Source organism: Sciurus vulgaris (assembly GCF_902686455.1).
Source record: "Sciurus vulgaris genome assembly, chromosome: 18".
Lineage (NCBI taxonomy): Eukaryota > Metazoa > Chordata > Mammalia > Rodentia > Sciuridae > Sciurus > Sciurus vulgaris.
Genome location: NC_136479.1, coordinates 23,152,890 through 23,296,755, shown reverse-complemented (window position 1 = coordinate 23,296,755; position 143,866 = coordinate 23,152,890). Strand labels below are relative to the sequence as shown.

The window sequence follows — 143,866 nt, the reverse complement described above, 5'->3', positions numbered from 1 at the left end:
TGCTCTGAAAACTTTGTCCCGTCTCGGGAAGCCGGTGGGAAAGGAGGGAGAAGTTCTGAGGGAGAAACAGATGCAAGCAGGGCGGGCTGGGAGTGGCTGAGGCTAACAGGACGCGTGGGACCCTCGCTGTACTAGTCCGAGGGCTGTGGGGACCTCCACATAGATGGCCTTCAGGCGTCCGGGTTACATTCCCAGTAAGCCCACGAAGGCTGCCGGCGGAGGGTCCTCCTCCCCGTCCCTCCCCGCTCCAGCGCCGCGGGTGGTCTTCCGGGAGCTAGGGGCTGATCCTCTCCGGAGAGTGAGGGTCACTGGTTCCCGCTCCATTCACCCCAGGCGACAGGTGGCTATGGGTAAGAGAAGGGCAGCCGCCCGGGCTTCGTTCCCGCTAGCTGGAGAAAGGGGGCGTTTGTGAACACACGCCTTTGCCAAGGGAGCCCCGCCCCCAGAAGTTTTAAGAGTTCCGGCAAACGCACTGGCGTGGGATGTGTTTCACTGCCCTTTGCTGCTTTCAGTTCTACTTTCTCCTCCTAGAGCCCAGTTAGCCCATTAGTTAGCCTGTTCCCGGCCCATACTCTTAAGTAGCACCTGCTGCAACGCACCCCGGCCTTTAGAATCACGACCTCCTACTACTGACCCAAGTCCTTCACGGGATTCGGCCCTTAAGCACACCACTGCCAGCCTCCGCATACACAGAGGCGAACACCCACTTTCTGTCTCGCCAACTGTTTCTCAAAACTTTCCACCACATCATTGTCACTAAAAGTTTGTTCGGTATGGTAAGGTTGAATGTCATCATCTGACGTTGAGTCCAGCTGCTGAGAACCTTAATACCCAGGACCATTCCATTTTGCAAGATTCCATTTATATGAAATTAGACAACAGGCGAAACTAAATCTACCCTGTTGTAAAAGAAGGATGAGCTGTGGAAGTAACTGAGGATGAGCTTAGCCTTTTAACCCAAAATTTCTCAATCCTGAAAATTACTCCTGGTGCATCCTGGGTAAAATAATTTTTTAAAGTGTTTAATTCTAATGCGCACCCAAGGTGTGTTTTAATCCCTAGGGCAGGTATGTTGGCCTGGAAGCAGGTTCAACCGTTTATACCAGTGTGCTGCTCAAATTGTTACATTTTCTGTGTGTTCCCTGTAGGGAAATCAGGAAACACTAACCTAACAATAACAAACATGTCTGGTAACCTGTATAAGATAATTGGGAGAGGCGACAAACCAAAAAAGACCAACTAGAAAACATGATAACCAGGCTGGGGGGATAGCTCAGTCGGTAGAGTGCATTGCAAGCACAAGTCCCTGGGTTCTAATCCCCAGCACCACCAAAAAAAAAAAAGGGGGGGGAGGGAGGGAGGGAGGGAGGGAGGGAGGGAGGGAGGGAGGGAGGGAGGGAGGGAAAGAAAACAAACATGATAACCCAGAAATGAATGGGATGAGAAAGCCTGGGCTAGACTACTGACAGGGAATGTAGGAGGGGACAGCTATAATAGTACAGGAAGAAAGACAAGTTATGGTGGTTAACTAGTTCAAACGTTTTGGCAGCCTGTGGCACTTTTAATTGTCATGAAGTTCGATGTCATTATCATGTCCCTGCTGGCTTCCACAGGAGAGTTGCCAGGATTGCTTTGGTCTTCCTAGGGCCCTCAAAACCATGAAATGGGCTGTGATCATTGTGGCTAGACCTGTCTTGGGCACTAGCAAACTGAACATCAGCCCTTACTCTTATAAGAACTTCTGCATTATGGAAGCAAGAGGCCCTTTCTTATATGAGATGGTGGCTGACCTCGTCACAGTACCATGAAGATACTCATTACAGCATTTTCTATGCTAATGATGTATTCCCACAATGGAAATGAATGAATGAACATTTAAAATACATATATAATTATGAAAAAATACCAATAATCTAGAAAACGTTCATAAGTTTAAAAAAGTACACATCATTTTGGAGACTCGTAAAGTTTAATCAGTGTGGAAACACAGAATAGTACCTGGCACATAGTAAGTATTAGTGATTTAAACTGTTAGTTTTGTTTATAATTTAATAAAATCTTTTCAAAATAATTGGCTAGTCAGCACTGATATTCCTGTCCACTCTACATCTTAGAAAAGTTTACCATCTGTTCTTACAGCCTTAATGAAGTGTAAATTCAATATGAAGTACACCCAGTTTGAGTGTATGATTTGATAATTTTTTTTTTTTTTTGTGGTGTCAGGAATTGAACCCAGGACCTTGTACATGCAAAGCAAGCACTCTACCAACTGAGCTATATCCCTAGTCCCTGATTTGATAATTTTGATGAGTGTATTTACTGTGTAACCACCATTTCAACTCCACAAAATAAAGAACATTTCCATTACTCATCAAAGTTCTTTCCTGCCTCTTAGCAATCAGCTGCTCCCTCCCCCACCCAGCTCTTAGATAACTAGCCATGGATCTGCTTTCTGCCTCTATAAACTCAGTTTTGCCTATTTTCGAATTTCTTATAAATGAAATCATGTAAAATGGAACACATTGCGTACTAAAAATCTGATAACCCCAGTTGATATGTTAAATAAATCTTTATCAAAAAGCATTGATTCCCAGTGATTTGAAAGAGTAAGGCAGGAGGATTGCAAGTTCAAAGTCAGACTTAACAAGGTCCTAGCAACTTAGCCAGACCCCATCTCTAATAAAAATTAAAAAGTCTGGAGATGTGGAGATGTGGCTCAGTGGTGAAGCACTTTGGAGTTCAGTCCTCAGGGCCAAAAAGGAAAAAAAAAAAAAAAAAAAGGCCATATTGATTATATGATTCTGAAAGCAAAGCTTCCTTTGCAGTTTTTTGTTTTGTTTTGTTTTGTTGGTTTTATTGTTGTTGTTTTTGGAGATGGGTACAAAGGATTGAACCCAAGGGTGCTTTGGTGCTACAGCCCTTTTAATTTTTTAATTTTGAGACAGAATCTTGCTAAGTTGCTGAGAATAGTGCTAAATTGCTGAAGCTGTCCTCCAACTTGCTGTCCTCCTGCCTCAGCCTCCCAAATTACTGGGATTATCGGCATGCACCACCATGCTCAAATCCTTAAAGATTTATAGTAAAACTGCCTACTTTCCCTCTCTGAAAAGAATTATGGTGCAGAAATCTGAAATATCTATTTTCTTCCGTAGGAACTGGGAACAACAATGAAGGCAAGCTTATTCACAAGGATGGATACTGTGATGGAGACTATCAAGGAATATGCCCAAGAACAGTTTTGCCTATTTTTGGACTCAGTCTCAAGAAACACATTCAGAATCTTATATTAGGAAAATCTCAAGTCAACCCCTTGGTGCCACAGGCTGCCAAAACTTTTGGGGGCTGGGTACTACTCCCAGACTGAACTCGCTGACCACAGGAAACCTATGCCTGGTGAGAGATCTTACAGCTGCACTAATTATGGAACGAGCTTCCTACACAGTTACTCTCTGACACATCATCTTTGAAGTCATGTTTGTGAGAAGCCTTAATCCTGTCCCAACTGTGGAAAACATTTTAGCCAACATTCCAACCTGTTCCAGCACCAGCAGATTTGCCGGAGAGATAAGCCCTACAAGTGCTGGTACTGTGGGAAAGATTTTGCTTGGAATGCATCCTTCATCCAACACAGAAGGGTCCACGCTGGTGAGAGGCCCTAACACTGTCCCCAGTATGGTAAGACCTTCTATGGAAGCTCCAAAATTATTAAGCATCAGCAAATCCACTCTGGGAAGAAACCTTTTCTCTGTGGGGAACATGGCAAGGGCTTTATGGTCAGCTTTCGGCTGCTGGCTCACAAAGGAGTGCATACTGAGTTGAAGTTCTATGTCTGTCATCACATAGGCTTAGGGCTTTTAGTTGAAGCTGATATGCCACCAGAGTCCATATAGGCCATTGTGTTTTCTGCTGCTCCACCTGGGGAGATAGCTTTAGTCAGAAGACCTCCCTCACCCAGCACATCTATCTGAATACAAGAGAGAAGCCTTATAGCTGTGGGGAGTGTAGGAGAACTTCAGTCTCCATACCAAACTCAACCACCATGTTGCTTGGCACAGCTTCAGGCACCCCCTCAGGGCTCCAGTCACACCAGTCCTCCCCTTGCTCCAACCCAGCAGAAGCCCAGGTCCTTCATCCATTTCTGTCTCTTCTTATTCATCCCCCTACTCCAGCCTCCCTTCCTTTATCCTGCCCCTCCAACACACTGACTGCCACCCACCCTACTCAATCTCCAACCTCTGATCACACCCATCTTTCCTCAGATTCCTTACCTCACCCCATCCTTTCACCTTTACTTCTGCACCCATTTCCTCTCCCCAGCATGCATCAGACTTCCCCCATCCTTCCTCTACTATCCTTTCCCAGCACTGCCTTTACCCCAAGGACTCATGCAGAATTCAGATTCCAGGTTTACCCCCAGGGTGAACCAGAAGCAATGCTGCCAAGTTTACCTGTTCTGAGTGTGGGAAGAGTTTCCCCAGCAACGCACCCATACACTTGAGTAACCTTACATCTGCTCTGAGTGTGGGGAGCACTTCATCCAGAGGTCCTCCCTGATGCACCACAGAAAAATGCACTTAGCAGAAAAGCCACATCTTTGTGTGGAGCGTGGCTGGAGCTTCAGTTCAGCATGTCCACCTGATCTACCACAGGCATATGCCTTCAGGGGAATGGCCTTTTGCCTACCCCAAGTGTCAAAAGTGCTTCCAGGAGGCCTACAAGTTGACCAGGCACTATCAGACCACCCACTTGGCCACTCAGGAGGCTGGGAGTGATGGGACCTGAAGCTATACAAGTGTGGGACTTGTGGGAAGTGGCTAAGCAACAGTCTGCTGTACCAGAAGACTCAATGCAGACCGACCCCATCCATGCTGATACTGTGGATGTGGCTTTACAGTGCCAAACTCCACCACCATGGAAGACACATTGGAGAAAAGCCCTACCAATGCCTCCAGTGTGGGAAGACGTTCAACCATCCATCTAACCTTACCAGACTCCAAAGAGCCCGTGTGATGCAGGTCTAAGTGAGACCTGCATAGCCTCTCAGGTAGACCTGTGGAACAGTGGTACATTTCCTTTCCTCCACCCATATTACCTGCTAAAGGATTTTCTTTTACATATCAGTCTTCCTCAGAAGTGCTGAGGTTTTTGTTTATTGGTGAGGTGTTTTTTTTTTTTTTTTTTTTTTTCTTTTCCTTGTCATTGTTTTTGGGGTTTTTCCCCTCTCTGAATTCTTTTCTCTCCTTTTCCTTAAACTTCACAGTTTACAGAGTAAAGGAATTAGGCAGGTGGTAGACAAAGGTATATTACTGAAATGCAGGTATGTTCTTGTTATGGACATAAGTAACATAAAGTGATGAATTAATAATAATGTTTAATATTAAATTATTTCTTATGCCTTTCTTTTTGTGTGTGGGGGAGTGGATTGAACCTAAGGGCACTTTTCCACTGAGCTACATCCCCAGCACTTTTTTACTTTTTATTTTGAGACAGGGTCTCTGCTAAGTTTCTGAGGCTGACCTTGAACTTGTGATCCTCCTATCAGCCTCCCACTGGGATGACAGGTATGCACCGCTGCACCCAGCTTTCTTATGTTTGTTTGAAAAGCTATTCTTAAAGTTATTTAAATGTGTTATTGGAGTGGGAAAAAAAACTGTTGTCCTATGAGAATTTGAGCTGCACAGAAGTCCTCAATATCAGCACCCATCCTGCCTCGGAGCTTGTTACCTCTCTCCTTGATTTGTCTTTCTCCCACAGCACTGCACTCCCAGCCCAAGTTCCATCAGCCACCACATCCTATTTGTTCTACTTCTGAAAAGTTTCTAAATTCATTCTCTTCTCTTTGTTACCAGTGCCTCTGCCTTAAATGTAAATCATTGTCATGATTTGCCTGGATCATTGCAAAAGATTCCTAATTACTCTCCTCTGCTTCTAGTCTCTGCATTCTAGTTCATTATCCATATAACCCTCAATTAGATCCCTATCTCAGACCCCAAACTCCAGTACTAGATCTGATGTCAATCCCCTGCTTAAAAGCAGCCATGCCTGAGACCACTCCCTTCCCCAACAGGGCCTACAGAGTGGGGTCAAATGCTTCAGCATGGCACACATGGCTTTTCCATATGGTTTTGGCCAATTCTGTATCTTTCCTGGTCATGGCCTTTCACATCTCCATGCCTTTTCTTTTTCTTTATTTTCCTCAACCACTTAGAATGCCCTTTTTCATTTTCTGTCTCTCAGATTTATCCTGTTCTATGAGCCCCACCTCCATTGAAAACTTTCCCAGATTTTCATATTATATTTGGTGTGATAAGGTTCAAGTGGCATTGTGAAGAATCATGAATGGCTGGTGATATGCCTGTCTCCCCAGCAGACTGTAAGTTCCATGAGAGCAGAGACTCTAGCACAGACCTGAATAATAGTAGGTATTTGATAAATATTACTTCAATGAAGGAACTACTTCCAACTGCTTAGTTATTTTTATTGGTACATACTAATTATACAGAGCAGTGGGTTTCATTTTGGCATGTTCAAACATGCATACCATCATTGGATCAACTTTACTCCCCAGGATTCCCCTTACTCTCCTTCCTCCCCTGAGCCTCCTCTTCTACCCTAATGGTCTCTCTTCCACTTTACTCATGTCCTTTGTTCCCTTCTAGCTTCCTCATATGAGAGAAAACATGTGATACTGGTCTTTCTGAGTCTGCCTTATTTAACTTATGGTGATGTTCTCTGGTTCCATTCATTTTCTTGAAAATAATTTCATTCTTCTTTATGGCTGAATGAAACTCCATTATGTATATACATACCACATTTTCTTTATCCATTCATCAGTTGACAGGCAGTAGGCTGATTCAATAATTTGGAGATTGTGAATTGTGCTGCAATAAACATGGGTGGGTATGTGTGGACCTCTTAAAGTATACTAACTTTAATTCTTTTGGATAAATACCAAGGAGGGGTATAGCTGGATCATAGGGTATTCTATTTTTAGTTTTTTGAGAAACCCCCCTACTGATTTCCATAGTGACTATACTAATTTACATTCCCACCAAGAGTGTATACAAGCTCCTTTTTCCCTCATCCTAGCCAGCATTTATTATTTGTATTCTTGAAGATTGCCATTATGACTAGGGTGAGATAAAATCACAATGTAGATTTGATCTTCATTATCCTGATGTCTAAAGATGTTGAATATTGTTTCATATAATTGTCAGTCATTTGTACTTTTTTTGAGAAGTGTCTATACCTAGCCCACTTACCCATTTATTCAATGAGTTATTCAATGTTTTTGGTGTTGAATGTTTGGAGTTTTTTATATATTCTGGATTTTGGGAGAGTAGTTGGCAAAGATTTTCTCTCATTCTGTAGGATATCTCTTTACATTATTATTCCTTTGCTGGGCAGAAGCTTTTTAATTTGATGCTATCCAATTTATCAATTCTCGCTATTATATCCTGAGCTATCAGAGTCCTAATCAGAAACTTGATTCCTATGCTTATATGTTGAAGTATTTCCCTGGTGTTTTCTTCTAGCAGTTGCAAAGTTTCTGCTCTTATATTTTAACAATATTAATTCTGCCTATACATGAACACGGGAAGCCTTTCTATCTTCTGGTGTCTTCTATTTTTTCAGCATTATATAATTTTCCTTGTAGATATCTTTCATCTCCTTGGTTAGGATTATTCTTGTTTTTTGTTGTTTTTTTTGTTTTGTTTTGTTTTTTGTTTTTTGCAGTGCTGCCAATGGAGCTATATCCCCAGCACTGGTATTTTTTTTTTTTTTAAATTGCTGTAAATGGAATTGTTTTCACAATTTCCTTCTCATTGGGTTCATTATAAGAATATAGAGATTATTGAATTTTTCATGTTGATTTTATGTCCTGCTATTTTGCTAAATGTGTTTATCAACTCCAGAAGTCTTCTGGCGGAGCCTTAGGATCTTCCACGTATATGGTCATTTCATCTGCAAATAAGATAATTGGATTCCTTCCTTTCCTGTCCTGTCCTGTTTGTATCCCTCTTGCCTATTTTTTGGGGGGATGGGGTAGTAGGGATTGAACCTAGGTATGCTTAACCACTGAGCAACATCCCCGGCCCTTTTTTATATTTTATTTAGAGATGGGGTCTCTCTGAGTTGCTCATGGCCTCGCTAAATTGCTGAGTCTGGATTTGAACTCTCAAATCTTCTTGCCTTGGTCTCCTAAGCCGCAGGGATTACAGGTATTATTGCGCCACTACCCCCAGCTTCCTTTTGCCTAAGTTCTCTGGCTAAAATTTCAAGTACTATATTGAATAGGAGTGCTGAGAGCAGACATCCTGTCTTGTTCCTGACTTTAGAGGAAATTCTTCCTTTAGTTTTTCCTCCAGTTAATATGATATTGGTTTTTGAGTTTGTTATTTATAGTCTGTGTGATGTTTAGGCAAGTTCCCTCTATCCCTACTTTCTTCAGGTTTTTTTTTTTTAATCATAAAAGGGTGTTGTGCTCGCTTCAGCAGCACATATACTAAAATTGGAATGATAAAAGGGTATTGAATTTTGTCAGAGACTTTTTCTGCATATATTAAGATGATCATGTCATTTTTGTCCTTGATTCTGTTTGTGATGAATTACATTTATTGATTTGCATATGTTGAACCATCCTTGCATCCCTGGAATTAAACCAACTTGACCATGATGTATCTTTTTAATGTATTGTTGAATTCAGTTTGCAAGTATTTTATTAAGGATTTTTGCATCTATGTTCATCATTGATTTTCTTTCCTTGGTGTATCATTATCTAGTTTTAGAATCATCATGATACTGGTCTTGTAGAAGAAGTTTGGAAGTGTTCCTTCCTCTTCTATATCATGGAATAATTTGAGGAGCATTGGTGGTAGTTCTTTTTTTAAAGGTCTTGTAAAAGGCATCTGTGAATCCATCTGATCCTGAGATTTTCTTTGTCAGGAAACTTTATATTATCATTTTAATTTCATTGCCTGTTACTGACCTGTTTAGGTTTCTTATATCCTCTTCATTCACTTTTGGTAGGTCATAGAAACTTATCCCTTTCTTCTGTATTTGTCCAATTTATTAGAATTTAAGTTTTCAAAATATTTCCTAAAACCATCAGGATTTCAGTGTTGTCTGTTATAATATCCCCTTTTTTTTCTCTAATTTTATTAATTTGGGTCTTCCCACTCTCTTGGCTAGTTTCACCACAGGTTTATCAATCTTGGGTTTATCTTATCTTTTCAAAGAACCAACTCTTTGTTTCATTGATCCTTTGTGTATTGTTCTTTTATACTCTAACAGATTTACAGCTGCTCAAGTTTTTATGCTAAGACTCAGTTTCTTTTATCATTGTTGTCCTCCTAGGATACAATGACACACTTGAAAAGTTAACTCAGGTGACCATGAAAGTGATGATACCCAATCTATGTTTTCCTGGTTGCCTTGCCTTTCATTCCGTGATTCTATGGTTATTCTACAGCGATAACAGAGAAGAGCAACTAAAAACAATGTTGTTTGTTTGGGTCATGTGCATTTCATCACCAAATTTGGAGTACCAAATGAGATTACCACACATTGCCAGAATGGTCACAAATTTTTTAGCAGCATCAGTGATAGTAGAAAAAGGCCTTCAAATATCTCTTTAATACAGTACTTGCTTGGGGTTGGAGATATAGCTCAGTTGGTAGAGCGCTTGCCACACAAGCACAAGGCCCTGGGTTCAATCCCCTAATTATTTTTTAGATATTAGAAAATATCTAATATTAATAAGTCATCATGTCTGGGCCCCTTCTAGACTATCTGGTCTAATGCAAGTACTGCATAGGATGGGAGATAAAAGTCTCACATGGAAGTAGCCACTTCAAACTCAGTTCCATTGTTAATTCTAGTTCTAGATTGAATTCTACCAGGCATGAGGTTAACTGAGCACAAGTGTGCAAGTGTGGCCAACTCAGCCAAAACCCTGTGTCCTCAGCATTAGATTTGGATTTGAGAGAAATCAGGTTGTAGCATGTAATTTTGTGATGTGACATTATACTACTACGAAATGGATACTTTATTTGACTAACTATTTTAATGAATGTTAAATCCCTTCAAGTGTTCATTATGTTCATTAAAGTCATAATACCCCAGAACATTTATCTACAAAAGGCGGCAAAAAATTCTCAATAAAACATGGATCACACTACAGGAAACAAATTAGGAATTTGCTGATAAAAGTTTAGAGATATGCTGTAGTTTCACAGACTTTAGCAATAAACTAAGACTTAAAACCCCAACTCAAAATTATTTATTCATTCATTTTTGTAGTACTGGGGATTGAACCCAGGGTACTCTACCACTCAGCTACATCCCCAACCCTTTTTAAATTTTTTTGAGACAGGGTCTTGCTAAGTTGTCCAGGCTAGTCTTGAATTTGTAGTTCTCCTGCTTCAACCTCCCAAGTTGCTGGAATTACAGGCAAACACTCCCATGCCTGACCCCATCTCAAATTGATTTTTACAAATGGAAGATTTGTTATTTCACATAATTGAAAGTCAGGCACATCTTTATTTAGGGCTCAAAAAACAAGACTAGATCTTTCCCCATCTTTTGGTCTGCTCTTAAAAATGGTTTCAATATTGCCTTCAATTCAATGCCCCAGGCTGAGGCTCCAGCAGATCCAAGTTAAAGTACTATTGTGTCTCAATAGTATAAGAAAGAAGTCTCAAAATCCATGACTCATTGACTCATGTTGCTCCCTAAATCAATCACTCATGACCAAAAGAACAATGTTCTAATTGCCTAGGCCTGGATTATGTGTCCCCTCATAGAGGTAGAGAAGCAGTCAATCCCAAATGGACTATGAACTTGAAATAAGACATAATAGTTTCATAAAGAAACTCTTGGGTACTATTATCAGAAGGCATGGATATGTTAAGTGCAATAAATAAGAGTCCATTGGCCTGAGGCTGTTCCATACTTTGAGTCTCTACCTAACAGACTAAATTGAATTTAATATGAAAACTACCAAAACTTGGGAGTGTTCTTTGTAATAGCCAAATCTCAGCCCACCACAAGCAGCCAAACTTCAGCCAATTGCAGGCAGCCAACTGTCAAGAAATGTTGAATAAAAGCAAACACTTAGCTATAACCACTTATTTCTGTACTTTATTTTGCTGTCCAGCTGCACAACAGAGCACTCAACACCTTTCAGTTTAGAGTACTGCCCTATTCATGAATCGTTCTTTGCTCAGTTAAATTTAATTTGTTTAAATTTTTTCTTTTACAGATATATTGAGCGAACGATACAAAATAATAGCTGTCTACTATAACATGATTATAGGCCCTCCCAAGGGTAGAGAGAGTTAACCCCTCTTGAGGCCTGTAATGTCTACAGCCCAGTTTTGCTAGGGTAATAGGGTAGGTTTGCTGAGAGACCAAAGAAGACACCTAGAGATGGGGTGTGAGCTACAAGGTTTATTGAGAAACACTTATGGGGAAGATCTAGTGGCAACAGGCTGGACAGGTGCTTGGCCAGAAATTTCAGTAGGCACCTCTATTTCACAAGGCACCTCTCCAGTGCTTCACCAGAAAGCATTATCTCCAATCCCCCTTGACACTTTGTCCGATGGGGGCAGTTAGACAAGCACTTCCTCCTCCACAGTGCTCTGATACCACAGAAAAAGAGGTTTTATATACTATGCTACAGAAGTAGTGACATCACCAGTTCAGTGCGCTTTATCCATTTGACCAGCATCCCCAGGAACTTGGTGTGAATGCAAGAAAGTAGCTTTGTACAAATAACACTAACTTGTTCTAAATTCCCACCACACATGAAAGCCAGTGTCCCTCGAGATGATTTATATCTGGACATTGCAGCCTAAACTCACTAATTGTTCCCTTAACATGGCTAGTTTTTAGAGTATGGGGAGGATCACTTCAGGGACATAGTATTTTATTGTCCTTTCCTTCAGGGACAACAAAAGACCTTATCATTCTATTGCTATTACTGATTCTGTCTCGTCTCGAAAAGACATTTTCTACTGGGTTAACCAAAAGATGGTTCAAGCATTCATTAAATACATATTTTTAGAACACTACTTCAGGCCAGGTTCCATGCTGGGTGCTAAGGATATGACAGTGAAGACGACAGATGTCATCTCTGCCTGGTCCCATCACTTTCTGGTGACCTGCTTTGATACAAGCTTTATGCAGGCCTGCCTGTCCTTTCTCTCCAAGAAGTCAAACTGAAATAACACAGTTTGCAGAAGACATTTGCTAGATTTGAGGCTGCCCAGGATCTTTTGAATAACCTTCCTGTGTTGGGGATTTTCCCCACTGTTTCCTGCCTAAGAAGCCAGGACCCACTGTTTCCCAGACTTTCTTGCAGCTAGAGCACAAGCAAAATGACCCAGGTATTGCCAGTTGGTGCAACTACATGGTTTATTGGTTCAGAAGAGCAACCTATGGAAATAAGCTTCACAAGGAAATCATTTTCAAAACAGGGTGAGGATGGACGATTCTAGCTTCCAAAGGCTGTGTTAATGGAAGCTTTTGGCATCCAGGGTTCAGTGTGAGCAGTAGCCCACAGAATGGTTCCTTTCTCACTGCAGATTGAGACCTCTGTGGCTGTACCCGAAATACCCTGAGCTACCTAAGATTGTCAACTGCTTATCTTTCAAAACTAGTGAGAGTGAGTTCTGTTCACAGCAAGGAACTGTAATTAAAATACATACTTAACTACTGTTTTGTGTCAGACTTTAAGCTGGCACACTTCTGTTTTAAACTTCATTAGAAAAAAATTAAGTACAAATTATAGATTTTATAGTTTGACACATAGATTCAAAAAGACCTCTGCTCTATTCTACAAATGTTTATTAAAGGCCCACTGTGTACCAGCCACCGGGAACATGGAATAAAATAGTTCCCTGCAACTATAAAAAAATAGCATATTGTACTTTACATGTCCCATTGTCAAAATAAAAGACACACTAAGTCACTGGAGAGGATCTCCTCCCAGTCAGGCCCCACTTTAAATATAGACGATCCCTAAAAATAGCCACCCAAGTTCCAACTCAACAGGTGATTGGCTCAAAAAGAGGGGAGGAGAACATAGGCCTCAGTGAAGGAGAGTCGAAGGACAGTGCCAGTCCCAGCTTCTCTCCCCACAATGGCTCTGCCTCTGAGGTCCTTGACTAGGGGCTTGGCCAGTGCTGCCAAGGGAGACCATGGAGGGGCAGGAGGTGAGTGGGGCCAGGGCACCTGACCCTCTGGCTTACTGGCCTTGTCCACCGGCCACACACACACACACTTGCCTCCAGGCAACCTCCAACACCGGCTGTGCGACCCCAGACCTTCCAAGGGCCTCCTGGCCCAGTGTCATTGACCTTCTCTCACCCTCACCTTTCCTTCTGCCCAGCCGGCACCTGGCGCCTCCTGACCTTCGTGCTGGCGCTCCCCAGCGTGGCCTTGTGCACCCTCAACTGCTGGCTCCACGGGGCCCACCGTGAGCGCCCAGAATTCATCCCCTACCACCACCTCCGCATCCGCACCAAGGTATGCAGGACCCAGAGGGTGGGCAAAGTGGGTGTGGGGACCGCTGGCCTGGACCACGCTGACACTCACTCTCCCACTCTGCTCTCTCTACAGCCCTTCGCCTGGGGGGACGGCAACCACACTCTTTTCCACAATCCCCACGTCAACCCTCTGCCCACGGGCTATGAACACCCCTGAAGCCCCAGGGGGACAATCCTAAGCACAATAAATGTGTGAAAGTTTTGTGTCCTTAGGCTATTTGGGAACAGCAGGCCAGAGGGTTGGGTGGGGCCAGGCTGGACTGTAGGGCTTGTCTGCAGCAACGCCCATCAGCACTCTGTGTGGTTGACCTCCCTGTTACTCCCAAGCTGCTAATTATGACCAGTGCTCAAGGGACCTCTGAACAGGTAGGTGATCTCTCCTACTCTCTTATCTATTCATAATTAGGTCTCTAGGCTGTACAGGGCTTTCACATACACTGGATCCCTGCAGTAACTCGAAGCAAGATATAATTTTGTTCCCCTTCTCTAGAGGAGGAGCCTGAGATCTCAGCGACTTCACTGTCTACATTTAGGCAGCCTATCAAAGGCCTGTGGAAATCCAGGGAATGCAGACCCTGAAGTAGCCCTCCCCTGACACATCTAGCCCCCACCGACAGCATTGGTAACCCTAATTTCAAACCTGGGCCCTGACGTCCTCTGTGTGAGGTGTCATGACCCGATTCTGGATTTGGAATACTTTGGTCATTCTCTATGATGATCTTTAATAGGTTTTCTGTGTTAGTCTGGAAATCAGATGGTCCTTTCTGGAAGCCTGGTTCTCCTGGCTTTGGGGGGCCCCATTCAAGGGGGACTTGAGTTCAAATGAGCTCTGACTGAACATTCCATTCCCTTTTCCACTTTTCATGACTAAAGATTCTTAAGTGTGTGCTGTAGCCCATGACAGACCGAATGTGGTCACAGGGCGCACACACACACACACACACACACACACACACACACACACACTTTCTTTAAGCCTCTCCCCTGATGCTCCCAGGTATCTGAGAAAGTGAGAGGATGTTTTTAACCCCCAATTTGGTTTCCCCAGCTATTCCTAGAATCTCATCCCTGGGTTAGAACTCTTCCATACAAAGAAAACATGATAAATATTCTCAGTTTGTGTGACAAATCTTATCCATATGAAAATTTATGCTGGCATCATATCTGCTCCTAAAAAAGAGAGATGTACAAATATAGAAATCTTTCATCTTCTCGGGAAGGTGGCCTGGGCAACCTATCGGGCAAGTCCAGATCTGCGTAGAAGTTATTCCTGTGAAAGTAGGTTCATAGGCAGGGACAAGATAAGCCCATGGGAGTAGAGATAAACAGGAAAAGTGGATTATTAAGACAAAGACAAATTTGGTGCCTCACAGGTAAAATTCTCCCCTCTGCATGTGGCAGTGTCTTCAGGCTTTCCACCTAGCATTTCTTTGTACTGACGTTTGAAGAAGCCAAGCTGTGAAAAGAAATAAGTCAGGAAAACTGGGTAAGAGAATATGAGGAAACTGAGAAAGAGTGAAGAGAACTATGCACACTTACGTTTGTGTGCCAGAATATTTATATGAAACACAGCTGTCATATATTGAGTATCTATTGTTGCTGAGCACAGTAATTATACATATAATCTAGAATAGAAAAGCATAGATTCTGCAGGCAGGCAGATTTATACATATACCCTTGTCTCATTTCTGCCTCACTTCAGGCAATCTATGACGTAAGCCTTATTATGACTTTAAAAATGAGAAACAGGGCTGGGGCTGTAGCTCAGTGGTAGAGCACTTGCCTAGTATGTGTGAGGCACTGGGTTCAATCCTCAGCACTGCATATAAGTAGAAGAAAAAATGAGAAACAGATTCAGAGAGATCAAGCAACTTGCTAACATACAGTGAATAAGTGCTAGAGGTAAAATGGGTGCCTAGTCCTGTCTGGCATCATAGTCAGATTCTCACTATATTATCCTATGAAAGGGCTGGGGTTGGATGCTGGTAGTGTTAGGAGTCGGATCAAGTACTTGCCTTGTACAACGTGGCTGTGATGAGAGCCAGCAGCAGCAGACCTCCCACACAGCTGCCCACAATGAGGGGGATAGGGTTGTAGACCTCATATTCTTCTAGTAGGGTCTCCATCTGATTTGGAGATCAGAAAGCATCAGGTTTCATATTGCCTCAGACTCCCCAGGGGTTCTCCAACCTTCAGCTCCCTCCAATCCTTCCCTAGGCCCTGCTCCAAGAGGTGAGATGTAGGAGTACTCATACTCTTAGGGGCAACTGTCCTGCCCTCCTCCCTCTATGCTTGCAAATCCTCCATCCAGCTAAGCACAGATTTAGCATAAGGGGCCTCTTACCAGCCTGGCAACTGACTACCACAGTCATTACCTGGGCTCTTAAAAATGCCTCCTGTCCTGGAAGCTGGGAATACACAGATCTGTCAAACGTGATTTCAGCCACACTCATGACCAACACCTTCTTCTGCAATGTCTGCAAGAGTTTTAGGGTAAGGGGAGCTAGGGAATTACCTCTGAGGGAAGCTCAGAGTTCAGCAAATGAACAGACCCACCAGGTACCATGTGAATCTGGGAGAGGGGCTTTGCCATTGGGCCTACACACCTGGCTGACCCAGCTGAAGCTGAGGTTGCCCTTCAGGATAAAGTGAAGCTCTTCCTGGATGCCAAAGGAGGGGATGTCACAGTGGAACCTCAGGCAGTCAGCAATGGAACAGTCCTTGAGACAGGAAAGGAAAGAAGTTGAGGACAGTCTTTACTTAGGGGGGAAACCATAACAAAATAAAGGCTGTAGAGTTTGGGTGGGAAATAGATGGACAATTATAGGATAACTGTATGATTCTGTAATCTAGCAATACATTTCCCTGTAACCCCCAAAGTGGGTTGGTTCAATAGTGGGGGTTCAGGGTCTTTCTTACCAGCACAGAACTCCTTGGAATCTGGGTCAGGAAGTCAGAGTGCCGCGGAGGTTCCCGCTCTGACACACAGGGGAGACTCTAGTTGACAATAAAAATACATAGCAGCATAAGGATTGATATTTACTTGATAAGAGAGTTGCAGCACCTGTGGGATCCGTTCTTGGAGAAAGAGGAAAGACAGCAAAGCACCTGTGAAGGGGCCATCATGACCACATCCCACACAGCCACACCATTCAGCAGGATGGGAACCCAGAAATTGATGCTGATGGCCAGATCTCGCTGACCTAGGTTATTCACCTGCGGAAAATAGAGACCAGATGTCATTATAGTCCCTGGCACATCCCAAGTCCCACTTATTTCCTAGCCATAGCCCTCGGGTCTTCTTTCCCACCAACTTCCAAATTCATGCACGCCGTGGAAGGGCAGATATGAATATGCCCCAGCCTCTTACATGGTATCGATGTTCTGCCTCTTTCTTGGTGCTCTCATCAGAAATAGAAAAATTTAAGTACTTGGTGGACTCTTCCTGTCTGGAGAGAAAAAGCCTGTTGGTGAAAAACGGCCCTGAGACCATCCCCAATTGTCCTGTAGCTTGCTGCAAAGAGCAAAGTTGGTCCCAGAAAATGACTTACACAAATAACAGCGGTCCCCACATAGCTCTGCAGTTCAGCTTCAGCCTAGCCCCCCTCACTGTTCTTTGCCCCCATCACCCGAAACTACCAGCTCTTCCCCTGATACCTGTGGCTCTTTCACATCCCCATGATTTTTCCCAAGCTCTTTCTTCTTCCTGGAATGTCTTTACCCACTCCTCTTCTGGAAATTTTCACTTAAAGACCCAACTTAAACATCACCTCTCACAATGCCTAAGCATTGCCCTATGGCAAAAAGGCATTCACACTGGTTTCTCTAGTAGATACATGACTGGCCTCAGATGATGCTTGCAGAGGCTGCTGCCAGAACAAATAAGCCTATGTGGACTCTAGGGAGTGAAAGCTGGATCACTCAAGAAGTAAAATAATGGCCCCTCTGGGGTGGCAGTAAAGATAGACATGGTCATCTCGGGGAAGGAAAATAAATGTGAAGGAAGATGGTAAATGAACTCAAGCCCACAGAAGGAATATAAGTGTTCCAGGCTGCAGGAGGATTTCCATCCATCTATCCATTCATCCATTCAGCCATCCCTCCATTTGTGTCTTCTTTCAGGAAATATTTACCATATACCAGGCTATGTGAATGGCCCTGGAGATTCAACGGTTAAGCCACAATTTCTGCCTTCTCTGAGCTTAATCTCTAAGGTCTCAGTAGAATCAAACAGTCAAGAATAAAGACCTGCACTTTTTGCCAGCACCCAGAGTACAGAAGCCAAACCAGCCACACAGAAGCTCTGTGGGTCCCAGCAATTTCCCCATTATCAGCTTGATAATTAAGAACATAGGATCTGGGGATACATTCTGCGGTAGAGCGATTGCTTAGTACGTGCAAGGTCCTGAGTTCTATCCTCAGAACACAGAGGAGCTGCCTGAGTTCACATCTCAAATCTAGCACTTCCTACCCAAGAAACTTGAATCAAGCTACTTAGCCTCTCTAGAGACCTATGATTTTTACCTCCCTAAAATAGGGATGCCTGTAATATTACCTACCTGTAGCAGAGTGGTGATGGGGGTTGCAGCACTGACTAGCACCTGTGAGTCTTCCATAAATGTTAGCATTTATCTTTCTCTCACTGCTGTCTTTCCTCTCTGCTCCCCATCCCTACCCCTGCCCTCTATGCCTCAGTTTTCTTATTTTAAATTTCCTTGTTCTAAACCTCTTTTCAAATCTAAGTAAGTCACCCAACTTTCCTGAGTTTTCTGAGAAGCATGTAGCATATGGCCATGGGCACAGGCCCTGGAGTCAAACCATCAGGGCTCACCCACTTGTATTGGCCCTTATGGGCAACCTGTCTCCCAGGGTGTCCTTATAAGGCATCCAATGTGATTCACTTGGTGAATGGAAGTTATTTAACCTCCTAATTTTTTGTTAGTAAAAATGGGGATAACAATACAATTACTGGGAGGATTAAGTGAATATGAAAACAATGCAAAATTCACAATAACAAAAAATGCTTGACATAAGCATATATAACTGTAAGCTCTTATCACAAGTATTTTCCTGTGGATAGAAGGGGAAACACACATGTGGTCCTAGATGGACAATTACACTGCTTGACCTCTGCCCTCCCTAGTTCCTCTACAGCAGCAAGCTCTGTCCCATGTCACTAGTATATGCTTTTTAGCCACTTTAACCCACTGGAGTACAGTCCAGTCTGTGGAGTAGCTTGCTTTGCTTCCAGTCTGGGCCACCCTGCTCCTTCGCCCACCTTCAGAACCCACAGCGGCAGCCCTACACTCGCTTCTCCTGTGGCCTGCCTCAGCTTTGAGCTTTTAGAGACCTTCCCAACAGTTTCTCACACCTCTGCCCTCCTCTCAGTTTTGTAGAGACATGACCTTTCCTTTCCTCTGTGTGGTGACAGACCATATCCTGTTGGTCAAAAGCTCCCCAATTCAGAGTGCTTACAGTTATCTCAATCTAGCTTTACTTAAGCATGTTCATGTTTGACCCAAAGGATAGGATTACCTTTATGTTAAAAGAAGCCTGAATTTTTAAGGGAGAGAAATTAAGCAATGGTGATAAGGTACATGTGTATCCCACCAGTAGGCCAATTCATCAGAGAAGCAAGAATGTATATAGCCCATCATGTTATACTACAAACATGGTTGGCCACCCACACAAGCATTCCCATGGGAGGAATGAGAGGAGACCCTTTAGATGCTGAAGCAGTTTAGATATGATTTGAGTTTATGCTCCAAAGTTTCATGTGTTGGATGCTGGTCCTCAGCACAGCAATGTTGGGATGTTGTGGGATCTTTAAGAGGCAGAGCCCAGTGAGATGTTGTAAGACTGGCCCCTCCCCCTTGCTCATGCTTCCTGTCTCATGGTTTGATCTGACACACAGTCTTCTGACACACACTCCTCTGTCACACACTCTTGCAGTTGTGGTCACAATGCAGTCAAGGGGGTTCTCACCAGACCTGGCACTATACTGTTTGGACAATAAGCACCCAAAATTGTGAGCTAAATAAACCTCTCTTCTTTATAAGAACCCTGCCTCAGGTATAATAAAATGGAGTAACACAGATGCTCATCACCAAAAGGCTGGCCTGCAGCAGGAGATAACGGGCTTGGAGGAAGGTCAGAGATCTAAGGGAGGGTTAGGGATTAAGCACCTGCTGATCATTGTGTACACTGCATATTTCACTGGGATTTCTAGCTGGAAGTTAGTTTTGTTGCTTGCAGGCTTATTATTCTCACTACAGAAAGAAAAAGGAAACCCAATTAGAAAGGGATCCAGGAGAGGAGTCTCCACCTGACCAGAGAGTGAGGAACACACCATAATGGGCCTGGGCTCACCTGCTTGCATTGGCCCTCACAAGCAACCTGTCTCCCAGGGTGGCCTTGTAGGAGATATCAAATGTGATTACGAAGGTGCCCTGAGAGAAGAGGAAAGAAGGAATAGGTATAGGGAATGTCATGGGGGAGTAAGGAAAGAGAATGGGTCAGGACAAGGGAGAACAGTGATGAGGTTTTAGGGGAAAGCACTGACCATAGTACCCTCTCGGAAAATGGGGTGGTTGATGCTACAGCTGCTGCTCCTCAGGCCTTCATTCCCAGCAGGGTTTGCCTCACATGCCAGACGCAGTGGACGCTCATGGGGTTGCTTCTATAGAAGGAGAATGAATTCAGAAAAGTTACCAAAATGCATGTACAATCTTGATATATCATAGTGGTGGCATTGCATAGCAATAGGAGAAAGGACAGACTTTTCAACAAAAGGTACTAGGAAAATTGACCCATACCAAAAAAGAAAAAACTGGACTCTTAACCTATTCCATACATTAAAATAAATTACAACTGGATTAAAGACTCAAATGTGAAAAAAACAAAACCAAAGATTTTAAAAGATATAGATGACTATTTTTATGACCTTAGGGTAATGAAGTATTAACACTCACACAAAAACACTAAAAGACTGACACAAGTCAACAACAAATTAAGACATTGTTTATTAAAAGCCATTATAAAAACAAGCAAAAGGAGAAATATTTGAACATATGTTACTATAATAAGACTAATAACCAGAATATGTGACGAGCTCTTATAAATCAGTAAGAAAAATATAGGCAACTTGGTTGAATAGAATAAAGATGTGAACACCTTCCAAAAGAAAATACTCAAATGACCAGGAAATATATGTAAATTTTCTCAACCTCTCTAGAATGCAAATTAAGACTGCAAGGAAACAGTATTACTCGCTCAGACTGATAGAAGTCTGATAATGTCAAATGTTGTAGATAGAAAGTAGATAGATATGACCTCTCACTGCTGATGGAAGTGAAAAACTTGAAAATGGTTTGACTTTGTTAAAATTGAATGTATATATTCATTGAATATAAATTCATATTTATAGATATAAATTTATATATAAACTGAATATGTGTGTGTGTGTAAAATATTATGCATAGGTACACCAGGATATACTCAATTACTCAATCATGGCCAAAAATCAGGAAAAAATTCAAATAGTCATTAGTTGTAGAATGGATAAATAGTGGTACATTCATACAAAGAATTTCTGTAAAACAATGAAAATGTTCTACACCCACATACAATAGCATAGGTGGATCTCACAAACATAATATTGAGGGAAAGAAGCAAGACACAAGAGTATATACAACATGTTTCCATTCATATAAAGTTCAAATATCAAAACTGAAGAATGTTATCTAGGGATACACTGATAAATGGTAAATTTTAAAAAGTACAGGGAAATGATTATCAAAGGGTGTGATTACAATAGAATAAGGCACATGGTGATCGGGCTTTGGGAATGCTAACAGTGTCTTGTTTTTTGACCCAGGTGCTAAATTTATGAATTTTTGCTTAATTCCTTAAACTATACATAGGCTTATGTATACTTCTGTGTGTGTGTGATCACAGAGCAATGAGAAAAGAACCTACTATAACCTTAGGAAGTATAGGACAGTGGAGGGGTCTGCTTTGGTTTGGATATGGTTTGAATGTTCCATGGTTGCTTTGTTGAAATTTAATCCCCATTGTAATGTATCAAGAGTGTGAAAACTTAATCTGACTATGATATTTAGAGGCGAGGCACCTGGAAAGTGATTAATTTTAAAGTTATTGGGGTGGGGCCCCTACAAATGCATCCTGGTGGTTTTATAGGAAACAGAAGAGAGACTAGACCAACACACATATACACATTTACTTTCTGTCTCTTGCCATGTGATGACTTATACCATCGTAGGACTCTTCCAACAAGAAGACCATCACCAAATGTAACCCCTCAACCATGCACCTTCAGAATAGTGAGCCAAAATAAACATCTTCTTTGTAACTCACCCAGTCTGGCATTTTGTTACTGGCAACAGAAAAGGGACTAATACAAGGCCCCAATCAGCCACAGCCCAAGAAAGCTGTTTACCTGTGTTCCTGACACCCATCGGTAGGATAGTCCTGCTGGGTAGTAGAAGTTGACCACAGTTCCATAGGAATCCTCTCCCTCATTCCACACAGTCACTAACAGATTGAGCTCCAGGGAGCTTCCCACCATCAAGGTCTGCAGGCTGAAGGGAAAGACAAGACTGGAAGTGTGACTCCACTGGAAACAGGTTGGAATTGGAGCAGGGGCAGGAGCAGGATTGGGGGAACTCATGAATCATGCACAAGTAACATTCCAGTCAGAATCATTTTTGTTAGACAGCCCAAAAAAAGCACAAGTACTAATCATCCTATGAGGACAGTAAACTCAAACTCGAATATCTAGAAATAAAAGGAGATGGAGCTCACCCTGAGAAGCTGAAGTTGACACTCAGGTCCCCCTCACAGATGTGATCCTGCCCACAGTTCTTCTCAAAGGGAAGCTGTAGAAAAACAGTGTATTTTTTTCTTCTCATTCCATATCTTAATCTTTCTCCAGCCCCCTCATTGGACATACTTTTACCATTAACTGTTGCTGAGCCTCTACACCCAGCACTCTACTAGATACCAGCAAGGAGTGGAGGTTGGAATATAAAAATAGACAAGGGCTGGAACGGTGGCTCAGTAGTAAAGCACTTGCCTTAGCACGTGTGAGGCACTGGGTTCGATCATCAGCATAAAAATAAAAAGTATCGTGTCGGTCTACAACTAAAAAAATATTTTTAAAAGATAAGACAAGATCCTTGATTTCAAGGACAGTAAAGTCCAGTTGTGCCAAACCAAATTTGTACTAACATTAAGTGCCAGTAACGGGACAGGTTTTAGCAGTTTGGGGGAAGTGAAAACTACAGGCAAATTAGATGTAGTTCTTGTATTCAAGGAACATACAATCCCCAAGACAGCCACGAAAGAATATGCACATTGTTATAATTCCCCTGCTGTTATGATTCCCCTATTTGAGATGGTGTGATCGTGGGGTATTTGGGGGCCAGAGAAGTGCAAACTGCTGAGAGCAAGTTTTCAAAAGAGAAGGAGTTGCCAGGCACAGTGGTGCATGCCTATAATCCCAGTGGCTCAGGAGGCTGAGGCAGAAGGAACCCAAGTTCAAAGCCAGCCTCAGCAATGGCAAGGGGCTAAGCAACTTAGTGAGACCCTGTCTCTAGATAAAATACAAAATAGAGCTATGGATGTGGCTCAGTGGTTGAGTGCTCTTGAGTTCAATCCCCAGTACCTGTCCCCCACCAAAAGAAGAGAAGGAGTCAATATAAGAGCTTTGAGAACTAGAGAAGATCCTTTAGATAGAGAGGAGGAAATGTTTTCCAAATTGGAGATACAACACAAAGGCTCACAGGTACGACGGAGAAAAGTTGGGAAGGATCAGCAAAATGGGAACAAGAGTTTATGTCATGGTGAAGTAGAAAGTCAACTGGGATGTGTTCCCGGGTTCAAATGAGGCAGTGGAGGCTAGGAAATGTGGTGGGTGGGCAATTAGGAGCCACTGTGGGTACTTAAGAAAACCATCACATCTCTGGGACTTCATTGAAAGACTCACAGAAGCCGTGAAGAAGTCTTGTGAGCCCTCAGCCAGCACAGGGCGAAGGTTCCGGGATGAGATGGAGTCTCCCACTAGGGAGAAGTTGAGGCGCAGGATGATGGGGTTCACCACATCCTCCACACAGTCCTGAAGGAGAATGGGGTTTTCAAGAAACCACTATCCTTCCTACTTTCCACCACTGGGGATTTTCCACTACTACATCCAGACAGTACCCCATCAAAGCTGTGAGGCCAAGTCCTCCTGCCCCAACCGTCCTCTCACCAGACCCAGTATCCTCACCCTTCCCACCTCTCCCAGGGATTCTACAGGCTAGCCTTGGGAATCTGCCCCCTCTCCCTTTTCCAAAACCCAAAGTCCTTACTGGCAAAAGCAACTTCATAGTTTCACAGTGATCCCCAAGCCCCAAGGTTTTTCTTCGTGTTAAAGTCCAGTTCTTGGTCTCATCAAAAATGACACGAGAAATCAGACGACCTGGGTCCAAAGCCAGATCATACTTGACAGAGCTTTGGACATTACCTAAAGTGAAAGAGGGAGTGGAAGAAGGAAAGGGAGAGAAAACTTACTGTTTTCATTTGTTTGTTCACGTGATAAATGTTTCCTGAGTACTTTCTCTGGGCCATGAACTGTACCAAGCGCTAGGGATACACAGGGAGAATATGGATATGACCCCTGCCCTCATAAAACTTACAGTCCAGGAAAGGAGCCAAATATATGTCATGTTTGTCATATGGCCATAATGTCACAGCATGAGTAGTATCTTCTGGTGATACCAAAGACAGCAGGCTAACACAGACTTGGTCAGGAATGCTGTCCTAGATGGACCATATTTAAGCTAAAACCTGGAGTATGAACAGGAGTTGGGTGAAGCACAGGGAGGAGACTGTCTCAGACTGCAACAAGAGTAGCTAAGGTCCCAAGGGAAAGGGAGGCTGGCCGATTTACCAAAAATGTATAGAGAAATTAGTGAGCCAGGCATGGTGGCACATGCCTGTAATCCTAGCTGCTCAGGAGGCTGAGGCAGGAGAATCACAATTTCAAAGCCAGCCTCAGCAATTTAGGTAGGCCCTAAGAAACTCAGTGAGACCCTGTCTCTAAATAAAATATAAAAAGGGCTGGGGATGTGGCTCAGTGGTTATGGGCCCCTGGGTTCAATCCCCGATACCAGAGGGGGGTGGGTTGAAATGAGGGGGGAATAGATTCAGGGAGGGACCAGATTCAGGGAGGGAATAGATTCAGAGAGCATTTCAGGGAAGGATTTAGGTCTTTATAAATTCAAGGGGGAGCAATTTAGGGGTCTTAAGAAGTTCAGAATTGCATATTAGGATCAAATGATTCTAGTTCCTCTGAAGAATAAGTGGGAGGGTGCAAAAATAAATATAGGAATAGTTGAAAGTGCCTTTATTTTGGTGTAGGTGGGAAGGAGAAGTGGTGGCTTAGAGGAAGGCAGTGGCTAGGGCCAAGAGAAAGAAGTGGTCAGACTCCATACCTAGGGATGGAACCCCCAAGCGTGGGTGTGGGAAGAAGGAAGGGAAAGGACCCAGGTTTCTAACACATCAGTAGCTGAGCAGATATGGGGATGAGATTCGGATTCCTGAGCCCATTCTAATCCAAGAATAGCCTTGGTGTCCTCTAATGGGGTGAGAGACTGGGCCTCACCTAACTGGTCAAGTGAGCTCTTGTGGATAGTGAAACAGACTGTGGCCTCTGCAGCTTCCAGGGTGGTGGGCACCTCTTCCCAGCACTGGTACACAACCTTTGCCACTTCCACGGGGGTGAATCTCATAGCTACTCCCACTTTCAACACAGGCAGACTCCTGAGGGGCATAAGTAGGAGCTGAGGGCAGGACACTGGCCTCAGAGGGGACCAAGTTGGGGGACAGCACTGGTTAATCAGAAACACAGCAGGCAAGGGTAGCATGTTGGGGAGTTGTCACCTGAGGAGTAGCACGTGCCCCTGGGCCCCCACAGCCAGATCCACCAGTCCATCCTGAGTGAGGTCCTGACCACCGCTTAGCGACTGCCCAAAATACTGGAGCCTTGTGGAGAACTGGGAGCCAGTGATCCGCTGACCATAGAGGGAAAGAAAAAGTGGAATTCAAGGGAGGGGATTTCAAAGGTTTGAAAAGGGAGATTTGGAAACAGCTTGTAGTGAAAGCACACCTGAATAGAGAAATTGAAAAGGAGAGATGAAGGGGTAGGAGTTGAAAGAAAGCAGGATGAGGACCTCAGGGACCTCCAAAGAGAAGGGAGATCTTTTGGTTACAGGCTAACAATAAAATTAGATTAAATTAAATTAATAAAGTAAATAAAATCATAACAATAGCACCAATCCATTGGTTTATTCATCATTTGTTATGATCATTCATAAATATTTGATGAATGGTGTACTTAGTGCAGTCATTGTGCTTTCTTTACAAGAAGCCTGGGGTTTGATCATTGCCTGTTTCACAGAAGGACACTAAAGCTCACAGAGGTAGTCACTTGCCTAAGGCCACGCAGGCTACTGATGGCTGGTAAGGCCAGGAATTTGACCTACACTCTGACCTCTTGGTTTGATCTCTTACCATTAAGCTGTTCACAACAGATTGAAGGCTATTTGGAATCAAAGAAGAGAGAGATGGTTTCTGTTTAGCTGGGTCTAGTGCAATTCAAGAAAATAAACTACTGGGCTGGGGATGTAGCTCAGTGGTAGAATGCTTGCCCCGCATGTATGAGGTGAACTGAGTTCAATCCCCTGTGCTGCAAAAGAAAAGGAAGGAAGGGAAGGGAATAAGAAGGGAAATGACAACTCCTAAGGCCAGAGACAGGAGGCTGTGCTCAGTGAACCTATGTCATTGAAAGGGAGGAGGACTACAAGAGGCTGATGACAGGGGCTCTCACCTGGCTGTGGGAGGTGCTGATGTCCAGTCCTGAGGTTCCATGAAATAAGTAAACAGCACCCTGGTTCTCCTGCTCTCCAGGGGCCCCAATGGCCACATCTGTCAGATGGTCCCCATTAACATCCCCCAGCACTGTCAGAGCTGCTCCAAAGCGCCCCCAGGGATGGCCCTGCTCCCCACAGAGAATGACCTCACACCGCCACCTGCTCTGCTGTAGAACAAAAACCAGGGCCAGGGCCACTCCAGGCAATCCTGCACCCCACACCCAGGCCCCACCCAGCCCAGGTCCCATCACCACTCACCCCCCTGGGCATGGGGCACACGGACACCTGCCCTCCTCGGGTCTGCTCATAGTAATGGGGGGCCCCAATGAGGACCAGGTCGGTGCTGCCATCTTTGTCCATATCCACAGAGCAGAGGGAAGCCCCAAAATAGGAGCCGACCTGAGGGCAGAGTCTGAAGTCATCCTGCCTGCCCCTGCCAGAGGCACCTCCTTTCTGGGCCAGGCCCTGCCCCTCCCAGGCACCAGGACCTACCCCTCACCCACACTGTCCCTTCTCCTTCCCTGCCCCTAGTCACCCTGTCCACCCTCACCTTCCATTCTGGTTTCCTCCACACCAACCTGGGTCCCTGTGACTTCAGCCTTCGGCCGCCATTGCCCAGATGTCTGGGTGAAGATGACAACCTTCCCGGTGTGCTGGTGGCGAGGGGCCCCCAAGACCAGGCTGTGTACCCCTTTCCAAATGGCCAGCTCACTGGAGTAACCTGAGGGGGCTCAGCCTCAGCACCAAGGCTTCTCCTCCCCTTCCCAGCAGTTTGTCACCCCCCTGTCCCCCACCCACAGCCTTTTCTCACCCAGGTAAGAGTCCCTCATGTCCACATTCTCCTGAGACATGTTGATGAAGGTGGGGCTCATATGTGGGGGGTACAGGAAGGCACCTCCAGACCAGCTGAAGCTCCCCACAGCCCCCAGAACTGGTCCATCCTGGGAGGAAAAGAGTCCAAGGCTGAGCAGAACAAAGCAAGAAGCCACCTACTCCAAGGAAAAGCCATCCCAACTTCTGTCACCATTTTGAGTCTTCTTTAGTGTTCACCAACATCCTCTATACCCCCACCGCTAGCATCTCTAAGTCCATCCCCCTGCCTTCACCCCCGCCCTTTCTGTCTCCTACCTTGTCTTACCTTCTCTTACCCAAGCAATAAATGTTCCCAAACCCAAGTGTGCAGGCATCATTCTGTTGCAAAACCACTGCCAATTCCACAGAATGGCATCCGGGACCCTTTCCAATCAAACCATTGAAGTTACCCTCTGTTCTGAAACCCACTGAACTTTTGACCTAGCCACTTCCCTTCCTTAGTCTCAGCTCCTCTCTCTCCAACAGCCAGCCTCAAAACGATCTTCTCTGGTGATGAATTCCTCAGCATCCTCAGGAAACAATTCTCGTTTTCTCTTCAGTGTACTTAGTTTATTGCTTTTTTGAACTTTTGATTTCATGAACCTCTAAGTACCCCTGACCTAGCTTCAGTGACCAACTTTGCTTCATTTCTACCACTTCCTGCTCTCCCCAAATTATTTTGAAACCAATCCTTCTGGATACTTTGAACACACATCTTCATTCAGACCAGTCTTGCTGTATTGTCAACTCTCTGGTCTGCCCTGCCTAGTTCTTCCCACTTCTCTAGCCCTCTCCTTGCTTGCTGTCTCCCACTCACTCTGCTCCTGCTATGCTGGCCCTTCTAACTGCTCTGTCTCTGCCTCAGAGTTTTGCTCTCACTTTTGCCTCTATCTAAAGCAATCTTTCCCCAGATTTTTCCCAGCCTTCATCATTCAGCCTCTTCTGACCACCTTTCTTTTTCTACCCCAACAGCACAGTCCAAGTCTTTTGTCTGTGCTCTCTAACCACTGGAATATGCCCTCCAAGAGGACAGGAGCCTTGACTTTCCTCTTCTCTGTGTTCCTAGTACTGAATGCACAACCTGATGTTTCTCCCTGAACTGACAGTGAACTTGAGGACCAGATTTGCTTTCTTGTCTACTTTTGGGTCCCAGCTCCAAGCCTAGGGCAGGCCCAGAGCTGATGCTTGAGACCTGTGTATCAAGTACTCATTGCACTTACCATTGTGAACACTGAACTGAAGCCTTCTTGTGACATCTCATGCTGAAAGGAGCTACTTGTCCTCGATTGGGTTCCTGTGGAGTAATAGGAAAAAGAAAAGCCATGAGATCATGAGGTCTCAGAGCAGAGGAAAGAGATCATAGGCTGTGACTCAAGTTCTAGGGATCAATTTGAGGTTAGTTGTAAAGAGGAATGCACTATTAAGACTGCAGGGGACAATTGGGTAGGGACCCCTTCAACTCCAATGCCCAAGTACCTTCAACAGCAAAGATCTTCTCCTGCAGCTGCTTCTGGATGCTGCCAAGTGCTGCGAAGTTGTCTACCTCGAACACGTGGTCCTGTGGGGGCACTGAGCCAATGGTGCTCAGCTCTTGCTTGGCAGTGGGCTCCTGGAAAGCATCTCCCACCTGCAGCACAGAGACAGCTGAGCAGGAAGAGCCCACTGGCCTTTACCAGGCTGAGTCTGAGGGAGCCATGCAGAAGAGGCCATACCCCAATAGCATAGCGGATGATGCCAGCTTTCTCTGCCTTGGCAATTACATCACTGTACTCCAGGGGGTCTTTATACTTCTGCCCATCCGTGATGACAATGAGGATCTTCTTGGCACCTTTTCGGGCCCCATTTTTGCTATGAAATAGCTCTGTCCTGTCAGGAAGGAAAGGGAAATGACTCTACTGGAGGTATGATTGATTCCGAAATGACATCATTTGTAGCACGAGAAGCTCATCCGGAGAGACCCGGGAGTTTTGACCTCAGGACATGGCAGACTATCAGGCATATTAAGAAAATGATTCAGGGAGAACATTCAGTCTTTGGTTTTTTGGATGATGATATGTAATGGGGGTGGGGCAGTGGGGCGAGAAAAGAATGGAAGAATTTTAGATTATGTAGAAGGAAATGAGAGGGAGGGGGTATGAAAAATCATGGAATGAGACAGACTTCATTACCCTATGTACGTGAACGATTACACGAATGCTATGAATCTACATTTACATTGCGTACAATCATAGAAACAAATGATGTACTCCATTTGTGTACAATAAAAATGCAGTCTAAAAAATAAATTTTAAAGAATACACGCAACAAAAGAAAATGATTCAGTTTTTTTTTTTTTTTTTTTAAACAAACCCTACTGGCAATCATATTCCATACAGGTGTGATTATGTCAAAATGAACCCCATGGTTATGTATAACTATGCTGCAGTCATATACACATTATAAAACAAAAAAATGTTTATGAAGGGTATTGATGGAGAGTATATAGGAGAGATTATAATGTTTAAGAAAAAGCAGGATATGGAATAGTTTAAGGTAAATTATATGTAATATTTTTTAACATTGTATGTAAGAATTTTTTTTGAAGTTACAACCTTAGCCCTGTCACCTATAAAACTTGTCTTACTTTTCTGAATTTCTATTTTTATTATTTGTAAATTGTATTTTTAAAATACCAAACTATCAGGTTTATATGTGAACAGTGGGTGGTAAAGGTGGTAGTAGCATTAATTGCAGCAGTGGTAATATAAAAGGTGTTAAGAGAGTACACAGTTATGACCTGAAACAATATCAAAAGGAAATAGACCAAACTTTGACTTTGGATGTATTTGGTGACAATTATATGTTTTTTTATTTCTACCTTATCTGTAGTTTTCTAGGATAGGCATGCATTCACTATTAAAAAGTCTTTGATTTAAAATGAAAAGGAACTATGCCATGAGAAAAATAAAACAATCTATTGTTCATTTTAAAAGAAAAAACAGGTAATATCAGGGAGGACCCAGCAGTGGTTGATCCAGCCCCAAGATGAACTTGGCTCTGGGGAGCCCGGAAGCTGCTAGGAAATGCAGTGCACTCTGGAACATGGGGAAGGGGGCTGGACTTGGTTAGAACCATGTCACCTCTGTCTCATTTACCTTTCCTCCCAGGCCCACCACTGGGAGAACTTTGCGTGTTAAGGAAGGAACTGAGGGAGGGGAATGCTCCTGTGTGCCTGGTTTGCCTCTTGGTTGTCCAGTTCCAAAGGGCCAGTGTTCAAGGCAGAAGAACCACTCAGAAGCAAAAAGGTTACATTTGCCTGCAGCATATCTTATTTGGGATGATCCCACCACATTCCAGCATCAACCCCAGACAGCATGCAGGGGATCCTTCTCACAAGAACCACATCCTCTTCTTTCCAGCCCCACCTTTTAAGTCATTTTCAGCATGGACCACCTGACTCTAGTGCTGGGCAGGCACAGAATAAATGCCCAGTTAACACAGAGGCCATGCATAGATGAAGACAGAGGAGGTGGAAGGAAGTTAGTGGGAAGAAAGACACAAAATGGACACTAAAGTCACTGCCTGGTAGGTAAAGACGGGCTGTGCCATTTTCTGGATTAAAACCTCAGCCATTACCAACCTAGATGCCCTTCAATTGATGAATGGATAAATAAACTGTGGTATACATATATATACAATGGAATATTACTCAACCATAAATAAAATTATGGCATTTGCAGGCAAATGGATGAAATTGGAGAATATCAGGCTAAGTGAGATAAGCCAATCTCAAAAAAACCAAAGGACGAATGATCTCACTGATAAGCAGATGATGACACATAATGGGGGGTGGAAGGGGGACAAGAATGGAGGAAGGAGGGACTGTATAGAAGGATAAGAGGGGTGGGAGGGGTGGGGGGGAGAATAACAGAATAAATCAAAAATTATCCTAGGTAAATGTATGATTACACAAATGGTATGACTCTACTTCATGTACAAACAGAAACAAGATGTATCCCATTTGTTTACAATAAAAATGAGTTTAAAAAAAAAAAAAAAACCTCAGCCATTTATCTAGCACCTCATGTAACCCAGGACTGAGCACCTAACTGTTGGGGGCTGGGCCATGTTGGCGGCAACGGGATGGCGCCTGATCACATCGGCAGCAAGGAGGTTAATTGACATAAGCACACTCAGGTGATTTTCTCGTCCACGCACACAATGTATGCGCATGTGTTCTCGAGCACTAATTGCCTGCTCCGAGCATCTCGCCTAATCTTTGAGTGGGAGGCGTGGCCCTGCTCTCCGCCTCCTGGAGGTGATATAAGCTTAGGCGGAGCGAGACAGAGACCCAGCAGCCATTAGCAGAAGACACACGGCTCGGCAGTAGCCGAAGAAGACATACCACAGCAAAAAAGCAGCTAGACGCGCGGCAGTAGCTAGTAGGGACATACGCAAGAGCAGCCATTAGCAGAAAAGCCAGAAGAAAGAACACAGCAGCGAGTAGGGGCAGCGGCAGAAGGCAGATCGTGGAAGCTCTAAGCAAAGTCTGTCCTTCTCTCAAAGTCTCTTAAGCAAAGTCTTTCTCTCTCTCTCTCCCCCCACTCTCAAGCAAGTAAACCTCATTTCCTCTATCCTCTATAAATAAGCAAGAAAGCAGTGCACTAAAGAGAAAGATAGAAGTGCCTCAGTTTCCACTCCACCACCCATAAGACCCGTGCAAGTTGTTGCTGCAGGCGGTGACAAATATCCATGGATTTTGGAACCGCAAAGAGCCAGCGACACCTAACACATAGGATCTCATTTTATTCTTACAGACGAGTTGTTAGTCTAGCCTTCTTTAACCTTTTACCAGGAGTTAGAGTAACTCCCAGATCAGACAAGTAGCAAGCAAGGAGCTAGGATGGGAATCCAGATGTGTCTGAATCAAAGCCCATGCCTCTGGATGCCCCAGGTGGTCTCCCAGGGTCCAGCATCTCCAGAACCAGGCAAAGGGGAAACTCAGCCACAGAGAAGTCTAGTCCCATATCAGGGAAACCCAACACCGAGGGGCCAGGAGCACTCCAGGGAGGACTCTGCCTGCAGCCCCACACTCCTCTTTCTTCAGAGCTTCCTGCAGCCTAAGAGCTGAGCTGACTCAGCATTATGAAGTGGTAGGGCAGCCACATCCAGGGGGTGGCAAGAGGGGTTGCTTACACCACTTTCAGGATGCCGGTGGCTGTGTATGTCAGGCCTTTCTTTTGGACGATGGGATCCACCAGTTTCTGAGGGCTCAGACTGGTCCGGAATTCGTTGAAGGTGAAGTGGGTTTCCATGATGTTTGAGTACTGCATCAGAGAAAACTGCAAAGGCCAAGGCAGAGGCCCCAGGCTCAGGCTTGTTGTGTTATAGTTGGTGTTATTTTTAAGGAATGACTTTTTATCTTGGAAAAAGTTTGGATTTACAAACCATTTCCATACATTTTAGGCCCTACCAATAATATAAGGAAACACAGGACAAGGGATAGGATTGGTCTAAAGATACAAGAAAACTGGTAAATCAAAACTAAATAATGCTTCTTTCATGGTTTACAAAGAATAACCATGCCAAGGACAATATTTGTTAAATTTACATTTAAAAAAAAAACAATGTGCAACACAAAGTCTGTTAGGTTGGATTCAGGCAGACGGATGAGAGGGGAGCTGGGCAGCAGACAATCCGCGCATGCGCCGTGGAACATCAGGCAGCCCGCCAAAGAACAACCAATCATGCTGGCAGATGAACCCTAATGGGCCTCGCACCCACTTGTCACTCAGGGGGACCCAAACCAATTCCGGACTATAAAGGCCCCGACCAGCCGGAGCCATGCGCAGATTTCCTGCCCCTCCACCCTGGCCTTTCACCCCGAGGACTGCTGAATCTTGGCCGAGGACCAAAGCCCAGTAAAGCCTTGTTTAGCCGCTTTTGGTCTGACTATTTTGGCCACACGCATCCGACCTTACAAAATCAATTTAGGTATTTCCTCTCCAAGAATTTGTACAAACATTCAGATTAGTAACTGAAAAGTAATAGAGAAGTCATGAGTAATACAGAAAACAATGAGGAAGTCACTCACTTGGCTGAATTACCTTCAGCCAGACTTCACAGCAAAATTTTTTGTTTTATTTCCTTTATTTATATGTGGGCCTCTCACATGGTGATCACTCTACCACTAAGCTACATTTACAGCCCTTATTCAATTTTATTTTGAAACAGGGCCTTTCTAAATTGCCCAGGCTGGCCCCAAACTTGCGGTCCTCCTTTAGCCTCCCGAGTGGCTGGGATTATAGACATGCCACCATGCACAGCTCACATTTTCACATGCTTTAAATGTTTGTTTCTTGTTTTGTGCTTATTTGTTAGCACGAGGAATTGAGCCCAGAGGTATTTTACACTAAGCTACGTCCCCAGTTGTTTTTTAGTTTTTATCTGAGGCAGAGTCTCACTAAGTTGTTTAGGGTCTGTCTAAGTTGCCAAGGTTGGCCTAGAGCTTGTGATCCTTCTGTCTCAGCCTCTCAAGTCACTGGGATTACAGGTGTGCACCATTGTACCCGGCTTCCTTTCATTTCTTTTTCTTTGTTTTTAGATATACATGACAGCACAGTGTATTTGGACATATTATACATGCATGGAGCATATCTTATTCTAGTTAGGATCTCATTCTTGTATTTTTTTAAACACATGGTATGCAGATACATTTTAAATGCCATGGGTCAGAGCTCAAATTGGCCCAGTACTGGGACCTTGACCCTGGCCCTAGCCTTATCATGGCACAGCTTCATGAACCAAGCCACCCCCAGCAATGCCAGGTCCACTTCCTAGGTCTGTTTTACTCCTCCAGCAGGTCTTAGGGCCCAGTATTTACCAGAGTGTTGGTGCCCTTAAACTGGTCCATCACAGCTCTGACAAAGTCCTTCATCTGGTTAAAGTCACTTTCATCAATGCTGCCAGAACCGTCAATCAGGAAGACAACGTCCACCTCTTGATTTGAACACTCTGCAGGGAGGGAAGAGGAATCAAAGATGCCTGTGCAGACCCCTGTAATCCCTTCCCACTCAGTCAGGGGTCACAGGTGGCATTCCCACCCAGTTTCTGACCCCTCCTCAGAAGAGACCCAAATCTGTTGCTCTAGTTTCTTCTCTCAGTGTAGCCGCTATTGCTCCCCTCCTTCCACATGACCTGGAAAAGGGGAGGAGGAAAGAGGACAGGACTCCACATTCTTTCAGTCAACAAATACTTAAACACATGCTCTAGGGATGCTATTAGAGAATGCGGGGAGGCAGTTTAGCAAAGTGGTTCAAAGTGCACGTTCTGGAGCCAGGGTGCCTGGCCTTGCATCCAAGGCCTGCTGCTTATTAGTTGGTGATTCATCTCTGTGGGCTTCCTGTTTCCCATCTGTAAATAGTGCGCACTACATTGGACAATTGCAAGAATAAAACTAATGAATAAGGTGTATAAGATAGGACCAGGCCCTCTGCACTGATTGCTGTTATTTTTGTTTCGTTTTGAGTACTGGAATTGAACTCAGGGGCACTCAACCACTGAGCCACATCCCCAGCCCTATTTTATATTTAGAGACAGGGTCTCACTGAGTTGCTTAGTGCCTCACTTTTGCTGAAGCTGGCTTTGAATTCGAGATCCTCCTGTCTCAGCCTCTTGAGCTGCTGGGATTACGAGCATGTGCCACCGCACCCAGCAGGTTGCTGTTATTAATGCCATTGCTGTGTGCCAGACATTTTCAAAGCCTGTTAGATACACCTTCAGTGGATCCTGGCATGTGCCCCCAGGCCCATCCGCTTCAAGACTCCTTTCCAGTTACATGGCTGCCAATGACTCAGCTGGGTCTCTTCCCAAGAATCACGGAGGCAGAAGGGAGTGGCCTTGCTTGGGATTACACCCTCCTGCGCCTCGGGACAACCTCATCCAAGCTCTCCACAGGTGGGCCAAGGCCTATGTAGGGACTGTACTATTCTCCTTCATTTCTCAGCCCAGTCCTGCTTCCTTCATGCTCTCACAGGTATTGTTCTCCAAAACATTCCCAAATGAACCTTAAGCCCCTCCCCCGCCCCCCAAAAGAAAAAACAATGAATCTTAGAACCTATTTCTGGGGAAATCTGACCTTGAGATCATAGCTTTAAAAGATACCATCTGTGCTCTAGTGGAGTTCACACTAACAGGAAAGACATGCCACACACACAAATAGGACATTTTAGATTGCCATACATATATGCAGGGGTTCATGTCCGGTGTGTAGGACCCAGTTGGTCTCTACCAGCACCCACATCCTGTGTCACTCCCAGGGTGTTGAGAGAGCAGGCCACCACAGCACTGAGGTGTGAAGCGTGTAGTACAGAGCCGCAGTAACAGCCTCCTGCCCACCACTCAAAAAAAGTCTTTTCATCTCTCCCCACCCCCATGCTTCACTAGCTGGTGCTTTAAGGGTGTTGGGGAGAAGTAAAGATCACTTCCTTTCCTGTTTCTTCAATGACTAGAAGATCCAGCCATCCGTGTAGCAAACTGAGAATCCCTCAGGTGCCCCACCCCTTCACCCACATTTGGGCAGTCACATCTGGCATTTGTTTCCAACTTTCTCAGGAGCATCACAAAAATCATCACCCTTGTCCTTCATCAGACCAGGTCTGTAGCAGTCTCTCACAATAGCTCTTCCGTTTCCTGCTCCTCTTACTGTATCCACAGGACTTCCAACAGTAGGTGCCTGGATGGAGCTGAGCACCTTTTGAAGGACTAAACCTGTCAGCAAGGTTGGCTCAAGCTCTGGACTCTGCCTCTTTCTATTTGTGGGAACTCATCTCTGAATCTGTTTTCATCGGTTAAATGGAAATCATCTAGTCTACCACCCAGCGATCTTGTGAGGATGTAATAAGGTGATGTCTACCAGGTACTGAGAACTTCCTGGTGCTCTGGTCATACTCAGTGGACCTCAGTCCTTTCTATCTCTACCCAAACCTGCCTGGCCTGTGCCAGGTTTATACTCCAGTGTTCAGTTTCATCAGGCACCATCTCACACCCTGAGTTCCAGAGACATCTGTGAGAAGACAGCTATTTCCTCATGCTTAAATGCCACATCACCTATCCCTAACTTCACAGACAACTCAAACTGGACATAGTCCCTCTCCCCAAGGTTCCTGGACACCCCCTGCCATTCTGTCTCCTGTACAGATTCTGCTCTCACAATTTGGTCTTGGTATATTTCTTCTGTTGCTCAATTTTTGGCTAAAAGCCCATCATGCCTGGCTTCTAATCTAAGACAGTGTTCTCAGGCAGCATCCTAAGTAGATAATGGAATCCCTAATCATACCACAGATGAGGAAGTTTATCTGTATCTTCCTCTTAGTCCAAAACAGTCCTCAGCTAGAAGATTAGTCACAGGAGCTATTTATTAGCATATTTATTACGTGCCAGGCAGGGATCTAAGAACCTTACACATTAAATCCTTTAATGTTTATAATCGCCATGGTTTTTAAAATAATTTTATTTGTTTGTGTGGCACTGAGGACCTTGTCCTTTATCAGACCAGGTCTGTAGCAAACTTTCTCACAATCTCTCTTCTATTTCCTGCTCCTCTTACTGTACCTACACACATACTAGGCAAGTGATCCACCACTGAGCCATGACCCCAGCCCCATAATCATCATAATTAAGCATCATTTCACCAGTGAGGAAACTGAAGCAGAGAAAATGAAGCTATTGCCCATAGACATGGAAAACTTAAACTTGGGTATGACCATTATGCAGACTGACTCAGATGTTGCTGTCATGTCCAAGGCCCCACTCTGTGGAAGACATTGACACTGACAAAATTATGCGTCACACTTCTCGCAACTCTGACATTTGCTCCCCTTACAGAGGAAGGGTTCGTTTGGAGAATCCTGGCAGTGCAGCAGCGAACCATCCAGAACTGCCTCCTTCATGGCTTTCTCATCCTTACTGCATGTTTGCACCATCTAAGGGCTTTTCTCTGAAATTCAAGAAGTGTCTGTCCATCCACCTGTCAGCAATTGTAAGGCACTCATACCTCCCACAGCCAATGCATAGGCTTCTCTGCCTTCCTCAGACCTTTTACGGCTCTAACAGCTGAGGGCTCCTGCCCTCCTTGCCAGGCCAGAACATGCTCTCAGTCTACCTCTTGGACTTGCTGAGGCTCTGCTCAGTCACACACAGTCCTCCAGAAGAGGAGCATGGGCACAGGGGATTAGAAGTCTCATGCTCCACACACTCCTCAATGCCAGCATGTGTCTCCAGAAAATCCCTGTCTCCAAGAGACCTACCTGGCAGGGCACCTGGGACTGTCCGGATGATCTGCATATGGGAGCCCAAAAGGAGGCAGGAGCCTTTTGCATACATGTTCTCCCCACAAGCTCTGTGCACAGTCGGACCACAGGCCTGGAGACAGAGACCTGTGAACAGTAGGCTGCAGTCCCCCTCCTCTTCCCTCCTCTCTGCCCCAGCCTCCCCCAGCCCCTGTTGCTCCCTTCAAGACCCTTCTGTGACCCAGCGCAACTCACCAGCAGCCAGGAGCCATTCCTGGAGGCTGCCAGCGACAGGCCCAAGGACATGTTCACAGCCTCTGGTGCGACTGAGAGGACAGATACATGGTTACACTCAACAGCATACCTTCACTTAGGGGGAGAGTCTAGGCTGGAAGTTGCTGAGGGGGGATGTTTGGGTTTAGGAGAGTTGAGGGTCCCAATACCAGGGTCAAGTCACTCACTGTGTAATGAGATGGGTTGGCACCTGCCGGTGATACATGTACAGTCGTATAACTGTCCTGTTTGGTTGATGGCCACCACCTCCAGGGGGGCTCCCACCACAAGCCTGGAGGCACAATCATGACATACAGTAGGAGAAGGTATGGGAATAGGGCACTCTGGTAGCGAGGAAGTATCTTTCAAAGAGGAAGTGAGACTTTGTGAGGGAAGTTCTTGGTATTTGCTTCTTGAGAGGCAGTTCAGAAATCAAGGCCTAAGTTTAACTCACAAATACGAAGGACCATGCTGGGGTTTGTTTTTCCATAGGCACATAAAAATATTTGTTTTGGAATATATAAATGCTTTGGACATTTAAAACATTTACCTCCTCAACACCAACCCCCCAGAAAAACTATCTGAAAATAAAACTGGCATTTCCCAATCACCGGTAAGTACATGATGTTTCTGAGATGCTATCATTTTGAACCACCCTAAAAAGTTGGTTAAATGCAACAATTTCATGAAACCACACATTTTCAAAATAGTTGATTTGTTTTAAACAACTAAACTAATTTAAACATAATGTAAAAAATTTGAATTGGGTGTACCATCTACAGACCCTGTATCAGAATCCATATCTACATCATATAAAAGCAAATATTTTATTTGCAAAACTCCCTAAGAATTTAAAATTTTGAACACATTTTATCACTACCAACAACCTCCTTACCCAGAGGAGAAAATTAGGCAAAATACTGGTGTATTTTAATTAACTGAGCAAGGTTTAGCTAAATGGACATTTAAGGGTTCCTTCAGAAGAGCTGTTTCTTTACAGAAAGTCACAATTCCTGTACATCATGATTCATGGGATGTCTAAAACTTTGCGGATGAAAACCTAAACAGATGGCTAGAGGGGTAGCAGCTTGGGATCCCAAACTGCTGGCATAAATGGAGAACAAGCATATAGTGTAAACTATCAACCTGCCTGTGTTTTCTTTATCCAGCCCATTCCTTACAGGTACACTCAATTTTTTTAAATATTTAGATTATAACTCAACAGAAGCCAGGAACTTTGTAGTAATTAGAATATTATTTATTATTTACATTGTTTAATGCAAATATTGGTAAATAGTAATCAATTCCCTTTTCATTAATAGGGTCTGAAAACAATTTGATGGTAGCTGGAATAGTTTGGATTTGTTGAGGGGCCAGGAGGGACAGGACCAGGGGAGTCCAGATCTAAGTGGTAGTTACCCAAGTATACACATGCATAATAGTAGTATGGAGTTGGACCCTTCAGATTTATGCACTTTGTTATATGTATTACATTTCAAAATAAATAAAATCCCAGTACCTGGCATCTGAAACTTGCTTCTATCTCCCCAGTCTTGTGGCTGGGTGAGGAAGCGGGAAGGATGTTCATTTAGAACCCAGTGACCTCTACAACTCCTTGTTGGCCAACTGAAACCCTGTCTTCTGACTCAGCCAACACCACCTCCTCTGTGGAGCTCCCTGGAATTCCCCTCCTGGGTTTGCTCTCTCCCTTCCTGGCCTTCCCATGCTTTTGTTACACCTGTATCACATGGTGACTTCAACTCCTTGGGTCCCCAAGAGACCCAGGAGAACAAGAAAATGTGAGTTCCTGGAGGCAGGGATAGTACATTATTTGTGAATCCCAATGCAAGATAAAAATGTGGGGCGTCTTGGGGTTGAGGAGAGCTTTATCCATTTTTCTGTTCTCTCCCCACTCTCTCTCTCACATTCTATTTAGTGTCGTACTCCCTCAAGCTCTAGGATACTAACTAGGTGAATGCACCCAATCCTGACCTTGTCCAACTCATGCCAGGGGAGGAGGGCAGCAGCTGTTACTGGACAGGGGTAGGGGAGCCGGCAGCTGAGATTCCTTCCCAGGGAGGTGGTGGGAGGTGGACTGCTCATGAGCTAAGACCTGAAACCCCTAGCATATCTCCGTCCTCCCATCAGTCTTCACTTAGAAAAAATATATATACAAAAATAAAATCATTAAGAATTTCAAGAACCTGAGATCAGAACATCAAACTCCCAAGTTTAAGGAGTGTGGGCACTGTACAGTTGCCCACCAAGAACCTACCCTATCTGGAGAGCAGCTTCAAGGTTTTCCTCGCAAGGATGGATCTTTCCTAGTTTTGTGGCCCTTTCTGGGATTGTGATAATATACATGGTGGTGTTAGAGGCCTCACAAGAGACATGGAAAGACTTCTCTGCCAGGCCACCCTTCCTCCAGGACATCTCCTGGGGTGGCACAGGCAGCCATCTTCCTACAGGACCCAATGGGAGTGGGGGTGAGGAAGTGAGCAGGACCTACCGAGATCCAAACTGCACCACGGTGTGCCCAAAACCAGCTGCGTCCTCACTGAAGACTATGGGCTCTTCCACATCCAGGTTGAATCCATGATAAGAAGACAGGACTGAGGAATACAGGGAGTAGGGACTTGGAGGTGATCTGAAAAGCCCCATTCTGTCTCCCTGTCCTCTTGATATCCCACCTCACACCAACCTTGATTCTCACCTTCCCAGGAGGACCAAGTCACTCCTTCGACTGTGTCTACTGATTTGCCATTTGTGTGGTGCCCATTCCTCTCCCTACATCAAAAGTAATCAAACCTCAAAGCAAAGGGCAACAATCCAGGGAAATACCCCCTCAAAATTACTTCAAAGGCAAATTAGGCCAATTGTCTCCTCATGTGTTAGATCAAGACTGTCCCTTAAAAATAAGGTGACAGGGACTGGAGGTGTGGCTCAGTGGTGGAGCACTTGCCTGGCACATGTGAGGCACTGGGTTTGATCCTCAACACTACATAAAAATGAAAACAATAAATTTTAAAAAATAAAATAAAGGTATTATGTCCATCGACAACTAAAAAGTGTTTAAGAAAAGTGACCATAAAATTTATTGTCTAATCTGGGACCTTCTGAAAGTAAAAGAGACATCAGTAAAATTGTACCAAGGGACTGCTCCAAGGCATATAGGCACCCGCCATAAAGATGATCCTGTCCCATCTTCTCATTACACAGAGACCCCAAGAACTGGGGAACAGACTTAGAAGCTTGTGATTAATTACACGTAATTTTGTGTTTCTCATGTCCCCTGTCTTGGAGGCACATGAGGAAAATATTTTTCTTGTTTTTCAGTATTTGGTATAGCACCTGGCCTTTCACAGCTGTCCAATTACTATTTGTTCACTGATTTAGAACAGCACAAGTCACTGGCACAACCAGGATCCCAGCTTGCTCTCCTGATCCTCAACTGGTCACAATCTCTTTACTGGTGGCTAAGCTCCAAAGCATCAGGAGGCGACCCCTACATCATGGGTTGTTTTTCTTACTCCCAAGCAGCCATCTTTCTTCCTCATTCCTCTAGAATTTCCAGTTGTCTCTAGATTGAGGAGTCAATTCCACTCCCAAGAATAGGGGAATTCTAGGAGGGTTGAGTATCTGGCTAGGTGGTGACAGACATCTGAGCTGGGATTCTGGAAAGAGATCAAGTGTTTAGGGAGTCAGGACCCCACTATGGCCACATGCATGAGAGTCGCACATACTATACCTTCCTTCAAGTTATTCTGTTTCTGAGCCTGAAAGAAGCTCTTAATGTGTGACAAGTGGGAAGACGTCAAGGAGGCAGAGTTGACTGCCTCATGGACTAGGCAGGTAACTTCAGTAAGTGAAGTGAGTAGAAGTGAGCACCGGGGAATGATGGACCTTTAGAACTTGCACCTTTTCTAAAGGGGGGAAGCCATTACCAGGATCTAATACCAAGAGCTATCAAGCCTTTCAATTTCTAAGTAGAACATGGAAATCTTGAGTTTTGGTGTGAGATCTCTTTTTAGATGACATTCAAATATGGTCCTGGCAGTTTCAAATGTGTACTGTACTCTCAGCAGGATAACATGCCCGAAATCAGGAAATTCAGGCCCAGAAAGGTGGTATTGAAACCACCTCCCTGGTGGTTTCTATGGCCCTTCTCTCCCAGGACTATGCTGGGGCAGACTTCTCTCCCTCCACAGCAACCACACCAGGGCCTCCATGAATGAGGAGCAGAAAGACCTTGGAGAATGTGGCCATCTGAAGAGATGTTCATTCTCCACTGAGCATAATTCATAATCCCATCTCCCCTCACCTTTGTTCAAGTCATCTCTCCAAATTCTAAGCCATCCCTCTTCCCAAACCAGACTGACACTATACCTCTCACCTGCCTTTACAACTCATGCAAACTCTAAGAACTGACCACCAGCCCCAGACAACCTGCAGGAGACACACAGCCCCACAAATCTTCTCCCCAGTCCTGAAAGCCCCCATCTCACCACTCAGGAAGAGCAGAATTTGGAAAGCCATCACTGAACAGCACGTTGAGGGGGAAGTGACAAGAGAGCACTGAAGGGGTTCAGCCTCCTGGGGGGTAGTTAAAATAATGACTCAGGCCCTCAAGAGGGCGGGAGGAGGGGCAAGTGGGGAAGAGGACCTTGGTTAATCATAGAACAGACCTGGAGCAAAGGCCAAAGATGATCTGGAGAAAAATGCCTTGCTCTCCCCACCAGCACCACCTACAGGGTTCTGACACCTTTCTTTCAGAAGACCACCCTGCCCTAGCTCTCATGAGCTGGTTTGATACTCAGGAGCACCATAGCACTCTGGGGCCTCCTGGGTCTGCAGCCAAGTAGAAGGGAAGGAAGCTGGGACAGGTAGCAGTAGAGGCCCCAACAGAGATGGGAGCCTGAAGTGTGGTGTCAAGTCCTTGGGGAGGTGGAGGGAGCCTCCCGCAGGTTAAAAGCAGGCCCCCAGAAGAGGCGGCTAGATAACCAAAATGTTATATAGCTTCATACAGTGAACTCAGCAGTAAGTAAGAGCAGACTAGGGAAGTAGGCAACCACAAATGAACTCAATTTCATCTTAAGAAGCCAGATATTAAAATGTATAATCAACATCAGACAAAACTAATCTGAAGTCAGAAATCAGAAGAGCTATATGACTGTTGGGATGGGAACCGTTTAATATTTCTTAAAGTTGGCATTCAACACTTAATATTTTAACATTTTCTTAATGGGGGAGGGGCATGGCAAGTAGATAAACAAGTGGGTGTTATTTATTCTGTATAATTTTATGCAAGTTCAAAATATTCCACAATTAAGCATAGTTTCTCAAAAACATGAAAAAAGCATATCCTATGTAGGAAAGCCCAGGAACATAACCCAGGAAATACCAAGAATCAATAAATAGGATGGCATCAAATTTAAAAACTTCTGCACAGCAAAAGAAACAATGCAGAGAGAACCTGCAGAATGGCAAAAATCTTTGCCAGCTACTCTGACAGAGGATTAATGTCTAGAATATATAAAGAACTCATAAAAACACCAAAAGATTTCATTCAACAAATGGGCAAATGAGCTGGACAGACACTTCAACAGAATACGAATAGCCAACAATTACATGAAAAAAAATGTTCAACATCTCCAGCCATCAGGCAAATCACAACTCCAGTTAAAAATGCAAATCATTCCAGTTAGAATGGCAATCAAGAAAACGAACAGTAAATACTGGTAAGGATATGGGGAGAAACACTAATACACTGTTGGTAGGGTTAGAAATTGTTTCAGCCATGGTGGAGACCGGTGGAGGGTCCTCGAAAGACTAGGCATGGAACCACCTTATGACCACAATACCACTCCTCAGTATTTAACCACAGAATTAAGGGCAGCATACCATAGAGCTACCTGCATACACAAGTTTAAAACAGCACAATTCATAATTGCCAAGTCTGGAAACTGTCTTGGTGTCTGTCAGATAAATGGGTAAAGAAAATGTGTATGTACACAACTGAGCTTTGTTCAACCATAAAGAACAAAATTATGTCATTTGCAGGAAAATGGATGGAACCGGAGAGTACCATGTTGAGAAAAAAGCCAGTCTCAGATCGAGGGTCATGTTTTCTCACATGTGAAAACTAGAGAGAAAGGAAAAAAAGGAATCATGAAAATTGAAGGTAGACCAGTCCAGCAGAGGAAGGGGACCAGAGGGAGGAGGGGTAGGCAAGTTGTGGGGGGTGAATCAAATTATGTTATGTGCATGTACAAAAGTGCCGTCATGAAAAACGGTATTCTCCATAATGCACCAACTTATGAAAAAAGCCCAGAAACAGACCTTGAAGACTAAAATATATGACAGATCCCCTGGGTACAATCCCTAGCAAGATTTATGAATTTCTTTACTTATATACATACATACACACACAAAATCTCTACTACAGCATAAATTTTGTTATAGGTGACAGTTATTTAAAACAGATTGCCAAGAATAAATATTAAAGTTTTCTAAACAAAAATTTTACCTCAATTTACTCAAGTTAATACTTAAGACAGATGAAATTAATCGTGATGTATGGACAATGCCCTTGGAGGGCACTAGGCCAAGGACAGTGATTGCCGACTTTGAGGCTGCTTTACTTACTAACTTGCAAAGGCTCTCAAGGCCAGATTGAAGGCAGCTTTCTCCCTCTTGAGCTAAGGGACCTACAGCTGGCAATGCCTTGTCAGTTTAGTGAGTTTGTGGACTCTGGAACCACGAAAGAACTTTTCTGATGATTGTTTAATGCAACAATTAAAAGACCCCTTTGATCCCTCCATTTTCTTCACATCTTATCTTTCAGACACAATCTTGAATGGTATCACATTTCCTACATAATCATTTTGAACTTCTCTTACCACACATCCTGAGTGGGTGAGGGAAAGGGTTCCTGTAGAAGGGATGGGCTGGCTGTGAAATAAAGGCTAGTCATATTTATTTATCAGAAATAATGATAGAAGACAGAATTATCTCTGAAGCAGAGGCATGACCAATTGAGCCATCCACAAGGGTCTGGCTCTAACAAAGGAAAGAGCCTGTACTTGGTTTATTTATGGTGGTACAGATCAAAGGGCAGGTAGGAGCTTCTGTAAAACACAAGCTAGGGAGTGAGTTAAGCAAACCATTTGGCTCTGGCAGGTCATTCCCACATCCAGGGCTTGCATTTGACTTCCCCTGTAAACCAGTGTAGGGAAACCATGCGACTCAGGCAGTTTCTGAGCCCAGATTTTCCTGTCTAATAGCTCAACTAAGCTTGGTTCATATACAGGCCATGGGTGGCTTTCCACATATTCTCCCTTTCTATATTTTAAATGCAAATGGGCTAGCTACTTGGAGGTCCCTGATCCTGGTTCTGAGGGTACAGCAACCTATGATCATGATACAAAAGAATTAGTAGCAAACATTCCAATAATATACCATGAAGAATGTTTCTACATGTTTCTAGGATTAAAACCAATTAATGCATGAAGTGTTTGATCACTTAGAGATGCAGGGTCCATGAGATCAATTCTGCTTTTCTGAATATTCTGGATGTGATGATGTACCTCCATAAAGATCCAGGCTATTATTGCTATGTCAAATGCCCATTAGATGACTCTTATTTCCCAGTCCCATTGGGAAGAATGATATTTGGCTGCAGTAACAGATGTACTTACAGTCATGGCATTCAAGCCTTTGTTTAAATTTGAGAGCAGAAAGCTCATCACCAGTATTTGTAACAGTAGCTGTTAAAGCATTTAATTTGGTCTCAATCATTTCATCAATACATAACTTCCAGGGGTCATAGCATCTTGACAGAATGGATTATGCCCCTAAATACAGTGAATGTGGGAACAGATAGAAGCCTGGAAGAATACATTAAAATATATGAGAACCAGATTATCAAAGAAATAACTGTTAGAAGCCCAAATGTGAATTATTGATCTTTCTAGTGTTACAATCAATTTGCTGGGCTATGATTTGATCTTCAATACCTGGTTACTAGTAGAGTAAAGTAATACCCAAACAATAAGTAGTCCAAATTACATGGAATTTCAAAAAAAAAAAAAAAATCAGAATGATTGTATATCTAATCTTATTTTGTATTCTAAAAATAGTTTTAGAAAACTCAGCTATTTTCCTGATTTCTTTAGATCCTCTACTGTATTAAAAATTCAGATTAAACATGGTTGCCTGCAAATTCTTTAAGAAGTAAAAGCATTTAGTGGCAGTGCTTCCATGCTAAGCCTTCCTGGCTTTGGACCTTCTGGAGGAAGTGACATTCTGATGTAAATGTCTTTTATCAATTTTTGAAGATCAATCCAAAACATATCTACCACTTTTAGAGATTTTATGTTGCATTGGCAAGACACTTGCACATTCCATCCATTTAGGAAAGGTCCCAAATTGCCTTAATTGCCTTAATTCTGCCTTGATTGCAGAACAATTAAGGCAGTCAGTAAGATATTGGTGGATATTCCATGGAAAGTACTGGCTTGTTATGAGAAATTTCCATTTTAATAACTGAACAAATAATCTTAAGTTCCAAGGGCCATTATGATTAGCTGGCCTAAGTTGTTTTTTCCTCAAAAGTTACCTTTATTTTGGTTTCTCTTGCTTTATTGTTAGACACGACGTATAAACATAAAGCAGAAAAGAACAGGGTACTCTTGGGCCTCAAAAACTGCAAGGAGAGCAGAGGTCCCCCCAGAAACTTTTCTTAAAGTACAAGACATCCAAGTGCTTGAGCCAAGGTTGTGGAAGGTAGGCCAAAGCCAAGAGAGAAATGGACTAAAGGCTCCTCTCTTCTCCAGAGCCAGGACAACCCTGGGAAGCCCCAGCAGCCAGTTCATGCAGGCAGGATGCTACCCCAGAGAAAACTACCAAGAAAGCACTTCATCTTGAGGGAGAGAAGGACAGATTTACATGGTAACTAAAAGCACCTTCCCTCCTGTTCCCAATTGAGGAAAAAGGAAAGTATAGTGCTTCCCACCCCAGCTGCCCTGGGCTGGATGCCCTCACTTAGCATTTACCAAGACCTGCCCCAGCTCAAACTCTGAACAACTCACCAGGTGCCCCGAGTTGACTGGGGAGGGAAGGGGCGGGGGGCAGAGACTGGGTGTGAAACCAAACAGATCTTTATTTGCAGTTGTCACTGGGGCCGTTTCTTGCTGTTCATTTGTTTGCTGGCCTGCTCTTCCAGCTGCATGGCCAGCCGCAAAGCCTTGATGACATCTTGCAGGGCTGAGGTACTTGGCCTGCTGGGCAGCACATTCTGTTTTGTTCACAAAGTTCTCCAGGTCATAGTCTGGTTGCTCAGATAATCTCGGAGAGCTCAAGCCAGCCTGGTCCTTGCTGAATAATCTCCTTAAGCTCTTCCATGGCCCTTTCCTCCAGCTCCCTGATCCGAGTCATGGCTTCATTAAAGCTGGACACCTGGGAAGATAGTTCCTCCTCTTTTGAGAGATTATTGCCTGTGATCAGGGGCCCATTAGAGCTGGCTTCCATCTCTTCTGTTTCCATTTGAGTTGGCTGCTCTCCACTGGGCCCACTGTGGGGACTCAGCACCTTGACTCTGTTAGCATATCTTAGCATATCATGGCAATCATGCAAGTCCTTGAATTCTTTCCATAAGTCCCTCAGCACCTGTGTCAGCTTGCTTTCGAGGAATGGGAGGTGAGCCTTTTGTCCCAGGGCTCTGATGCACTCCTTCAGGGCCAGGAGACTCTTATTGATTCCTGCGCCTTCCATGCGAGTCTGCCGGTCAGCACTGGAAGTGTTTGCACCTCGCTCATTTCCTGCCAGATCTACCAAGGAGAACTTGCCATGTACTCTCCCTTTGGCTCGAAGAATAATCTGGAAGCAGGCATGGGAGCAGGAGGAGTTGGAGTTGGCAAATGTCTGCCCAGAGGTCCTGCAGGCACTGCCTACGTCCATCATCTTGATAACATCTTCAGCTGAGTTAACCAGGTGCTCCTGTAGCCCAACCACCTGCACCTGTTGCTTGCAATCTTCCAGCGCACGCAGCTTCCCATTGTAGATCTCGAAGAATGTCAGACTTCCAGGCCCAGGTTCTGGTAGTGGGACTGATTCTGCAGGAGGAAGACATCCCTGTCTGCCCATATGCAAAACAAGTTGCTTTCCTCCTTCAAAAATTGTACCAGTGGCCTTGCTGTGAACCGGTAGACGACTTCATTTGAAGCTGTTTCATCAAATGAGAAAAAAAAAAAAAAAATCAAAATGCTTGGTTCTCTAGATACTTTAAGTCCACTTTTAATTTGGGTTCATGTACCAAGAAGAGACATTTGCTAGAAACAGAAATCACAATTTCTTTCTTGGCCAATTCTTGTTTATTCAGAGGGCGTTTCCTAACACGCAAATCCTGTGCTCTTTAATAGGATCAGTCAAAGTGGATGACATTCCATAGTAGTCCGGAATTCTTTAATCATCCGGGCAAATTCCCAGTTTGGAAAGCTGCTGTCATACTCCTGGGCTCGCCTGGTTCTCATTTCAGTGTTCTGAGCTCTTTTCTTCTCGCTTGTTCTTCATTTTTTCCATTTCCTTCACAAGACATGATTTTCTCCAAACTGAATTCACAGGGTTTGTAGAAGAGCTGCCTCGGATGGAGTGAACTTGCTCTTCCACCTCCTCGCTGACCATCGTCAATGGTATTTCAGCCACTGCAGGGTAGGAGAGCCTAGGGGGGCCCGTGGGAACTGAAAACTTGCGGGAGTTTGTAGATGCAGGTAGTTCCACCTCCATATCATTCTCCTGAGTGGCGATTCAAACCTGGGACAGTGGACATGCGAGTAGAGCGGCTTCGAAGACCTTTTGGAACAGGAATTTTGGAGTTGACTGATCTGCGTTTCTGGACTGTTACATTTTCCTGCAAGGGCAGGTTGTCCTTCGGGTGTAAGGGAAGAAGCTGTAAGAGTTCTGGGTTTATTGCAGCCACATCAAAAAATCTCTTTGCTTTTTGTGGTACTTCCTTCCATCCATTCCACTGAAACACAGGATTTTTCCAAGTTCAGTCCTTACTGTGGCACTGTGAATTAAGCCATTACTGCGTTGGATCTTGATGGAAAGACCGGGAAACAAGCGGGCCGGAAGCGATGAGTCCATGAGCATAAGGAGGTTGGCGGTGAAAAAACGAATTCAAGAAAACTCTGAAGTCTTAAGGCGGCGTAAACCGCCGCCAAAAGTTACCTTTAAATAGCCAGTATACTTATGGGACCAGCATATAGGTAATTTCCCACTGTAACCAGTATAATTAAATCCAGTAGCATAGATATAATGGAAGAGTCCACAGATAAACATTACATGAGTATCATTAATAGATACAGGGATGGATTCTCCAGTCCACATCACTGGGTGCATTAAAGGTAGATCTGGAAAATGGGTCCAGTGATTCTCTCCACGGATTCTACTTCACAGCTCACCAAAGCCAACATGGCTATAGACATGGTGGTTGGAGTCTTATCACCTCTGTTGTTGAGCCATCTGTTCAGCCTGAAGTGTCAGGTCCCTCAGTTATCTCCACAATGAGAAGTTGGTTTTTTGGGGCGGGGGAATATACAACTATAGCCTCTATCCTATAGTATAGAATTTGGTGTATTCTATTGCTCCATGTATTGCTCAGCAGTGGTGAGACTTGTAATACCACAATTTTAAAAATTTCTTGAATTTTGTGAGATTTAGTGGGTTTATGAAGAGTTGTTTCATTATTTTTTTTAAGTTGTAGAAAAAAAAGTTGACATAAACTGGAGTATCATTAACCTTAAATTGTAGACAATGGCCTAGCATTGTACATGCTCTCCCGGAACAGGCCACATTCCCTGAACTTTCCTAGCGGGGCTGGGGAGCGGTCCAACTGCCAGCCCCCATCCTCCCTGCCCGGGGTCAGCAACATGCCTTGCCTGCAGTGTGGGAGCGGGAGCTGTGGCAGCAGCACACATTCAAACTAGGAAACTTGCCAATTAATTTCCCCTTCTTAGGTTAGAAATTTTCTGAGAATTCCTGACTGGGATCTTTTCTCCCTGCATTTTAAACTTCCGTGTCTATAGGCTTTACTTTCAGGTTAGGTCACACAGCCAACTGCAGCGCTCTGCAGACAGGAACTGCACGATGCAGGCAGACTAGGTGGGCAAGTGATGCCAATCACATCTGTAGGATTTAAAGTGACCAGGTCTGTGACCGCTTTTAAGAATTGTAGGAGTTGGGTTCTCTTTACTGAATTTCTACTCTGACTAGGATATCGAGTATAACTGAATAGACTTCTCTTAGTGTTAATTCCCGATTCTTAAGGTCATGCTGTAATTTGTCTCTCCTTTCTGAGAAACGCTAAGTACCCACCTGACTTTTTCTCAGATGCCTGGCATAGGGCACCAGTTCTCACCACAGGTCCCATGTGGGTGAGGGAAAGGGTTCCTGTAGGAAGGATGGGCTGTCTGTGAAATAATGGCTCATGAAACTTATTTATCAGGAATGAGGACAGGAGACAATTATCTTTGAAGCAGGGGCATGACCAGTTGAGCTGTCTGTAAGGATCTGGCTCCAACAAAGGAAGGAGCCTGAGATTGGTTTATTTATAGCGGTACAGATCAGAAGGGGGTTGGTAGAAGCTTCTGTGGAAAAACAGGATAAGAGGTGAAGTTAAGCAAGCCATTTGGCTCTAAGGGTTCATTCCCACACGCATTTGAACTTTCCAGGTGAACCAGTGCAGGAACACCATGCGACTCAGGCAGTTTCTGAGCACAGATTTTCCTAATAGCTCAACTGAGCTTGGTTAGTATACAGGCCATGGGTGGCTTCCCAGACTTCCTTTCACAAATTGTGCTTAAGGCCATCGTTTTTGCTGAAGTCAACAACTGCTAAAACTTCCAGCTTTGCCTCGTTTGTATTATCACTTGTGTCAGCAAAAGTTGTTTTCCCACTCATTTTTAGAGAACAATAAGGGCAGAATGCAATAAGATTCAATACTTGTAAACACCACTCACTGCCATGAAAACATCTTCCAGGCCCAGTACCAGAGCTGAGGTTGCCACAGCTGTAGCAATGTTCCCCAAGCTCCAAGCATCCTTGGGATTCAGGGGCCTCTGAAAAGATAGAAAAAGCCTGCACTTGTGTAAATATGAGGCTTTTCCCAAACTGCCCTCAACCCCTCAGAAAAGCCGCAAGGTATTTTCGTCCCTTATTTTGTCTGTAAAGGCCAGATGGCCGACCACCCTTCCCCCAGCAGTCAGGGTGACCCAGAACTTAATGTCGCCGCCCGTGTCAATTTGTTACCGCCTGCAGCAACAATTGTGCGGATGTTTGTCGGACTGGAAACTGAGCTACTTCTACTATCTTTCTCTTTAGTGGGCTGCTTTCCTGCTTGTTTGCTTGTTTATTGAGGATAGAGGAAATGAGGCTTACTTGCTCTGAGAGGAGAGAGAGAAAAAGACTTTGCATAAAGAAAGACTTTGCTTAAGAGACTATGCTTTCAAGGATTTATATCAGTTTTGCTGCTGCTTCTTGAAGGTGCATCCTGCATCCTGCGTCCTTCACTCTGCTATCTAGAGGTGTGGCTTTACTTCTTCGTTCTGCAGTCTGCAACCTGCGTTCTGTCATCATTCAGAGGTGCTGCTTAACCGTTGCTTATCCTCTCTGCTAGCTGCTTATCCTACCATTCCTGGTGCTTCCTATATGTGTGTCTTATATACCTAAGGCAGCCAATCAGCTTAGGATTAGCACAGTTGAGGCACGCCCCTCAGTGCCAATCAAGAAAGAATGAGGAATATCTGTTGACCACTAGCACAAAGGAGACATTAACTAATCAGGCAAAAGTAGATCATGCCGTGTTAGCATTAATTATGCGCCACCTCTTAGCTCAATGCCAGCCGCCATCTTAGGGTTACCCAAACATGTCTTCTGCAAAATAACATGCTTTGTATGCAATTTTATATGTTAACCAATCAAAAAGCACTGTAAAACTGCTTGCCTTTCATTATAAAACCCTGCTAAACATGGGCTCGGGGCCTCTTAGTGTCACCGGTTACCAAGTGCTCAGAGGACCAGGTTCGAGCTTGCTAAATGACTCTTTGTTGCTTGCATTAATCGTGGTCTGTGGTGGTCTCTGTGGGGTCTCGAGCCACTGGGCACAACACCTCCACACCTACAAGAACCACTAATTGTCAATAACTTTTTAAAAGCTATTCCTTAAAACTAATCAAATCACATATCCCATAATCTCAAATCAGTGTATTTTTTGTAACTTTTTGCCAGAATGACCCAGGCCTGTCCCAGTAATGGAGAACCTAACTCTCAGGTCCCCCCGACAGTTTAAGTGCCACATTCAGTGCTTTGTTTTGCTTCTTTCCTGTCCCTTTGTTTGTTCTTTTTAATTGACACATAATAAATATACATATCACCAGACAAGGTGGCACACGCCTGTAATCCCAGTGGCTTGGGAGGCTCAGGAGTTCAAAGCCAGCCTCAGCAATTTAGCAAGGCCCTAAGTAATCCAGTAAGACCCTGTCTCTAAATAAAATACCAAAAAGGGCTGGGGACGTGGCTCAGTGGTTGAGTGCTTCTGGGTTCAATCCCTGGTACAAATATATATATTTGTGTGTATGTATATGTACATACATACACACACACACACACGCATATCTATGGGGTACAGTACAATAGTTTGCACAGGTATACAATGCGTAATGATCAAATTGGGGAAATTAGCATTTCCATTCCATCAGATTCTTAAAATGACCATACTACAGTGATGCAGTCACATCAATGTTTATAGCAGCTCAATTCACCATAGTGACCAGTAATGGACATGGAAATAAGAAATTCCCAAAATTATGAGGCCTGAGAAAAAGAAAAGGGAGTAAAAAGGAAGGCCATGCATGACAGCTTTCATCTCCCAAGATGCTGGTTGCAAGCAGAGAGGATATGTTTTATCATCCTCAAAAGAAACAGTCTCTAGGAGGCATTATGTCCTGCAAAGTAAATCCTCTTCAGACCCTTCCCACAGGCCTTGACCAAAAATCTCACATTCCTGACTGTCCAAGCAAGCTGATATGTGTTCACTAGACCACCCCTCAAAATAACCTGTATAAACCTAGTCCTTTTCTTTGTTCAATGGCTCATTTTCCACAAGGAGAGTGGGTCCACGGGCACCATTTCATCCCCCTGAATGCAGAGCTGAGATGACGCATGAGGTTTGCATCCTGCCCGGTCTTTTTGTGCTAACGACCACTATTATACTCTCTTCTATGTGATCATTTTTAGCTTCCATAAATAAGAGTATGCAGTATTTGTCTTTCTCTGCCTGACTTATTATGTTCAACTTGATGTCCCCTTTCATCCACTTTGTCACAAGTGACAGGATTTTATTTTTATGACCAATAAACATTCCATTGTGTATACAAAGCACAGTTTCTTTCTTAATTCATCCATCAGTGAATACTTTAGCTGATTTCATATTCTGGCTTTTATAAATAGTGCTGCGATAAACATGGAAATGCAGGTATCTCTTTAGTAAAATTATTTTATTTTCTCTGGATATATACCTAATAGCAGGGCTGCTAGATCATATGGTTCTCTTTTTAGTTTTTTAGGAACACCCATATTATTTTTGATGTAGCTGTGTTGACTTACATTCCCACCAACAGTAAACAAGAGTTCTCCTTTCTCCAAATCCTTGCCAACATTTGTTTTTTTTTTTTAATAATTAGTCTTTGTAACTAGAGTAAGAAGATATGCCATCGTGATTTGCACTTCCTTGATTAGTGATATTAAGCATTTTCTATATACTTGGACAAATGTCTTTTTTGGGGGGTGTGTACCAGGGATTAAACCCAGGGGCACTCAACCACTGAGCCACACCCCTAGTCCTTTTATCTATTGTATTTATAGACAGTGTCTCACTGAGTTGCTTAGGGCCTGGCTAAATTGCTGAGGCTAGGTTTGAACTGGCGATCCTCCTGCCTCAGCCTCCAGAGCCTCTGGGATTACATGCATGTGCCACTGTACCTGGTTACCCATTTCTTAATCACATTTGGTTTTTGTTATTGCGTTCCTTATATATTCTGTATATTAATCTTTTGTCAGATGAATAGTTTGCAAATATTTTCTCCCACTCAGCAGGTTGTCCCGTTACTCATTCTTTGACTAAACATGAAAATCCTAACTTGCAATCGTAGGTCACCAGTGTTGACGGCTGTGTATGATAGCTCTGAATTTTCTGATAAAACATGAATCCCTCCATTTTAAAGAAGTTTCTCATATTACTTTCAGAGCTTCATCAGGTACTAAGTCAATGAGCATTCCAAAAGGGAGAGTTAATCCTGGATTTGGGGATAATGGCAAATGAACCCTAATTCTGTCTTAGGTCACATTTGATTGTGCCCAATAATGCATATTTGTTTTTCTAATGAGTAAAGAACAACTTCAAGTCAGGGAAAAGTGCGTAACATAATTTCATTTTAAGCAATCCCAATAGCCAATCCTAACATCACACAATGCCCAAGCTCTTTCTTGATAAAGGAATTTTGCCCATAGCTTATTCTTCAAGCATAATATTTGCCAGACACTGTGGGAAGTCTACCCAACAACACTAGCCTTACCACCTTCTTCCTGGCCGGCAGACCTTCCCCTTATTAGGCCCACAAAAAAGCAGAAGGTCGTGTTCTCATGTAGTAAGGGAATGGAATCAATCCTGGTGAAGGGAAACATGAGAATATATTGCTTAAATTACCTCTTTGATAAAGAGAGGTGTGAGCAGAAACTGCCCTTCTTGCCTATACAGTTCTCTGAGAATATGATGCCCAGAGCTATGGCATCCCTCTTGTTACCATAAGACAATGGTAAAGACAAAAGCCACACTAGGATGGCTGATTGGAAAACTGGATAGAATAGGTATCTTAAGCTGGTACCAAACTCCTGAACTCAAGAAATTCTCCTGCCTCAGCCTCCACTAAGCTGGAATTACCCACACCTGTCAAAATCTGCATCTTAATATCATTGTTAAGCCAATGAATTAAACAACCTTCACCTTGACCTCTTGTTAAGGAAAGACCCTTTACAGGTTCTTATGCATTTTTTTCTCCTGTTACTTGCAGCCAATATGCCACTGTAGGCATTAACTTCACTGTTGTTTTTATAAGCATCTTGGAAATTATGTGACTTGTCCCACTTTTGCTATAAGAGCAACTTGGATTTATGTCACCATACTTTGTTGTCTTTTCTGTAGTTAACATTACTCAATTGTGGATGGGAAAGATATATGTTGCGGTTCTTTTAAGAAATCTCTGTTGCTTTACCTCAGTCATTTTGCTTTGTTTTAAAATGACATAAAATTCTGATAGCTTTATGCTATTTGACAAAGTTTCAGAAAGGACAACAGACTGAGAACAAACATGTAGCAGAACCAATAAAATTCAATTTTTAGATGATACAATAGTTTCTAGATATATTTTAGTTTTTGACCCAAAATCACTCATGCTGGCTTTCATACATTTCTATGTGCGCATTGGACTCAAAGTCAATGCTGATTTTTACATTATTCTAAATCATAGCAATTGTTTTTATTAAAACTTTCAGACTTTTAAGTCATTGATCCATTTTTGTGATTTGAGATACAGTACAACACAATAACCCCCCAAAATGCAAATGTAGTGGACATAAACAATAAAACAAAGAAAAATTATATGAAATTTATATCTTGTTGCCTGAATGTTGAACAAGAGAGCCCTTGCAGTCCTCTGAGTACAGGTGGAAGGAAGCTTTAAGAACACCATTATTAAGGGGGACCACTATTTCTACTCAAATTGCCAGTTTCAAATGTTTGAGATGGAGATAAAATCATTTCATTTTTTTTTTCTCTAAAATTTACCACTGAGGATATCATCAATGGTTTATGAAACACATTTCGGGAAAAATTCCACCTTAACACCAAATTCTTGTAACATCATGAGAACTTACCAGGGGATATTGTGCAATAATTATCTTTCTGGTGACTCAAAAGCTTCAAAATCCAAAGGCATTTTTGACCCTATGGTGGTGAATGGAGGAGATATTTTTGGATGGAGGTGAAGGGCCACTTTCCAGCTTCCCCTCAGATCTCATGATCAGCTGCTTCCCTTTTCTGTTTTCCTATTTGAAATCTATACATGGGGTATACATGGGGTCCCTTGGGGTGGTAACACCAGTAGAATCTCTCAAAGGCAGGGAATGGCTTGCCATGTGTTGATTCCCAGCTAAATACCAGACACCATAGTGAGTTCTGTGCTGGAATGGTGACATGATAATAGAAACACCTTTTTGATTTTAACTCCTTTGGATACATACTGAGTAGTGGTATAACCAGACCCTAGTTTTTTAAGGAATCTCCAAAACTGCTTTCCAGAGTGGTTGCACCAATTTGCAGTTCCACCAGCAATGCATGAGTGAACATTTTCCCTACATCCTTGCCAACATTTATTGTTGCTTGTATTCTTGATAATTGCCATTCTTGGAGTGAGATGAAATCAGTGTAATTTTAATTTGCATTTCTCTAATTGCTAGAGATGTTGAACATTTTTTCATGTTTGTTCACCATTCATATTTCTTTTGAAGTGTCTGTTTAGTTCTTTTGCCCACTTATTGATTGGGTTATTTGCTTTTTTGTTGTTGTTGTTTTTTGATGTTAAGCTTTTTAAATTCTTTGTATATCCTGGAAATTAATGCCTTATATGAGGTGCAGGTGGCAAAGTTTTTCTCCAAATCTATAGGCTCTCTCTTCATACTATTAATCATTTCCTTTGCTGTGAAGAAGCTTTTTAGTTTAATGCCATCCCATTTTATTGATTTTTTTGCTTGGGGAGTGGAAGTTCATTGGATTAGACAAAGGGAATGAAGGGAAGGGAGGGGAGTAGGAATATGAACGACAGTGGAATGAATCTGACATAACTTGTCTATGTACAAAAATGAATATACCACAGTGAGTCTCAGCATCATGTACATCCACAAGACTGGGGTCCTAACTAAAATAAGATATATTCCATGTTTGTATAAATGCATCAAAATAGATTCTACTGTTATATATAAGAACAAATAAAAGGTTTTTTTAAAGAATGACCTCTTGTGGAGCAGCATGTTCCTGATATGGAATTCAGAGTGCAATCAAATCATTAACCATATGCAATCAGTACTCTCTTCAACACATGCTAGAATTGATGAGAAACACCTGTGTGTTGGTTCACCCCAACGACCTTTCCAGGTGGAAGAGTAACCAGTGAGGGCTGCCCTTCCTGTCCTTGCCTCCTCCCCTCAAGTCTCTCTCCACAGCTCCATCAGCAACAGCCCTGAGAACAGAGTGAGTAGAGTAAGAGGTCAGGTTATCCCCAACATAGGGATGGTCATAATCCCCACTCTGGTTAACTGTCTTGGCCTGACTCCAGATCTGAGCTGATCAGAGTTCACCATGGTAAACGGACCCCATGGGCATTATTGTCCAGGACTTACCTCCATAAAAGGCCTGAACTTCAGACCTTTAATATGTTTACCATTAAAAGTACATACATCTTTTCATGCATGTTTTAATTTATTAATGCAAGCATTTAAAACACACCTTTTAAAAAATGTTCTGACATTTCTTCATTCACTATATTTGGGGCCTCAAAAAGTGGAAGTGGCTTAAACCTCCTTTGACCTGGAACTGGTTGAGTTGCAAGAGAACTGGGGCAGTGTCCCTCCTGAGGGGATACTCCTCCCTTCCAGTTGCAATCCTGACCGATGCTAGAAGCCAGCTTTACCTAGTCATTTCATTCCCAATTCCATTTGAGAAATCTGGACTGAAATTCCCAAGACAAAGCTAAGAGCTGACATGACAGTATTTTACTAGCAACAGGGAAGACAAGGAGGCACAGAACTCCTTCTGTGTGCTCTGAAGTCCACCTTCTGGAAATGGAACGGGTAACAGGATGTCTAACACTAAGCTGAGAATTCAGACATTGTCCTGAAAGTAATGGGAGCCACTGAAGATGGATGAGAATGAGTGACTCATTCAGTTGTGTATTTTAGAAAGATCATTGGTGGCTGGCAGAGGGAGGGAGATTGGGGCCTGAGATTACAGTCCATGAATTTCTGGGTAGAAATTCCAAGTCCTCTAGACCATGGCAGAAACCCTATCTATGGGGTTTCCAGTTGGAGCCTTGACAAGATGAATAACCTTTCCCAGACAAGACACTTTCTGTAGACATACTGCATTTTCCCAAAAAGTGAAAGCAGCCCAATCCCAGTCTCCCTCATGAGGAATATTCTTTCCCCTTGGGCCCAATGTAGATGAGAATAAGAGAACTGGAAAACCTATCAGGGGAGAGTAGGTCCAAAGGAGAACAGGAAGTCATTTTTCACTGGGCAACTTGGGTGTCTAACGTTCCACTTTCTGGGGCAAGCTGTCCATTTTCTTCCTCCATCATTTCCTTATATTGACGTTTGAAGAAGCCAACCTGTGGAGATCAGAAGTCCAGTGAAAGACAGGAAAGGTAATAACTGGGGAAGAGGGAAGGATCACCATTTCTGGAACTCTTACTATGTTCAAAGCACAGCATGAGGAGCTTCGTACTCATCACCACTTAGAATCAGATAAGATTCTGTGAGCCATAAGTATAATCAGCTTCACAATGAAAAAAACTCAAAACCCAGAGTCGACCAGGCACTTGCCTAGAGTCAAAGAAAGAATCGATGGCAGTATCAACATTCAAAACCCAGTCTTTGTGGCTTTATGTTATATTCTGCAGAAGGAAAGAGTAGAAAGGTGAAGGAGGGAAAAGAAAGGGAGAGAAATGAGATCTGAGAATCAAGAGGGGAAGATACAAACATGGGGAAAAAATTGGTGACTGATCATATCATATGGGGAGGGAGTTTCCTGTATGAAAAGACATACTGAGAATGTACATCCAACCCAAAATGAGTTCTTTCTTACCCTGGTGGTTAGATAAAACTTGCCTTGTACAGTATGGCAGTGATGAGAGCCAAGAGCAGCAGACCTCCTACACAGCTGCCCACGATGAGGGGGATGGGGTTGTGGACTTCATACTTCTCCAGCACTGTTTTCATCTGGGGTAGAGTGACCCCATCAGGAAGTATTGGGCCTTGTTCAATCTCAGAAACCCCCAACCCCAACAGTTGCCCTGGCTTTAGCTTCCTCCCCTCCTTCCCTAGGCTCTGCTCCAAGAGGTGAGCACTCATACTCTTAAGGGCAACTGTCTTGCCCTGGGACCTTCCTCCCTCCTCCCTCTATGCTTGTAAACCCCTCACCCAGAAGCACAAATTTAGCACCAGGAGCCTTTTACCAGCCTGACAACTGACTACCACAGAGTCACTACCTGGGCTCTCAAAAATGCCTCCTGTCCTGGAAGCTGGGAATACACAGATCTGTCAAACGTGATTTCAGCCACACTCATGACCAACACCTTCTTCTGCAATGTCTGCAAGAGAGTTTTAGGGTGAGGGGAGCTAGGGAATTACCTCTGAGGGAAGCTCAGAGTTCAGCAAATGAACAGACCCCCCCCCAGGTACCATGTGAATCTGGGAGAGGGGCTTTGCCATTGGGCCTACACACCTGGCTGACCCAGCTGAAGCTGAGGTTGCCCTTCAGGATGAAATCAAGCTCTTCCTGGATGCCAAAGGAGGGGATGTCACAGCGGAACCTCAAGCAGTTAGCAATGGAACAGTCCTAGGTATGGAGACATAGTATCAGGTCATAGGAAGATGTGTTTGAAGGTAGAAGACAGCCTTAAACTGTATGATTTGAGAGAAACAACCACATTTGAATACAAGAGGGCTGTTCAGCAATTTCCTATCTGATGTAATATGATTCCTGAATTGAATACCTCTGATATGTGGCTTAAAGTGGGAAATAGCCCAGAGCCCACCTCACCAGCACAGGATTCTTATAAATATGAGTCAGGAAGTCAGACTCTCTGGGAACTAGTCTCTCTGAAGAGCAGTGAATGGACGGGTTCTGGGAGAAGACATGAAAAGAACAAGTCTCAGTTGGGACATTGGCAGTTCAAGAGGAAAGCAGGGAATTCAGGTAAAGGATATTCATGGAAGAACCAAACACAGTCCTTGAGTACCTGGAGGTGAGAGACCTCCACCTCTGTCCACACAGCAGCTCCATTCAGCTCCACAGGCACCCAGAAGTTGATGCTGACAGGCAGGTCTCGCTGTCCCAGGTTATTCACCTGCACACAGGGCAGTGAGGGCGGAGCCCATGCCAAACTCACATCTCTCCCTGCTCTCCAGTTCCAGAGCTCCTTCTCCAGACCGAGCTCCTTTGTCTCTACCACTTGCCTGGTATCTATGCTTGGCTATACTGCCTCCCTCCTCTGAAGATGAGAAGTTGAGGTACTTGGTGGATTGGTCATGGCTGGAGAGAGAAAAGGCATGAATGAATCTGAAGTCCTATGGTGGTCTCCTGAGGAGGCTGTGACTCTGGCTGAGGGAACAGGCAGTCAGTGGGGCCTTAGCATGACCTGGAATTAGGTCTTGACTGAATTGGGATAAAGGAGGGTTTGGGGAGTAGGGCCACACTTTGACATGGGTATAAAGTGCTTGCAGGAGCTGCCCACAGAGGAGACTTCTCAGGGAACTGAGCAGGGTGGGCAGCGAAAAGAATAGTTATTGCCACTGGCTCTCTGGGAGAGTTTGGGCCACAGCTGGCTTCTCTCTGCACCTCAGTTCTCCTTTCAGTCCTTCATGAGCATGTAGGATGCTGATGGGCATGTGGACACAGCAAAGATTTGGGGAGACTCAGGCTGACACTGGCAATCATGTGCCTACTGAGCATGGTGCCCCTTTCTGGACTCCCACAGCCCTTCCCTGGGGCCCTTCTCTCCTGTTTCCTTGGCTTTTCCTGACCTGGGGCTTGTAGGTGAGGGGTATCAACAACAGACCCTTCACTGGGTCTCATTGTCACAATACTTCCTGAGGTCTACTTAGGAGCAAGTCAAGAGGTGCCTTGACCAGGTAGGACATATGGTTGCTGGTCTCACCTCTAACCCTCACTGCTCCGTTCCTGGAGCATTTCTCCTTTGCCTGCATAGTCCAAATTCCAGTCCGCAATTCCTAATTTTAAGTTTCATTCTTCCTCTGCCAAAGGACTCCCCCAGAAATGTTTCAGACTGAGCCTAGGGCCCCCTTTGGGCATCCCCACCCACAAAGCCATATCTACAGAGTGTGGTTAAGGATCACAAATAACAAAAGATGGTATGCCCCATCTGTGGGTTCCCTGCAAGGAGGTGTGAGAGCCCCAGTGTACACCCCAGCAAACAAGTTCACAGCATGCATCTGGCTGGGAGCCCCCAAACATGCAGGTGCAAATGAGAAAGTGAAACTCTAAGCAGGAAGAGATCAGCTAGTGAGGTAAGTCCCATAAGAGCAGAGGCTTATATTTGGCTTTGAAGACACGTAGGAGCTCAATACATTTTTGTGGTTTGGTCATCCAAACCACAGCAGTGAGTTTCCAAGGGGAGGCTAAGACCTCCTGTAAGGGGAGGCCTCAGCTAACTTTTGAAGGGTCTATAGCATTGGGCTTGACTAACAGTGATTCTGGGAAAGGGGCCCTTGGCATTTGGGCAGGACACTTCTTTTCACAAAGCAGATTTATACCCATAGGGTATAAGACCCCTCTCCCCTTTTTCCTCTTGGCAAGAATAAGGACAGATGATCTGCTTGCTGCAGAGACTGGATGTCAGGGAGAAGTTGGATAAAAGGATAGGTCCTAAAATGCTGCTCAAGGAGGATTAGATAAGGTGTTTGGAAATAAGAAGGAGCCAGTGTTTAAGCAGATATCTTCTTTCAACAAGTGCCTTCCTAGTGTTTGCTCTCTCTTCTGCCATGAGGTGAGCACTTCTGCCATGATACGGGGCCTCACCACAGACCCAAAGCCAACAGATCATGAACTGGAACCTCTATAACTGAGCCAAAATAAGTCTTTTAGATTTAAGTTGATTATCTCAGGTATTTGTTATAGTGAGGAAAAGCTAACTAACACACCTATATCATCCAAGGGTACAGAAGAACCACAGAGCAGCCCTTGATGAGATTCTGGCTTGGATCAAGGTAACCTTGATACTAAATAAGGTTGTAAACCTTAAAGACAGGGGACATGTCTCATATATCCTAGGGAATCCAAGAGAATGTTTTTAAAATCTATTTTTGATATTTTAATTTTTCCCACATTTTCATTGGTGCATTATATTTATACATAATGGTGGGATTCATTGTTACATATTCTTACATGCACACAATAGGAACCCAAGAGAAAATCTTAAGGATTTTCAGAAAGTATTAAGACTTATAATCTCTATTAAATTATTAAATGTAGGATATAATATCATATCTAGCCTACAATGAGCAACCATTGATTAGTAAGCACTCCTGGAAGTATCACCTACCACTTGAAAGGATGATGATAAAACCTAAAATATCCCAGATGTTCAGCTACTGCTGCGGTGAGAACCGCTTCCTTCCCCCAATTAGGAAGATGCAGAAGAACCCTCTTAAGGTCTCAGTGGGATACCTGCTGATCACCGGATACACAGCGTACTTCACCGGAAGCTCCAGCTGGAAGGCGGTCTTGCTGGTCCTGGGGGTATTATTCTCACTGGAAAAGATGAAACGCCCAGTTTCCAAAGGCCCCAGAGGAGGAGGATGCGGGGTGAGGCTGGTGGTGAAAAGGGTGCTGCCCCTGAGCCTGACCCATCTCACCTGCTCACATTGGCTGCCAGAAGCAGCCTGTCTCCCAGCACAGCTTTGGGGGAGACATCAAAGGTAGCCACGAAGGTGATCTGAGAAAGAGGGACAGGGAGGTCACAAAGGAGAAAAGCAGGATGCAGGCAGGGAGCGGGGTGCAGAAGCCAAGCTGACCTGTGTGCCCCCGCGGAAGATGACATGATGGATGCTGCAGCTGGTTCTCCAGGCACCTTGGCTTCCAGCCGGGGAGCTGTCACATGTCAGGTGCAGGGGGCGCAGCTGCCGCTGATTCAAGGAAAAGGCAAGCAGAAAAAACCAGATGCTTATTTATTAGAATTTCATAGAGACTCTGTGATGTAATGATGGGGGATTTGTTTTAAAAGAGTTCAGCGAAAGAAAAAAACAAAGACAAAACAAATTGAGCACTCTACCTTCATGTTATGTTTTAAAAAGACCCTTAGGCTCTATCTGGTCCAACTTCCTCCCAGGGTAGAAATCTCTAATTATTAGAGTTTTCCCTTTTTATTGTTTTTAAAGGTTTTTTGTTATGGAAATTTTCAAACATACTCAAAAGTAGAGACTAGAAAATCCTTCACCAGGTATCCGTCACTCAGCTGAAGTTAACATTTTTCTATTCTTTTTTGAGTTATTCTCCATCTTTTCTTTTCCTGAATAACTTGTTTTTTAATAGAGCATTAAAATTATATGTAGTATTTGGGCTCATTGTGACAAAATCATGTATGCAAGGAATTGGACTTGATTTTCCTTTGCCCCTCCTGACCTCCCACTATTCTCCCTCCTCTGCTCTACTAAACTTCCTTTGGTGAAATTCCCTTTGGTACCTCTATATATGCATATAACATGATTTTCTTAAATTCATTCCATTTATTCTTTTTCTGAATAATTTAAAGCACATTCCAGACTTCATATTGTTCTATCCAGATTTACTTCAGTGTCTACACCAACCAATAACATAACCACAAGCCCCAATAAATCACACCCAGAAAAATGAATAGTAACTCCTTACTAAGCACTTCATGTTCCTTTTTCTTGGACAATCTTTGGATGTTTTTCAACGGCTCATTTGCTAAAATCAATACCTAACAAGTCTACACATTGCCTTTGGTTGATAAGTCTAGGAGCACTTTCAGTTTCAGGGTAGTCGCCCCCAGAGATTGTTTTTTCTAGTGGGTTCATTCACATGTTAACCAAAATAAGCTCTTGGAGTGGAAGACAGAAATAGAGAGGAAGAGCCCTCCCTAGGTGAACAAAGTGAGTTGCATGCCATTTTTCTCAGGTCAAATACTGCTTTTCTTTAAGTTCTCTAAAATGCCATTTCAGGAAATCATGTTTTCTATTCTGTAAAATGACTCGTAAAAGAGGTCTTTTGTTGTCACTGGCATTAAAAATAAATTCAGGGGGTTAGGCTCCATTGGAAATGTGCCCACCTTGCACATATAAGATACTGGGTTCAAATTCTTGGCACCACACATAAAAAAATAAAATAAAGGCATTATGTTAATAAGTAAATAACTTCAGAATAAAATAACTTGGAACTACTATAAAAAATGCTCCTGTTGGAAATGCTATATTAAAGGAGACATAGAAAACATAACAAATTTAATGTGCAGACCTAGTTTGGATCCCTGTTCAAATAAACCAGAGGCAAAAAGACATTTTTGAGACCATCAGGGAACTTTGACTATGGTCTAAATACCAAGGAATCATTCATTTTGTTGGGTGAGATAATGACTTTGCAGTTATTTAAGATGACATGTCCCCATTGTTCAGAACTACAGAGCAAAATAAGAATTCAATGTCTGAGATTTGTTTTAAAATATTTCAGCAAAAGAAAACGAAAGATGAAACGAATTGAGCAAAATGTTTAATAATTGAATCTGGGGATAAGTTTTTAGGAAATTTGTTGAACTATTCTCTGCTTTTGAAATATTTAAATTTTTCTCAAATTTTTTTGCAAAAAAACTTTCTCTTTGACTCCCTATAACCATAGTTCTGTCTTCTAGAAGAGACTGGCAAATAATAGCCCACCACCTAGTTTTTTAACTTTTTAAGATATTGATACACCTTTATTTTATTTATTTATTTATCTGTAGTGCTGAGAATCAAACCCAGTGCCTCACACATGCTAGGCAAGTGCTCTACCACCGAGCCACAACCCCAGACCCCCACTACTTATTTTTATAAATAAAATTTTACTGGATCCCAACTTTACTCATTACTATATACATTCATATCATTGTCTGCTCTCATTCTACAGCAGTGGAGTTGAGTGGCCAGGACAGAAACTGTATGAACAACAAAGCTGAAATATTTCTTATCTAGTCCTTTAATAGCAAAACTTTGCCAAACTCCAATTCAAAGCAATCAAATTCTTCTACAGACTCATATTTTAAAATACTTGAGGGCTGAGATATGTTTTCCTTTAAATGAGGATATGATATAGCATACAAAGAAATTTAAAGCAGGCTACCCTCCCTCTCCATACTACTAGCCTCCTAGGAACTTATTCCTGATAGTCAGTGTCTTTAAAATGCAATGTCCAGCCAGGCGAGGTGGCACATGCCTGTAATCCCAGCAGCTCAGGAGGCTGAGGCAAGAGGATCGCAAGCTCAAAGCCAGCCTCAGCAATTTAGTGAGGCTCTAAGCAACTTACAAAGAGCCTGTATCAAAATAAAAAATAAAATGGGCTGGGGATGTGGCTTAGTGGTTAAGCCCCTCTGAGTTCAATCCCCAATACAAAAAAAAAAAGCCCAAAGTCGAATATTGCAGGCATGAGCAAAAACGTCAAATAGCACAACAACATCCATCCAAACAAGACCAGCCCAGACTGCTGGACCACTACAGGCTGCTAAGTAGTGGCCACCAGCCTGAGCTTTGAACCTAGCACAGGTCTATCCTGATTCCCAGCCTCTTCCATCCCCAGAAAGAATACCTGACCCCCTGCCACACGTCGATAGGACAGCCCTGCGGGGTAGGAGAAGGTGATTGTGGTTCCATAGGAATCTTCACCATCATTTGACACTGTTACTTCTGCGTTCAGCTCCAGGTCACTTCCCACCACCAAGGTCTTCATGCTGGGTATTTGGGTGGGAGGAAGAGATGCCTCTGTGACTGAGGCTAGAAATGTTCTGGGAATAAAATGTGGGCTGGGAAGGTGGAAGGTAGACAGGTGACAGGTTCTTAATCCTGGATGGTAATGTTAGGGAGCCAGAGACAAGAGCCCCAGGTCCTGGGAGTGAGGTTGGGGCGCAGGGTCAGATCCAGGCAGGTGGAAGCTCACCCTGAGAAGTCAAAGTTGATACCAAGGTCATCCTGGCAGATGTGGTCAGCCCCACAGTTCTTCTCAAAGGGGAGCTGAGAGAAAGGCAATGTAGAACTTTCCAGAGATTCAGAGGCCCTCTTGTGTTACCCCTCTGGGAGACCCCAACACCAAGACTCACCGAGGCTGTGAAGTACGTCTGAGCATCTGCAGCCAGCATAGGCCGGAGGTCTCTGAGGGAAGGGATGGGCTTGCCCTCCAAAGACAAGTTGAGACGCAAGATAATTGGGGTCAACGATTCCTCCACACAGGCCTCGAAGACATTAAAGGGAGGGTGTTAAAGAACGTACTGTGCAACGTTACTAAGTGCATCTGTGAACAGGGTGATAAAGATAGCAATCTGCACACTCAGTAAACATTTGTTGTTATTATCCCCACCATGCAGAATTTTTGCCTAGTACTTGCACATGGCTCCCTTAATTCATTCAGTGTCTTCTCAAACTGCACTCCTTTGAGAGGCTTCCCTGAAGTCCTCGTGATTTTTGTCTTTCTTCTTAGTAGTTATCGCAACCTGACACATTATCTAGATACTTGTTTGGTTTAGGTTCCCCCCAACACCACCCAGAACCTCCCTGTAAGCAATAGCTTCTTTGTCCCCTGCTGTGTTACCCTAGGACAGGGCCTGTGTCAGGAGTAAAGCCAGAAATAAGTGCCCACTGAATGCCTAAAAGATGGATCTCAGCCTGAAGGAAGCTCTGAAGTTCTTTCAGCAGCCCTCTTCTTTCCTGAAATCCAACTGTGTAATCTCTGGCAGTTGCAGCCAACCTGGTTCATTCATTCACTCATTTAGCTAACATGTATTAAGCACCATCTGCATTCCAGATTCTATGCCCTTTTCTTTCCCTGACCAGCCTGCTGCCAGCCTCCAAATGGCCTCTACCCACATCTCTCCCTGCATCCATCTGAGGATCCCTCACCGGAAGGAGCAGCTTCACAGATTCACAGTACTTGTTCAGTCCAAGGTCTTGGACACGAGTCAGGGTCCGGGTCATTGTCTCCTCAAAGATAGCACGGGGACTCAAGCGGCCAGGGTCAAGGGCTAAGTCATAGGTCACAGAGCTTTGGAGTTTATCTATAGGGGAAAGCAGGGCATGCGGAGGACTGTGGACCAGAAACTCCCCGGGTGAGTCAGGCAGGAGAGAATGAGTCCGACATGGGAGTTCTCCAGAGGTCAGGGTGCTTAGGTCAGAGAGGAGAGTACTCACCTTGTTGGCCCTTGGGACTTTCATAAATATCAATACAGACAGTAGCACCACCCAGTTCCTGGACAGAGGCCTCCTGCTCCTGACACTCAAACAGAGCCCTAGCGATCTCTGCAGGTGTGAAATGTATGGTCACCCACACTCTGAGGACAGGTCTGGTCCTGTGGGCAAAACATGGAACTGAGAACAGGTCCTTGGCTCCCGAAGCACAACCTGCAATGATATCTGATTTGAACCTAGGACCACATGGGGAATGTCTGAGGAAAGCTATTCTTACCTGAGCAGCAGCACTTGTCCCTGGGACCCCACAACCAGATCCACCAGTCCATCCATGGTGAGGTCCTGACCCCCGCTCAATGACTGCCCGAAATACTGGAGCGCGGGGGAAATCTGGGAGCCTGCAATTCTCTATTCAGAAGAGAAAGTGAGTCAGGATGGATGTGGTTGGTCCTCCAAGAGTTCCTATGTTGGAGGTTTAGTCCTTGGTGCAGCAGAACCTTTAAGAGGTGGAGTCTAGGGGGAGGTGATTGGGTCTTTGGAGGCATTGCCCTCACAAAGCATTAAGTAGTTCTTATGTGAGCCCAGTTAATTCCCTAGGGAATTGTTATAACAGAACAAGACGTCCCTGTTCCCTATTCTCTCTGATGTCTTGTCTTGCCATGTAATCCCAACTTCTTACACATGTTCCCACCATGATGCCATCTGCCATGATGTGATGGAGCCACAGGCTCTTGTGAGAGTCAGTGCCATGCCATTTGGACTTTCATCCTCTAAAACTGTGCTAAATAAACCTCCTTTCTTTATACAATATTTAGCCTCAGCTATTTTGTTGTAGCAACTGAAAATGGAGTAAAACAGGGGGGTTAGGGGACAAGTTGGAAATAAGCAACAAGAAAAATAAAGAGGTATGAATGTGAAAGAGAGAAAGAAAGGATGAGTCATAAAAAGAAGTCACCAAGAAGGGCCTAAAAAGAGGTTAGAGTGGGGAACTTTTGACTGAAAAAAAGAAATAATTCCTAAGAAGTGGAGATTCGAAATCTGTCCTGGTGACCTGAGTTCCATTCATTCAGTTAGTCCCTGATTCCAATCAAATGACTTCTCCACAAATCTTACTGCATCTGTTTCCTCATCTCCTGCAGGAAATAGTAATACTTCCAAGTGTAACTACAAGCGTAGATGAATTTATTCACATAGTTTTTAAAAGAGCACCTCGAGTATGGTCAACAGTCAATGACTTTATGATGAATCTTCAGGTTGAAAGTGACCACAGAATCCATCTAGTCTCGCCTCCCCTTTCACAGATAAAGGAGAGAGGTTGGGGAACTGTGCCAAGTTCCCACGGCCTTTCAGAGGCCAACTCCAGACCTTAGACCATCTACCTCTAAGCCCCAATCCTAATCTCCTTAAATCTCTGGGAGAGCAACGATTATTGAGAGGAATAATGAAATAAAAAGAGAAACTTACCAGTTACTAAGGGTGGCAAGGCTAGGTGGGGTAGAAACGGCCCAAACGGTCAAGTAGTCAACACTCAGGGCCTCACCGCTCAGGGCCCCAACACTCAGATAAAGCTAACCTCAGCACTGTGTCCCAGGGTCAGTGCAGGAGCCAGTGGAGGACAAGGCAAGGCCTTTCCAGGCAAGTGTGTGACAGACAAGGGGAAACCATGGTGGGTCAGTGACTCCAGAGAGGCTTCCTCTTGGAGTCAGGCCTTGTGGGTAGAACCCAAGTGATATTTGTAATCAAGGATCTACCAGATGTGCCTCTGAGCCCTTCTGGCAAGTGGAACTTAAATCAGTGTGGACTGAATGTAGTTTCTTGTTATTCTCAATAAGGTCTTTCACCCTCTTCTTTAGACCCCCTCTTCTTTAACCTGTATTAACAGTAATCACAACAATAATAGATTATAAGAGTCTAAAGCCCATTATGAGCACTCCGTACCTGCTCACCCTCACAGCAGCAGCTGTATGTGAGGTTGGTTCTATTATGATCACCATTTTAAGAGAGAGAAACTGAACACAGAGAGGTGAGTAACCTGACCGATGACACCCAGACATTGGCAGAACTACAAGGACCTTCCTTGATACTTTTATCATGCTACTTTCTGTCTCCTTCTATTTGCCTATTCAGTCCATTTTATATAAATGCAATCATGTAATATGTGGTCCTTTGTGATTTGTCTGTTTCACTTAGTCTAGTGTTTTCAAGGTTCATCATGTTGTAGTATGTATCAACTACTACATGTATCAATTTATGGTTGAATAATATGCTATTGTGTGGGCATACCACATTGTATTTATCCATTCCTCTGTGGATACACATTTGGGTTGTTTCCATCTCTGAGCTATTATGAATAATGCTGCAAAGAACATTCTCATGTACAAGTTTTTGTGTGGACCTCCAGAAGTGGATTTGTTGAGTCAAAGAGCAACTCTACATTTAATCTTCTGAGAAACTGCCAGACTATTTTGCAAAGCAGTCATACCACTTTATAGTTCCACTAGCCGTGTATGAGGGTACCAAATTCTCCACATCCTCACCCAATCGACCGTTTTGATTCTAGCCATTTTAGCAGGTATGAAGTTGCACCTCACTGTGGTTTCGATGTGCCAATGCCTGATGACTAATAATGTTGAACATGTGTTTTGTGAGCCCCCCACCCTGCTTTTTGTTTTTAATTTTTAGAGAAACATCTGCTCAGAACCTTTGCTTGTTTTTTAATTGGGGCTTCCTTGATATTTTTTCCCCAAGGCAATCAACCCTCTCTTCTCAGGGAAATCTTGCTCCACTGAGTGGAAGCTTCCTGCCTAGAAGGGCATTTGGTAATCACTAATGGCAAGAATGGAATTAAATCAGACAGCATCCAAGGAGATGAAGGGGTGAGTGGACAGGCTAACTGAGCAACAGGGAGCCACTGAAAGGCTGAACACTGAGTTGGAAAGTCGGAAAACCAAAACCTCCCTAATGGTCATTCCTGGTCCACTGTGCACCTTGAACAAGTCAAGTAACATCTGTAAAATGGGTTTGATAAACTAAGAAAATCAAGGGTTGTATGTTTTATCTCATATGTGGAAGCTAGAGAGAAAAAGGGGGAAACGAGGTAGAGGGGGATTTCATGAAAATATAAGGGAGGCCAGTGGAGTAGAGGCAAGGTACCAGGGGGGAGGAGGAGGAAAAGGAAAGGGGAAGTCCTGGGGAATTCAAGGGGCCAATTATCCTGTTCTAGTGTGTGCATGCATGAACATGTGGCAACAAATCCCACTGCTATGCATAATTATAATGTACTAATAAAAAGGTTAAAAAAGAAGAAGAAGAAGAAAACAGGTTTGCTAATGCCTATGTACCTTGTAAAACTGGGGGATTAAAAGGCCTGGGAGGGAAATCACTCAAGTTTCCAGTCTCCATACACAGCAGGGCAGGCAGCAGGCAGCATTCCCATGCCTCACTTCTTCAGGTTTTACTCCCTCCCACAAAATGCCCAGTACTGTGGCAGGGAGGCAAAATGAACTAAAGGGGGAAATTTTTCCAGGTGACAGTATGAAAGGGGGAGAAGCAAAGAGGAAGTTGTCAGTGACAGGAAAAAGTGACTGTGCTTCACCTGGCTGTGGGAGGTGCTGATGTCCAGTCCTGAGGTTCCATGAAATAAGTAAACAGCACCCTGGTTCTCCTGCTCTCCAGGGGCCCCAATGGCCACATCTGTCAGATGATCCCCATTAACATCCCCCAGCACTGTCAGAGCTGCTCCAAAGCGCCCCCAGGGATGGCCCTGCTCCCCACGGAGAATGACCTCACACCGCCACCTGCTCTGCTGTAGAACAAAAACCAGGGCCAGGGCCACTCCAGGCAATCCTACACCCCACACCCAGGCCCCACCCAGCCCAGGTCCCATCACCACTCACCCCCCTGGGCATGGGGCACACGGACACCTGCCCTCCTCGGGTCTGCTCATAGTAATGGGGGGCCCCAATGAGGACCAGGTCGGTGCTGCCATCTTTGTCCATATCCACAGAGCAGAGGGAAGCCCCAAAATAGGAGCCGACCTGAGGGCAGAGTCTGAAGTCATCCTGCCTGCCCCTGCCAGAGGCACCTCCTTTCTGGGCCAGGCCCTGCCCCTCCCAGGCACCAGGACCTACCCCTCGCCCACACTGTCCCTTCTCCTTCCCTGCCCCTAGTCACCCTGTCCACCCTCACCTTCCATTCTGGTTTCCTCCACACCAACCTGGGTCCCTGTGACTTCAGCCTTCGGCCGCCATTGCCCAGATGTCTGGGTGAAGATGACAACCTTCCCGGTGTGCTGGTGGCGAGGGGCCCCCAAGACCAGGCTGTGTACCCCTTTCCAAATGGCCAGCTCACTGGAGTAACCTGAGGGGGCTCAGCCTCAGCACCAAGGCTTCTCCTCCCCTTCCCAGCAGTTTGTCACCCCCCTGTCCCCCACCCACAGCCTTTTCTCACCCAGGTAAGAGTCCCTCATGTCCACATTCTCCTGAGACATGTTGATGAAGGTGGGGTTCATATGTGGGGGGTACAGGAAGGCACCTCCAGACCAGCTGAAGCTCCCCACAGCCCCCAGAACTGGTCCATCCTGGGAGGAAAAGAGTCCAAGGCTGAGCAGAACAAAGCAAGAAGCCACCTAGTGCAAGGAAAGTCTACCACCAGCCCCACACAGCCGTGCTTCCCCTTTGCCTTCCCTCCTCCCCACTCTTCCTGATTCTGCATCATCAGCCTGAAGGGACCTCACTCACAGGTGTGAGCACAGCGCTGAAGCCCTCCTGGGACATTTCCATTTCAAAAGAGCTACTGCTCACAGTCTGTGTACCTGGGGATGACATGATACTTGGGTTTTAGGGAGAAAGATGAGCTTTTCCAAGTCCAGGAAGGATTCTTGGGAGAATCTAAGATTGGAGATCAACACCTACAGCAACAGTTACTGCCCATGACATGGGGATCTAGATTTAAAAAGGAAAAGCCCTTGTGGATGAGGATTTCTGAAACAAGTAGCTCTGACTTACCCTCAATGGCAAAAATCTTCTCCTGGAGCTGGTTTTGAATATCCTTCAAAGCACCAAAGTCCTCCACTTTAAATATGTATTCATGAGAGGGCCTCGATGCAATGTCATTTAATTCTTTCCAGGAGTGTATATTTTGAAAAGCCTGTCCAACCTGTCCCCAGAAAAGACCAACTCCATGAAAATAAGAAATATAATATGCCTGTATGTACTGGGTGTTGATGTCTTCCAAGAACCCTTCAGGGTCAGTCTCATAGCACAGATGAGAGAAATAAGACTCAGATTGCATCAAAAGTTTTGAGGAAAAGGATTGTGAGTCCCCAAGCTGAGTTTTCATCCTGAAGACAACAGAAGATGAGAGAACTGGGGATTTTTACCCTTGAAAGAGAAGTTGCCTGATAGGAACTGGTGGGGGGAAGTGGTAGGCAGCATCTCCATGCCCTACCCCAATTGCATAGCGGATGACACCTGCTGCCTCAGCCATGGGAATGACATCCTTATAATCCAGGCGGTCCCCTGTCTTCCGCCCATCAGTGATGACAATCAGGATCTTGGTGGCATCTTTACGAGCCCCACTTTGGGTGGTGAATAGTTGGTTTCTGTCAGGAAAGAAGAGGGTCCAGAAGCCTGTGGACAAAACTGCAGCCTCTGATGCCTTTCTGAAAAGGAGGCCATGCCCCCTGCAGTCCCACTCGAGGGTCCCCAACTTGGCAAGGGGGTCCCAGGCTAGATTTCAGTCTCTGCCTATCCCTTTCTTGAGAAGCAGATTAGGCTCAAAGGAAGATCTGAATGCTTTGGGAAAGGAAGTGGGAGAAGTCTGGACTCACATGACCTTTTGGATGGCTGTGGCCGTGTGAGTGTACCCTCCCAGCTTGTGTACAAAATCCAGCAGCTTTAGAGGGTTTGAACTGGAGATGAAGTCGTTGAAAGTGAAGTGTGTCAAGAAATGGTTGGAGAACTGCATCAGAGAAAACTGGGAGACCCATATAGAGCTGGGACCTGAGACTGTTTCACCAGGCCCCCAGCCTTTCCCCAGCAAGCTCCCACCAAGCAGTGCCCAACGGACTTGCACCCCTCTCCCAAGAGCTCACCTGGGTGTTGGGGCTCTTGAACTGGCTCATCACAGCCTTCACGAAGTTTATCATTGTGGCAAAATCTTGGGAGGAGATGCTGCCTGAGCCATCGATCAGGAACACGATATCCTGGTCCTGCCTTGGGCACTCTAGGTAGGCAAGGAGGTGGTCCTGGTCCTCCAGTGGATACTCCCAAGAGCCCATGACCTTAGCTTTCTGGCCACAAAGACTCACTCTCCCAACACCTTCCCCCTCACTCCAATCTGGCCATCAGAGTCCAGCCCCCACATCCTGGTCTTCTCCTTGTCAGGAAGTAAGGCTTTCCTAACCCCCTGCCTAAAATGGGGCCCTTGAGTTTCCTTAGGTCTCAAAGAGGTTACAACTGTGATTGAGGGGCTTCACCCTGCATAGCCAGGCTTGTCAATCAAAAACCAGAAGAGTGAAAGTCCTTTCCAGATGGTAAGAAGCTGAGAGCCTCACCTCCCCGTGGACCTGACCCCACTTCTTCCCACTACCCCCAACTTCCCACAAGGAAAGAACCCTGTGCTAGCCCGTGGTCAGTGTTTGTTCTTTGGTCAGTGCTGAACTGTACTTTTATTCACTATTTTTAATATCATCCCTGGAAACAGCTACACACTGGTCTGATTCTGTTCTCAGCTTAAATACAGGCCCTTACTTTCCTCCTGGGCAAATGTAGAATCTCTCCTCAGAAAAGGAAACTTCCAGTTCAGGAGGGGAGACCCCCATTCCATTCCATTCCTGCCTCCGAGCTTCCCCTTTCTTCACTGGAGGGCTCCCACAGAAAGAATGGTGTCCTAAGGGTTCTGATGGCCCTTGTGTGTGGAGTCTAGACCCAAGGAGGTGCCAGAAGGGGCACCCTTCAGGGGTCAATGTCGTTTTCCCCAAGGGCATCAGAGTGAATGTGAAACCAGGGAGAGGTCTCAGTCTTCCATGGGTTTGCAGTGAGCTGCAAAGCTCACTGTTCAGCCTCCTTATCTTGGATCCCCATCAGCACCAGAGAAGCCAAGCCCTGTTTGTGCACACGCACACACACACACACACACACACACACACACACACACACACACAACTTAGATTGCACCCTCACCAACCATTCCCAGACTGCTAAAGTTGGTTATAACTATCTCGAGGCACGTTGGAGGAAAATGGACCCCCTTCTCTCTAAAAATAATAGCAGTGTACATTAATGGAGCTCTCATTTGGTGTAAGGTACTGTGCTAAACTCTGGTCACAGATCATCTTACTTTCAGTGTTGGATGTGTTGTTTGTACCCATTTGGCAGATGATGAAACCAAAGCTCAGAGAGGGTAAGATCACGGGAAAGGTTGAACAGTGATGGGACAGGATTTCAAAGCAAGCAATGACTCTCCAGCCACATTTGGAGCCACTACACTGTTCAGTAAACTTTTTTTCCTAGATTTTCACCCCTCTTCTTACCACTCTGGTAAAAAGCATCTCTGACCCCACTGCACCTCCAGTTGGATATATGTGAGTTCCCCAAAAGATCACCAAAAACTCACCCGGAAAGGCAGCTGGGAGCCTTTGGCCCTGCCTAGAGGGGGAGACCAGCAGGAAGCAGAGCCCAGTCAAATACATGTTCTCTCTGCATGCGTGATGTACGGTGGGGCCACAGGCCTGGAGACATAGAGGGCTGGTGGAAGGGGCTGTCCCTGTCCTGCCCACCCTCCCATCCACAAGATCCCCAAACTCAGGAGTCCCAGGTCCCACTTTTTCCCTTAGGACCCTATTGTGACTCAGGGAAACTCACCAGCAACTGGGAAGATGTGGTGGTGGCTGCCAGGGACAGGCCTAGGGACATGTTCACAGCCTCCGGGGGTACTAAGGAGACAGACATATACATGCTCACCCTTGGACAGTAAGAGATGGGTAGAGATCACCTCAACCTGGAAGATGAGGAGGCCTAACATGTGAAGGATGCTTCCAGGTCTTGATGGAGCTAAGGGAGTGCAGGGGTACAATGGGCTGGAAGTTCTTGAGGGGACAGGAACCTCCTGTTTGAGATTGAGGGTTTGCGTCCAGAGCTAAAGCTGGCCAGTGGGACTCTTGTGCTCTCCACTGGTCCCAAACCATTGGAGCCTGGTGCTGTGTCCCAGACAGGGGCAGTGACTCACCCTGCAGGTGGATGGGCTTGCATGTGCCCCTGATGTAGTCACACTGGTAGAGGCCACCTGTTTGGTTGTCAGCCTTTATCTCTTTGGGGGCTCCAACCACTACCCTGTGGGGAGACAAAGAACACTACTGCAAAGAATGCCTGACAGGAGATTGACTGCCACTCTAGCAAGTTTGCTGTACCTCTTTGAACCTCTATTTCATCTATAAAATGGAGATTAAAAATAATTTAAATTCTACAAGGGCAGGATTTTTGTCTGACTCATTCTCTGGTGTATACCCTGCTCCTGAGATATATAATAAATGCTAAATAAGCATTTGTTGAATGGTTGATTCCTCTTTAGGTTCTTGTGAGGACTGAATAGTGCCCATCTATAACATCCATGCTACAATGCCTGGCACTTAGTAAGTGCTCAATAAATGTTAGCTGTGATTGTTGTAAAAGCAAGACAGTAGGGTAGGAAAGGGAAGCACTGGGGTGTTGGGGGCTGGGCCATGTTGGCGGCGCCGGGATGGCGCCTGATCACATCGGCAGCGAGGAGGTTGATTGACATAAGCACACTCAGGTGATTTTTCTCCTCCACGCACACAATGTATGCGCATGTGTTCTCGAGCACTAATTGCCTGCTCCGATTGTCTCGCCTAATCTTTGCGTAAGAGGCGTGGCCCTGCTCTCCGCGTCCTGGAGGTGATATAAGCGTGGGCGGAGCGAGACATACACACAGCAGCCATTAGCTGCTGACACACAGCGCGGCAGTAGCCAGAGAAGACTCGCCATAGCAGCCACTAGCAAAAAAGCCAGAAGAAAGAACACAGCAGCGAGTAGGGGTAGCGGCAGAAGGCAGATTGCGGAACGGAGAACTGAGACGCATCACTAGGGGACCTTAGGTAGACACACCCTTAGTTCACAGGATGCAGGACTTTAAGGCGTGGCAGGCCTCTCTCCTTCTAAGCTCTAAGAAAAGCCTGTCTTTCTTTCAAAGTTTCTCTCTTAAGCAAAGTCTCTCTCTCCTCTCAAAGCAAGTAAACCTCATTTCCTCTATCCTCTATAAGTAAATAAGCAAGAAAGCAGTGCACTAAAGAGAAAGATAGAAGTGCCTCAGTTTCCACTCCACCACCCATAAGACCCGTGCAAGTTGTTGCTGCAGGCGGTGACAAATATCCATGGATTTTGGAACCACAAAGAGCCAGCGACACTGGGGACTGATTTAGAGCAAGTTACATTCCATGCTTTTATAATTGGATTGAGAATCCTAATGCTAAATATAACTAAAAAGAGCCAATAGAAATTTAAAAATAGGAATAAACAAATGAAAAATTTTTGAGAACAACAAGACAGTGTCTACTCCCAGACCAAACATTCATCACTAGGAAAAGTCACCACACCCAACAGAGAAAGAGTGAGATGGGGAAGGACAGGGTTCTGTGTGGGGAAAGAAGTTCATGAAAGCTAAAAGTAAGTCACGACCCAGTCCTCACCCGGAGTTGGCATACTGGACTACGCTGTGTCCAAATCCAGGGCTGTCCACATGGAAAGTTGTCACCTTCTCTGTATCCAAGTTGAAGCCAAGAGACGAAGCTGATGAAGAGGGTAAGAAGAGGGCTTTGGAGAAGGCTCTTCCTCCTGCCTGATGACCATCCCTAGATGCTCAGTGCCATCTTCCAGGGCCCCAGCTTCCTGCTCTACCCTCTAGGTCCACTACCCCAGAGTCCCCTGGCCTTCTGGGGTCCTAGGCTCATCCTGCTTTTCTCTTTTGCATGGTACACAGATGGCTCTTCAGCCATTGCTCCCTTGTCATTTTCAATTCTCCATTTCCACAGAGCAACAGCCAAGCTCCAAATACAATCCTTCCCTACCCTACCTCTGGAGCTTCAATGAGGGAAAGTCTATGTAAAAACAAGGCCCGAAGGGGCACTATGGACACAATACAAAATTGATTTGTTCTGCCTCTGAATGGTCAGTGTGGCTGACCTTTCTTCCTGCACTGAATTCTCCCCAAATCGGTTGTTTAATATCCTCTCCCTCCACAAACTCCAAATCCCAAGCCCTATGGACCAGCCTCCCCCTAGTGCCAAGTTTCTCTCCCTGCTCAGACCCTGATCCCCAGTTCAGGGCCTGGAGAACTCAACCCAGGTCTGCTAGTCCCCCTTCCTCAGGACCCAGACTCACCTATGAATACCAAGAGGGCCATCGAGGTCCTGCTCATGACTGGAAGGTCAGCCATGGGGCTCCTGAACTCCGGGGCTACCCAAGGAACCACTGGACAAAGGTAGTGAGGAAAGAAATGAGCAGAGAGGTGGTCAGGAACCCAGAGGCAGGGAGGGAAGTTGTCAGTATGACTCAGAGGTGGAGGCGGGGAACACGACAACCATGAGCCGAGAAGGGAACCCAGTCAGCCCACACACTCCTGGTCAGGCGTTGTCCTGATCAGAGATGGCTTGGCTTGCTTCTCTGGTCTTGCCGTTTTTTATTCCTGTGAATGCGAACCTCCTGACCTGCCTCGCCTCTCACTTCCCTTCTGCACTGACAGTAGGTTCCCCTTGATCTTGAAATATCTATCATTTCGGAGAGGAGAGAGGAACAGAGAGCAGCCCCTCAGGAATCTAATGGAAGCCCTGGTGAAAACCCTCTGCTTCTGACCTGGGAGTCTCTAGGCCAAAGAGTGGCTCATCTGGCCCCTAGGAGGAGCACAGAGTGGGCATTCGTTCATTCCTTGGCTCATTTATTTATCATTTATCAAAAAAAAAAAAAACTAATTTGAGGCTGATTACAAAAGTCCTTTGCTAGGCAGAAGGAAAAAAAAAAAAAAACCATAAACCACAAGGCCCCTGTCCTTGGGGGGTCAGTGGAGAAGGCAAATGGGTAAATAGCAAGATGGTTGCTGTAAGACATCACAGGGTGTCTTACCTGGGCTGGGAGGGTGTGGGTCTCCAGGAAGGCTTCCTGGAGGAAGCAGCACTTGAGTTGAGCCTTGAAGGAAACTGAAGTCAGGAGACTGCAGGTAGGGAGGGGGCATTTCAGAAGGGACTGTCAAATGTGAATGAGGCATGGGACAGAAGGGCCTGTTCATGAAGTCAGTGATGCGAATGACAAGAGTGGGAGGTCAGAAGACGAGATGAGATCAGGGCCTTGGAGTTGAGGGAGGGGAAGCAAGCCCTTTAAGACACGTTGACTTGATCCTGCAGGCAGAGGGGAGCATTAAAGAGAATTGGTGAGGACTGGGATCTTCACCTCCTGCAGGTGGGCTTGTGGATCTGGATTAGGGAAAAATCCTGGTTTGGAGATACCTTTTGGGCCTATCAAAAGAAGTGCTGGGAGAGAGCCTGGTGAGAATGTGAAGAGGGAGGAGAAAGATGGGTCTAGGGAAGCACCACTGTTGGCAGCAGAGCAAGAACCCACAAAGAGGGAAGAGGGAGGGGTAAGCACAGGGGCAAAGGGAGCTGGAGGAAAGGAACGCAAACACTGTCACAGGTTGCTAAACACCGAGTGAGGGCAGAAATGAGTGTGTTCCTGGTTCTGGCAACAGAGACCGTCAGCGACCTTGGAGTGAAGCATGCCAGGGTAGGGAGAGGCCAGGCTGCAAGGGCTGAGGTCGAGGGATGAAGGCAGCAGAGTCACCTGGAGGTGAGTATCTGCAAAGAGACTTCAAACACAGTATGGCTGGGGAAAGACCCTGGAATGCATGGAGCTAAAAAAAACTTGAGGGACAGAGAGAGACAGAGAAAAAAGAGGGCTGAATTCTGGGAAGGAAATGGGAACAGAAAAAAAGACTAAAGAGAAGGGGGAAGTGGTTCCGATTCTGGATAAATCGGAAATGCCTCAAACCAGAAGGCTGGAGACTTGAAATTAGTCTCATGGACAGGGTGAATGCCAGAGAGACCTTGGCCTTCCAAGATGGCACAAGTCCCAGCCTTTCTGTTGCCCCCTTTCCTCAGGGTTGGGCTTCATCCTTAGTGGGTGAGGGGGTTGACAAGAACACTAGAAGAGTAAGACCGCACATCTTCCCTCAAGCCACCCAACATGCTTCTTGGATGCTTCAGGATCACTGGAGATGAATTCCAACCAGAGAAAAACCAAGGTTAGACAGTTCATTTTTGCCAAGGACAAATTGGTATAAAAGTGTGGGACAGAAGGTGCCCTTAATATAACCCACCCATTTTACAAATAAGAGCAGTGAGGTTCTTACAAGGATCTTAGGGTGTCTGCAACTTACTAACTTATTTCAGTATTTGGGAAGTTTTCTCTTATTACCTCTGTGGACAACATTCCCATTCCTTTAGTACTTTCAAGTCCCTCTTAATCCCTATCACCTGAATATTTACTCTTTCAAGGCTATTCCAAAATTCCCATATGCTTTCTTCACTTCTCTTCATTCTGAGCCCCAACCAGTCCAGCACAGACATGGGACCATGTCCTTTGCTGCTATGGGATACCTGCTGCTGTGATGGACTCATGTCCTGATATCAGTGCAGTCAACCACAGGCGATGTTGCCTGGAAGAGAATTCTGATTGGCTGAGGCTACAGGTCTCCATTTGGAACTGGGATGGGTCCAGAGGCTTTAACCATAGGCACTGGACTGGGTAAGGGGCTGTTAGGTTTCACCCAGTGTTAGGTTTCACCAGCCCAGCACTGAATTTCAAGGCAAAGTTTCATGCTTACTATCCTGTCCTACACCCAGTATGGGGTCTTGCTCCATGCCATGCTGACTGAGATTGGGTCAGGGGTGGTAGAGGCAGTCTGTTGGCTGTCAAAGCTGACACCAAGCTTGAGTCTCACAGCCACAGACCTGCACAGTCTTAGGCATGTGCCCCAAGTTCATGTTACAACTGGTTATGATTCAGGTCTTACTCGACTGCCATCTTGTTCTTGGGTCCCTATCAGTCTTTCTTTGTGAAAATTAAAAGATGATAATTCATCTAGATGAGAGTCCATTAGGGGAAGCTACTACATCTCTTTTATCTTTGTTGCTCCAACAATTGGGCATTAGTTCCTGAGTAGACACAACCATAGGTCAGTATGTCTGTTGGGTGTGAGAATGGATGTGTGTTGAGGGTAAATGAGTTTGTGTGTAGACAGGTTAGATGAATGGAAGAATAGGGTGGTGAATGATTGGTAAACGGGTGAGTGGCTATAGTTTACTTTCTGCTGCTATAATGAAATACCACAGACTAGATACATTGTGAATAGTAGAATTTTATTGGACTCATGGTTCCGGAGGCTGGGAAGTTCAAGAGCATGGTGCCAGCATCTGGCAAGGATCTTCATGCTGCATCATAACATGACAGAAGAGCAAATGAGCATGTATAAGACAGACAGAATAATAGCAATAATAGCACTAAGCTACTTATAAAGAAAGAACTCTCATCATTAATTACCTCCTAAAGATCACACTTCTTAAACATAATACAACAGAAATTAAATTGCAACAAAGTTCAAGGCCAGCCTCAGCAACTTAGCAAGACTCTCTCTGAAAATTAAAAAGTAAAAAGGACTGCATATGTCACTCACTGGTAGAATGTCCCTGGGCTTAATCCCCAGTACTGAAAATAAATAAATAGATAGATAGATAAATTTGATATGATGCATTTATTGCTGTGTGTAAGAATAGTTTGTTTCTTTTTGTTGCTGAATAATATTCCACTGGATGGATGTACCAGTTTATGTGTCACTCAGCTGAAGAACATTTGAGTAGTTTACTGTTGTGGTGATTGAGTAAAGGTATTAAAGACCAAAAATAAATAATAAATAAATTGCAACATGAGTTTTAGATGGAATGTAGCAATGGGTGAACAGGTGAATGGGTAAATAGGAGGGAAATCTGCACAGATTTGAAGTTGATGAACCAAGCACTCGGCCCAGATCACCCTAAGGCCTCTTCAATAATAGTGTAAGTCAGAAGGCTGCCTCAGAAAAAGGCAGAAGCTTACTTTCTAAGGGACAAGCTAATGTGAATTGGTGCAAATTTAGGATAAAACAAGGATCTGCTTAGTTTGCATAAAAGACAAGTAGAAGGAAATAGACAATCAGGAAGACAACCAAAGTGCACCTGGTACACAAAGTACACAGACAATGAGCAAAGGGAAGAAGGGAAAAGCAACGGTGGGCTCATCCATCGTCAAAACTCAAGAGCCAAAGTGTGGTCCATTGTCCTTGCTCACACTTGGTCATGAATGATGAGTGATTTGGCTGAAATAAGAGTATATTACTTATTTTGTATTTAAATTTGGTGAATTAGAGACAGGAGAAAAGAGGGAGTGAAAACATAATAGAAAGGAGTTGATGAAAGAAAGGGGGTTGAGTTCAAGGTGTTGTTAACAGGCCTTGTCATGATCTGGGTTCCCCTTCCCTCGGAAGGTTCCATGGCACATCCCTCAAATCCCACCCTCAGTTTAAGAGCGCAGCCCACAGAAGACAGCAGGCAGATCTGTGTTGGATCCTGAGCTATTTGAAGTCTGCCCAATATTAGTCAGTTTAACCTAACTTCATAATCATCGGAATTCTCTTCTGCAAAATGAGAACAACAATTTCTACCTTACTGGGCAGTTGTGAAAATTTTAAGGAGACTGGAATGGCTTTGAAGGGGTTCAGAGCATGCCACCTCAAAATATGCCGTTTGGGCACTTTGATTGCTTTGAGCTGAAGGAGATAGAGCAACAGCAAACGCAGGAAGTCTCTCTGACCTTCCTGTTTCTGCCTGAAGCAGGACCTAAAACTTCCCATGCAAAGGATATTCTAGGGAGAAGAGAATATTCTATCACCTGAAATAAGTGATTGACACTGAGATGAATCTGTACAAAGAAAATATTACTAGAATTTATAACCCTTATCTTCCATTTATTTCCCCAATACATTGCCCAGTCACTTTCTCATAATTTACTGAATCTAGTCCAAGCCCCTTTGTCTTGTCACTATCATCATTCAATAATTAATTTAACAAGTATCTATTGAGCTCCTTACTCTTTGGTTGGCACAGTCCAAACATCACAGATACCACAATGAACAACAACCATCTCTGCCTTCGAGAGCTGATTGATTATAGCCAGGGCAAGGAAACAAATAGACTTTTTATTTTTTGTAAGAATAAAAACATATGGGCCAGAGAGCTCTTCAGAATGGCAATCATCCTAGGCTGGTTTTCCTAGATACAGAATCTGAGATTGCAATTTTTTGAAGGAGCATCTTAGGAGAAGGGGATGAGCCAGGATAGAGCAAGAAAAGAAGCTAAAGTGACTAGAATCTGACTTTGGCCTGATCCCAGAGGAAGCTGTGGAATATGAACTGCACCATGGAACAGGTCCCACTGGAGACCAGAGTTGCTCCATGGTGCTGCCTTTGTCCATCAGTCATAGATCACTGAGCACTTTTCCACCTCTCTCCCACCTCTCAACCCCACCACCCAGTTTCCTATTCAGCTAAGACAATTCTCCAGAGAAGGGAACAGTTGTGAGCCTTTAGCAACCAATGAGGCAACTGAAAAAATCGGTGTTAACCTGAAAGACTGGATCTCAGAGTCACAGACAGCAACTAGGGACTGTAAAATAGTTTGATCTTAACCTCTTTTTAGAGCAAAACGAAGGAACAAGGGAGTCCTAGGGAGATGAACTAAGAACACAGAACAGAACAGGCATCCAGGGTCTCAGGGAGATTGTGGGCCAAGTGGAGCTGTGCCTGGGATAGGCTGGGCTGGAAATGTCTGTCTGAATTGGAAGAGGAAGAATTCCAGAGAGGAGGAGTATGGCTTGTCATCACACTCAGTTTCTATATCTTGACCTTGGCTTGGTAGTAGGATGGCCCTCTGTAGGCAGATGTAAATATGGCAGAACTTGGTCACCAATGCCTCCAACTTGTGTTCACTCAACCTGGATTGCTGAGACACCTCATACTTCAATGGTCATGTGGGGTGGGAGGAAGATAGAGGGAATTATTTTAGCAATTGTTCTCCAAATTCTGTACTCAAATAGGAATGCCCACAGAGGATGTGGAAAGGAAATAGTTTATTCATTGTTTTTCAGTTGCTGAACCAGAGGATTGTGGAAACAAAGACCAACCAAATGAGAATAAGCAAAGGCAATTATTCAAAGATTATTATAGCAAGTAAGTCTGACACCATCACTGCAGAGACTTAAAAAAGCAGGCAGAGAAGTAGGAAAGCCTAAAGTAGAAAAAAAGGAAGGTTTAAGCATGCCCTGATCAGATGCTCTAAGCAGGCAGCTAGAAGCGGCTATCCTATGAGATTGGTTAAGTGTACGTGTTTGACTTTCTGATTGGTCATGAATTGGAAGCAAAGACAAAAATTAGGGAAGTTTTCAATTATTACTCAAGATTTGGCCATGGGGCCAATTGTTAAAGTCATTGTTTCCTGGTCTGGTTGTTAGAGATATCTGTATGTCAAGAAGACTGACTTCCTGGACTGGTTATTGCTAATGCATTGGTTGCTGCAGATTATAGGTCAGAAGTCTAATTTTACATATAGGCTGGCCATTGTTCCTTAATATATTCAGTCTCTTGGGTCTAGAGAATGTGAAGCAGCTCAGTTGGCTATTCTGTTTGTGAAGAAATGTGTTGGGATGAGGAAAATAGATATTTGAGAGCATTGTTGGTAGAAAGCACAAAGAACCGGGATCTGGGGAAACGAGTCTTCATTCACAGTTCCTTTTCTCAACACATATACTCTGCAATTGTTTATTGTTTATTACATGTTCTAGGTATTGTCCTGGAGTCTGGGGATGCAACAGGAGTCCTGTCCTTGAGGAATGTATAGTTTTTAGAGGAATAAAATCAGGTTACTATGACAGCATGTGAGAAGTAGGGCTTTTCCCAACTAGAAAATCAGGAGGACCTGGAAGAAGTAACATTTAAACTAAGGCAAAAGTCAGGTGATAGGGGAAAGAAACTGAGTTCTGGGCAGAAGGTGGAGCACAGGCAAAAGTTGAACCGTGAAAAGGGGGCAAGAGTAGGGGAACAAAACACATCCTGATCTGTCCCAGACAGGTCTAGTGTTCCAGTGCAATGATTGATCATAGTTCCTTTTACTTTCAGAAGGGTTCTGGTTGGTCACCTAAGTATGGTGCATTTGAGAAATGGAAGCTTGAGTGGGAGGAGTAGGATCAGAAGGTGACTGCGGAGGTAGTCAGGTCCTCAAAGACTGATCCTGGCCTCAGAGACCAGAGTGCTATGCAAAGAGGGAGAACTGGACTAACGGGCACATCACATTTCTAGTACCTTCTCCCACTTCTACAGTGCACACAGATCACAATTTCCCTATCAGGTCATTCTGTCACCAGGTAGGAAAGGATAAAGGGGTAGGACCTTTCCCATGGTGCTGTCAGAGATTGAGGAGAAATCCTTGGATACCAAACCAGTGGGATCATCAAGAAGTCCTACCCAGCAGGGCACGGTGGCACACTTGTAATACCAGCAGCTTGGGAGGCTGAGGCAGGAGGATCATAAGTTCAAAGCCAGCAACTTAGGAAGCCCCAAGAAACTTAGCAAGACCCTGTCTCTAAATAAAATATTTTTAAAAGGTCTGGGGATGTGGCTTAGTGGTTAAGCACCCCTGGGTTCAATCCCCAGTACAAAAAAAAAGTCCTATCCAAGGACAAAATGACTGTAGCCCATGTCCATCCCAGAATGGATATGGGTATCAACCATACCATGGTAAGTGATGGAGGGGATGAAATGCTAGGAAATATGGCACTGGTAAATCGCCTTCAAGTTTTGTCACAAGTTTTGTTTCTTGGACCACAGAGGAAAATGATCTTTGAGAAAGTAGTGATATTAGTTACAATAAAGCAGAAGCTGCTATATCAGAGGCTCTGAATAACAATGTCTGTCAAAAGACAAATTACAACAAATTTAAAGATCTTAAATGGCCTTCATTTACAAGTTTAAAACTAGGCAACCCTCAAAACCAGAACAGGTTCAAGAATTCTGGCCTGCAACATGGCCAGGCAGCGTTGATGGATAGCAAACGGAAGCGTGGTACCAAGACAGCGTAAACAGCCTTGAAGGAATCATTTGGATGCCTGCCATTGACTGCAGCTCAGCCTCTGTCTTCAGCCAAGATTCAGCTATGTATGCAGAAGTGTTCTCCTGAGTTAAATTTTTCCATCAGTTTCATGTACTAAGTCAGGCTACAATTCATTGTGTAAGGAGTTGAGTGGAGAAGCATTCTCAGACCAAATTGAGTGTTTCTGCCTGCAACAGTGTCAATGTTCCTTTCTGTCTTTATCAGTATAAAAATATGGAGGGCAAGGCTAACATGGTAGTTCTTCAGAGTCAGTATCCAGGTTCCTTCTGCCTCACTCTGGCATTCTCTGGTGTTGCCCTCATCCACAAGGTACAAGATGACACACCACGACATTCACTTTTCAGACACTGGAAAGATGGTAATGCCAAACAGAACTGAGATTAAATGTCAGCTTCATTCCCTTCTTATCAGTGTGACCTCAGGCCATTGGTATGATCTAAGCATCAGTTTCCTCATAAGTGAAATTCAGATAAATAGCCAGTGATAGCCCCTTAGCATGGACTAGTATGAGAATTAGAGGATGTATGTTAAAGCCAGGGGAATGGTTAGTGCATTCACATAGTGTAGGAGATGTGCAATGACGCCGTCCAGCAGAGTCAATTTGGCACGGGAGACAAATGAGTAGCGAGGCTCTTGAATTCAGAACAGTTTATTGTTGATTCAGGAAACCCGGGAACACCAGTGCTTGAGGAGAGCCAGCTTATATCCCCTCCAGGAGGTGGAGGGTAGGGCTGACGCTAATTATGCAAAGATTAGGGGAGGAGCTAGCTGTCAATCACGGTAAAGGTCAAAATGAGCAGGCACGATCAGGAGCACTCAGGAACACCTGTGCACGCATTGTGTGCATGGACTTAATTGGATACGGCCAATGATAAATCACCTGGGTGTGCTTATGTTAATCAACCTCCTCACTACCGATGTAATCAAAACAACCTCTGGCTGGCTGCCAGGCGCCATCTTGGCATAGTCCACATGGTATAGCCCCCAACAGGGCAGGTAGGCTTCCCCCAGAGGAGGGAGGCCCCCTGGAAATAGTTATCAAAACTTTACCTGCACTTGATAGCAAGTGCCCCCACCCACATCCCGCAGGATCGCCAGGAGCTGTGTTCTTTCACACTCCAATTCAGCACCTCTATCTCTCTCTGGCCACCAGAGTCTGCTCTTCTCACAGGGCAAACCAGAAGTGCCACAGGATTGACACCCTGTCTCCACCAAGAGCAACTCTCAGCCAATAGCTATTGGTGTTCCCCTACCCATTGCTCCCCTTGGCTGGGATAATGCTAAGGCACAAGTTCTTCGTTGTATCACAGAATGTTCCAGTGGAATTAAGCTCCAGGGGTTCATATCTTTGTTGGCAATAACACCATTAGCGGCTGTTTTCCCTTTCCCAGCTTATTTCCCCCACCTGTGGCTGTTTCACGGAAACGCTTCTTTTTTAAATATTTTTTAGTTGTAGATGGACATGATACCTTCTATTTATTTTTATGTGGTGCTAAGGATCAAACCCAGTGCCTCATACATGCTGGGCAAGTGCTACCACTGAGCTACAACCACAGCCCAGAAATGCTTCTTAAGTAAATTCTTTTTTTCATTCATCCAATAAGAAGCCATAACTTTATTAATGATAGAAACAGTACAAATTTTAAACCAAGCTGCAGTTACCCTTTTGGGAAACGCCAGAAAATGGTCCTGGCTTTGATGGTTACATTGTTAATTCCATTATAGTATTTACAATAGCATTGCTGTTGTGCTTCAGGGCTGGGACTGCCTTTGCTCTTGACACATTTGCTTGTGACACAACCAATTCTATATCCTTAACTTCCACACCTGTTTCATCAACCTCTTTCTCTTCACTCTTCCTGTACAGTTGGAGTCTGTGTATTTTCTTGAATGAAACAGCTTCACCTTGAACTTTGAATTTCTCAGCAGCTGCTAACTGTGCTTGCTAAGATAAATCTTGGCTTCCCCAAAAACTATGTAGGTATCTAAAGCTGGACTCTTGTAGACATCTTGTTTTGTGGTGACAAAGAGGATATTAGATTTTTCTGACAGTGACTCTAGTAACCCCTGTAACCTGTCAAAGATCCAGTTTGGACATAGTCTTCCATGCCTTCTTTTCACTCCAATTCCGTTTTGCTTTACTGACTGGTTCTGCCTTGATTTCGGCTGCAGCTGCCAGCTATGCTTGTTATGTGGTTGCTTGTGTGGAATCTTGTTCTTCAAGCTCTGATACTGATTCATCACTGTCAGATTCTGTTCCAGATCCTGTCTCAGCTTGGAGCTGTGGCAACTCCTGCTCTATAGCAGGGATGGTTTCTGAGACTTCACTGGGCATTTTGTGCAGAGAACGCAGGATCAAGATGGCAGCAGAAAGAGTGAGCTAGAGCAGCTTAAGTAAGTTCTTTCACTCAAATTCTTGTCTTGGATTTGCTTCTGGGGGAAGTCAAGCTTCTAGAAATATATTCTATAAATTATTCTTACATACATGCAAAAATGGTACATCCAATTTATTAGTTCAGCATTGTTCATAATAGTGAAGTTAGAAATAAAATATCCAAAGGAGACTGGTTCACTGCATTATTATACAATCACACAATAGAACGTTATGCAGCTGAACAAAAGAATGAATTTGTCCTGACATGAAACAATCTGAGCTACTAATGGAAAAGTAAGAACAGTACAAAAAAGTACAGAACAGTACAAAGTATGCTACCATTTGTGCAAAAGAAAAGCTCGGGGGGCTGGGGAGATAGCTCAGTTGGCAGAGTGCTTGCCTTGCAAGCACAAGGCCTTGGGTTCGATCCTCAGCACTGCAAAAATAAAGAAAAGCTTGTGTGTGTGTGTGTGTGTGTGTGTGTGTGTGTGTGTGTGTTTGCACATGCCTACAATGTCTCTGAAGAAGATCCAAAAACATATAATCCTGACTGCCCCTAAGGTGGGAAGAGAGTTAGGAAGACTTTTCCCTCTTGAACATATTTCAATTTTTGTACTATGGACTGGCTTATCAATTCAAAAATAAAAGTAACATCAAAATGAATAAGTAAAGGGAATTATCATTCCTCACTGGACATCTTTATTGGGTCCATCAACTCTAGTGTGGAATGGATTAGGTCAGACTCCTGCCAGCTCACAAGCTCCTGGTTCCATCCACGGCTACTCTGTGTACTTTTAAATTCTAGCTCCACACTCTTCCGCAGGTCTGCACATTTTCCTACACAGGGAAGTCTGACTTCCTTCAGCAAAGAGAAGAGCTGCTGCATTTCCCTTTATTTTCTCCCACAAGAGATGTCATCACCTTCCTCAGAAGAAGACACAACAGCTTCTTCACCCACACACAAGGAAGCCTGGCCAATTCCCTCCTGACCAGGAGGTGCTGAAGACACCAGAGTCATATACACAATTCATACACACACACACACACACATGAATGGAAGCCCAAACAGGTCTTTCTGGTTGAGATATAAATACAACAGTTTCCTAAAGGACATGTCTGTCCAGCAGCATAGGGACCTGCATGTTGGTCCGTTGCAGAAGCCGCACATTGGAGAAGGAGCTGTTACTGGGGTGGGGCCTCTTGGGGACCAGCTTCATTCATCATGTCCTTGTACTGTCGCTTAAAGAAGCCAAGCTGTTGGGGCAGACACAGAGTTGTAAGGGCCACAGAAGCCAGGGAGAAGGTGAGGGTCATGCAAACCAGGAGTAAGGACAAAAGGACAAAGAGGGGTAAAAAAATAATGGGACACAGAGTAGAAGGGAACTGGGAAAAGTGAGGAAGGAAAGGAAATCCCATCAATGTTGGAGCCAGAAAAGAAATATAAAATAAAGCAGGAGAATTACTCCTTGGTCATTCTGTACCAGGGCCATTCTAGTTGCTCTACACATATTAACCCAATTTCCTTCACAAAATGGATATTGATAACTGTTTTACAGCTGAAGAAACTGAGGCAAAAGAGGCCCCCGTCTGCCCAAGATCACACAGCTAGCTGCACTGGTGGGAGTTAAATCCCTGCATACTATGGGATGGGAGGAGGGATAGGAAAGGGTCAACCAGGGGTACCTTGTACAGTGCAGCAGTGATGAGGGCCAGGAGCACAAGTCCCCCAATGGAGCTGCCCACAATGAGTGGCAGAGGGTTGTGAATTTCATATGGTTCGACTTTGGTCTCTGTCTGGGGAAGGAAGAGGAGAAAAGAGGTACATCAGGGGAGACAGATTTCAAATTTCTAGAGGTTTCTCCTATCAGACCTGTACTCCCACTGAACCCAGTATCCACCCAGAAATCATCCTGATAAACCCCGTCTCCCCTCCTCCTTCCAACAGTCCCTCTGTGTCTGAGCCAGTTACCTGGGACCTCACGAACATCCCCTGTCCTGGAAGTAGGGCAAACATGGAATCATTAAACAAGATCTCTGCTGTGCTCACCAGCAGGAGATGGTTATGTGAAGTCTGTGGAAAAGAACAGAGTAGTAGCCAGGTCTGGGGTCCTGAAGTACCCCATTTGTGCCCCACAAAGTCTCAGGATCCTACAAACCTTGATATACCAGTCAAATGAGAGGTTGCCTTTGAGGACAACATTGAAGTCTTCCTGGACACCAAAGGATGGGATTTCACACTGGATTTTCTGACAGACAGCAATGGAGCAGTTCTGGGGGGGAAAGGAGAAGAGAGAAACGAGTAGGATGCTGATATGGAAAACATCACTGTGTGCCCAGCCCTCTCAGTCAAGAGACCACACTGAGCTCCAATGAGGGGACCACGGTGGGTCTACACGTAGCCCTGAGGCTACTCACCAGCACTGGGGTCTTCTTAAGCGCAGCCTGGAAGTCAGAGTAGGGAGGGAGTCTCTTCTCGGTGTGGCAAGCATTTGAGACGTTCTGAGGAAAGAGAGACACTGTGAGAAGAGAAAGAAGTGGGGGGGTGAGACAGCCTGGATCCAGGAGAGTCAGAACCACCAAAGTCCAGTGCAGGAAACAAATTTTAGGAAAGATCAGGACTGTGGAGGAAGGAACTAGACCCACCTCTCAGGCCCAGCTGGACTCACCTGGGAGAAGATGACCTGAGGGTTATCCCAGACTGTCACATGGTTCAGCTGGACAGGGACCCAGAAGGTCACACTGATGGGGAGGCTCCTCTGGCCCAGGTTGTTGAACTACACCAGGGAAGAATCGGGCATCTGTCCTTGCACCCCACCAACTCCTGGACTCAACCTCCCCATACCCTACTGCCCAGTACACCTGAATAAGGCCCAAGTGTCCTGCCCATTTCTGGGAGGCAGAGAATACAGCCATTAAACACACATCTGAGAGCCAGACAGGCTGGTTCTAAGTCCTGGCTCCTCCACTTATTAGTTATGAGGCCTTGGACAGGTTTTGTTAACCTCTCTGAGCCCCAGTTTCTTTAAATGTAAACTGGGGGTAGCAACAGTGCCTCAGTCTTTATGAAGATAAAATGAGTTCATCAGGTAGTTGTGTGTTCATGGAGTGAGACACCTCCCTCCCCCACCCTCAGAGCTGTGCCTGGCATGCAGCAAGCACCTTATGCACATTTCCCATCATTATTTGTACATTTTCTTCACATCAATTTCCCTCCCCAATGTCCTCTTAGGACTCAAACATCCCCTGTGCTCACCTGATATTGATGCTGTATAATATGACTGGTCTTCTCCGAGGCCGTGAAGTTGAGATATTTGGTAGAAACCTCAGTACTAAAGGAAGAAAGAAGGAACAGGAGGTGACAGAAAATGAAGGGTGCCTTGGAAGGGACTCAGGCTAAGTGTGTAAGGAATAAGCAGGCACATGGGTAACATGGTCCTGAGAAGGCAGGGCGATGCATGTCAGAGACACAGTGGGTGCCAGTTAGGCCACTCACATAGATACAACATGGGCACACATACACGAACACATGAACACACGTGCGCACACACATACACAGAGGCACACATGCAAAGACACAAGCACAAGGACAGATCCATGAACATAGATACACAGCTGGCTGTGTCCAGCCCAACGGTGAAGGCTCAGCTAGGTCCTTGGGGGGTCTCACCTGGTGACTACCAAGAAGACAGCATATTTCACAGGCACCTGCAGTTGGAATTCAGTTTTGTTGGTCCTGGGCATGTTATTCTCACTGATGGGAAAGAGAGACCTTAGTCAGCACTTAAGAACTAAGAATCGGCCTTTTCTTCTCCCTCTCCTTCACCCCCTAACGCCAATCTGTCACCAAGTCCTATCATCTCTTATCCTAAACCTGACTATTTTCTAACTCCCTCCTGCCCCTACATAGCCCAGGCCCATCCCTACTCACTTCCATGGCCAAAACAGTCTTCTAACTGGTCCTCTGAATTTAAAACTGTTCCCATCCCAATTTCTAGTCCTCCTGGAGAGTGACCTTTCTAACGTGCAAATATAATCATGTCACGCCTAAAGGTTAAACTGCAAATTCCCTAAAACCACTTATGGAACATTTTGTGACATGGTCAGAACCAGTGCCTAAGTCCTACATCATGTGTTCAGGCCATTCTTAAACACATCCTGATCTTTTCAGGCTTCAGGCTTTGCCTGGTAGGTGCTTCTTTCTGTCTGTCTTCCTGCCCCCCTTCCGTTCCTACCTTTTATTGATTGAATCACAGACTAAATATATTTTCTTCAGAAATCTTCTCTGAATACCAAGCTCCCAAGAACATTGGACATCCCCCATCTAGCCATTCATTTCATACTATATTATGATTGTCAGTTTTCTTGTGTATCTGTGCCACATAACCTCTATTTCTATAACCTCTGTGAGGGCAGGAACCACAGCTGTCCTATCTGCCTCTGTCCCACAAGCATTCAACACAACTGTGAGGGCTCAGTAAGTATTTGTTGCATGAACAAATGATCTGAACAAAGAACTAGATGGGAGATGGGAAATGTTCACCCTGGACAAAGGGCTGGGGCCTCAAAGGGAAGGATGCTTGTGGAGGGTGAGGGACAGTGTACCTGGTCACATTAGCCTTGAGGAGTAGCTTGTTTCCAAGGAAAGCATCAGACTCCACATTAAATGTGACATTAAAGGTAACCTGGAGGTAGAGAAAGGAGAGACAGTGATAAGAATAGGAAAGAAGAAACAACACAATTATCTATCAACTGATGAATGAATAAATAAAATGTGATCCACCCATACAATGGAAATATTATTCAGCAATAAAATGAAGTACTGATAGGTGGATGATCCTTAAACTCAATGTTAATTCAAATAAATTGATTCCAGAGAACCAAATACTGTATGTTTCCATTTACAAGAAATAGCCAGGATAAGCAAATCTATAGAGATAAGTAAATGGGTGATTATCAGGGGCTGGGAAAGGCAGGGGACGGAGGGTGATAGCAAGGTCTCGAAAACTGATCATGATGGTGAATGCACAAATGAGCGTACTGAAAGTCACTGAATTTAAATGAATTTACTTTAAATGGGTGAGTTTATGGTATACGAATTATATCTCAATAAAGCTGTAATCTCAGTGACTCAAGAGGTTGAGTCAGGAGAATCTCAAGTTCACAGCCAGTCTCAGCAACAGCAAGGTGCTTGCAACTCAATGAGACCCTGTCTCTAAATATAATACAAAAAAGGGCTGGTGATGTGGTTCAGTGGTCAAGTGCCCCTTAGTTCAACCCTGGTACCAAAAAAAAAAAAGCTATTTTATAAAAAAAGGAATCTTGGTTCTTAAGAATGAGAAGGAGGAGGAGGAGAAAGCAGAGAGGAGAAGGAAGAGGAGGAGAATTCCAGAGAAAGACAACAGAGAAAAAAAAGGAGGAACTGGTAGCTCTGACCTCTGAGTTCCCTGGGAAAATGGGGTGGTTGATGCTGCAGCTAGTGCTCTTCAAAGCTCTAGGCCCTTCAGTGGAAGAACCAGACTCGCAGGTCAGACGCCAGGATCGCTGTGAGTGTTGGTTCTGGAAGGCAAAGGAGGCAGAAGTGGGTATCATTACCCAGCAGCCATGAAGCTGGGGAAAGAAAAGGTCAGATGGGGCCTAAGAAGGACCTGGCTACCTGGGCCCCTGACACCTTCCGATAGAACAAGCCAGCTGGGTGGTACAAGGTGACCTGTGTCCTGTAGGAATCCTCGCCCTCGTTTCTCACGGTCAAGGTCACATTGAAATCCTGAGGATCACCCACCACCAAGGTGTCCAGGCTGTGGGAACAACAAAACAAGCCAGGAGACTCTTGAGGGCTTCCCTGTGGGAAGGCTGTTTGGGTGGAAAAGGGGTGCAGCATTTAGAGTGACTCAGAGCAGCCACTAGGGACGTCGTGGCACACAGACACCTGCAATAGAGCTGTTCTCTGAAGGCTCCCTTAGGAGCCAGGAGAAGAACAGGTTCCACACCATGCACAGGTTCGAAGGAGGCAATGAGGAAAAGAAACGCACTTCATGAAACTGAAGGTGAGGCTGAGGTCGTCCTGGCAAATGCTGTCATTACCACAATTCTTCTCGAAGGGAAACTGTAAAAAATAGAATAGGACCAAATGAAAGGAAAGGAAATAATGAAATAAAAGAATTAAACCCAAAATGTTGAAATAAAATTATGTAAAATAAGTTTTCAACATCAGACCCCACAAGGAGAGATAGTAGTAAGAATAGGAGAGAAGAAACGACAGGAATGTCCATCAACTGATGAATGAATAAATAAAATGTGAGCCACATTTTATTAGAAATGAAACAAAATGAAGTACTGATCTTTTCCATGACCCTGTAGTGCCCCCACTCGAGGACTCACCGAGGCTATGAACAGTCTCTGAGCATCCACAGCCAGAACTGGCCGAAGGTTTCCAAAAGAGGACAAGGGCATCCCCAACAGAGTGTAGTTGAGGCGCAGGGTAATAGGACTCACTGAGTCCTCCACACAATCCTGAGAGAGAGTGGGGATTTGGGAATCTGCCCTCCTCAGCTGCCCAAGCCCACCCATTCTCGGCCCAGGGATCTGGCCACTGGCCTGCTCACCGTTAACGATAGCTTCAGGGTCTCGCATTTTTGTATCAGGCTGAAGGTCTGTGTCCGTCTGCGTGTGCTGTTCTTTGTGTCATCAAAGATGGCTCGGGAATGTGGGCGGCCAGAGTCCAGAGCCAGGTCATAAGCGACAGTGCTCTGGATATCTCCTGAAGGAACAGGACAGCATGGTGAGGAGGAGCCTGGGCTGTAGAGTCAGGCAGAGAAGAGTTTGAGGGCCAACTCCTCTGCTCCCCAGCTGTGTGACTTGGACCATGTTCTCTGACTTCTTTGAGTCTCGGCTCCTTATTTTCAAAGTCAGGATAATAATTATACCTTTCCAATGGTGAAAATGTAATAAAATTGAGACCATAAAGTAATTGCTCAAAAGAAAAGGTAGCTATTCTATTACATATTAGAAAATTAATTTTATTTTTCTGGCTTCTTAAGTTTTTTTTTTTTTTCTCTTGGTCTTTTGTATTCAGCAATATGACTATAATACACTTTGGTATGGCTTCCTTTTTTTAATATTTTTTAGTTGTAAATGGACACAATATCTTTTATGTGTTTATTTTTATGTTGTGCTGAGGATCAAACCCCATGCCTCATGCATGTGAGACAAGTACTCTACCACAGAGCTGCAGCCCCAGCCCAACTTCCTTTATATTTATCCTGCTTTGATTTTTGAGTTTTGGAAAAAATTTTAACACTGTTTCTTGCTTCCTCTGATTCATTTCTCTCTCTCCCCAATGACATAGTTTGTTAGATCTTTCACCGAATCCTATGTCTCTTATGATTTTTGTCTGTATTCTTCTTCTTTTTATGTGTTAATCTGAATACTTTGAATTAACTTATCTCTAGTAATTCTGTTCTGCTTCCTAATCTATTACATCTACTGAATTCTTAATTTCAGTCACTGAATATTTCAGTGTCAGAATTTCAGTTTGACTCTATTTTATGAAGTCCAGGTCTTTCCTGAAGTTTCCCATCCTTTCCTTTTTTCTCTTGAATATATTATTTGTAGGGGGATTTTTTTGTTCCTCTCTGATCACTTGACTTTCTAAATCACTCATAGATCTATTTCTATTTATCTATTATTTCCCTTGGTTGCTGTTCATTTGTCTCAATGGAAAGACCAAGGCATTTACCAAAGCCTGTCTTAAATCTGACTCCTCAGCACTGGGAAGGTGTTTAATTCTCTGCTCAGCTCTTTAGCTTTTCAGTTGCTATTTTCTACTAGAATGACCTGGATGTTCATGGTTTGAGTCAGCCTATGACTTAAGAGGAATGACTGTGTAGATTTTGGGGTGCCTTTCACATAATCCCTTACTCTCCAAAACTTTTCTTTCAATTTCATCCATGTTGGCTGCCCCAATCCCTGATTTTTATCTCCTCAACTCAATAAGACTGCTGCTAGAAAGACTTTTTCTCCTCTTATTTCTTTCTAATGCTATCATTACTCTTCCCCTACCACAGGCAAATTCCATTCTTAGAGAATAGGGACAAGGGAAGATTTCAGGTCACTGGTGATAAAATGCAGATTCTTTGTTAACTTGTGTTTAGCTTCATCAACTCTACCTCACCAAATGAGTTCTCTCACAGTTTAAGAAAAATGAACCTAATCTATTCACAGGAACTGGGCCCTTAGTTCTCTGGAGAATGGAGAGTGTAAGAGAGTGATAAATATTCATTTCTCTTCTCATCCAGCATAGGAAGAGCCTGCCCACTCTAGCCAGACTTGGGAAAATTTATAGAGCCCATCAGAACTTTTCTCTGGATTACCAGAGACTGGGAAGACTGGAATGAGCCACCTAACAATGCCCGCAGTTGCTTAGTCTTTCGAGATTTACCCACGAAGCCTCACCTTCCCTTAGCCGATCCCGTGTGCTCTTGCGGACAAGGAGGCAGACTCTGACCTCACCAGCAGCCTTGCTTCTTGCCACCTGTTCACGACACTCAAATACATCCCTTGCCACTTCCCTGGGTGTGAACTCCATGGTCACCACAACTCTAAGTACTGGCTGGGATCTACAGGGACACCAAAAGACCATCAGAAAGCTTCATATGGCAAGGAGATTTCTTCAAAGGTTGACTGCTCCAAATTCTCACCTGAGCAGCAGTACTTGCCCCTGGGCCCCTACAGCCAGATCCACCAATCCATCCATTGTGAGGTCCTGTCCTCCACTCAGTGACTGACCAAAATACTGGAGCTGGGGGGAAAGCTGGGAGCCTGCAATCCGCTGAGGGTAGAAAATAGATGAGAAAGGGAGGGGGAAGATCCAAGGAGAGATTCAACAGGCTCCACTCAACTCTCATCCCCGACAACTTTTCAGGGAATTAGGGCAATTCAGAATTTATCAAGGAATTATTTACCTTTAAGCCACCACCTCAAGATGATACCCAAAACTCCCAGTAATTACAAGAAGTTTTATAGGAAGGTAGCAAAAGTATATTTTTGGCTCCTTCAAATTTCACTTACATGGTCAAATAATGCAAACACTGAATATTAATCTAATCACAGTAGTGAGAAATGAGTGGGAGGAGGATAAAAAGAGTGTTCATGTGTGGCAAGAGGAAGGCCGAAAGAGAACAGTCTTTACTTTCCATGGTAGGAAATCAATGCTAAAACAAAAATCAAGAAATAGGAAACTTTTTCTATCCATTCACCCGTGGATGACTCCATATCTTGGCTATTGTAAATAGTGTTGCAATTAACATGAGAGTGCAAGTATTTCATCAATAAAATGATTTCATTTCCTTTGGATATATACTTAGTAGTGAGATCACCAGATTATATGATAATTCTATGTTTAACTTTTGAGGAAGCTCCATACCATTTTCCAGGGTGAATTCCCACAAATAGTAGATGAGAGTTGGCTTTTCTTGACATCCTCATCCTCATTTGTTATTTTTATATATTTTTTTCATATTGGCCATTCTAACGGGGGGAGATATCTCATTATGGTTTTGATTTGCATTTCCCTTATGATTAGTGATATTTAGTATTTTTATATATTTTATATATTGTTATATATTTGTCAATCACATATCTTTTGAAAAATCTCTTCAAGCTCATTTGTTCATTTTTAATTGTAATACATGTATATACATATATGTGCACTGCTGAATAATATTCCATAAAAAGAATGAAATCCCTATTGTTTGTGGCAAAGTGGATGGAACTGGAGGATCCTGTGTTAAGTAAAATAATCCAGTCACAGAAAGATAAATACTTCATGCTCTCACTCATTTGTGGAAGCAAAAAAACAAAAGATTGCACAGAAAGAACTGGAATAGTGTACACTAGAAACTGAGAAAGAAGGGGGAAAGGCAAGAGACAGAGGTTAGATAATGGCTACCAAAATACACTTAGAAGGACCTAGTTCTGGTATTCCATAGCATAGTGGGGTAACTATAGTCTACAATTTATGATAAACTTCAAAATAACTAGAAGAGTCTGAAGGTTCCTACCACATAGAAATGATGATTATTACACATCGTATACATGTATCAAATTATTATAACATACCTCATAAATAAGTACAAATATTATGAATCAGTTTATTTAAACTTTTTTAAAAGAAGTGGGAAATAATTTGTCATTTGAACATACAGAAAATAATTGGAGGAACTGGAATAGGTGTCTTCGGGGGGAATGAAGCAGAAATCATAGTGTGTGTGGAAATTGGTTTTTGTGATGAGCCTTTTAGGCCTATTTTTACTCTTCAAACTGTGCACAAGAATAATACTTAAAAAAACTAAAAAACTTTTTAAAAATTTTAAGTGATTTGTGTCATGTATTTAATGCCAGTGAACTGTGCACTTAAAAATGGTTAAGATAGTAAATTTTATGTCATGTGTATTTTATCACATTTTCAAGTGATTTTGTTAGGGCTGTGGTGTAGCTCGTTGGTAAAGCATGTTGCTTACCAAGGGCAAAGGCCTGGGTTGATCCCCAGTGCCACAAAAAGGCAAGGAAGGATAAGGAAACATAAGATGCCAGAAATTTTTTTTTTTTTTTTTTTTGTTCTGGGGATTGAACCCAGGGCCTTGTGCTTACAAGGCAAGCACTCTACCAACTGAGCTATCTCCCAAGCCCCCGAGAAATTTTTGACATATTAATATAGGTGGTGTTTACTTGGGTTTACTGATATATAAAAATTCATCTTTAGGGCCAAGGGATATAGTTCAGTTGGTAAGAGTGCTTGCCTCACATGCACGAGGCCCTGTGTTCAATCCCCAGCCCTGCAAAAAAAAAAAGAAAATTCATCTTTAATATTTGTGTATTTAGTGTATATCTTATGCCTCTCATTTGTTTGAGAATCATATATACTATTCTATTGGGAGGATAATTTGTTTTGAAATGATGTATAATATGGTAGTTTGGAGATCCACAGCATATTTGCTTGTCTGAAAACTGGCCATTTCCAATTTCAATCACTGGGGAAAAGGAAGTAAAATAGAAGAATTTATTTAAATAGAAGAATAACAAAATAGTATGATTCTTTTTGTTTCTGTTCTTAATCCCAAAGTCTGTGTATGTGTGTGTATGTGTATGCACACACTCAGGCATTTAAAGTACCCTCCTCTGAAGGATGTTATAGAGTGGGTGGAGTGAGGGAACTAGGGCTTTCATTGTTTATTTTAGAATTATAAATTTTCATGACAAGCATGTAAAGCTTTTGTAATAAAAATTTTAAAAAACCAAAACCTTCAAATCCTATTTAAGTAGAAAAACAACAGGCACCAATGAAAAGAAGCATTATTTCCAGATTCAGTGGCACAGGCCTATAATCCTAGCTACCCGGAAGGCTGAGGCAAGAGGATCACAAGTTTGAGGCCAGCCTGGGCATTCTGGGGACCTTCTCAGAAGCTCACTTCCATCTCATCTAAGGGAAACAGAGAAACAAAGAATGTGGGTGGGTTCATAGCAGCCAGTGTGCAGATCTCTACATTCTGGCCACCTGAGGGACCACACTAGAGAAACTAGACAAGAGCATCTTACTACAAGATGCCCGGTCCATGGGTCTTCTAGACTTCAACCCCTGGTCAGCTTCTCACACATCCTGGGTGCTCACTTCAAGTCTTCTCCAGACCAGGAAGTAACAGCAGCTCAGAGATTGCCAGCAGAGGGAGCATTTGGCCCTGCCAACCCCAGGTGCTGGACAATATTTCCTCCATGAAACCTCAGTGTTCTGCTTAGGCCTACCCTAGGCCAGGAACCAAGCCCAAGTCCACATACATCTGTGGAGCAAGGTTTTGGCTCTGCCCATCTTGTACAGATGAATAGCAATCCCAGAGACCTCACCTAATCTCAGAGCCATCATGGGGCCCTGCTGACTACAGATTCCAAACAATACAACTGCCTAGTCCAGGAAAACAATCTTTACCCTGCCTGATCAGATGATCACAGAGCCCAGACAGCAACCCCATCTGCTGCAAAGTCTAGCCAGTGGGTCTCACCAGATCACAGAACATAGTCATCTGACCTCAAAGCACAGGAAGTAAACCAGCCCAACTAGAGAATTCAAAAACACAGAGAACCTAGAAATTAATACACATTTTACCATCAATTGTTTTTTGGTAAACATGCCAAGAACACGTGGGAAAGGACAGTCTCTTCAACAAGATTGGGAAAATTATGTATTCACATGCAAAAGGATGAAATTAGAACCTTATCTGACACAACATGCAAAAATCAGCTCAATGAATTAAAGATTTAAACATAAGACCTGAAACTATAAAGCTACTAGAAGAAAACATGGGGGAAAGCTCCACATTAGTCTGGGCCACAATTTTTTTTAATATGATCCCAAAAGCTCAGGTAACAAAAGCACAAATAGACAAATGGGATTGTAAACCAAAAGCCTTCTGCCCAGCAAAGGAAACAATCCACAGAGTGAAAAGACAACCTATATGATGGGAGAAGTTATTTGCAAACCATACATCTGACAAGGGGTTAACATCCAAAATACATAAGGAATTCAAACAACTCATAGCAAGTAAACAACCCAATTTTGAAATCCCAAGGCTGGAAACTTATACAGAAAATAGGTTTATTTAGCTCACATATTGGAGATTTAAGAGCCTGGTGTCAGCATCTGCCTGGCTCTGGTGAGGGCCTTTTGGCTACGTGGTAACATAGCAGTTGTCATCATGACAGGAGCCAACATGAGAGGGAGAGAGCACATGAGTCAGGAAGCAAGAGAAAAAGCCAAGGAAGCCAATCTCACTTTATAGCACTCCATTATTACAGGAACTAACCCGCTGCTCCAGGCAAGCATTAATCCTTCCTGAGGATGGTGATGCCCCCATAAACTAATTGTCTTCCACTAGGCCCCACCTCTTAAGAGTTTCTACCACCTCAACTACTGCTCCGCTGGAGATCAAGTTTCTAGTACATGACCTGCTGGGGGACCATTCAAATGGTCTCCAAACCATAGCAGACCTAAATGGACCTTCCTCAAAGATGGCATGTGAAAAAGTGCCAACAGTTATATGGGAAAAAATGCTCCATAATATAAATAATCCTCAGGGGACAACAAATTAAAAACCACAAGAAATAACATTTCACTTCTGATAGAATGGCTATTATCAAAAAGACAAAAGATAACAATGATAAAGATGCAAAGACAAGACAAGGAAACCCTTACACACTGTTAGTGGGAATGTAAATTAATGCAACTATTATGGGAAATAGTATGAAAGTTCCTCAAAACACTAAAAACAGACTCGCCATATGATCCAACAAGCCCTTGTGTACATACCAAAAAAAAAAAAAAAGTCAGCACGTCAAAGAGCTATGTTCTGGTGTTCTTTACAACACCATTCACAATAGCCAAGATATGGAATCAACTGATGAATGATAAAGAAAATGTGAGGTAATGACACCAAATGAATACTATTCAGCTATTAAGAAAATCCTGTCATTTGTGATAACATGTATAAACCTGAAAACTACATGGAATCTAAAAACATTGATTTCATAGAAGTAAAGGAGATCTAAAACACTCAAAATCATAAAAGCAAAGATTAGAATAGTGGTTTCCAGAGACTAGGGGTGGGGAGGGGGAAACAGAGATTGCTAATCAATGAGTATAAAATTCTAGTTATACCAGAAGAATAAAATCTAGAGATCCGTATTAAATGACTCTTAATCGGTAATATCTTTGCGGGATTCCTCTTATCTAATAACATCCCTCGTATTGCTATACAACATTGTGCCAATAGATAACAGTTCTACATTGTAGATGTAAAATCTGTTAAGAGGGTATAGCCTGTGTTAAGCCTTCTGACCACAACAATTTTATTTAAAGAAAGAAAAATGCGAAGTTGAAAGAGTCAGAGAGCAGACACCAGAAGATCAGACGACCTTAGCTGGCTGTAGTGGCATTTATGAGATGGAGCAAGACTGTGAGGGTCCCTCCAGACAGTGAGCATCATGTAGCAGGAAACAATGAACCATCCTGGAGGGAACACTAGTGGTGGGGGCCCAGATTTAGGGTGATCAGGATGGGTTACTTAATTTTCAAGACCCAGTGTAAAGAGAAACAGTGTTCAGAAATTATCAATAATTCTAGTGTATGTAAATAGCAGAGTATTAAACCAAACACAGGGCCCTTGGGTAAGAAGCCCTCAAAGCAGTGCTCTTCTGCAAGGTGACCAATCGTATGTTTTTCTGTGATTTGGAACTTTCAGTGCTAAAACTGGGATGGATTTGGGAAACCCAGGACTTGTGGTCACCCTGTCAGGACCGAGATTAGGAAGGCAGGAATTCCTACATCCCAATACTTCCAGAGTGCCATTACCATCTCTGGGCCTGGATCACCTTATCTGTAAAATTGAAGTGACAATGCACCCAATCACCTCCTATCTTTACAGAAAAAATAAATCTAGAACTGAGATTCTTTGAGGTTTCTATGAAGTGTGTGACATTATTTTTGAAGGTTCTAAAAGAAGTACAGGGAGAACTGATCTGGAAGCCATGGGACTCTTGAATTAGAAGGAGATGGATCAGCAAAGAGGTTACTGATATGACATGGAAGATGAGTGACCTAAACTTACCTGACTGTGGGAGGGGCTGATGCTGAATACTGATGTTCCATGAAAAATGTAGATAGCACCCCGATTCTCCTGTTCTCCTGGGGCTCCAATAGCCACGTCTGTCAGCTTGTCCCCATTCACATCGCCCAGCGCTGTCATAGCTGCCCCAAAGCGGCCCCAGGGATGGCCCTGCTCACCGTGGAGAACAGCCTCACACCGCCACCGAGCCCTCTGCTAAACAAAAACAGTTCAGGCCTTAAGGCAGACAACCTCTCCATCCCATACCCAGACCCCATCCAGCCCTGGTCCCATCAGCCACTCACCCCCTTAGGCAAGGGACAAATGGACACCTGGCCCCCTCGGGTTTGCTCATAGAAATGGGGTGCCCCAATGAGGACCAGGTTGGTATTTCCATCACCATCCATGTCCACCGAGCAGAGGGAAGCCCCGAAGTAGGAGCCAATCTGAAAGAGAAGGATCCAGTATTACATACCTCTTCCCACATAAAGCAAGCGTGGGGATTTTCCCTCTGAAGAAAAGTCATTGTAATACAAAAAGAAAAATCACGCCTGCTGGTGGAAGCCTTTTGGAGAGGATGTGATTTTTCTATATGATTCATGATAAATTCTTACTTGAATATGCTGCCAGCTACAGGAGTACATTATAAAGTCAAAGGGCAGAGGTTTGGATTTATCCCAAATGGTATTCTAGGGAGATTATTAAGGCAACAAAGAAGTTAGGTTGGAAAATTGAGATAGAAAAGCCTAGAAGACTAGACAGAATACCCTTTTAATATATTAGGAGTCTTTGAGGGGGGTGATGAAAAATGAAAGCTGGCAGTCTTACTAACAAAAAATCAATCTGTTTGGATTAAAATAACAATTGCTACCAAGGAATTTTTTTGCAATATTGAAAAATAATGTCTACCTACCAGTAAAAGATTTTTATATATGTTCGAAGTCAATATAGGATATTCCATTTACTTATTCATTCATTCACTTATTAGTTTATTGAACAAACAAGAGTTTGCATTTGTTGAGCACAAGGCTGGATAGTAGAAATACAATGCCTTTCAGGACTCTCAATGCAGCAGAATACAAGGAAGGAAAGTAGTAAATGTATGTATAAATATCCCATCTATCCCATATCCCATACCGTAAATCATATATATCCCATATCCCATATATATGAAGACACATACACACACACACACATATCAATTTAAAACTCGGATACATTCTAGATCTAGAAAGGAAAAATATCCCATACCATTGAGGGAGGCCTCACAGATAACCCAATAAAGGCATTTAAGCTTCGTGCTGAAATCAGTAGGAGTTCAAATATTTTTTAATTTTTTTTTTTTTTTAGTTGTAGATGGGCACAACACCTTTATTTTATTTATTTTTATGTGATGCTAAGGATCGAACCCAGTGCCTCATACGTGCTAGACAGGCACATTACCACTCAGCCACAACCCAGCCCTGGAGTTCAAATTTTTTAGGTCAGATTTATTAGTGTAAAATGTACATGCAACAAACTTGGCCTTTTTTATTTTTTAAAGACCTTTATTTTATTTATTTATTTACTTTTTATGTGATGCTGAGGATCAAACCCAGTGCCTCATGCATTTGAGGCAAGCGCTCCACCACTGAGCCCCAGCCCCAGCCCAAACACGGCCCTTTTATTATATAGTTTTCAAATTTTGACGAACATTTGAAGTCATGTAATCACTACAATCAAGATATAGAATCCCTCATGCCCCATCATAGTCGACCTCTCCCCACAATCACCCTAGCAACCATTTGTTTTCTGTCCCTATAGTTTTCTTTTCCAGAATGCTATTTGAATGGAATTAAATATTTTGTAATCTTTGGGGACTGGCAACTGTTTCTAGATTGGGATGATTCATACTACAGCCACTTCAAACACCTGCATACAAGTCTTCGCATGAACATCTGCTTTTATTTCTCTTGAGTAAATGTGTAGGAGTGGGATTGCTGATTAAACTTTATAAGAAATTGTTTATTTTAAAGTGAATTTCATATGGCATGAGATATGGGTAAAGGTTTATTTTTGGTTGTGGATGTCCAGTTGATTCACTGACATTTGTTGAATCTACTCTCCATGAAATTTCATCAGTTGATTTCTTAAATCAACTGATAAATGGTAACATTAACAACATAAAATGGGGTTGAGTTATGTGTAGAGTTGAAAATGTGGCATTTTAAGTTTTAATCAGTTTGAAGCAGACTATTGTACCTGTGTTTTATGTAAGCCTCACAGTATGCACAAAGAAAAAAAAACACAAAAGAGAAAGAAATCAAAGCAAATCAATACCAAAAAATAATTAAAACCCAAAGGAAGACAACAAAAGAATAGAACAAATAAACTAAAAACCAAAAAAGAGCAAATAATATGACAGTAATAAGTCCTTACATACAGTTACTTTAAATGCAGATGAATTAAATTCTTCAAACAGTAAATATGGAGTGGCTGAATGACTTTTTTTAGTTCAACTATATGCTACCTAAAAAAGACTCAAATTAGACTTAACTATACACATAGGCTGCAAGTAACGGAATGAAAAAGATATTCTGTGCAAATGGTAACCAAAAGAGAATGGGTAGCTGTGTACTTATACCAGAGAAAATACACTTTATGTCAAAACTTCCACTAGAGATAAGATCACTATATAATATAAAAATGTCACACATATGCGTATATATGCATCAGAGTATCTAAATATATAAAGCAAATGTTAATAGTACTGAAAGAAGAAACACTCAGCAACACCTAACAGTAGGGAACTTCAATATCCCATCTTCAACAATGAATAGATCATCCAGACAGAAAATTAATAAAAAAAAAAAAAAACTAGAGCAACACTATAAACATACAGAATATTTCATTCAACAGCAGCAGAATATACATTCTCTTCAAGGACACATGGAACATTCTCTAATCTAGATCGTATGTAAGGCCACAAAACAAGTTTTAAGAAATCCAAAAAGGGCTGGGGAGATAGCTCAGTCGGTAGAGTGTTTGCCTTGCAAGCACGAGGCCCTGGGTTCAATCCCCAATACCACACACAAAAAAAAAAAAAAAGTCATATCAAATATCTTTTCCGATCACAAAGGTAAGAATCTAGAAATCAATAAGAAGAAAATTGAAAAATTCACAAATATGTGAAATTCAGACAACTCGCTCTTCAACATCCTATGGGTCAAAGAAGAAACCAAAGTGAAATCAAAAAAATCTTGAGAAAAATTAAAATTAAAACACAACACACCAAAACTCACAAGATGTAACAAAGCAATTCCAAAAGAGTTTAAAAAGAAAAAAAAAAAAAAAACTATTCAAACAACCTAACTTTACACCTCAAAAAACTAGAAAAAAACCCAAAATCAGCAGAAGAAAATAACAAAGAGCAAATCATAAATCAGATTTTTTTTAAAAAGCAAACAAAATTGACAAATCTTGAGCTAGGCTAAGAAAACAGAAAGAAGATTAAATTAGATAAAGACAGAAATAGAAGAAGAGGTATTACAGTTGATGCATCAAATATCCAAAGGTTTAAAAGAGAATACTATTAAAAAATTGCATGCCAACAAATTGGATAACCTTGAAGAAATAAATTCCAAGACACATACAACCTACCAAGATTGATTAAATCATAACCAGGTGTAGTGGGACATGCCTATATTCCCAGTGACTCAGGAGGCAAGAGGATTGCAAGTTCAAGACCAGTTTCAGCAACTTAGTGAGGCCCTAAGCATTTTAGAGAGATCCCATCTCAAAAGAATAAATTAAAAAAGGCTGAGGATTTGGCTCAATCCTTGTTACCAAAAAAAAAAAAAAAAAATCTTGAATCATAAAGAACAGACTAGAACAGTCTAATAAGTAAGGAAATTGAATTGAATAAATAATCAAAAACCTCTCAACAAAGAGAAGCCCATGACTTCATACATTCGGAGGTGAATTCTACCAAACATTTAAAGAAAAATTAATGCCAATCCTTCTTAAACTCATCCAAAAAATTGAAGAGGAGAGAATCCCAAATTCGTTGTATGAGGCCAGCATTACCCTGATGCCAAAGACAGAAAAGAACTCTACAAGAAAAGAAAACCACAGGTCAATATCCCTGATGAACATAAATGCAAAAATCCTCATCAAAATACTAGGAAACCAAATTCAACAGCACATTAGAAGAATCACATAGGGGATATAGTTCAGTTGGGAGACAATTGCGGAGGAGGAGGCTGAGATTGCTGAGGAGGTTGAGGAGGAGGAGGTTGAGATTTTTGAGGGGGGATGATGGAGGAGGGGACAACCGAGGAGGGGATGATGGAGGAGACGGTTGAGGAGATTCTGTCATTGCAACAGTATGAAACCAGGGGATATCATGCTAAATGAAGTAATCCCGGAAGGGAAAGAGTTTGACTTTTAAGATTACACATATAAGTGAGAACTGCATGTGGAATCTCAAAAGTCAAATTCATCAAAGCAGAGATTAGAATGTTGTTTGCCAAGGGGTAGAGTTTGGGGAGGAACTGCAGAGATGTTGGTCAAAGGACACTACTGTATTTCACTTAGCATTAATAAGTTCTATTGTTCTCTATTGTAGCATATAGTGATTGTAATGAATAATAATGCATCATGTACTTGAAAATTACTAAGGGAGTAGATTTTAAATGTTCTCGCTCCCCAAAACAAGATAAACATCTAAGGCAATGGATATATTAATTGAGGTTGGTTTAATAATTTCACAATGTATACATATATTAAAACATCCCATTTTATATGGGAAATACATACTACTTTTATTTCTAAATTATACCTTAATAAAGGGGGAAACAAAATTTTATAAAAAGAAAATCAGTTGACTATGTATGTATCTATTTCAGAGCTATTCTGTTCCACTGATCTCCCTGTCTATCTTTGGCAATGCCAAAATGTCCTGACTACTATAACTTTATAAGTCCTGAAATTCAGTAATAGTTCTCCAGTAAATACCTACAGATACTTATCTAAATTCCTTGCAAAATTCTTTTGGATATTCAAATTTCTTTTATTTTTCATATAAATTTTAGAATCATCTTTGTCAATTCTACAAAACATACTTCCAGGATTTTAAATGAATTTAACAATCAACTTGGGGAAAATTGATATCTTAACTACACTGAGTCTTCCAATCTGATGATAGTAATCTGTCCATTTATTTGTTTTTGATGTCTCTCATCAGTATTTTGTAGCTTTCAGTATATAAATATTGCACATATTCTATTAGATTTATTCCTAAGCATTTCTTGGTCTTGGTTTACTATTGTAAATGGTACTTTTTTCTTACTCATTTCCAACTGTTTAATGATAATGCAGAAAAAGAACTAATTCTTATAAGTTAGTCTCTTCTATCCTGAGAACTTACTGAAAAAACTTATTATAGTAGTTTTTTGTAGGTTAAGATTTTCCACGTAATGATGTTATCTGCAAATACAGACAGTGTTATATCTTCCTTTCAACTCTTGTGTGCTTTTTCTTCCCCATAGCTTTGCTGAACCAGTGAGGTCTTCCAGTATGATGTTGAATAGAAATAGTAAGAGTGAACATTCTTGTTTCGTTTCCAATTATAGCAGAAAAGCATTCTCTTGCACTTTTAAGTATGACGCCAACTGTAGATTTTTTTGTAACTGCTTTTTTTCAAGTTGAGGAAGTTCTCTTTAGTTCCTGTTTCACTGAGCTTTTCGTTGTGAAAGGATGCTATATTTTGTCAAGTACTTTTTCTATGTCTACTAAAATGATTACGTTTTTTGTTCTCTAATTATTAGGTCCAAGGCTTAGCATCTATGCAGTCATTTTAAATTATTACCATAAGTTGCTTTCCCGCCCTAGAGAGGTACTTTCAGAGAAAGAGTTGGATTGTAACCTCCCCTTCCCACCTCTCATTAACCACCCCACCAGAACATCCCCTTACTTGTCCTGTCAGCCCATCATAAGATCTTATGCAAGCAGCTCATAGGAGCTCATGCAACTTCACACAAGCCATCCAAACTGCCCCATAAAATACCGCAGAGCTAAGTTTTTTCTGCCTGTCTTGCTTTTCCCAAGCAATGGCCTTCGTCAGACCCTGACTGGCAAATAAAACTTTCTACGTGTGGATCTCCTCTCCTGGTTTCTGTGTTGCTCCTCCTTGTCACATTTTCCTTTCACCAATTACTTGTTATGGTGGATTACATTGATGGCTTTTCAAAATAACTATTTTTTATTGAGATAAAATTTATATAACATAAATTCATCATTTTAAAGTATAAAACTCAGTGGTTTTTAGTATAGTCATAATATTATGTCACCATCACTGATTCAAGGTTATTGTCTCCCCAGAAAGAAACTGTCTCCTAGCAGTCACTCCCACCCTCTCACCCACTGCCATTCCTTGATAACCACGAATCTATTTTCTGGCTCTATTGATTTGTAAATTCCTTTTTTCAAGCTTGTTTTGGCTATTCTGGGTCCCTTGCATTTCCATATGAACTTTTATTTTTAAATATTTTTAGTTGTAGATGAACACAATACCTTTATTTTATTTACTTACATGTGGTACTGAGGATCGAACCCAGTGCCTCACACGTGCTAGGCAAGTGCTCTACCACTGAGCTACAACCCCAGTCCTCCATATGAACTTTAAGATCAGTTTGTTCTCTTGTGGAATCTCAGAGACACAGCCATTTATCAACAGATATGGGATTATTAAATTATGTGGCTTTATTGGTTATGTTACTAGATGAATATCAGCTCCAGATGCAGTTAAACTCCTAGAGAGCTCTGTACACGTCAAACATTATTATTTATTATTGTTAGAAAACTGAGATCAAGGCATTCTCAAATGCAAAACTGATACTGTGACTCTCCAAGTTAAAGCCCTCTGAGGCTCCTTTACAAGTCTCTACCATTCATGACATCTGGCAATGCCCAACCTGGAATCTCTCAGTCCCCAGGGTGCCTCTGCACATTCATGCTTCATACTCTGCTCTTACCTGGTTGCCCTTGATATCAGCATTGGTCTCCCAGGCACCAGCATTTTGTCTGAACATCATCACCAGGCCAATGTGTTGATATCGAGGTGCCCCCAGAACCAGACTTTGCACCCGGTTCCTCAGGATGACTGCAGCTGCATAACCTGAAGACAGTGGTCTAATAAGCAAAGCGCTTTCCCTCACAGACCCTGCCCTCCTTTCCACCATGCAGGTCATCCTTGAGTGGGGGCAATGGGGCAGCCCCGTGCTTGGCAGATTGAGGTAAGAGCCCTGTACTATATTCCTCTTTGTGAACATAATTAAAATTAAATTTTGAAATTTCTGTCTTTGCAAATATCCCCAGGGCCTGTAAAAGATCCAACAGCATCTACACTAGTTGAATTACATGAAATCCTGATTCTCTCTTCCCCACTTACCCAAGTAAGCATCGTTCATGTCTGAGTTCACCCTGGTTGCATTGATGAAGGTGATTTCATTCTTTGACCTATGCAAAAAGGCTCCACCAGCCCAGTCAAAGCTCCCCACGGAGCCCAACAAGAGACCATTCTGGAGAAAGAGATAGAACAGGATTGATGAGGGAAGAACAGAACACTGCTGCCCAGCAAAAAGCTACCTCCCTACAAGAGCCCATCACAGAGAAGAGCCCCCAGACCCTTGTACTTCTCTCATTTCTTCTTGCCCTACCCACCCCCAATTTAATGAAGGACCACTTACAGAAGTGATGGCAGCACTGAAGCCTTCCTGAGACATCTCATGCTCAAAGGAGCTGGTACTTCCTGTCTGAGTACCTGTGAGGAGGAGAATTTTCTATATCAAAGAAAGCAAAAGAGCATAGAAAAGGTGCTGGACACTCAAAAGCTATTGTGGCCAAAGGGAGGCTCCTCTGAGATCTGTGTTGAACTCTAAAGTGTGTGCCCCTCTTAAGGGGATGGCAGCTATTCACGGCAGCTACATTCTGTCACATGAGAATGTGGTCCTCAAGGAGTCTAATTCCTTTATTCAACAAGCATGTATTGACCACCTTCTATGTACCAGGTACTATTCCAGGTGAAGGGTATCTAACAGAAACCAATAAATGTTAGCAACACATCCACACTTTGGGAAAAATGCTCTATGGAATTTGACTCTTCTACACTTCAATTTATCAGCCTGTAGCCAAGACTGGAAAATTAGAGATGAAAGTAAAGATTCTCTGATTTCAAAGGAATTGACCAGGTAAGACCCAAGTGGCTAGGGAAGAGTTGAGATTGAGGGTTAAGACACCAGGAATTAGGAGGGTCTAGGCTGCATCTTGAGCTATTCTGGGAACATAGAGGCCTGGCTCACCTTCAATTGCAAAGATCTTTTCCTGAAGCTGGTTTTGAATGGTCTTTAGAGCTTCAAAGTTATTCACCCGGAACACATGTTCACGAGCTGGCTTAGAGGCAATAGTATTAAGCTCTTGGCGGGATCTGTCATTGTTGAAGGCATCTCCCACCTGTTGCCAAGAAACAAAGGGCAAAGCAGAGAGTGTCTGTGGGTAGCAGTATCATCTAGCAAAAAAATCCTTAGGAAAAGAATCAGAACATTGTCAAATAAGAGAATGTAGCAGAAGGCCTCTGGGACACTGCCATGTGCATAGGGAGCAGCTGGGGGCTTTTTCTTTCTTTTTTTTTTTTTTTTTTTTTTTTTTGTACTGGGGATTGAACTCAAAGCCACTTTAATACTGAGCTACATCCCCAGCCCTTTTTATTTTTTTATTTTGAGACAGGGTATCACTAAGTTGCTAAGGCTGACCTTGAACCTGCAATCTTCCTACCTCAGCCTCTGGAATTGCTGGGATTATAAGTGTGTGTCACCACACCCAGATTCAAACACGACTTTTAATCTATTTTTTTTTGCCAAGCCTCCTGGCTGCCCTCCACTCAGAGGAAAGGGAAATATTTTTTCTTTATATGAAGGTCTTACATGGCACTCCATGCACTCAGAATGCTATTTTTTCTATGTCACCCAAGTACTGTAATAGTTTGATTATACTGATGATCCTCTTCCTTACCTCTTCCTGTATCCAAGCCCTTTCCCTAAAACTTTGCTGTGCCCTTCACTCTTGGTGGAGTAACCTGAGCCCTTCATTGTCTCTGGGCTCAACCATGGACCTTGCTTTAGCCCATGAATGTTATCAAACTTAATGCAAACAGAGGTCTGAAAAAGTACCTGCAACATTTACACTTTCTTGTTCCTCTACCTTCACCAAAAGGACATGTCAAGGCCAGCCCACTGGAGAATGAGACCTAGGAAGCAGAAAGGCCAAATCGCCCAGTTGTTCCAACCAAGGTCATCTGCCCAGCAGACAAACATAGCTTGCAACCCTCAGAAATGGAGAGAGCTGGCCAGGATGTAAGCGGGAAGATCACAAGATTGATGCCACACTGGGCGACTTAGTGAGACCCTGCCTCAAAATAAAAAATAAACAGGGCTGGGGATGTGTCTCAGTGTTAGAGGACCCCTGGGTTCAATCCCCAGTGCTGGGAGGAAGAGAGGAAGGAAGGGAGGGCGGGAGGGAGGGAGGGAGGGGAGGTGGCCTGCAAACCTGATTACAGATGTGAGTGAGCCCACCTGAGACCAGAAAAACCAGGCAGCTGAACTGCAGACTTACTTCTTATTTTTAGCCACTAAATTTGTAGATCATTTGTTACGTAGCTTTACTGTGACAATAGATAAGTGATGCTCAGGTGTATATGAGTTAGCAGGAACCCTTGCCTCACTTCAATTTCACCAATATTTGCAAGTTGAAGGGAGGGTACTTCCAAGTAGAAACCCACAACAGAAGCATCAGGCCCAAAGACACATTCCCTACCCCAATGACATAGCGAATGACCCCCGCTCTGTCCGCCTCAGGGATGACATCCTCATAATTCAAGGGATCTCGATACTTTTCTCCATCTGTGATGACAACTAGGATCTTAACAGCATTTTCCCGGGCTCCATAGGCACTCTGAAAAAGTTCTCTTCTGTTCAGAGAAGAAGAAAGACAAAGTCAAATGCAAATAGAGAGCCTATTAATATTAGGGAGGAAATGTCAGCAGAGTCACAGACACAGATGCAGCTGGGCTCTGTCCAGGAGGGGCTCTGTCTCCCCTGAGACAATGTGGAGCCATGACTGCTCCAAGAACCAGAAAGGCAGCAGGGGAGGGGGGAAGAATGGAATAAAGAAAGACTTTACCCCTTATATATACTTTTGCATATTTTGATATTTTAAACTGAATATTATTACTCTTAAATTTAGAAAAATTTTAAAGAATAAACCATTTGTCCTTCACATCTCTCCTAGAATACTACCACAGCTCTCTAACTCATCTTCCCACACTTCTGTCCCAACCCCACCCTTGCTGACACACACACACACACACACACAAGAATCAAAATGATATTCCCAAAACAAGATAGGTGTCTCCCTACTGCTTAAAATCATCAATGGATCCTCACTGGCTACAAATTTGCCTTTGGTAACTGAAATCAATCCATTTTTCTGACCTCCCTCAGCCACCTTTCCCTCACCTCACTTCCTCTCTTTTCCACATTTATGCAAAATTTTTTCATTGACGTATTAAAGGAAGGAAACCAGGAAGAGGAAGGAGGGGGAGAGAAGGTGAGGTAGTGGAGAATGAAATTGATCATATTATGTTATGTGTATATATGAGAATATCTCAGTGAATCTCACTATTAAGTATAATTATAATGCACCAATAGAAAAAAATACTACACACAGACCTCCTTCAAACCTTTGCCCCATTTCTATCTGAACAATTCCCTCATCCTTCAAAACCCAGTTAAAATTATCTCCTCCTTTCCCTCTAAACAAAGAGGGAAGAACTTACACTACTTTGCGGATTCCTGTGGCAGTGTGAGTTGTTCCAAGCAGCTGCGTTATTGGGTTTACCAGTGATCTTGGGTTAGGATTTTTCTTGAAATAGCTGAAGGTGAAATGAGTCTGGAAGTCATCTGAGTACTGCATCAAAGAGAACTGGAAACAGGGCACCTGGCCTGAGACTGGAGAAGGTGCCCCTCATCCCCATCAAGCCTTGCAACACTTCGATTTCCAAATTCCTTCTCCACAGCTCCCACCCACTCTTTCTATAGGAGATGATGTGTGGGTTTCATCTCCCATGACACCCCTATCCGCCAGAGCTGCCTACTTTACAACGATTGAAAGAATGCGGATGCTGCATCCAAGCAGATCAAAAAAGAGAATCATAAAATAACACAAAAATCCATCCTTCCTCCATTCGGGGTGGAAGGGGTGGGGGGAAGGAAAAATAACAGAGTGAGACAAACATCATTACCCTATGTATGTATGATTACACAAATGGTACGACTCTACTTCATGTACGACCAGAGAAACAAGTTGTACCCCATTTGTTTACAATGAATCAAAATAAATAAATTAAAAAATAAATAACACAACCATCAGTCGTCCCTTTTGCCATGTCTACAATTGCAGTGTGTGGGGGGGGGGGGCGGGGAGTAGCAACATGGCTGCCATGTTTTTGCCACCCTTATATGAGCACTCACCAAGGTTTTAGACTTTTTGAATTTGTCCATCACTGTTGAGACAAAGTCCTTCATCTTCTGAAAGTCATTTGGGTTGATGCTACCAGAGCCATCAATCAAAAAGGCAATGTCACTCTCCTGCTGAGGACATTCTAAGGAAGAGAAAAAAGAGTATGAATTTATTAATTAGAGACTTGGTATTCATTTTATGCACATCAGCTCTCTGCTAAACAATGAGAATAAAGGTAAACAAGATTCCACCTATGTTCCAGGCTGAATTTTAAAATGGACAGATTCCTTGGACATCAGCAAGGAATGGCTGCTAGAAGGACTTAGTGAGCACTAACTCATTCACCCCATGAAGGCAGCCAGAACAAGAAACAACCAAATACATTTTGATGAAAATAAAATAACTAAAGAAGGGTGTCAAGGAGTAGCACCTTATGTTATGTGTATATATGAAAATATCTCAGTGAATCTCACTATTAGGTATAATTATAATGCACCAATAGAAAAAAATACTACACACAGACCTCCTTCAAACCTTTGCCCCATTCCTGTCTGAACAATTCCCTCATCCTTCAAAACTCCGTTAAAATTATCTCCTCCTTTCCTTCTAAACAAAGAGGGAAGAACTTACACTACTTTGCGGAACCCTGTACGGCAGAGAAACCCAGGATGACCTCATAGGGAATGGAAGGAAATCCCTGGCCTCCATCTCCATACCCCAGCAGAGATCAGCTTGGAACCAGAAGGGATTTCCTTCCAAGGAGGCAAAGGTAAGCAAGAGAACCCAGCAACTACCACCAACATGTTGGACATCTACAGTCCTCACCACTGGGGTCTGCAGTCCTCACAGGCAATAAGCCCAGCTGAGAGAGCAGCCTAGGGTACACACAGCTGTGCTCCCTCAAGAGAAGAAGGCAATACTGAGCCCCAGCTCCTGGGGCTATGCAGCTGAGGCACTATGCCACCTTGAAACCAGAGCCACTGCTGGAGTGAGTCCTGTTCCAGGGATAAGAGGTCATGGCACCTTTCCACCTCTGAAGTTTAGCCACCTAGTAGCTATGCCCTTCTCCTTGGGGCAAGCTGCCATAAAGCCACTTCATCTACCCTTCCCGGTCACTGCTACCTACCCAGTCCTGCTTGAGCTGAAGCTGCCCTCAGCCCCCCAGGAAAATGATGCCTTAGGGAAGAGGTTCTGTCTAACTATCCCAGCCACTGCTGTGCTCTGCTCCTCTGGGCCTGAACTGAAACTATCCACCAGGAAACAATGTCTTGGTAGGAGTGCCCCCATCGACCCCTTTCAATTACTGCTGGGCCTTACCCCTTGGGCTTGAAGTGAGGCTGTGAAGTGCCTCCTGGGAAAATGGTGCCTTGGCCATCCAGAGAAGTCACACCTCCCTGTGCCTGAGCTGAAGCAGTGCCCAGAAAATAGTACTTGAGCTACTCAGAATAATCTCAGTTCCCTTTCGCCTAAGTCGAAGCAACCCTCTGCATCCCAGGGTTTCCAGCAAGGTTCCTTGCTGCTCAGAAAAGTCATGACCCCTGAGCCTGAGCTGAAGTAGCACATCATCTCCTGGGAAATCAGTGTCTTGGCTGACCAAGCAGCCATGCATTCCAGGACTGAGCTGAGGAAGTGCCCCATTTGCATTACAGAAGAGTAAGAGACAAACATGGGGGCAGCGAGCTTATTTAATGAAAAAAACAGTTGAAAACATCCCAAGTCTTAGAAGAGATATGGATATCCAGATGCATGAAGCTGAAAATTCCAAAAGCAGATTCAGTCCAAAGAGGTCTTCACTGCAAAACACATTAACTGTCAAAAGTCAGACAAGGAATTTTAAAAGCAGCAAAAGAAAAGCAGCAAATCACTATAAGACAGTCCTTGTTAGACAACTGATTTCTCAGCAGAAGCTCTATAGATCAACAGAAAAGGGAATGATATATTTGATGTGTTCAAAGAAAAAAAAAAAACTGTCAGCCAAGAATACTACACCCAAGAATGCAATCTCTTTCAGAAATGCAGAGAAATAAAATCTTTCTTAGACAAGAAAAATTGAAGGAATTCATACCACAAGACTTGCCTTATGAGAAATTCTTAAGGGTGTTCTTCAAGTAGAAATGAAAGGACACTAATTACTAACATGAAACATAAGAGTATAAAATTCACAGGTAAAAGTAGAGATATATATATTCAAACCCAGAATACTCCACTACTGATATGGTGCTCTGTAAATCACATTATCTCTAGTATGAAGGTAAAAGTCAAAAGAAAAGGAATAACAATAGTATTAATAAGTTTTTAAGAAATATATAATGTAAAAATGTCAAATGTGACACAAAAATAGAATGGGGGGTGGGGGTGCAGTTCAAGTAGTACAGTGTTTGTCTAATATGCACTATGCCCTGGTTTCAATTCCCAGCACTGCAAAAACAAGTGAAAAAAAGAAATATATATATGCATGCATGCTGGGGAAGGGATTAAAGTCTATAGAGTTCATCTGGGCTGGGGATGTTACCCAGTGGTAGAGCACTTGCCTAGCATGTGTGAGACCTGGAGTTCAATCCCCAGCTCTACAAAAAAATGACTAGAAGTTAACTGAAGTTAAGGTGTTCTCAGTGCAAAATAGTCATTATAACTATAAAACATTGTATGAAAGTCTTGTTGTAGCAAGGCATAAGACTATAGCAGATACCCAGACAACAAGGAGAAAGAAACAAAACAGCACTAAAGAAAATCATCAAATCACAGAGATAATAACAGAAAGACAGGAACAGAGGTCTACAAACAAGCAGAAAGACAAGCAACAAAATGGTAGTGATAACTGTTTACCTATCAATAATTGCTTTCAATGTGAATGGATAAAGCTCTCCAGTCAAAAATCACAATGGTTGAAGGAATTGAAAAACAAGGTCCAACTATATACTGCCTAGTAGAGACCCAGATTCGTTTTAAGAAGATACATAAGCTAAAAGTGAAAAGTTGAAAGAAGGTGCTCCATGCCAATGGTAAGAGAGCAGGTGTGGCTATTCTTATATCAGATAAAATAGACATCAGGTTTAAAACTGTGATAAGAGGAGTTGAGGGATTTAGTTCAATGGTAGAGTACCTGCTTAGAACTATTAAGACCTTGGGTTCAATCCTCGGCACAGAAAAAATGTGCTACAAGATACAAAGAAAGTCATTATTAATGATAAAGGACTCAATTCATCAAAAGGGTGTAACAACTATAAATATATAAATATATACATCCAATATCAGAGCACCTAAGTATATAAAACAAATATTAATGGACATAAAAGAACAAGTAGATATAAGAGTGATACAATAAAATTAGGGAACTTTGCTACCCCACTTTCAACAAATTAATCAGACAGAAAAATTAATATTGAAAGGCTGGAATTTAACTGCACTTCAGACAAACTGGACCTAATAACTTTATACAGAACCTTCCAGCTAACAGCTGTAGAATACACATTCTTCTCAATTGCACACAGAACATTCTCCAAGATAGACCATTTAGTAGGTCACAAAACCATCTTTAACAATTTCTTTTAAAATCTGAAATATATCAAGAATTGTTGCCAACAACAATGGTACAAAATCAGTAACAAGAGGAACTTTAGAAATAATAAAAATACATGGAAACTAAACAACATGTCAGATATGGGGGTGTAGCTCAGGGGCAGAGCACTTGCCTAGCATATGTGAAGCCCTGAGTTTGATCACCAGCACTGAAAAAGAAGAAAAACATGCTTTTGAACAACCAATGAGTCAATGGAGAAATTAAAAGGGAAATTTAAAAAATCTCCACAAATGAAAATGTAAACACAACATACCAAAACTTATGAGAGCCAGGAAAAGCAGCATTCAGAGGGAAATTTATAGCAATAAATGTCTACATCAAAACATAAGAAAGTTCTCAAAAAAAAAAAAAAAAAACTCACACTTTACCTCAAGGAACCAGAAAAATAACAAACCAAACTCAAAATTAATAGAGGAGAATAAATAATAAGATCAGAGCATAAACAAACAATATAGAGACTTAAAATACAATGTAAAAGATAAATGAAATAAAGGGTTGGTTTTTTTTAAAGGATAAACAAAATCCTCAGGCTTTTAGTCAGGTTAATTAAGAAACAGAGAGAAAATCAAACACAGAAGTGGTAAAGCAGACATTAAAACAGATATGACAGAAATGCAAAAGACTTTAAGAGTATTATGAACAAATTTGAAAACCTACAAGAAAGGGATAAGTTTCCTAGATGCATGCAACCTACCTAGATGAATCATGAAGAAATGGAAAATCTGAATAGAATAATAACAATAAGTGAGGAGAGTAAATCAGTAATAAAGTCTCCTGGCAAAGAAAGTCAAAACCAGATGAGTTCACTGCTGAATTCAACCAAACATTTAAAGAATTAATACCAATTCTTCTCAATATTTCAAAAAATTGAAGAAGAGGAAATCTTCCAAATTCATCCTCTGAAATCAGCATTACCCTGATATCAAGATCAAAGACAAATAATAAAGAAAATTACTAATATACCTAGTGAACATAGATGCAAAAATTCTCAACAAAATTCTAGTAAACTGAATTCCATAGCAGATTAAAAATATCACTCACTATGATCAAGGAGGATTCATCCCAGGGATATAAGAATAGTTTCAATACACAAAATTTGATTCATCTCATTACAAAGTGAAAACCAAAACCACATGATTATTTCAGTAGGTTCAAAAATGCATTGGACAAAACTTAACATCCCTTCATGATGAAAACTCTGAGCCCACACACAGCAGCACACACATCTATAATCCCAGCAGCTTGGGAGACAGGAGGCAGGAGGATCGTAAGATCGAAGCCAGCCTCAGCAACAGTGAGGCACTAAGCAACTAAGTGAGACCCTGACTCTAAATAAAATACAAAAAAGGGCTGGGGATGTGGCTCGGGGGTTGAGTACCCCTAAATTCAATCCCCAGTACCCCCCACAAAAAAAAAAAAAAACCTCTCAACAGTTTAGGCATAAAATATACCTACTTCAGCACAGAGAGACCATACGTGACGAACTCACAGCCTACGTCATACTGAATGTGACAAAGCTGAAATCATTCCTCTAAAATCAGGAACAAGGAGGGTCACCTTAATCGCTCTTATTAACATAGTACAAGAAGTTCTAGCCAGAGCAATTAGGCAAGAGTAAAAAATAAGGGCATCCAAATTGGAAAGAAGAAGTCAAATTGTCCCCCACTCGTAGTTGACATAATCTTATGTATAGAAAAAACCTAAGGACTCAACAAAAACTGTTAGAACTAACAAATGAATTCAATAAAGTGGGAGGAAACAAAGCATGTGAAAATCTATAGTGTTTCTATATGCTAATAGTAAGCTACCTGAAAAGGAGCAATCCTGCTTATAGTAGCTGAAAAAATAAGATACTAGGAAAAAATCAAAAAGTTGAAATACCTCTATACTAAAAATCATGAAAGATTGTTGAAAGAAATTGGAAGAGGACATAATTAACAGAAACCCATCTAGTATTCATGTATTAGAAGGATTAATATTGTTAAAAAGTCCACACTACCTAAGTGATCTACAGATTCATTACAATTTCTACAAAAATGCCAGTGACATTCTTCACAAAATTAGAAAAAAATATTTCTAAATTCCTATAAAACCACCAAAGACCCCATGGTAGTCAAGGCTATCTTGAGCATAAAGAACAAAGCTAGGGGATGGGGAAGAATAGAAGTTCATTGGACTAGACAAAAGGGGAGGGAGATGGAAATAGGAAAGACAGTGAAATGAATCTGACCTAACTTTCCTATGTTCATATATGAATACTCCACAGTGAATTAAACATCATGTACACTCCAAGACTAGGATCCTAATTAAAATAAGATATATTCCATGTTTGTATAAATATGTCAAAAATTGACTCTACTGATACAGCCACATCAATGTTCATAGCTGCTCAATTCACAATTGCCAGATTGTGGAACCAACCTAGATGTCCTTCGATTGATGAATGGATAAAGAAACTGTGGTATATATATACAATGGAATATTACGTTAGCCAGAAAAAAATAATAAAATTATGGCATTTACAGGCAAATGGATGAAATTGGAGAATATTATGCTAAGTGAGATAAGCCAATCTCAAAAAAACCAAAGGACAAATAATCTCACTGATAAGTGGATGATGACACATAATGGGGGGTGGGGGGGCAAGACTGGAGGAAGGAGGGACTGTATAGAGGGAAAAGAGGGGAGGGAGAGAGGGATGGGGAGGAAGGAAAAAATAATAGAATGAATCAAACATCATTACCATATGTAAATGTATGATTATGCAAATGGTATGCTGTTACTCCATGTACAGAAACAACATGTATTCCATTTGTTTACAATAAAAATGAATTTAAAAAATTGACTCTACTATCATGTATATAACTAAAAAAAATAATAAATTACCTTCACTAATACTACTGAAAACTCAGGTTCAAAATATCATTTCGGGTAGTAATAACAATTTCAAAAGGACCTATAGATTGTGAGATAACAGGTAAGGGAAATATCTGAATGTACTGTGTGTATCTCTGTATGTGCTTCATTTGTTTAATTGTCATTAAAAGAATCACCAAAATGTTGGTGCTTTAATGATATTTTTATTATTGTGCTATTCTCTCAGCAAAGATGGCATAAAACTTTTCAATGAATGTGAAAAATAAATAAATTAATTAATAAACGAAAAGCTTTTAAAAAGAACAAAGCCGGTCACATCACACTACCTGCCTTCATAATGTACATAAAGCTAAGGTAACCAAACTGCATGGTACTAGCATAAAAACAGATACTTTGACCACTAGACAGAGTTGAGAGCCTGGAAATAAATATATTCATCTAAATGCAACTTATATTTTACAAAGGTGTCAAGAGCACACATTGGGACTAGGACAATTTCTTCAATAATTGGTGCTAGGAAAATTGGATATCCTCATGCAGGAAGCAGGAAACTAGACCCCTGTCTCTCACTATCCACAAAATTTACTCAAAATGGACTAAAGACTTAAATATAAGACCCAAACTGTGAAACTACTAGAAGGAAAACAGGGGAAGTCCTTCACAATCTTAAGTTTTTTTAGTCCAAGACCCCCAAAAGCACAGGAAATTTTGCAAAAATGGACAAATGGGATTAGCTCAAACTAAAATTCTCTGCATATGAAAGGAAAACAAACAAAAGAGTGACGAGACAGAATGAATGGAAATACTGGCAAAGTTATATATTGACAAAGGGTTAAAATTCAGAATATATAAGGAATTCAATTAACTCAATAACAAAAAAATATTCATTTGGTTTAAAAATGAATAAAAGATCTGAATAGACAATTTCTCTAAAAAAGACATACATTTATGATTACACAAATGGTATGCCTTGACTCCATGTACAGAGAAACAACATGTATCCCATTGTTTACAATAAAATAAATAAACAAAGTTTAAAAAAAAGACATACAAACAGCTAAGAAGTGTATGAAAAAAATATTCAATAATCATCAGGGAAATTCACATTAAAATACAAAGATCTATGGTCTCATCCCAGGTAGAATTGATTTTATCAAAAAGATAACAAGTGCTGGCAAAGAGGTGGGGAAATGTAACCCCTCACACTATTGGTGGAATCATAAATTAGCAGAGCCTTATAAAAACAGTATGAAGGGACCTAAATGGTCCATATGATCTAGAAATCCTATAACTGGAAATGAAAGGAAATGAAATCGGTATGTGAAAGAGATACCTGCAGACCCATGTTTCTTGCATCACTATTGATAATACCCAAGATACAAAATCAACCTAAACATCCATCGGTGGTTGAATAGGTAGTATATGTATACACAATGGAATACTATTCATCCACAAAAAATTATGAAATCCTGTCATTTGCAACAACATGGATGAACTTAGAAGATAGTGTGTTAAGTGACACAAGCCAGACATCAAAAAATTAACATGGCATGATCTCACTATGTAGAAGCTAAAGAAGTATATCTCATAAAAGTAGACAGCAGGATAGCAGTTACCAGAGGCTGGAGAAGGCAGGAAGGAGATCAGGGAATGGTTGGTCAAAAGCTATAAAGTTACAGTTACATAGGAGAAATAAGTTCTGGTGTTCTGTTGCACAGTAGTCTAATTATTGTTAACATTAATATATTGTATGCTTCAAAATAACTAGAATAGAGGATTTAGAATGTTCTTACACAAAAAAATGACTAATATTTGAGGTCATGGATAACACTGATTGCCATGATTTGATCATTACACAATGTATGCATGTGTCGAAACATATTGTACCCCCATTTTAGTACATATTGTACTGAAGTGTATAATTATGTCCATTAAAAAAAACATAACTTTTTTAAAGTGGACAAAGTAGTATGGAACATGCCCAAGGGATTCAGGATAAGCAGAGATATTTGACTGGGTCATGAAGAGAAGTAAATTATAGAAAAAGGAATAGCACATGAAAGTATACAAAAGTATAGGTACTTGGTTAAGCAAGTACACAAATAAATAGGATAATTTCAGACCACGATCCACACTATGAAGAAAATCAAATGAGCTAATTTAATGGTATTGAACTAGAGGCAGCAGAGGTGAGGGGAGGTTAACTCAGACTGTGAGATTAGGTCTCATTATAACCTGAATGGTAAAATTGGGGCCAGCTCAAATGTTTTCTCTGATATGTGGATGCTAATTCACAATAAGGGGGAGAGGAGAATAACTATATTTTGGACTAAACAGAGGGGAGTGAAGGAAGGGGAGGGGTATGGGGGTAGGAATGATAGTAGAATTACTTGGACGTTATTACCCTATGTGCATGATCTGTGTAACTCTACATCATGTACCACCAGACAAATGAGAAGTCATACTCCATTTATGTATGTTGTGTCAAATGCATTCTACTGTCATGTATAACCAATTGGAACAAATAAAAAATAAGAATAAAAAATTGGGAGGAGAAAAGCATGTTCGATGTGTTCTTCCCTTCTGCCTCTGTCCCCAAATCCTCTTTCTGCCCTGCTCCACTCTGCACCGTGACCTGGCAAGTCAACCTACAAGGAACACATCAACAAAATTCCTTTGCCCTCTGACTTCTAGTTCAATTTGGCCAGTTAGGAGGATTAATTGGAGTCTGAAGAAAAATGGAGCATGAGGTCAGCGTATTCTCCCCTTGGCTCCCTCTCTGTGAGGTTGCTTGGGCCATCCGCATCCTCAACAGAAGACCACTGCTCCTCTCAAGGACACCTGCTCCGTACAACTCTCTCTCCTGAATTCTGATGACCTCTCCCTCCCTTCATCCTGCCAGCCTAAGGGTGGAAACAGGCTGCTGCTGTTCACCTGAGGTGTTTGGGCTATCCCTTAAAGTTCCCCTAGACCCGATCACACATTTATAATTAGTCCCTTTATGAATAAAGTCACTTCAAATTGTCCTGACTGGACAACTGTCCCAGTTCAGACTCTGACTGATACAAAGGGGATGGAGGTCCAAAATGATGCTGGCACAATCAAGGAATGGATGGTTCAAGAAGGGTTAATGTATGTGATGAGGACAGAGACAGGGCTAGAACATTCAGCAGTTGGGAAGGGCCTCTCTACTCCAATAAGAAGTTTACCTTTATTCCTTAGGCAAAGGGGAGCCACTAAAAGTTCTTTAGAAAAAGAAGTGAGATGATTTGTTTTGTATTTTGGAAAGATTAGCATGGAATTTATACAATTCTATTCGTGATTGTCAAACATTTTACAACTCAAACATCCTTCAGCCTGTTAACAGACAGACTGGTGAATGGGACTGTGGTAAATCCATACAAAGGAATATAACTCATTGATATAAAAGGAATGATATACGCAATGACATGGCTACACATGGAAATAATTGGTTGGCAGCTGAGCTCTGGAGAAGAGCCTGCCTAGCTAAGGACAGGTTGGTGTCATTCCTGGAGAAGAAAGTCAGCTGGAGTGGCTGAAGCAGTGACTGAAGTAGAAGGCATGGCGGAAGTAGCAGGGGTGAGCAGGGGCTGCACCATCTACAACATCAAAGGCAGGAGATTCAGGCACTTACTCTAAGGTCAATGGTTGGAACATCTAAGAAGTCAGGTTACCTGGTCCCCTTAGAGAGGTAAGTAACTATCTCAGGACTTTCCTGAAAGTGCTCCCTATCCCCCACCAATTCCTTTTGATGGAACCCGGCTTCCCCACCTTCTACACCTAGACTTCTAAGTTATCCCCTAGACCATGAGCGGTCGGTCATAGCTCAGGCCTACCCTCCACCCTCCAGTCTCTACCAAAAGGCACATACCTCTGAGGGCCTCTGGAAACCTCTGGGGCTGCTGCAGAAGGTTGGATCCAAACAGGAAGCAGAAGCCATTCACATACGTGTTCTCCTTGCAAGTTTGGTGTACGGTGGGGCCACAGGCCTGAGGGGCAGGGTACCAGTGGAAGGGGCTGCCCTGCTTCCTGTCCTTTCATACCAGCACCTCCACCTTCCACAAGACCTCAGGCCCAATAGGCTCAGGTCCCCACTCCTCCCCTCAACACCCTCCTGTGACCCAGAGCAACTTACCAGCAGCCGGGAGGGGTTGGTGGCAGTCACCAGGGACAGGCCCAAGGACATGTTCACAGCCTCCAGGGGGACTGCAGGGATAGAAATGCACATGGTCACCCTCAGGGGGATGAAAGGAGCTGTGTAAGAGCTGGACGGGGATCACTTCAACATGGGAGACAGAGAAGTGGGACAGGTCAAGGGGACACCTAGAACATGAGAACAGAGAGTGGCTACCTGAGAGTATCTAGGTAGAGTCTTGAAACTGAGCGGAGACGGGGGAGCAAGACTCCCTCTGTCCCCCAGTGTAGATCCCCCAGAACATGGGGATTCCTGGAAAGTGCAGGTGAGTCACAGGTGGAATCCCAGCCCTGGGACCCAGACTGGGGCAGTGACTCACCCTGAAAGCGGATGGGCTCACACTTGAGGGTGCTGAAGTCACACTGGTAGAGGCCACCTGTTTGGTTGTCAGCCCTTATCTCCTTGGGAGCTCCAACCACGACCCTGGCGAAGAGGTAGGAATAGAGAAAACTCTGATATATGAAGAAAGAAGGAAGAGTTCCACCCCCACCCAAGGAAAAAGTAGGGGCTCTCACATGGATTCTTGAATTTCCATAAATAGGAAGAATAATTAGCACAGGAAGAAATGGAAAAATATGAAGTATCAATGGGAAGGGCCTGAGAATGACACGAAACTCAGAGGGCATTTTAAAGATGCATAAATTCAACCACACAGTAATTTTAAATAAGTTTTTGCATATGATAAACTATTATATGCAAAGACAAAAGATAAGTGATAAACTGTAGGAAAGGATATTAGCAACTTGTAACCCAGACTACCTTCAATACAGTCAGTTCCTACCAAACAGTAAGAGAAAAAAAAATCAATAGAAAAATGTGTAAGAGATTAAAAAACAAGAATTTGCAAAAAAGGAACTATGTCTTCAGTTAAAAAAAGCAATTTAAAACTAATCTACTCACTTCACAAAGATCAATGAGTCTGATAACAAACTGGATTGCCAAGTGGGTAGGGAAATAAATGTTTCCACAAATTTCTGGGGGCCAAGTGTAAATTGCCACCACCCTCTACAGATGGCAATCTGGAAAAATCTATTGCAATCACATATGCACACACAGTAGTGCACATCTGTAATCCCAGCAGCTGCAGAAGCTGAGACAGGAGGGTTGCAAGTTCAAGGCCAGCTTAGGCAATTTAGGGAAATCTCAAAATAAGTAAATACAGGGCTGGGGATGTAGTTCTGTAGTAGAGCACTTGCATAGCATCCCTGGGTTCAATTCCCAGTACCACAAAAATTAAAAATTGTATATGCATTTTTGATCCAACACTCCCAGTTCTGGGAATTTACTTCCAAATATTCTTGCACATGTACTAAAGGACAGCAGAGTTCACATAAAAGTTTGGAAACAATCTAAATTGTGCCTTAAATTATTTAATCCCCTGCCCATGCACAGAGTGCAGATGTGCCTCAGGCAAGAAGAGCTTCAAAGAAGAAGATGAAGAAGAGGAGGAGGAGGAGAAAAGAGAAGAGCCGCTGCTCCTGTGTCAGGTGCACCCAAGGTTGTGGCTACAAAGGGTCAGGAGACAAGTGCAGCTGCTGGGCCTGATGAGCCCTGCCCCCACTTGCACACAGAGTGACCTGTGCAAACCTGCATTTCTCGTCCTGGTCCCCAGACTCATCTGAAGATTTCCTTTTCCTAGGAAGTATGTGACTATTAATAAAAGGTGTTGACAACTTGGGGAAAAAAAGAGATTTAATATAATGTAAAAGCAAATTCTAGTCCCCTAATAACAGAATATAATACAAACATAAGACAGAATGAGTATGCTTAATCTGGTAAAAACTAAGGGTAGGGGGAGAAAAATGTAGTGTAAAGCAGAGTCCAAAACATTTTTTTTCTGGAAAAGGGATATTATTTCCATAAATATTTCTGTCTTTATGGACAGTCACTGTCACAGATATTTTATTTTACCATAATCACTCAAAGCAAGCCATAAACAATAGGTGGAAAATGGGCAGAGTTATGTTCAATAAAATTTATTTATAAAAATATGCAGCAAGCCAGACACAGGTGGAGCATGCTTGTAATACCAGTGACTCCGGAGGCTGAGGCAGAAGGATCACAAGCTCCAGGCCAGTCTCAGCAACTTAGCAAGCCCCTAAGCAACTTAGCAAGAACTTATCTCAAAATAAAATTTTTTTAAAATGGCTAGGGATGTGGTTAAGTGCTCCTGGGTTCAATCCCTGGTACCAAAAAAAGAAAAAAATAGGCAGCAGCCTGCAAGTGGGCTGGCCATAGGTTGAGTCTCACCTGTACTATAAATGGAGTGTGAAGTAGGAATTAGGGAGATAGACATAGACGTAAAGATATAGATGTGTAGATAAAAAAAAATCTCTGAAAGAACCCACAAAGGAATTATTTGCTAATGTAACTCCTGGAAAGGGAAGTTAGGGAAGGGAGCATGGAAGAGCTTTTTCTTTCATCCTTTGGCATCTTTCGAATTTGGTACCTTGTCCTGGTTCCAAATTTGCTACCTACTCAAAAAATCAATCAAGGAAACAGCTTTTTGTTTTCCAACAATTTAGGGAAGCACATGAGACAGGAGGAGGCCCCCTCTGGTGCTCTTACCGGGATCCCTCAAACTGGACCACACTCTGCCCAAAGCCCCTTGCATTCTCTTGGAAGATCATTGGATTTTCAGTATCCAGGTTGAACGCGTGACACAGGGCTAAGACTGGAGGAAGAATAAGGTGTTGAGGGTCAGGCAGAGGAGCCTCAACAGTTAAGAATGCAGTGCGTCTTCCTACACCATGTACCTTCCTGTCCAGATTCACCCTAACCCTTCATCAGGATGTCTGCCTCCCTGGTTCAGTTCTGGTTACCTAGGGCAGGGGTCAGCACACTTTTCTATCAAGGGCCTGATATTTCAAGCTCTGCAGGCTCAGAGACCAATAGAATACATAGGTACCCATGTAACAAAAGAAAATTTCATTTCCACAAATTTTTGTCAAGGAAACTCAAAATAAAATTAAGTACAATTTTCTGTAATACAAGTTTACTAACAAGACAAATGAAGTTCTTGGTAGGAAGATGGCATTTCATTTAACTGGATTCAAAATTACTATTCCCTGTCATCAAATTGGTTATAAATGTTTATCTTCAACCTATGACCAATTAATAGGTGATGGGCCTCATTTGATACATTTGACACAATTGCTGCCCCATAGCCTAAGGACCACCATCAGAGGACAGTCAGTCCGTCTGAGCTCCACCCTCCTTTCTGAGCACCCAAATGACCTCTTCACCACAATGATTTGCCCAACAATCCTATAGACAATGCTATTTGCCCAAGTTCCTATAGATTCAGTTAGATAATTTCCTTGCTATGCAACTCTTAAGCATTTCCTTCCCTTCTTGGCTCATTCTCCACAAACATAAGCATAAAAGGAAACACACTCAAATCATTTTGATTCATCATTCATTCAACAAACACACCTGGTCTTTGTTAAACAGAACTGGAGGCAAAAATGGAGGCCATAAGGTAGAATCCAAGAGGAAGCCCTCTGGGACAAGAGTCTAACACCTGCTATACATCCTCAGGCATGTCATTTCATCTCTCTGGTCCTCAGTTTCCTCATTTGTGAAGTGACTGAATGCCAGACAGCCTTGCACAGTCTACGAATTTAGCCATTCATCCAAGTTTCCTGGACATCCCATCTTGATATCAGTCTACTCTGCTTCGTTCTTGAATCTTTTATCCTTCCCCCAAACACTCTGCCTCTCCCCAACCTAATTCCTACATATGCTGAGTCCTTCCTCTCCACTCATATACCCCAAAGATCCCCCTCCTCCCCACACTGAGGACCCCCAAGCCCCTGGTGTACCTGTTAACAGAAGAACTGTACAAGTCATGGCTGAAAGGAGCAGGGACCTGGGAAGAAGCATGAACTGTGGGGTTGCAAGCTCCACTGAGCCACTTCAAGGGAGCCACCAAAGACAGGAAGGGGAGAAAAAGAGAAGTAGATGGCATAAGACTGTTAAGAGACTCAAAGGAGAGGGCGGAGGCTCTGAGTGCCCAGCCCCACTGGACCTTTCTCAGGGGACTACACATAGCCTGCTCTCCCTCCCTGCCCAAATTCCTGACCCCAATCGTTAAGGTCACTCTCCAAAAGATGCAGTTTGTCGCCTAGGGTTGGCCAAAGCATTATGAAAGCAAGCTAAATAGCTTTTGAGCCTGCCTTCTGGACTGAACTTTTTATACAGATCAAATGAGTGTAAAAGATCAACCTTGTGTCCTCCCTAAAAACCCTTAGCAAAAATGTCCCTCTCCAGCCTCTGGAAATGGAGCACCCTTCACCAAGCTGTTCTTTATAGCCATCAACAAGGACAACCCAGTACAGAGAAAGATGATGTTTTTATAATATTTTGCTTTTTAAAAAGCCTCAAACCGGTTATCCAAGAATTTCACCTCCAAGAACTTATTTTAGGAAATGGCTAAGAGCTGAACTTGGTGCTCCTATTTGTAGTCCCAGTACTTGGGAGGCTAGGACAGGAGGATTACTTGAGCCTAGAAGTTTAGGGCCAGCATAGTGAGACCCTGTCTCTTTAAGAAAAAAAAAAAAAAAAAAAATGAAGAAGAAGAAGAAAAAGTATTTAAAAATTACTAAGAAGTGCAGTCAGAGGTGCATATAAGATCATTCATTGCAGCAGTTTAATAGTGAAAAACTAGAACATCCTGAATAACCAAAAGAAGAATGTTTAAATGATATCTTACTCTGTAATCTATCCTTACATTCCTCGTGTATAATAATCTGTAATTCCAAGACACAGGAAAATACTTTCACCAAACACAGAACAATAAACTATATCTTATATGTGGCTGCTAATGTAATTTCTAATCCAATGATTTTCTTCACTTTCTTAACACCATTTTCTTTTGCTCCTAGTGCTACTTTCCTAATAACCAAATAATGGAATAATGTTTACCAGCTGAATAAATATTCCATAAAAATTCTGCACATTTTGTTTTAAAATTATACATACATATATAAGTGTGTGGTTGAGTGCCATGGTGCACATCTGTAATCCCAGCAGCTTGAAAGACTAAGGCAGGCAAGATGGAAGTTCAAGGCCAGCCTGGGCAGCTTGCAAATCCTATGTCAAATTTTAAAAATTTAAAGGACTGAGAGAGCCAGGCCCAGTGGCACACGCCTGTAATCCCAGCAACTCGGAAGGCTGAGGCAGGAGGATCACAAGTTCAAGGCCAGCCTCAGCGTTTAGCAAGATCCTGTCTCAAAATAATAAATTAATTAATTAAAAGGGCTGGGGATGTCACTCAGTGGTAGGGTGCCTTGGTTCAATAGTGAAAACTATTGTACCAGGGGGGAAAAAAAAAGGACCAGGGGTGTAGCTCAGAGGTAGAGTGCTTGCCTACCATGTTCAAGGCATCCTCAGTACCAAAACATATATGTATATATGCAGGAAAACAAAAATGTTAACAGTGGTTAGCTCCAAGATGTAGGGTTACAGATGTATCCCAGTTATTTATTACTTCATTGCAATTCACTTCAAAGTTTAGTGACTTAAAACAGTGACACATTATTATGTGTCATGGTTCTATGAATATACTGGCCTCAGCAGTTCTCACTGGAGTTATCCCACATGATCACAGTCACATCATGACTGGGGCTAGAGGCATCCAAAGGCTCTCGGGTGGACTTCTAAAATGGGTCACTCGTGTGGCTGACCATTGATGCTGGTCTGTAGATGAGAAGTTCAGTTGGGGTTGTCAACTGCAGACCTACGTGTGCCCTCTTCGGCTTCTCCCAGCATGGTGGCTACTTTTCAAGAGCAAGTGTTCCAAGAGGTTTCCAACCCCTTTAAGAGCTAGAAACTGAAGAGTACTTCCACCATTTTCTGTTCATCAAGCAGTCCCAGAGCCCATTCACATTCCTGGAGAAAAGACCCAGATCTCATTTCCTCATAGTTGTGCCCAAAGAACAGTGGCTACCTTTAATCTGCCACAGAGTGATTTCAATTTTTCTTGTATTGAAAATTTAATACAAAAAAAGAATCAGTTTTTTAAAAATCAGAAAAAAAATTCCATTAGATAATTTAAAACAATGAAGTGCCTCTATCAGTTAAAAGGCTTAAGAAAGGAGGAACAAGGCCATGGGCCCATGAAGAGAAGATATTTACTAGGACGTGGGGAGTGGTTTAATAGATGAGTTTGTTTGGGTCAGGCGTGGTGGTGGCACACGCCTGTAATCCCAGGCTGAAGCAGAAGGATTGCAAGTTTGAGGCCAGTTTGGGCAATTTAGTGAGACTGTCTCAAAATGAAAGTTGTTTTAAAAAGGACTAAGAGTGTAGCTCAGTGGTACCTGTTTCAATCCCCAGCACCAAAAAAAAATGTTTGTTGTGGTAAAAGTTTTCACATTCTAACCACCACAAGGCGCTACTCTAACTCAGAAGTTGAAGCCCATCCTTGTCCTAATAGTGGCCAAGGTTCCACTGTCTGTAAAAACACAGGCAAAGTCTCAGAGTGACTGTCCAATATGCAGAGCTTTTCTCAATGGGCCACCAATGGGTGTGTCCCTGACTAGGCGACTGAAGCTGGTTACATATTTACAGTCTACCAATCTTTCCATCCCATTGTTCCCCACCTGACAGCTGATACACAGCAACTTCCTGTAATCTCAGTGGCCCAGAGGCTGAGGCAGGAAGATCCCAAGTTCCAGGTCAGCTTCAGCAATTTAGGGAAGCTCTGTCTTAAATTTTAAAAATAACAAGAGGAAGGGCTGGGGATGAAACTCAATGGTAGAGCACTCCTGGGTTCAATCCCCAGTACCAAAATAAAATTAGCTTTGGGTCCTCTATAAATGGATCCTGAGACAAGGATTCAATTACACGTAATATATTTGGAAGATGATCCGGGAAACGCTAGTGAGAAGTGCAGAAAGAAGGAGTTCATAAAAGATATGTGATGAAACAAGTTACTACTGTGGACAACTGATGCTCAATACAGTGAGAAATTTTGGAAGCCATTTTAGAACAGGCCTCAGTTTCCTGCCTTCAGGGCAGGAGAACTAGATTTATTTATTTTTTTTTTTTTTTTTTTTTTTTTTTTTTTTAGATGTTGATAGACTTTTATTTTAAGCTCAAACCCAGTGCCTCACACATGCTAGGCAAGCGCTCTACCACTGAGCCACCACCCCAGCCCCGAGAACTGGATTAATTACAATTCACATCAGCTATTCGTTGAGTGGTTGTTTCTGGGGGAAACCCGAATTCTCTGTGCATCCAGTTTGCCCTTCACCCAGGTAGAAGAGCTTCCAGGAGCCAAAGAAAACCTTCAGGCAAATATTTGTGGGTGCTGTAAGCAGGAAACCAGGCCAACTTGCATAAGAATGTTAAATGCCAACAGATCATGAATGATGCAACTACAGCATTTGCTACAGATGCTCAAAAATGTGCATGCTAGGCGGAGTGGGGAAGGTGGGCGCCTGCGCGTGCCCAGTGCCGGGCTGGGGTAGATGCTGGTCGGTGGTATAAATGAGTACTTTTTCCCCTCCTAGTTTGGATGCTTTGGCTTTGATTAGAGTCATCTTGTGTTGTGAGGCTAGAAGGGGAGGTGGTGGTTATTACAGATTTAGTACAAGGACCATCCATTCCCAGCCAGGTCACATTTCGAGTGAGACGCATGACTTCCTGAGTGTCGTTGAAAGGGTGTCTGCATGGAAGCCATGAATGAAAATAAAATGGTGTCCTCTGAGTTTAGCACAGGACGAGTGGAAAAAGCTGCCAAACCTTTGCCATTTAAGGATCCCAACTTTGTGCACTCTGGCCATGGTGGTGCAGAACGTGGCAAGAACAGAACCTGGAAGAACCTGAAACAAATTCTCACTGCTGAAAGGGCATTGCTGTGGCAACTGAATGAGCCTAACTACTTTAGTGTTGATACTCCTCCATCCTTTAAACCAGCCAAGAAGTATTCTGATGTTTCGGTCTTTATTGGTCTCCAGCGTGGCAGTGTTGAGAGATGATGGAGCAAACTGCAGTTCAGCACCATCAAAGTTTGCCTACATGCGGAGGCTGCCATTCGATGTCATCACAGGCTACCTGGCCCTAAGGAAGGCCACGAGCATCATTCCCTGAGCCTGAGCAGTGCAGATGAAGTGGGAACTCTTTCAGAGGCAGACTCCAGGCTCATGATTTTGTTTCATGGAAACCAACTCATTTGAAAAAGTCCATGCTGTGCCTTGGAAAGAACGTTTGGCTTTAATTTAAGGATTTTTTTTTTTTTTAATTTCTGTGTTTTCCCTCCAAGTGCGATATTTCCTATTGATTTAAATTACACTTCAGTTGTTGCCTCAAGTAAATTTGTTTGACAAAAGACAATAAAATTGTGCTTTTAATTTTTTTTTAAAATGTGCATGCTAAGCAAGTGCACTACCATCAAGCTACATCCCCAGTCCTTCAATGTTCTTTTCATATCACTTATCATTACATGAAATTGTATTATATTTTAGTTGTCTACTTTCTGACTCCTACTAGACTGTAAGTTCTGTGAGAGGAGAGATTCTTGAGAATCTTGCTCATCACTGTATCTCCAGTGCACAGGTAGTAACTGCTTCATAATAGCCAGCCAAAAAATTGAGTAAGAGAGAATTCTGGGAATAGGACTGAGTAGAAAGCCCCAGGCATTCACCTCACCATCTACACAGGAATTGTACTGGCATCTGTCTGAGGTATTATTTTGGGGCTCTGGAGTCTATTCAAAGGTTTGCAACTTCCAGAGAAAGGCTTCGATAGTAAATTGTGGGTAATTTTGGCCAACTTCAGCTCTTAGCACTGTAGCCAATACCCCATTACTAATCCCATGGCAGGCAGCTGTGCATGCATTCCAGCAAAACCTGAATTTAGAGATGAAACTAGATTCCCTGATTCTGCTGGCAGAATGGGTTTGTGCAGGCTGCGGGCCTCACCAATTTCCTTCTGGGTTCTTTTCTCATAGATCTGAAGAATGAAATCCATGGACAATAATGAAAGGGAAGAGAGAACAGAGTAGAATTTATTTGAGAAGAGAGAGAATTCCCATGATATGGGAGAGGACCTGATAGTGTTGCAGGGCTGGGGACTTCCAGGAAACTGAGGCAGCATGAAGAACTCCCACTTCAAACCCCAATTCTTGTGATCAAGTCAGAAAAATTTCAGATGTCACTCAGAGTAACAGGCATGAGTTTACTGAAGGGATAAGAAAAGGGAAAAGGGACACTCTCAAGGGGTAGAGTGGGTCATCTCAGAAAGGAGAGGGACAGAGTGCCTCTTCTGTACTCCAGTTTTTGGGGATCCTAAAGAAGTTTCCATAGACTCCCACCCAGGTCCACCTTTTGCTTTTGACTGACAGCAGGATGACATCAGACTTTCAAGTCCCCACTGCCATGACAACGCTAGGTCACTTTGGCCCTTGCTGACTGGTTCTAATGGGATTTTTAACCATACATTCTTACATGTTTTATAGTTAGGAGAAATTATCCTTAGCTCCCTGAGTTCTGGGGTCTGTTCTGTTAAAAGGGTCACAAAGATCCTCCCCTTCAGAATAAATGGGTCTATATTTCACCTGCAGATAACAGGTAGCTTGCTGAGGAATATGTCTATGCTGTCCACTTAAGCCAGGCAGGGATGCAGGTAAATTGACTCTCAGAAAAGAAAGCATGTGGGGGTCAGCACAGTGGGCCCATTTTACAGAATTATTCCCTTAACTCCACGTTCCCACCACTTGCATCTGTCTGCCCACTGTCACCAGGAGCTACTTGGGAGTGGATTATAGGAACCAGGGTGGACAGTAAGACTCCATCCTCCAAATATCAGGTTAGTCCTCCAACTGCTGATTGCTGTTCCTGATCTCAGGTTTGCAGAAAGAGATGGGAAGTCAGTGTTGGACCACCCCCTCCTTGTTACAAGTCATTCCACCTCTGACTACAGCAACTGGAAATTAAAAGAGCCATTTTTCTCCTTTTTCTGCTTTGAGAGCCAAGCTTTTAAGCACTAGACATTCACAAGTAACTGCATTAAATAAGACCAAAAAACAACAAGCATAGAAAAGGGGAAAAATCTGATTTCTAGAATTTTCACATTATTATACAAAAAGTTCAGTTTTCAACAACAAAATAAAGCATACATCATACAAAGGAAAATATGTCCCATTCAAAGAAATAAATAAATAAACCAATAGAAACCATCCAGGAGCAAAAAACAAATCACAGACCTCTTAGACAAAATTGTAAAATATCTGTTTTAAAGATGCTCAAAGTCAGCATACACCCAGAGGACTTAAAATCAGCAAACTATAATGACATAGCCACATCAATGTTTATAGCTGCTCAATTCATAATACCTAAGCTATGGAACCAACCTAGACGCCTTTCAACAGATGAATGGATAAAGAAAATGTGGTACCTATACACCATAGAATATTACTCAGCCATAAAAAATGAAATTATGGCATTTGCCAGGAAAATGAAATAAGCCAATCCCAAAAAACCAAAGGCCAGATATTCTCTCTGGTGTGTGGATGCTGACTCACAATGGGGTGGGGGAGGTTCACCAGATTGGACAGGGTAGAATGGGGATAAGGGAGAGGGGATGGGAATGGGAAAGACTGTAGAATGAATTGGACATAACTTTCCTATGTTCATATATGAGTACTTGATTAGTGTAACTGCACATCATGTACAACCACAAGAATGAGTACATATATACTTCATGTATGTATGATATGTAAAAATGCATTCTACTGTCATGTATAAAACAAACTTTAAAAATAATGTAGGGAAAAAGATGTTCAAAGAACAAAAGAAAGTCAAGAAAACAATGTATGATTACCCTATTATACATGTATGATTGCACAACTGGCATGACTCTGCAACATGTACAGCCAGAGGAATGAGAAGTTGTGCTCGATTTATGTAAAAGAAAGAAAGAAACAATGTATGAACAAAATATAAATTGAAAAAGAGATTAAAAAAGAAACCAAAAGGTACAATAACTGAAATGAAATGAAAATCACTACAGAGAGTCAAAGGCAGATTTGAGAAAATAGATGAAAAAAAAAAAAAGCAAATCTGAAATAGGAAAATGGAAATTAAGTCCAAAGCACAGAAAGGAAAATTAGATTGAAGAAAAGTGAATGTGTAAGGAAAGAACAGAATGCAGGAAATAAAGAAAACAGGCGACTTGTTTTAGTCAACTATTTCACTGCTGTGACTAAATGATCTGACCAGCACAATTATAGAGGAAGAAAAGTTTATTTGAGGGCTTATGGTTTAAGAGGTCTTAGTCCATAGAAGGCCAGCTCCATTCCTCAGGGCTCAAGGTAAGGCTGAGGTGAGAGAGGGTTGCAGAGGGAAGCAGCTTACATCACAGTGATCAGGAAGCAGAGACACTCCACTCTCCAGATAGAAAATATATACCCATAGCCATGCCCCAGTTTCCACCTCCTCCAACCACACCCTACCATTTCAATTAATCTGAAGGATTAATTCACTGATTGGGTTAAGACTCTTACAATACAATCATTTCTCCTCTGAACCTTCTTGCATTGTCTCACACATGAGCTTTTGGGAGACACTTCAAATCCAAACCATAACAGTAAGTAATCTAGAAGTGATTTAAAGTATATGGGATCTCCAAAAAATGTCACCAAAAACTTCTAGAACTAATAAATGAATTCAGCAAAGTAGCAGAATATAAAATTACCCAAAAATCTAACATATTTCTATTCACAAGTGATAAATCCTCTGAAAGAGAAATTAGGAAAACTACCCCATTCACAATAACCTCAAAAAAATTAAATACTTGGGAATCAGTCTAACAAAAGAGGTGAAAGACCTCTACAATGACAACTACAGAACACTAAAGAAATTAAAGAAAACCTTAGAATATGGAAAGATCTCCCATGTTCTTGGATAGGCAGAATTAATGTTGTCAAAATGGCATTATACAGATGCAATGCAATTCCAACTAACATCCTAATGACATTCCTCATAGAAACTGAGAAAGCAATCATGAAATTCATTTGGAAAAATAAGAGACCCAAATTAGTCAAAGTAATTCTTAGCAGGAAGAGTGAAGCAGAAGGTATCAAAATACCAGAACTTAAACTATACTACAGAGAAATAGTAACAAAAATGACATTAGTATTGGCACCAAAATAGACAGGCAGATCAATGATACAGGATAGAAGATATGGAGACATACCCACATAAGTACAGTAACCTCATACTAGACAAAGGTGCCAAAACTTACAATGGAGAAAAGATAGCCTGTTCAACAAATGGTGCTGGGAAAACCGGAAATATGCAGTAAAATGAAATTAAAACCCTATCTCTCACCATCTACAAAACTCAACTCAAAATGGATCAAGGATCTAGGAATTAGACCTGAGACCCTTCATCAAATAGAAGAAACAATAGGCCCAAATCTCCATCACATTGGCTTAGGACCAGACTTCCTTAACAAGACTCCCAAAGTGCAAGAAATAAAAGCAAGAATCAATAAATGGGGATGGATTCAAACTATAAAGCTTTTTCTCAGCACAGGAAACAATCAATAATGTGAAGAGAGAGCCTACAGAGTAGAAAATCTTTTCCACACATACTTCAGATAGAGCACTAATCTCCAGAATTTATAAAGAACTCAAAAAACTTAACACCAAGAATACAAATAACCCAATCAATAAATGGGCTAAGAAACTAAATAGACACTTCACAGATGATTTACAAGCAATCCACAGATATATTAAAAAAGGTTCAATGTCTCTAGTAATAAAAGAAATGCAAATCAAAACTACCCTAAGATTTCATCTCACCCCAATTAAAATGGCTACTATCAAGAATACAAGCAACAACAGGTGTTGGTAAGGATGTGGAGAAAAAGGTACAATCGTACATTACTGATGGAATTGCAAATTGGTGCAGCCACTATGGAAAGCAGTATGGAGATTCCTTAGCAAACTTGGAATGAAACCACCATTTGACCCAGCTATCCCACTCCTTGGCCTATACCCAAAGGACTTAAAATCAGCATACTACAGTGACACAGTCATATCAATGTTTATAGCAACTCAATTCACAATAGCTAGATTGGTTCCACAATCTAGATGCCCTTCAACAGATAAATGAATAAGAAACTGTGGTATATATATACAATGGAATATTATTAGGCCATAAAGAAGAATAAAACTATGACATTTGCAAGTAAATGAATGGAGTTGGAAAATATCAGGCTAAGTGAGATAAGCCAATCCCAAGCCAAATGTTTTCTCTGATAAGTGGATGATGATACATAATGGGGGGGAATAAGTGAAAAATGGAGGAATGTTGGCTTGTGTAGAGGGAAATGGGGGGATGGGAGGGGTGGGGGAAGGAAAGATGGTGGAATGAAACAAACATCATTACCCTATGTACATGTATGATCACATGAATGGTGTGACTCTACATCATGTACAACCAAAGAAATGAAAAGTTGTACTCCTTTTGTGTACAAGGAATCAAAATGCATTCTGCTGTCATGTATAACTAAATAGAACAAATAAAATAAAATTAAATAAGATAAAATAAAAAATAAAGTATACAGGATTTCAATGGTGGAGCAAGCTCTTAGCATTCAAGAGGTCCTGGTTTTAATACCCAGCACCAAAAATAAATGAATAACTAAAGGGAATGTGTGTCAGTTATATGCAAATACTCAGCCATAAGGAAGAACAAAATTATGCCATTTTCGGGGAAATCGGTAGATCTAGAGACTATTGTGAAATAAGCTAACCCCGAAAAACCAAAGGTCAAATGTTCTCTCTGATATGTGGATGCTAACACACAACAAGAGGGTGGGTAGGGAAGAATAGAAGTTCATTAGATTAAACAAAGGGGAATGAAGGGAAGGGAGGGGGATAAGAATAGGAAAGACAGTAAAATGAATCAACATAACTTTCCTATGTTCATAAATAAATACACAACCAGTGTAACTCCACATCATGTAAATCCACAAAGATGGGATCCTAATTAGAATTATATTCCATGATTCCAGGTATGTATATGACAAGATATACTCCACTGTCATGTATATCTAAAAAGAACAAATAAAAATTAAATTTTAAAAAACTGAAATACTGATCACTCTCAATCTTGCTCTACCTCAGCCTGACCAACCTGGGTATCAACCTATACCCAGAGTCAGCCAAAGCCTGAATGATTTGACCAGTAAAGATTAGTTTCTGTTTATTACTCACATGGCAAAAGTAAGAGAATACAAAGTTCTTATGGTTCATGTCTTGTACATCAAAAATGGTGTCACAGAAAAAAGGAGGTTATATTCTAGACACAGCTTAAGCTGATTTAGCCTGTAGCTCTGTTGTCAGGTGTTTAGGGGGACTATAAGGCAAAAAGCCTCGTACTTTGTCAAACCTGAGAAATGATAAGAAATTGCCTTCTGCCTCCCTCCTAAGGCAGGTAGGAAGGTGAGTGGGGGAATACCCCACAATAGTCACTGACAGGCCTCCTACTCTCTGTTCAGAGGGAATCATAAAATATTTCACCACAACTGAGATTATCTGTGATCCAAGCCTTGGCTAGTGTGGCCTGTGTAATGCATGCAAGCTCACTAGGGCACCATGGTGGAAATGTTCCCCTATATTCATTCTATCCAGGGCAACAGCATCCTTCTGGTTGCTCAGACCAAAGTCCTCAGGAACTCCCATGACTCTTCTCACCCACTCTCCTATTACCAAAATCATGGAATCCATCCTCATCCTGCCCGGACTATTACAGAAGCCTCTTTCTGTGCCCCATTTCTTCTACACTAGCCTCCCTCCAGAGTCAGTTTTCAATACAAGAGCCAGAGGAATCCTTTTAAAATACAAGCCATCTCATTATGATCCTCTGCTCAAAACCTTGCAAAGTCTCAACTCCCTGAAAGTAAAAGCCAGTCCTGCTGGGCATGGTGGTACATGCCTATAATCCCAGATGCCCGAGAGGCTGAGGCAGGAGGATTCCAAGTTCAAGGTCAGCCTCAGTAACTAAACAAGGCCCTAAGCAACTAAGTGAGACCCTGTCTCAAAATTAAAAACAAAAGGGCTGGGGATGTGGCTCAGTGGTTAAGCTCCCCTGGGTTCAACCCGTAGGGCCAAAATAAGAAGCCAATGCTTTCTAAAACCTACAAGGTCGTATGTGGTGTGTCATCCCACGCCTCCACCCTTACCATTCTGAGCTCATCTCCTCTTCTCTATCCATTGTTCCTTCCGCTACCCTTGCTCTTCTTCAAACATGCAGACACTCCTCCATCATAAGGCCAATCACACTGGCTATTCCTTCAGACTGAACAATTCTTCCCCCAGATATTTGACTCACTCCCTCCCCTCCTTCAAATGAGTGAGTTTTTATCACATGACTCTCTATACACAACTTCAAAGATCATCTTTCTACATTTTTTATCTCAAAATTTTTTCAGCTTTGCTCTCAAGGGAAGGAAGGTATCATGGTCTCCTTCATCTCCCACTGCCTCACCTGGCTCCAAGATCATGGCTTCTCTCTTCCTAGTAAAATCTCCAAGACCCACTTTTCCAAATCTTTCCCCCTTGCCCACATGGACAAATTATCTCTATCTAAACTCTTCCAATTTGCATGATCACCACACTCAAAAGAACTTACCACACGGGATCAACTCTCAAAGAAGGTTCTGGAAGTACTAATAACAACATTGGTTTTCCATCCATACTGCATGATCACTAACACTCAATTAAAAGTGGCACAACTTCATTCACCCTCAACCATCTGGTTAAACCTTTGGGGTATGAGGTCAAATAGAGGGTTAAAATCCTAGCTCTATAAGTGTGACCTTGAGTAAGTTATTCTTGGACCTTATTGCCCTCATCTGGAAATTGAGGGTAGTAATACTATGAATATCTTGGTTGTTGTGACAATTAAATAATGAAATAGATGACAATGTAGATGTAATGAATGCTCAGTCCACGTTAGCTGTAATTATTCTACTAAGTCTTTAATCCATGTACATGTATGGGTAGCATAGATTCAAAAACACATAAAGGAAATATAATATTGGCTCAAAGTTACCAGTTGTTCAGGTAGAAGCATCCTACCCCACTCCACTGCTCCCTTAATTGTCTAATCAGGAAACAAATGCCGGAAAGAGGAAGAAACAGTTCTACCACAGGTTTGGTGCAAAGTTCAAGGGGTTCCATTAAGGTCACACTAAGAGTGTGGTTGGCTAGAGATCACTTTGGGGACAGAGAAGGCCATTTCACCATCCTTAAAACAGTTCCTCTTGCTTCCCACCCTTGAAAGTAGAAGTAGCTCAGGACCTGAACTGAACAGGGCAGGGAGATAAAACCAATTCCTTTAGTAGTACATGAAGGAAGTTGCACTAGTTGGGGATTTTATGTGTGTTCTTTTGCTTCTAGAGGTAAAGGATGAATACAAATATCAAAAGGCAACAATCTCTTCGCAACTCTATAAGACAAATCATTTCTGAAGAATGTGTCAGATATGTCCCATGCGAGTTTGAGCCTGACCCAAGAAGTCACTGAATTATATTTTCCCCCCAATTATATTGACTATGCAAACAATATGATGGCAATATTTTAAAGAATAAGAAAAAACAATACACGGTCCCACCACATATCAGCTTTTCTGCACTAACTCCCAGGCAGATATAGTTTACCAACTAGTCATGATGGAGTAGGTTAAACTCTGTATCATGGTTTTACCACATAACATTTTAACACAAACATATCTCATGTAGCTTTTATAAGTCATAATTGTAATTTTAATGGGCATAAAATATTCCCTTGATAATTTTTAGCATTTTACTACTTTAGGTAGTGCTGCACTAAATGATTTTCTATCTTTATAACTTTTTGCTTCTTTGGAATTTTTCCCTCCAGATGTTATTTTTTTAAATCAAAGACTGGAGCCAGGTATGTTGACCATTTCCTGTAGTTCCAGTGGCTTGTGGCTTGGTAGGATAATTACAAGTTCAAAGCCAGCCTCAGCAACCTAGCAAGGCTCTAAGCAACTTAGCAAGAACTTGTCTCAAAACACAAAAAGGGCTGCAGATGTGGCTCAATTGTTAAGCACCCCTGGATTCAATCCCCAGTACAATTAAAAAAAAATCAAAAACACGAGAACCTAGAAATTAATACACATTTTACCATCAATTGTTTTTGGTAAACATGCCAAGAACACGTGGAAAGACAGTCTCTTCACAAGATTGGGAAAATTATGTATTCACATGCAAAAGAAAATTAGAACCTTATCTGACACAACATGCAAAAATCAGCTCAATGAAGATTTAAACATAAGACCTGAAACTATAAAGCTACTAGAAGAAAACATGGGGGAAAGCTCCACATTAGTCTGGGCCACAATTTTTTTTAATATGATCCCAAAAGCTCAGGTAACAAAAGCACAAATAGACAAATGGGATTGTAAACCAAAAGCCTTCTGCCCAGCAAAGGAAACAATCCACAGAGTGAAAAGACAACCTATATGATGGGAGAAGTTATTTGCAAACCATACATCTGACAAGGGGTTAACATCCAAAATACATAAGGAATTCAAACAACTCATAGCAAGTAAACAACCCAATTTTGAAATCCCAAGGCTGGAAACTTATACAGAAATAGGTTTATTTAGCTCACATATTGGAGATTTAAGAGCCTGGTGTCAGCATCTGCCTGGCTCTGTGAGGGCCTTTTGGCTACGTGGTAACATAGCAGTTGTCATCATGACAGGAGCCAACATGAGAGGGAGAGAGCACATGAGTCAGGAAGCAAGAGAAAAAGCCAAGGAAGCCATCTCACTTTAGCACTCCATTATTACAGGAACTAACCCCGCTGCTCCAGGCAAGCATTAATCCTTCCTGAGGATGGTGATGCCCCCATAAACTAATTGTCTTCCACTAGGCCCCACCTCTTAAGAGTTTCTACCACCTCAACTACTGCTCCGCTGGAGATCAAGTTTCTAGTACATGACCTGCTGGGGGACCATTCAAATGGTCTCCAAACCATAGCAGACCTAAATGGACCTTCCTCAAAGATGGCATGTGAAAAAGTGCCAACAGTTATATGGGAAAAAATGCTCCATAATATAAATAATCCTCAGGGGACAACAAATTAAAAACCACAAGAAATAACATTTCACTTCTGATAGAATGGCTATTATCAAAAAGACAAAAGATAACAATGATAAAGATGCAAAGACAAGACAAGGAAACCCTTACACACTGTTAGTGGGAATGTAAATTAATGCAACTATTATGGGAAATAGTATGAAAGTTCCTCAAAACACTAAAAACAGACTCGCCATATGATCCAACAAGCCCTTGTGTACATACCAAAAAAAAAAAAAAGTCAGCACGTCAAAGAGCTATGTTCTGGTGTTCTTTACAACACCATTCACAATAGCCAAGATATGGAATCAACTGATGAATGATAAAGAAAATGTGAGGTAATGACACCAAATGAATACTATTCAGCTATTAAGAAAATCCTGTCATTTGTGATAACATGTATAAACCTGAAAACTACATGGAATCTAAAAACATTGATTTCATAGAAGTAAAGGAGATCTAAAACACTCAAAATCATAAAAGCAAAGATTAGAATAGTGGTTTCCAGAGACTAGGGGTGGGGAGGGGGAAACAGAGATTGCTAATCAATGAGTATAAAATTCTAGTTATACCAGAAGAATAAAATCTAGAGATCCGTATTAAATGACTCTTAATCGGTAATATCTTTGCGGGATTCCTCTTATCTAATAACATCCCTCGTATTGCTATACAACATTGTGCCAATAGATAACAGTTCTACATTGTAGATGTAAAATCTGTTAAGAGGGTATAGCCTGTGTTAAGCCTTCTGACCACAACAATTTTATTTAAAGAAAGAAAAATGCGAAGTTGAAAGAGTCAGAGAGCAGACACCAGAAGATCAGACGACCTTAGCTGGCTGTAGTGGCATTTATGAGATGGAGCAAGACTGTGAGGGTCCCTCCAGACAGTGAGCATCATGTAGCAGGAAACAATGAACCATCCTGGAGGGAACACTAGTGGTGGGGGCCCAGATTTAGGGTGATCAGGATGGGTACTTAATTTTCAAGACCCAGTGTAAAGAGAAACAGTGTTCAGAAATTATCAATAATTCTAGTGTATGTAAATAGCAGAGTATTAAACCAAACACAGGGCC

The 143,866-nt window shown here is 42.8% G+C and overlaps 4 protein-coding genes and 3 pseudogenes across 8 annotated transcripts; 2 read left to right on the top strand and 5 right to left on the bottom strand.

Annotated features, from left to right (window-relative positions):
- Window positions 1-13,014: 13,014 nt before the first annotated feature.
- Window positions 13,015-13,752, top strand: COX6A2 (cytochrome c oxidase subunit 6A2). Its single transcript, XM_079121962.1, has 3 exons — window positions 13,015-13,217; window positions 13,394-13,530; window positions 13,624-13,752. The coding sequence occupies exons 1-3, from the start codon at window positions 13,145-13,147 to the stop codon at window positions 13,705-13,707; spliced, it is 294 nt and encodes a 97-aa protein (XP_078978088.1). The 5' UTR covers window positions 13,015-13,144; the 3' UTR covers window positions 13,708-13,752.
- Window positions 13,753-14,679: 927 nt separating this feature from the next.
- On the bottom strand, window positions 14,680-40,536 carry LOC306649542 (integrin alpha-D-like; the record flags this gene model as incomplete). The annotated part of the gene is made up of 29 exons (XM_079120545.1): window positions 14,680-15,006; window positions 15,566-15,676; window positions 15,926-16,027; window positions 16,157-16,270; window positions 16,470-16,547; window positions 16,659-16,766; window positions 16,921-16,999; window positions 19,736-19,819; window positions 19,920-19,999; window positions 20,113-20,229; window positions 22,009-22,150; window positions 22,374-22,447; window positions 23,557-23,685; window positions 23,921-24,075; window positions 25,216-25,373; window positions 25,494-25,624; window positions 26,440-26,649; window positions 26,741-26,881; window positions 27,061-27,203; window positions 27,294-27,423; window positions 28,555-28,628; window positions 28,811-28,961; window positions 29,047-29,200; window positions 32,510-32,640; window positions 34,197-34,327; window positions 37,621-37,735; window positions 37,858-37,928; window positions 38,064-38,287; window positions 40,385-40,536. 29 exons carry the CDS (start codon window positions 40,534-40,536, stop codon window positions 14,893-14,895), a joined length of 3,603 nt encoding a protein of 1,200 aa, XP_078976671.1. The 3' UTR covers window positions 14,680-14,892.
- A 6,461-nt stretch (window positions 40,537-46,997) lies between these two features.
- Window positions 46,998-49,030, bottom strand: LOC306650148 (kinesin-like protein KIF2C; annotated as a pseudogene). Its single transcript has one exon. The product of its transcript is annotated as a kinesin-like protein KIF2C (transcript).
- An 8,444-nt stretch (window positions 49,031-57,474) lies between these two features.
- LOC306650147 (integrin alpha-X-like) lies at window positions 57,475-77,711 on the bottom strand. Its single transcript, XM_079121961.1, is given in 31 exon segments — window positions 57,475-58,288; window positions 58,290-58,367; window positions 58,867-58,977; window positions 59,247-59,348; window positions 59,483-59,596; window positions 59,801-59,884; window positions 60,000-60,107; window positions 60,217-60,292; window positions 62,447-62,530; window positions 62,635-62,714; window positions 62,794-62,904; window positions 65,573-65,714; window positions 65,921-65,994; window positions 66,081-66,212; window positions 66,877-67,031; window positions 67,165-67,322; window positions 67,439-67,569; window positions 70,757-70,966; window positions 71,058-71,198; window positions 71,378-71,520; window positions 71,611-71,740; window positions 71,901-71,974; window positions 72,168-72,318; window positions 72,610-72,763; window positions 72,992-73,137; window positions 73,256-73,386; window positions 74,779-74,893; window positions 75,027-75,097; window positions 75,391-75,494; window positions 76,868-76,967; window positions 77,559-77,711. Coding segments are annotated over 31 exon segments (3,492 nt in total). The 5' UTR covers window positions 77,614-77,711; the 3' UTR covers window positions 57,475-58,261.
- A 9,304-nt stretch (window positions 77,712-87,015) lies between these two features.
- LOC306650149 (nascent polypeptide-associated complex subunit alpha-like) lies at window positions 87,016-88,242 on the bottom strand (annotated as a pseudogene). The gene has a single exon. The product of its transcript is annotated as a nascent polypeptide-associated complex subunit alpha-like (transcript).
- Window positions 88,243-88,268: 26 nt separating this feature from the next.
- On the bottom strand, window positions 88,269-128,604 carry ITGAM (integrin subunit alpha M). Of its 2 annotated transcripts, none has more exons than XM_079121959.1 (30): window positions 128,493-128,604; window positions 127,237-127,342; window positions 124,988-125,091; window positions 124,609-124,679; window positions 124,345-124,462; window positions 114,007-114,137; window positions 113,313-113,458; window positions 112,292-112,445; window positions 110,782-110,932; window positions 110,170-110,243; window positions 109,872-110,001; window positions 109,456-109,598; window positions 102,748-102,888; window positions 102,446-102,658; window positions 96,491-96,621; window positions 96,246-96,409; window positions 94,397-94,551; window positions 94,173-94,304; window positions 93,824-93,897; window positions 93,448-93,589; window positions 93,228-93,350; window positions 92,397-92,476; window positions 91,462-91,545; window positions 91,048-91,123; window positions 90,461-90,568; window positions 90,210-90,293; window positions 89,951-90,064; window positions 89,764-89,865; window positions 89,478-89,588; window positions 88,269-89,048 (listed from the first exon to the last, which is right to left on the bottom strand). In XM_079121959.1, exons 1-30 carry the CDS (start codon window positions 128,551-128,553, stop codon window positions 88,977-88,979), a joined length of 3,495 nt encoding a protein of 1,164 aa, XP_078978085.1. In that variant the 5' UTR covers window positions 128,554-128,604; the 3' UTR covers window positions 88,269-88,976. The 2 variants fall into 2 exon arrangements, with proteins under 2 accessions (XP_078978085.1, XP_078978086.1); XM_079121960.1 differs by having other exon boundaries at window positions 102,446-102,655.
- A 3,730-nt stretch (window positions 128,605-132,334) lies between these two features.
- Window positions 132,335-132,839, top strand: LOC306649367 (INO80 complex subunit C-like; annotated as a pseudogene). Its single transcript has one exon. The product of its transcript is annotated as an INO80 complex subunit C-like (transcript).
- Window positions 132,840-143,866: the final 11,027 nt, after the last annotated feature.

Bases quoted from the DNA above. Each gene is read 5' to 3' on its own strand.
- ITGAM (XM_079121959.1), bottom strand. From the start codon at position 128,553: ATGCTTCTTCCCAGGTCCCTGCTCCTTTCAGCCATGACTTGTACAGTT. The intron at 94,305-94,396 runs GTGAGCAGGCCA...ACTCTCTCTCAG, and splicing joins CCCTGAAGCTATCGTTAACG to GATTGTGTGGAGGACTCAGT. The intron at 90,569-91,047 runs GTGAGCACAGGG...TCCCTGGTGTAG, and splicing joins TTATACAGCATCAATATCAG to TTCAACAACCTGGGCCAGAG.
- COX6A2 (XM_079121962.1), top strand. From the start codon at position 13,145: ATGGCTCTGCCTCTGAGGTCCTTGACTAGGGGCTTGGCCAGTGCTGCC. The intron at 13,218-13,393 runs GTGAGTGGGGCC...CCTTCTGCCCAG, and splicing joins AGACCATGGAGGGGCAGGAG to CCGGCACCTGGCGCCTCCTG. The intron at 13,531-13,623 runs GTATGCAGGACC...CTCTCTCTACAG, and splicing joins ACCTCCGCATCCGCACCAAG to CCCTTCGCCTGGGGGGACGG.